At 39.1% G+C, this 144,179-nt stretch overlaps 1 protein-coding gene across 1 annotated transcript; it reads left to right on the forward strand.

Moving 5' to 3' along the window:
- Window positions 1–11,275: 11,275 nt before the first annotated feature.
- On the forward strand, window positions 11,276–83,602 carry SYT10 (synaptotagmin 10; the record flags this gene model as incomplete). Its single annotated transcript, XM_081083693.1, has 7 exons — window positions 11,276–11,880; window positions 31,156–31,516; window positions 48,349–48,916; window positions 74,037–74,157; window positions 77,327–77,498; window positions 80,185–80,314; window positions 83,531–83,602. The coding sequence occupies exons 1-7, from the start codon at window positions 11,730–11,732 to the stop codon at window positions 83,600–83,602; spliced, it is 1,575 nt and encodes a 524-aa protein (XP_080939819.1). The 5' UTR covers window positions 11,276–11,729.
- Between the last annotated feature and the right edge of the window lie 60,577 nt (window positions 83,603–144,179).

A 144,179-nucleotide genomic window follows, 5' to 3' on the forward strand; every position in this document is an offset into this window, starting at 1 on the left:
ATTAGTGCATAGATACCTAGTAGGGAGTTTCAAACTATTTTCCAAAGTGACCACATCATTTATATTTCCACCAGAAATGTATAAAAGTTCTACATAGTCCACATTCTCTCCAAAACATATTATGTTTGTCTTTTTAGAAATAACTGTCTTACTAAATTTGAAGTGGTGTGAACATTATAGTCTTAATTGGCATTTCCTTAATGACTAATGTTGACCATCTTTTAAAAAATATTTTATCTATTTATTTTTGTTGTTGAGCATCTTTTCATATGCTTAATGATCATTTATTTATCTTCTTTGGAGAAATATCTATTCAAATCCTTTGCCCATTTTTAAAAATTGTGTTATCTGTCCTTTTATTGTTGACTTGTGAGCTTTTTTAAAATATTTTCTGGATTAAAAAGTCCCTTATTACATGTGTGTTTTGCAATATTTTCTCCACATGTGTGGGCTACCTTTTCACTTTCTTGATGGTTTCCTTTGAAGTACAAGTTTTAATTTTCATGAAGTTGAACTTACCTTTTTTTCCTTCATTAATTGAGCTTTAGGTGTCATATTTAAATAATCATTTGCTAACAAAAGGTCACTAATAATTTCCTATCTTCTTCTAAAAAGTTTATAATGTTAGCTTTTATATTTAGGCCTATGATCCACTGTGAGGTAATTTTGATAATGTGAAAAAAAGGTCCACCTTCATTCTTTTGTATGTGGATACCTGTTGTACCAGCCCCATTTGTTGGAAAGAATATTCTTCCCATTTAATTGTACTGGTACCCTTGTTAACTATCAATTGTACATAAATATAAGGGTTTATTTCTGGGCTCCCAATTCTATTCCATTGATCTATGTGTCTACCTTTATACCAATACCTCACTACTGAATTACTGTCAAGCTTTGCAGTAAGTTTAAAAATGTGAAGTGTGTGTCCTCCAACTTCCTTCTTCTTTTCAATATTATTTTGATTATTCTGAGTGACTTATATTTCCATATTAATTATAGGAATGTTTCATCAATTTCTGCAAAAAGGCAGATGGGATTTTTATAAGGAGAGCATTATATCTGCAGGTCAATTTTTTGAGTCATGAACATGGGGAACTTTTCATTTATTAAGGGTCTTTAAATTTTTTCAACAATGTTTTGTAGTTTTGAGGGTTCTGTTCTTGCATTTCTCTCATTAACTGTGTTCTTATGTATTTTATTCTTTTATTGCTATTATAAATAGAACATTTTACCTAATTTCATTTTGAATTGTTAATTGCTACAGTACAGGAACACAGTTTTTTAAAATATAGGTCTTACACCCTGCAACCTTGCTGAACTTGTTTATTAGCTGTAATAGTTTTGATACAGAGTCCTTAGGATTTTTAAGATCATGTTCTCTGCAAACAAAGATAGTTTTACTTCTTCCTTTCAACATGGATACCTTTTATTTCATTTTCTTGCCTAATTTCGCTAGCTAGAATTTCTAGTACAATGTTGACTAAATAGGGCAAGTAGCCTGATCTTAAGAGGAAAGCGTTCAGTCTTTCACCGTTACTATGTCGCTGGGGTTTTTTATGTACGCCCCTTACTAGGTTGACGAAGTCTCCCTATATTCCTAGTTTATTGAATATTTTTATCATGAAAGGTTTGTAATATATATTTTTTTAAAGTCCATCATATTTATCAGCCAGTATTCAAGATTGATAAGTAAAATATTTAATCAGATTACACTATTACAATTTGGGTTTAAAAATATTGGTGTTATCCTGAAGTTCTCTGGGTTTTCCTGATAACAGGTGAAGAAGGAATCCCAAAAATATTTTTGTGAATGTAGCAATATGGAAATCAGTGGTAACCCTATAAAAATAACTATTCAGAACAATAATATACTGCTTACTTGATAGGCACATTCTATGTTTTAGTACTTATTCTTTAATGTTGGGAGCCAAGAATATTACAAACGCTTCAACAAATTAAAATTGAAATATTGTGAGAACAATAATCATTCTCAGAAAGTCATTTCTCATGTTAACCCAAAGCTGCCTTCCTGGAACCTACACCTTTTATCCTATTTTTGTTCTCAAGAGCAGAACACAATTTCATCATCTTTTCTGATGGGAAGTACACTTGATATTAGGAGAATCGCTTGAAGTCTACCAAGTTAGTATTGCTTTTTTCTAGGCTAGCTTTCTCACAAGAACAGGACGTGGAATTCAAAAGTTGCTGAAAATGTACATGTTATTTTTTATCATGTATAAATTATATGAATATTTGCTCAATGAAGAAATTGTAATCACAGTAAATTTACGAAGCCTTTGGTCAATATATCCTCCCTATTTCACTTCTCAAAATAAACTAGCAATGTTTAAATTTTCTGATGTTTAAAAATTGGTATAGCACACTTAAGCTCCTAGTTCAAACTTGTCAGTCCCAGATAAAAGCTGCTTACAAGATATTACAGTTTCATTTCGTCACTAAAAACCTAAATTGTTGTTTTATTCCTAATCTGCCCATCATTGTTCTCAATTCTGGGGATGTAGTGGGTGAAAAAGTCAGAGATCTGGCTTTCATGGAGTCTGTACTCAAGTATGGGGAAGATAGAATGTAAACACATAAACAAGCGAGCAAGAGGTACAAACTTCCGGTTATAAAATAGTAAGTCATGGGCAATAAAATTAATAATACTGAATTAACTTTGTATTGTGACAAATGCAACTAACCTTATCATGGGGATACTTTTGTAATATATATAAATATCAAGTCATATTAGGTACACCTGACATAAGATATTGTATGCTACTTATACATCTTTTTTAAAAAATATATTTTTCAGAAAGAGGCTAGTGCTATAGAGATATCCTAGTATGATTCAAAACCTCACTTTAGCCAGTTTTGCTCAGTGGATAGAGCGTCAGCTTGTGGACCAAAGGTCCCAGGTTCGATTCTGATCAAGTGCATGCACCTTGGTTGTAGGCTCCTCACAGGCCTGGGCCCTGGTCAGGGCGTGTGTAGGAGGCAACCAATCAATGTGTTTCTCTCACATTGATGTTTCTGTCTTTCACTCTCTCTTCCACTCTCCCTAAAAATCAGTGGGAAAATATCCTCAGGGTGAGGATTAACAAAAAAACACACGAAAACCAAACTGCATCCTCCTCAGAGAGTAGAAACTGGAGAACATTCCTCAGAATAATGTTAGGGAGGTTAATGATGTGCTGTGTGAGGTTATTCATCACTTCTTGCCTCTTGAGAAAGGTGCATTGCTACTAAAAGGATTTTGTGGGTCTCAACTGTTTTACTTTAGAATGAAATGTTGATTTGAGAAAGGCCTTGACAGGGAGTAACAAGGCTAAATTGTAACTGGTTCATATATCACGTAATCCTAATCCAAAGAATGATGGTGATGATTTGTATTGGCATAGTGTTCCATAGGTTTTTGAGCACTTTCAAACTAACTGTCTTTTTTGAGTCTCAGGACAATCCTTTGATAAAAGTAAAACACAATATTATTCTAATAGTAGAAAAGTAAATCAAAGTTCAAAGAGTCTGGGTAAGTTATATACCATACAGCTGGCAAATGATGAAACCCAGACCACGACTAAGGTTTTCTATCTAATTTGACTAACACACCCACTCTTTTGCTATTTTAGATTGGTTGTTTGAAATGACTAGTTATGAATGTTGGGGAACTGAGTTCTGGTGTACATTGTCAGGAATACTTTTTTTTTATTTTAAGGAGGCCATACAGAACAGTGACTCTCTAGGTGTAGTCCCAGGACCAGCAGCATCATCACCTGGGAAGTTGTTGAAAATGCAAATTCTCAACCACACTTCAGGCTTATTGAACCAGAGACTCTGGAAGTGGGGCCCAGAATTAAAAAATGACATACATTATTCATGGGCCCACAATTTTTATTTTAACAAGCATTCCAGGAAATTCTGCCTACTTCCATATCCTTTTTAAAAAAATATATTTTATTGATTTTTTAGAGAGAGGAAGGGAGAGGGATAGAGAGAAACATCAATGAGAAAGAGACATCGATCAGCTGCTTCCTGCACACTCCCCACTGGGGACGTGCCCACAACCAAGGTACATGCCCTTGACCGGAATTGAACCTGGGACCCTTGAGTCCGCAGGCCGATGCTCTATCCACTGAGCCAAACCGGTCAGGGCCCATATCCTTTTTAAAAAATTAAGAATAAATATTTTGAAGTTTCATATTAACTTCATTTATACACATACATATTATATAGATTAATATTTACATATGGCCATATCACTTACAGTTTTGTAGTGCAGTCTTTGAAAAATATACTCAAAATAATGGCAAGAATTCAAAAGTAGTAGCACCTATTTTTGTAAGCAGGGATTGTTAAGAAAATATGTTCTTACATATTTCTGGTGGAAATGTGAATTTAAATGTGACTTCTTGTAGCAGAATTCTCTTCCTTGGGAATCCAGATCATATAAATGAAATCTCAGAATGTAAATAAATATTACAAGGATGTTTACCACTATGCACTACTACAACATGTGTGAATGCATGACAGAGGACCCACAGTGGTGAGTAATGAAACATAAAGTGAATCCCCATGAGTAGGAAAACAGTTGAATAAATTCTAGTAAATCATCCCATTGAAAAACATACAGTCATTTAAAATAACTAGTTAAAGGTACCCAGTTGAACTGAAGGAATTTCATTGATTATTGTTGGGTACGAACTGCACTTTTTGGGAAAACAGACAATGACAGAACAACACCTATTTATCTCCACATCTACCTACTTGCTTTTTTAATTATACGAGAGAGGAGAAGAATTTGACAAGATGGACGCAAATTTCTTAAATGGCATAATTATTGGGGGCAAGGACTGGTTGCTAATGTGAATGAAGAAGTAGGTAAAGGCCATTCTATACTTTTATCATAACATGTTTTTATCAAGTACAGCTGCTAGGCTGGATAGCACTTTAATCTCATTCTGCCTACTGTATAATCATCTCATGAGGTTACAAGAAAATCAGCATACTGCAATAGTTCAGAACCTAAATTCTATAACCTCAAGGTCTTATTCCAAATCCAGGCCCTGTCTGCTACCAATGCAGCATGGCCTAAGGAAGACTACTCCAGCTCTCTGTGGCTCAGTTTTCAAACCTGTAAAATGGGGATAGAATAGCACCTATCTCACAAGTTTATTGTAAGAATTAAGTGGGTTAATATACTAAAAAGCTTAGAACTATACCTGTCACTGTTCTAAATGTTAGTACCTGAGTTACTATAGCAATGAGCTCACAAAGTACTTAGTTTTATATAGCAAATATAGATTATCATTGTCAAATCATATGTATAAGATAAACAATAAACCTGACACAGAGCAGGTGCTCCAAAGTTAGTCTCTGTGCCTAAGATACAAATGGCCATGTTATTCCTTTTTGAAGGACATAGTCCACTACTACCACTCACTCTTCCTTCACTCCCTCCTCTCCCAACTTCTCTGGAAAGAACCATTTCTTAGTTTCTACTATACCTGGTATTCCTGAAACAAGGATAAGGCTTCTATTGCTGACAACTAGAGGGGAAAAGATAGGGTTAATAAATGGCCTACATAATTCACCTAGCAAATATTTACTTAGTGACTATTATTGGTGGCACAGTACAAGACACTTGGGAAAGAACAGAGACAAAGGAAAAAAATGTTCTCTACCTAACAGAGTTTATCCAATTATTTGATTTAAATTCCATGTGCTACAAAAAGGAAACAGAGAATAAAAAGAAAGCACAAAGTCAAAGAATTCAGAAGAGGAAATAGAGGCCAGGTCAAGAAGGCCACATCCAAGGTGCTGGATGTGTCTAAAGCACAATGGGAAGGCACCAGAAGTGACACAACCAGAATTGCCCTTTAAACAGCTAATTAAGAATGACGGATTAGAGACATGCAGGCGTTCCTTTCCCACCTAAAATTACACTGAAATGACAATAGAGCAATGAAAGCTATAAATCCAAAAGAACAAAAAAGAATAGAAGAGGACACAGAAGACAACAAAAGGCCAAAAGATCTCAGCAGTTTTAGAAGACGGAACAGGTGAAGGAGTAGAAACTGCTGAGCAGAGGGAGCTAAACCTCCGGGAGACAACAATGGGAGGCTAGTGCTTCACCTCACAGAGCCGCAGGCAAAAACAGAAATGGAGGTACCTTGTACTGATTCTGAAAAAGATGGGGCAAGGTGAGAGGCTGAAAGAGATGGGGTTGGAGTTGTAATTCTTAAGGCCTCTTGAGGCTCAAGTCTCCAATCACACAACTCCTTAGTCAGGTAATTACCTTTCCCCAAATTTGCAAATAAGAGAGTCTATCCCTGACACTATTAAACTAGAAAGGCTCCAACTCAAGACACCAAAACTACAAGAGAGCAGAATGAGGTCCCAGATTGAAAATGGAGGGTTAAGTACAAGAGGGAGGTTTTAATTATTACTGCATATCCCTAATGAATGATTAAATTGTCCCTCTTTAATATTTGGGGTTCTCCAATTAAAATACCATGAGTCACCCATCAGTGAAGCCCATGGTTATAAGCCTTACTAATGCACTTGAAGCTTCAACTCTATACTATATTGCTCTTAAATATAAGTGGAAAGTATTTACGTTTAGTCATTTATATCAGCAGACACCTGAAAAAATCCTACAGCGTGAAGAACAACTAAACAACAACAGGATGTTATTTAGAGAAAAAAGACACAAGACAGAAATGGGGAGAGTAAACTAAAATACATTGTTAATATGGTTAGAGAAATAAGCACAGATTATCTATATATATAAAACCCTAATATGCAAATAGACCGAATGGCAGAACAACTGAACAAACGAACAACTGGTCACTATGATATGCGCTGACCACCAGGGGGCGAGCACGGAACATGGCAGGTGTCAGCTGCACCCTACCCCTCCAGGAGCAGGTGAGAGGGGTGCCAGACCAAGGCGGGGCACCAGTTGCTGTCATCAAGGCAAGCCTCTGGTGGCCACTGAAAATTCTTTGCTCCCATGTGCCGTGGTCCCACCCGGCGCTTGCACCTGCTGCTGGTGCTGGCCCTGCTTGCACCCGCTGCCGGCGCTTGGTGCTGGTCCCGATCACTTGGTACTGTCAGCTGGTATGAGTGGCAGCTGCTGACCCTGATTGCCCATGAGGGCTTCTCCACCTCCCTCTGCTCCTGAGGGGTGATTGGGGCAGCCAATCGCTCCACACCATCAGCAGGTGCAAGCGGGGCCAGCGCCATCAGCAGGGCTGCTGGCAGACAGGGAACTGGGGGCGTGGTGGGAGGTGCCAGGTGGGGGCACAGAGGATAGGCTGAGATCTGCCCCTGTGCCCACTGCAGCCTCGCCGCCCACAGTTCCTTTCAAGGTGCACGAATTCATGCACTGGGCCCCTAGTGTATCCATAAAATAAAAAACAAAAAATCAATAAATATAAAGCATGCATATTTTAAAACTATGATAGCTAATAGTTGAAACCATAGTAATATCATTATTTAGAAGGCTCAGAAGAAAAAGTCAAAGAAATCTAAAATCCAAGTACAAGGACTAAAAGGTGATAGAGATGGAAATAGAAGAGAAATACAAATTGGAGATTCAATTCTGGTAGTAAAAAATCCAACATAAATGAGTTTCAGGGAGGGACTACACAAAAAAATGCAAGTCAGATAATTATTGAAGGAATAAATCGATAGAATTTCTCAAAATTGAAGAACTCAAAACTGAGTCTCTGAAGTGATTAGTACCTGTCAGGATGAATGAGCAAAGTGAATACAATGCAAAATGAGAAGACACCAAACCTTCAGAGTTGAGTTATAATAGAACTGAACTTCTCAGGAGCAATACCCATCCGTGCAAATCAGAAGTTTGATCATCATCACCACTTGGAATGATGGCCGTCCTTCATTTTTCTGAATTAAGGAATACAGGAGCAGGCCAAGTGTGTACAGGAAGTTAGAATTGGCATCTTATGAATCTGAGCTAGCTATAGAACACAGAGAAGTAAGGTAGGGATATTTTTCCCCCAGGCCTATAACTTTTTTCTTTCTCCTTTCTTTCTTTCTTTCTTTCTTTCTTTCTTTCTTTCTTTCTTTCTTTCTTTCTTTCTTTCTTTCTCTTTTCTCTCTCTCTCTCTCTCTCTCTCTCTCTCTCTCTCTCTCTCTCTCCCTCCCTCCCTCCCTCTTTCTCTCTTTCTTCTTTCTTTCTTTCTCTCTTTCTTCTTTCTTTCTTTCTCTCTTTCTTCTTTCTTTCTTTCTTTTCTTTCTTTCTTTTCTTTCTTTCTTTCTTTCTTTCTTTCTTTCTTTCTTTCTTTCTTTCTTTCTTTCTTATTAAATTAATTGGGTCACATTAGTTAACATGAACATACAGGTTTCAGGTGTGGGTTTCTTTGTTACAAGACCTGTATATTGCACCATGTGCTCACTACGGAATTTTTAAGGTAAACTGAAATTTAATATGTGTCTTGGATTTTCATCCAGACCAAGCTCAGCTGTTATGAGATTTCCTCATTTACCCAACCTCTTAGTTCTTGTCTTGAGGGTAAAGTAATGTTTGAAATTATAATCTTAGAAATGATTCCCAAATTCCCCTTACCCTAGGGCAGTGGTTCTCAACCTTCCTAATGCCGCAACCCTTTAATACAGTTCCTCACATTGTGGTGACCCCCTAAGCATAAAATTATTTTCGTTGCTCTTTCATAACTGTAATCTTGCTACTGTTATGAATTGTAATGTAAATATCTGATATGCAGGATGTATTTTCATTGTTACAAATTGAACATAATTAAAGCATAGTGATTAATCACAAAAACAGTATGTAATTATATATGCGTTTTCCGATGGTCTTAGGCGACCCCTGTGAAAGGGTCATTCGACCCCCACATGGGTCACGACCCACAGGTTGAGAACCGCTGCCCTAGGGATATCTTTGCTTGAGGAGATAACCCCTACCACTCCAGACTTTGACAGGGGTGTGGGAAGGGGAGAAAGAAACAATCAGAAGAGGCTTGAGCAAGCAGGGAAATGATTGTTGAATGTTCAAGTTTATCACTCAAGAGATTAGGTTAGCTCACAAGGAGATTCTCTTAGGTTCTTCCCCTCCAAACCAACTCTTCCTCTACTTAATGCAGAGGTCACTCAGAAGGAAGCTGAGGCAGACACCCTTACAGTGTATATTTTTTTACTATCAATGTCTCATAGAGCACTTCACACAGCAAATGGTGCTCAGTATCAGTCTAACATGCTCTCCTTTTCTGTATTGTTTAAGCAACTTCAAAGTGTGGGTGAGGAAGAATATGCAAATCTGTATTGTTTGGCATACTTATCAAGCTCTTCCTAGTTGAAATAATTGGTGATTTTTTTAAAGATTGTAAATTGAAATTCTTGTCATCTTATCCTTCATCGTTGTAAAAAAAAATGATCTTGAATGCAATTTCTACTTTTCCCAAACCCTTACCTGAGCTGTTAATACATAATAAGAAAAACTGGTTTGATTCACCTACTAATGAGCTGTGAGACAGTCTAAAGAACAAAGGGAAAAAAACATCAAAACCTTATGGTATTAGTTTTAGATGAAAAAAATTTTTCAAGCAAATTCAGAAAAATTAATGAATATCCACATGAAATTAACTCTGTTTGTTGTGGAAACAGTAGTAAGAGCAGCAACGGGTCAGGAACAGCATAAACAAATACCAGAAAAATTATTCTCTGAATGTGCTTACTTAATATTTAACACTGAAATCAAACATCGGAGGGTCATATCAGACAGACCTTCTGCATTACTCCAGTTAAGCAATTAGAGTCTGCAAGTGGTATAAGGTACTCATTTGGTCCTTCCACACAGCAGTCTGTTCAGACAGTAAAAACAAAGCACTGCATTTTAGATTGTGGAGAGCTGGAGAGCAAGGACAATCGGAGAGGGCCTTATTAAGGTGTGTTACTTCTCTTCAAACATACAGCAGATATTTAATATTTTAATTGACAGTGAATTTATTTTTTTAGTCAATCAGATCTAAAAAACACCCAAATCAATGTGTATAAAGACCAAAGCAAATGAAGCCTGCAGATTTTAGTTTGTCTTCATTCATGATAAAAATAGTCCTAGTTATAGCAATTGTCCTATGAATCAGGTCAAATGATTCAACTAATAAATGCTTACCTAATGGCAGGCTGTGCCTAATAATTATAGTAAGTTTTGCCATAGTGTCCTTACAGAGGAAATAATTTATCATAAACTGACCAGAAATAAGATTATCTATTCTACTAGTAAAAAATATGCTAATAAGTTCAGAAGATTCCACTTCAAAAATAAAGAATCCTCATCTAATTAAAGGTTAAATCAATCCTCAGGTTACAAAATGGAATCAAACTCTGCCTAAAAACAATTTAAAAACAAGGTAAATGCATGTACTCTGACCTTGTGGTACATGCTTATAACATTATTTTGTAGTGTTAGCTCCATAAGAAAGTTGCACCCGTTTACATTAAAGAAGTATAAGAACAGGAAAGTCCAAGCCCCTCAATTTACAGACTGAGATAAAGACCTGAAAGCAATTTCTTCAAGGGTAACCTTTCTCCCCTTTAACACACATGCCTTGTCTTTTCCATACTTAAGTCCCTTGCAAAAGTGACAAAGGGGACTTGTCAAGTTGTGCATTCTCAATTGCCAATTACGGATTAATTGACAGAATTCTGACTATTGATACAAATAACACACTTCGTTTTGTGATCTTCTAAGAGGGTTAAAAAACCAAAAGCAAGCTATTTAAATTTGCCTATTCACTGTATTTATGCATAAAGAAAAACTGAACTGGGTGAAACACAAATGCACCTCATGTTGAATTGTACTACCATTAATAATAAGACCTCTAGGTTAAATATTCTGTGTTAAACCATCACCATTAGAAATCATTTTTAAATGCTTTCCAGGGATGTCTTTCTCCTTTCTATGGACGTCTGGTTAGACTATTCACCTATACATTTTTAAAATTTAACTTTTTTCATTTGTCTCCCGTTGGATGGACGCTTCATTAAAGGAGAAGCGGAGAGACACAGGAGGACATGTCTGTAGGAAAGTTGAAAGGACTGGAGGATGGGGGGGCGGGGTCTGAGCTTGGGGAAAAGGACCCAGAAAACTGAGATCTCTCCTCGCCGCTGCGCACCCACCTGTGCACCCCCGGGCTCAGCGGGGAGGCCCAGCAGCGAGGCCCAGCTCCAGCGCGGACCGCCCCCTCGGGCGCCCACCCCGCCCCAGCCGAGTGCGCCAGGGGCGCTGTGCGCTCCCCCTGGAGTCGTCCGGACCCGCGCGGAGCTGCGATTGGACGCGCCATCGTCAGGCACCCGCCAGGAACACAAAAGCGCTGGGGAGGGCAGTGGAGGGGGCCTTCTTGGGAGTCCGGGGCTTTGGCTTCATTCCGTCTCCCCCTCTCCTCCGCACTCCATGCCCCGGCTCTCTAGGCAGCTCGCCTCGGCTTGCTCTCAGCGGCCGGGAGTCGGCGCACACCTCGCCGCAGCCGCCTCGCGTGGGCTCCCGCCCAGCCTCTCCGCCTGCTCCCGCGCCCTCCGCTCCCGCCATGGGGCCAACTTGCGGCTCCTAAGAGTTGCCGCCTCTCAGCCGCGCGCGCTCCGGCCCAAGTCCCCGCGGGCGGGCTATGGCTTAGGACGCCAGAGGGGCCAGCCGAGAGGTCAAGGCCAGGGGAGGGCAGCCAATTGAGGCCAAAAGAAGCCGCACGATGAGTTTCCACAAGAAGGACGGAGTGAACAGCCTGTGCCAGAAGGCGCTGCACATCGTCACCGAGCTGTGTTTCGCGGGCCAGGTGGAGTGGGAGAAGTGCTCGGGCATCTTCCCCCCGGACCGAGGCAGCCAGGGCGGAGGCAGCACAGGTAACCGGGGAGGGGAGGGCCCCGCTCGCGTCCTCGCGCTCCCCTCGGGGCTCCCAGTTCCGTGCCTCCCGCGCCGCGCTGGCGGCAGCTTTAGGGCGCAGCGCCTTCCTACCTTGCTCCTTCCTCCTACTCGGCAGCTGGCTACTTGGACTGTGGGCTTTTCCTGTGTTGTCTCCCCATCTCCACCCGCCTGGCTCCTTCCACTTCTCCGGTCTGCTTCTGGCCCGCCGTCTGGCTCCCCGGCTTCTGCGCCCTTCGCCGCGCACTCCCACGCCCCGCGTCTCCCTCCGGGAGCGGAGCGGCCGGCGCGGGCTGCGCTTGCCGGGGGGACTCGCACTGCCCGACCTGGCCCCGTGGCGCGGGCGTGGGGAAGGGGCCTGGCGTCGGTGCTTGGAGGCAGGGATGTGCCTTGCACCAGGGGCTGCCTTGGCCGCGGAAGGCAGAGAGGATCTTGGAAAGGGTAACTCGAAGCTGCAACCTGTTGAGCACTTGATAGTTTCCAAAGCCCTTTCATATATATATGATTTTCCAGGGCTTCATGTCAACGTTGGCAAAGCAGCAGGGATTATTGATCGCCCATCAGGACACATACAGAGTGAGTGCAAGAGAGGGAAAAAGGTTATAAATCCTTTCCTCGCACACGCTCTCATACACACCCCAACATACAGGCATCTTCCTACCCCTTTAGGAAACTTGGAAATAAATGGGGTGGGATGAAGGAGGGCATTGGCCATCAGAGATCTGGAGATGGGAAGAAATCACAGGTGGCAGACTTCTCCTAAGAGGGAGGGACGGAGGGAGGGACCTTCTCAGAACCCCTGTTTTGGTCACGCTTTGGGGCAAGGGTCTTAACCACCTGCCCAATGATGGGGTCAGCCTGTTGTGCTATTCACGTGGGAGAGATGGACTCCGGGTTTGTGGTTCGCGTGTTATCCAGGGTCCCCCGGAGAGAGAGTCACTTGTTGCTTTAGGTGATAAACACTGGCTATGGGATTTGGGGCATAGCGCTGAAAGGTCTCCAATCCTCCTGGAGGGTCTTGTTTCTTCTCCTTTTCTTCCCTGTCCCTTTAGCCTCCCAGGGGGGCTTTGTGCGTTGCAGGTAGCCAGGGCAACAAGTAAGAGCTGGACCTCTAAGCTCTGGGAGGAGCGCGACTGCAGGGGGCCTTGCTTGCTGGAAAGGAGGCCAGAAGGGTGCACAACCGCCCCCCCCCCCGCCCCCCCCCCCACCACCACCACCAAAACAGAGGGAGAAGGGATGCAGGTGGGAATAGATTTAGTTTAACTTTTGCGTACCGTGATTTAAATGGAATATCTGCGGGGTTCTGAATTCTCTGATCACAGGTAAGAGAAACCTAGAGAGGCTTCCGTGTGCACTTCGCAGAACCTGAGGAGTTGTTGCTCCTTGGACCCCGGAGCAGCATGATCCATTATTGCTGCTGCCCACGTGCTGGAAACTTAGACGTTTGTTTTATGAATCCATAGTAACCACAACAGAAGTCTTTTCCATTTGTTCAGTAGGTGTTAAATTCCTAGGAATGTATGAAACTCAACTGTTAGAGGAAAGCGACTGGGTGAACATCACGTATATGCGTGTCATTTGTATGGTTGCTAAGCATGGGAAACGTGTGACTATAATGTTCTCTGTGGTGGTACTGGATAAGCTCTTCTGAAATGTCTTTAGGGATTCACATGCTAAAGATTAGACTCAGAAAAGGGTGTACAGTGGACGAAATGACCCGTCTAATGACCCGTTTTGGGGAGGGTCATTTAACAGTTGATGCTGTGCAGAAAAATACTACTTTCTTCCCTTCCTTCCCCCTTTGTGATCATATACCAAGTAGTGTTTTCCTGGGTTTCGGGCTCGCTGATAATGTGGACAATTTGTGAGGGTTGGAAACCAAATAGTTCTAGCTTCTAAATCTTTGTAAATGCACAACTCCATTAGCCTAAGGTAAAACACAGGGCTGACTATGAATTGAAGAAGGGGTTCTGAGCTTAGCTTAAGCACTACAAGAAGTAGTTGTCATCCTAATTCCTTTGGACTCTCCCTTGGGAACAAAAAGGGGAGGTTAGTCTAAAACAAATACATGGACATTTTTCCCCTTACAGGAAAATATATGCTATTCAAGTGTGGTATTTAATTTGACAAGTGAATATATATTGAGTGGCTGTCACTAAAGAAGACACTCTACTAGGATGTGTATGAGATACAAAGATGCACCAGATTTCATCACACTTTCCATTTGTAAATCTAGGCAACAGAAGTAAAATGCCTTAATTGGCAAATAAACTCCCAATATCAAGAGGTATCGATGAGTGAATTCTAGGATTATTTACCAAATCTTTAATTGTATTAATCCACTTAGCCTCACGTGTTTTAAAGTGGATTTTCTTATAACTTATGCACCTGTGCCCTTTATCATAGGTCCCAAAATAACACTTTCAGTAGGTGATCCTTCTACTCACTGTTCACCTAATTAGAAGCACAGTACTACTGGTAGGAGGACATTGACATTGAATGGTACAGTGGTTATTTACTTTGAATGTTAAGCAGCACTGCCCAGATGGTGTCAGTTACTCTAAGGTTGCAGTGACAATTGCAGGCATCCAGATTGTGTGTATTTTTAGATGCCTTCACATGGGGCGGAGGGAGAGAAATTGAGGTAATCCCAATTAAACTCAATCTGCATTAAAGAAGTCATGAATTACATATTTAAATAAGACATTATCTTACTGGCTTTTAAAATGCCAATAAAGAGCAAGTTTCACCATCCCTTTCACTGTAACAGCAGTAGCAGTGATTGATATTGAGAGTCTACCAATTAAGTTGACCGATTCCATATTTTAGTAAAATTTGTAAAGACTTAGACTTCCTGCAGCTGCCAACACTAGTTAATTTACTCTTTTGGAATAGTTTGTTAAAGACATCACTGATGTCAACATCACTAGTACACTAGAAAGTTCATTATGTGTCATTTTTAGAAAATCAGATTTTCACAGTCTTTTTACCACTGATATTCTCCTCCCCTTAAAGAGATATGTTTGCCTTAGCTGGTTTGGCTCAGTGGATTGAGCGTTGGCCTGTGGACTGAAGGGTCCTGAGTTAGATTTCAGCCAGGGCCACATGTCCAGGTTGCAGGCTCCACCCCCAGTAGGGGACATGCAGGAGGCAGCCAATCAATGATTCTCTCTCATCATTGATGTTTCTATCTCTCTCTCCCTTACCCTTCCTCTCTGAAATAATAAATAGCTATAATAATAAAAGTGCAATATGCTAATTAGACTGGACGGCTGAACAGTGGAATGACTGTCCAGATAACCTTCTGGGCGACCTTCCGGATGACCTTCTGGACATAGCCAGGGCTGCTAGGGAAGCCCGGGTCCTGGGTGCCAGAGGGAAACTAGTGCCGGCAGAAGGGGGAAGGAAGGCCTGCTCTTGCACAAATTTTGTGCATCAGGCCTCTAGTATTTAATAAAAAAGATATGTCACCCACTAAATCATCATAATGCACAATATGATTTAATATTAAAACACAGGAAAAATACAAAACAATATATTGGTCTCAAATATTATTTTTTAGATATACTGTGACTAAATAGATGTAATATTTTCTGAGCTGGATTTGGGTTCATTTCCAGTCAGTCTTTAATTACTGCTCCATGTCCAAATGCTTTTAAAGTTTTAGAAAACTAGGTTGTTTGCAAGGCAGACCTCATAAATCATAGCTAACCAAACCCACTTAAACTTAGTCATATCACAATTGTGTAGATCTGGCTTAATATAAATAGTTGAAATAAACATTTAATACATCAGTGATTTAATTTTGCATTTTTTCACTTTTAATTTGAAACTAAAATTTTAAAATAAAAGTTTAGATGTAGTGCTGAGTAGGCAAATGGCAAAGAATTTCATTGAAGTTAATTATTATTAAGAAAAGAGATGGCTACGTGAAATTTTAAAAGTTACATCATGATTTTCCTTTGTAATTAAGGAATTTAAATTTTAACAAAAGAGTTTAAAATGAGTAAGGGGACTTCAAAAGTTTTTCTCTACAGACATAAAGCAATGATTACTCAGTTAATTTATTTATAATTTTTATATCATTAAACTGCTGAGTTTTACACATTCTAATCAGTGTATAAAGAATTATAATTTAGAAACAGTGGAAATTTTTCCTTGTGACTTGTAGATTTGGAAAAAAGCAAGTAAACCACAATGAATTCAGAAGTATGCACCATTTGAAGAAGATGTATAAGAGGATTTTGTCCTTCCTCTCCATTGTCACTCCACTGATGAATGACCTGGTTCTACTATTTCTGGTCTCATTTTTGCTTGCTTATCAATACATGTTGTGCTTTGTCTAATTTTCTCTAAAGATATATGGACAACTCCCTTCAAAGGCTAAATAGGTCCCCAGCAAGCATCTAATTTTCTTAATTCTAAAACATCAATATTTTTGCAGTATTAGCAGGATATTTTCTCTTGTAACAAATTAAGATCTGTAAGTTCTCTTTATTTAAGCAGTAAGTCTCTGACATCTGATTCTTACAAGATTGATTTTATGTACAAAGTATATAGCTACCCATTTTATTCAAATCACATTTTCTTTAAAGCCTAATCATTATTGTAATTTTGTTTCGTGGCAAAAAATAATGTTATTTTGGGGGTATATCTGCATTCATTTGTTGAATAAAATTCTGGCAGAAAACAAACATCATAAATATTTAATAAAATTTCCAATGCCAATTAAAATGATCTATACTTGGAAATGTAATTGTGTTCTTCCTGATTTACATTTTAATCTACTAATGATATGCTCATTAAGTCAATAGAATATAACTCTTTGAGGGCAATTGTTTGTTTACTGTTTTGTCCTTAGTGCCTAGAAAAATCCGTGGCTCCTAATAGAATCTCAATGAATGAAAGAATGAATAGTTGAATCAATGAACTTGTCCTCAAGAAGCCTCAACTTTCTTATTTGTAAAATTATGGGTGGTATTTAATAATCTCCAAATCACTTTTATAAAGAAATTGTATATAGTATGTTTGTGCCTCCAATTTCTAATACAGTATCCTATGTAGATAAGCATTAAAATATTTACTTTCTGGAATGACAGGAATTAGAGTACTTGAGGCATTTAGAAGCTAAAATGTAATGATCAACATCCTCATGAAAAAGCAATGGACAGCGTCACTATATTTGTGTTGTATAATAAATGTATGAGTTTATTGAAGTTCTACTAAAGTGCATATGTCTGTTTAATATATCCATGTATAGTAGTAAAAGGAAAACCTGTTTCCTTAAGTAAAAATGAGCCTGAAAATAATATATCATTATTCAGATTGCTGTTAGTTATTCCAGTTAGAACTAGAAAACATTGTTTTGCAGTTGTGAAAACTAATGCAGGAAAGTTGGCAATTTCCCCACAAATCACAACTAGTTAATGATGGAACTAGGAACCCAGGGCTCCTAAGATCCTAGGTTCAACAAAAAGTAGGAATAAGAAGAGATCCTAGGGGCATTCATGGTGCTAAAGAGCACTGGAACAAATGTTTGCAAAGATAGACTCTTAACTATTACTATACTGTTGGCTGTAATTAGTGGTATACCATAAGGTATCAATAAGATTTCTTAGTGTACAGTTATGACCCAAACCCTAAACTTTTTTATTAGATTTGCTGTCATCCAAATATAAGATACAATGTTCATTTTTTTACTTGAATATATGCACGCATATGCACTTAAGTATAACAACTGTTTACTCATTTCTTCCAAATATAATTGTTTTATTTCAACAGTAAAATCTTGTAAAAGGCTTTAGTGTGTTTCAATACACAACTTTGAACTGATATAAACATAACTCCTTTTATATGTTCATAAAAAATCCCATAATGAAAGCAGATATTAAATTACCAGTTAATTTTTTTAATTTTTTAAAATATATTTTTATTGATTTCAGAGAGGAAGAGAGAAAGAGAGAGAGAGATAGAAACATCAATGATGTGAGAAAATTATTGATTGGCTGCCTCCTGCATGCCCCCCACTGAGGATTAAGCCCACAACCTGGGCATGTGCCCTTGACTGGAATGGAACCTGGGGCCCTTCAGTCCATAAGCCAATGCTCTATCCACTGAGCCAAACTGGCTAAGGCATTTTTAATTAGAAAAACAATACATTAAAATTGCATTGGTTTATTTTCCCACCATATTTTAGCTAAGTAATTAACAGCTCATATTATTATTAAAATTCAGTATTATGAACATTGAAGACAGAATATTACAAAAGAGCTGAGAGTTATCTATTTAAAGATTCCAAAGTATGATTGGTATGAATGTGTCAAAGAAAACTAGGCCTCCTGATAGGGAGTGTTATTAAAGATCAATAAATTATTTTACTTGTATCTAATTTGTACAATACCAATTTGTTTTGTTGGTGGAATACCCAGCACTGGCCAAGTTTACAAACAAAATCCCTAACTGAAGAGATAGCTGCTTGTTATTACCTCATACATTAGTTTTTCTTTTCCTCATAACATTAAATATCCTAAGTGGCCACTGAAGCTGTGAGAGCTTACATTAACATGACTTATGTAGACTATTAGAAAACAAAACACCACATGTAATTGGAATTGTGCTGTGATGGCCTCAGAGCTAGAAAAGTAGAATCATCTTGGGGTGGTTGGGATGGGATGGGGAGGCGACTGATATTAATGACTATTTATTTCATTCAGGTACATCCTGAAGTGTGTTATAATCTACTGTCTAACATTTCATTATTAAATAGAGAACAATTACAGTCAATTTTTTAAAACTTGTAAATGTCAGTTTGTTCATAGGGCAGGATTATTTTAAATGAACAGCAAGGACTATTGTATTCTCTTCAGCCTTCATTATCCCCATAGTTCTGTTTCAGAAGTCATAGATTTAAGGAATAATTGATATAACAATATTAAAAATCTTACTGTCATTCCTAATATGTTTCTGTATGAGTTGTCAATGTATACACGAAGTGGTTTTAGTCTTGTACTTTTATTCAACAACTATTTATTGTGCACTTACTATGTGAAAGCCATTGTTCCAGATAGTAAAATGTACTGATACCATTAATTGAATGCTGTGCATAGTTGTACAAGTTAATTTAAATATGTAATTAATATACAATCACAGGTTATAAATCATTTACTCAGAAATGAGCCTATATAAAGACTTTTGTTATAAATTTGGATATTTGAATACCATATTGGGATATCATAATATCTCAGAGCAGTGGCTCGCAACCTTCCTAATGCTGCGACCCTTTAATACAGTTCCTCATGTTGTGGTGACCCTCAACCATAAAATTATTTTTGTTGCTACTTCATAACTGTAATTTTGCTACTGTTATGAATCGTAATGTAAATATCTGATATGCAGGATGTATTTTCATTGTTACAAATTGAACATAATTACAGCATAGTGATTAATCACAAAAAAACAATATGTAATTATATATGTGTTTTTTGATGATCTTAGGTGACCCCTGTGAAAGGGTTGTTCAATCCCCAAAGGCCGCGACCCACAGGTTGAGAACCACTGTTTTAGAGCCTAATCTAATTCTTATTGAATCTAAGATGTTATTGATTATGAGATGCACCATTATTTTTACATGGTACCAGAAAAATAAAACAACCAAATGGGTTAAAGTAACTTTAAAGTTCTGAGTCTAACCTTTCTAAATGCTTTTTTGATTCAGAATTGAAGATGCCTTTGTTAATCCACTCATTATTAGACTGTATGCCATCAAGAGTGCTGTCAAGAAAGTTATTGATGCTTTTTCTTAAAATAATTTACAAAAACACAAAGGCTATTTTTGTTGTGCTCCTAAGCTAGCTGTACAGTTATGTGGAATGTAGGCAATGTTGCCAAACTCGTCTGACACACACTATTTTCCCACCTAATATCAACAAAAGTTTGGCGTACAGGGCCAAAGGTATGCTTCACTGTTCTCTCCAATGTTTTCTTCCCAGCCACTGAGATTCATTCAGTGGCCTTCAGTCATGATGCTTTTCCTGTGATGCATACATAGAGAAGGCGATGACACCATTACTTCCTGGCTGTTAGTGATTGTAACAAGCGATGGATACTGATATTCACTCTGATGTCAGGAAGAGAAAATGTTTAAAAATATTGATTTTGTAATCAAATCTATAATAATAAAAGCGTAATATGCTAATTAGACTGGTCTGAATGACCTTCCAGACAACCTTCTGGATGACCTTCTGGATGAAGCCGTGGCTGCGAGATTTTGTGCATCGGGCATCTAGTATGATGTAAAGATTTTTTTGTCATTTACTGAAATTCAAAACCAAGGCAAAAGTCAATACTATTCAAGTGGAAACTGTAAGTGGCATTGCTGCAAGGTTAAGTACATTGAATGATTACGTATTGAACTTGTAGATGAGGAAGAGACTGCGAGTTGTTTCCCAATATTCACTTTCCCCTTCCGTTTCACAGGTTGGAATCCTTTCTCTTTAAGTGGCATGAGGCAGAATTAAATTTAAAACAAAAAAAACAACTTGAAAAGGACAACTTCTCTCAGTCTTGCTTGTAGTTTGTGCAGCCATATGACTAAGTTCTGTCCCTTGGAATGTTAGCAGCAGTGATGTGCACTTCTTCCCGACTGTGCCCTTACAATGAAAGGACAGTCACTCATCATCCCTTGTCCTTGTTATTCTTCCTCCACTCAGCTGCCTGGAATGTGAGCATGGTGTCTTGCCATCTTGGACTATAAGGAAAAGGCAAAACCCTTTGCATACCAAAGCAAAAATGCAGAAGTAACCAGGATTCCAGACACCTTGAAGCTAATGTACTGCCCTGGCCTGCTTAGGCCAGGACAGTCAGTTACCTGAGCGAGAAACTTCTGTCTTGTTTAAACCACTATTAATTTTGTCCCTTGTTATAGAAATCAGAAGTATGCCCTATTACAATGGTATTACCATAAGTAATTCCAAATTTTCATTTTAGCAGCAGCAGCTTGCCTCAACTTCCCTGAGGCACCTCACTTCAGCTTTTTTGAACAGGAGTTTTACTTTGATTTAAGTTTTATTCCCCCTCTTTCTTGACAGAATGATGCCATAAATGTGGTCTGTGGTCAGGCAACAATGGGAAACCGCCATAAAAACAAAAGACTAGGAATATCTGTGAACTAAATTAGAATTTGATTAATTATGAGAAATAAATTTTTGTACATTTTGAAAATGTACTAGCATTTAAAAATCTGGAAACATATGATACAGAAAGTGCAGATAAGAGTACCAACTAAGGCAGTGGTGATTGGGAATTCAGAGCTTGCCAGTGGGTCTGTGCTTTTCTGTGCGATAATAGCCATCTGCATGGGGAGTAGGTAATCAGAGTTGACAGTTTTCACAATCCATGGTGAATAGGACCATGTAGATGTTATGATCTGGTTATACAGAGTTTGGTAAAAGTTTCCGAGAAATTGGCATTTTTAGGCTTTCTCTGTTTTCTCAGTTTTTCAGAACTGTGTCACTTTATTTCAAGATACCCAAGATGTGATCACAGAGTATGATTCCTATAGAAAAAAAAAATGAGTCAGAGATATACAGTCAGACAGAAAGTGGTAGAACAATGGTTATATATGTGTAGGTAAGCAAACCAGAATTTGAGCAATTTTCAATCTAATTATCTTAGAGCCTACTCTAATTTTTTTAAAAATTTCATTAACTCTTAGTCTTACCAAGATATAATAGGGTGAATGTTATATAGTGGATTCTTTTTAATTATACAAAGACATTAAAAATTTTAGCCAGCAAGTCCTGCTCATCAAGTTGGCCCACTGCAGTGAGCAACTTCATAGTCCATATGGAAAAGGCAAGCCATTCATACTTATCACCCCGGACTCCCTGGAGGCACCTTTTCTACAGTGATCATCTCTTCTTCTCCACCTTATCTCTTTTCTTTATGATCATGCCCAAACCCTTGCTATTATGCTGAAAAAATACTATCTTAGAATTATAAATTCAGGTATCTCAGCCTACAACCAAAAGCTCCTATGATTTCATCTTTCTCGTGTAGAAACTTCAAAACGTTCACCTTTCTACTTCTCTGTGAATTCCCTATCAATAAGATATGGCATCACACTTATAGGCATCCTTCATCATTGCAATCACTTTCTCCTTTGAGGTTTATCACAGTCTCCTGGATAGGGAGGGACCTCATTCCTGGACAAATTCATCTGTCTCTCTATCCCTACACCAAAGCAACTGAATAATTAGGCGATTTTAAAACCAGGCCGAATAGTATCACTCTATCAGTATAGAATTAAAAAGAAGCTTCAGTTTTGACCAAAAAATCCTATTTTTTCCTATTGAGTTTTCTTTTGTTCTCTATGTTCCTATTTCAGACTTTCACACTCTACTTAAATATTCCAAACTATTCCCAAGTAACTGGCAGTTAACCCTAACTTCCACTTGGGAGAGAAAGTACAAACAAGAATTTTCTAGACTTCCTACCAAAGACATATAAACTTAACTCATTCCAGAACCACCCTCCTTTGCTTACAAAGGAAGAAGTGATCCAATTATTTTACCTTTGAGTCAGGCCCCATCCATTTTCATGTGTTATGGGACTTCATTATTAATTATTCACTCTGCTTAACATTCTATCTCTACTCATTCCTTCCCATAAGTTTTAAAACATACTTAAGCATTACACATCCTACTAAAAGTACCTTCATCAACACCACATTCTACTCTAGTTGTTGCTCTAACTCTCCTCTTTTCCTAAATCTGGTTTCTGAAGGGATTATCTACTCATAGAATTCACATCCTCACTCCATTAACCTTTGTTTCATTAGTCTCATTGAACCACATTAATCTAGTTAACACAACCTTTGTTTCCCTGGCATCATTGAATTCATTAAACACCTAGTTGTTAAATTTAATCGTTACTTAACCCTCAAATTATTCTCCTCCAAACTTATGAAAACACATTGATCTGATTCTTTTTATACCTTACTCTTTACCAACCTTTATTCATGCAGGCTTTTTGTTCCTTAAAGTTGTATTTCTTAAATATTGGTGTAATCAGGCTTTTGTGGAGGAGTTTATCTTCTCTTTCTTGGATTCGGATTCCACTATTTAAGTAAGTCCTTCAATTTTATCTTGAGTTGCATTTTGCTCAGAATTTCTACTGGCATGACCACAGGTACTGGAAACTCAGTAAGGCCAAAGCTGAAGTCATGGTCTTCCTTACGTCATCATCCTGTTTGTCTCCTAAAGTGTCGCATTCTTGTCCTTCAGTCCACACTCTTTCACTACAGCTTTGACTTCCCAATTATCTCCGGAATCTGACCTTTTCCCCCATTTGAGAAACCCTCATTTGGAGCTGCGATAATCTTTTTTGTGGATGACTATTGTAATTCTGTTACCTAGTTTCTCCTCTTCTACTCTGGCTTGCACTCTTCTCCTTAGCCAGAGCATCATTTCTGAAATGTATACCGGACCATTTCAGTAATTGACTTAAAAATGTTATTAGGGCTACTTGTTTTTCACTGCACTAAATCCAAAGTCATAATATTCTTTATGTCATGGTTAACTGTTGAATCACAATCACAAAAGAGTCATTAAAACATTTTGGTGACTTTATAAATCCTCCCATAATCTTTTGATAGGTTATTTTTATTTTGTTAAACAGATTTTGTTTAAAAAATCATGTCATAAAGATCTAAGTATTAAACAGATTTTTAAAATATTTTTAATGATTTGTCATAATTGCAGGCAATGTAAAATTATATAAAATGCAAGTAGCTTATTTTTATAGTCTGTTTTATCTTTCAAAATAAAATTGTATTTAATCTACCTTCTTTCACTTGTTGCTATTGAGGGGAAATACCTTTTCCCCTTGCATTGTATTTCTGGATAGAAGGAGATCCAAGATGGGAATATTTATGGGACCTTATCCCACTCCCATCTCTGAGATATGACTTAGCTGTTACTCTTCCTTTGAGGTGTATGCTCAGGAAACAAATATTCTCTGCTCCTCCATGTAGTGAATTTTACAGGATTGAGTCCTGATGGGGAACACCTATCGTTGTCCAGCCAGGCCTGTGCCTGTATGGGTAAGTTTAATTAAGTCAAGGTGATATATTAGCAAGTCCACTTTCTAATAGACCTAACGTGATATTCCCAAGTATTTTAATTTCTACCAACTTGAATACTGTGTCTGTCCCTCAGCTGTGCTCTGCACAAATAAGTAGGAAAATAGAATGTTATTTATTAGCTTCCTACACATTAACATTTACTTAGAAATATTGGTCTCCATTATTAAAAATTCACTCTTCAGTACCAGATATCATCATAAGATGAGTCTCTCCTCTCCTTTCTAAATTGTGACCCACCATTCAATTTATACCCAATCCATGTCTTTGCCTCTTTTCTCCTCAGTACTTACTCTTGGTTTAAAAAAAAGATAATTGATAATAATAGCAACCCATTTTCATATATATTATGTGAATTACTTAAATATTTTATATGCATTTTCTTATTTAAATCTCACAACATTTCTATGAAATAAATATTCCTACTTTTCTGCGATTCTTAAAACCTAAGCAGCTTGCCCAAAATCACGCAATGGTGGAGTTGACATTTGAATCCATGTCTTAATTGTTCCACAGTACAAGCTGTTCTACTATCTTCCTAGTAGAAGAGTTTCTGCATATTCCCTCCAAATCAGTCAACTTTAGGTCAGTAGCCACCTTGAACTCCACCGACATTTTATTGTCTTTTTAGACAACTCCCAAAATATATACTCGGGAGCTCCATAAACATTTTTGACTTTGTGATATATACCAGACACTAGAAATAAAAAAGTGAATAAATTTGGATTTTGTTCTGAAGGATAGGGGAGTGAGTGTATTGGCAGTATGGGAACATTTAGAAAAGCAAAATAAGTACAGATCCATAATTCCTTATCCATAATTATGAAACCTCAAATCCTGAAAACTGAACATTATTTCGTAAATTATGACAATTTGGTATTAACACCTCACCTGAATTGGCATTAACTATTTACAGTCTTCAATCATCCCACTCAGTGTTAACTAATTCATGTAGTTCATTATAGATATATTAATGTGTTTAATTACTAGATGTTATCCCGGATAGTGTGTACCATGTTACCTTTGTAATATCCAAAAGAAAATAATAATAATTTTGAAATATATGTTCTAAGAGTGTGGGTTAAAGATTTATAAGCCAATCAATTATAATACTAGTGTCAGAGTGGTGGGTGTGCTTTAAAAGCCTGTAGGAATAGGAGAAGCAGAGAGAGCTTCAGGCAAGAGGCATTATTGTATCTCATTATTGAAGAATGAATAGAAATTTTCCAGGCAGCCAAATAGGAGGAGAAAATATAGTGGAGCTACATGAAACAGCCTGAACAAATTCATGAGAGAGTAATGGTGTAGTCAGAGTAAGAAGTATAGGTAGGAGAGTGGAAGAAGAATGAAGCTGGGTCAATAGCCAGGAGTCAAATCACAAAGATGCTATGGAATGCCATGAAAATTTTGGCTAAGGGGTGACCTGGAAGGATGTTAGGCTAAGAGAGCGGAGACAGTGAGTATATAACTCAGTTGCCAGGACATAACTTGGTTTTTCTTCATGCTACCCTGGAATTATTGATAGCACAGCCTTTCACTTTCAAAAGTGACTTGGTTGAAATGTTTTATGGCTCCCCCAAATGATAGAACCAGATATTGATTTTAGAAAGAAAATTGTCAGCAATAGGCAAGGTGGAACTGGGGTCAGAGATTTCCACAGGGCTTTTCTCTAAGATGAGAACAAACGTATGAATGCCAAAGCCCATCACTAAGGAACAAGGAAGGGCATAAAAGAATTTCATAAAATCCTTGTGGTTGGAGTAATAAAAGGTCTCTAATGTCTGACCCCCATTAGTAAGAAAGGAGGAGTGTTCCATTATAGACTGAAAACTACCCCCCTCCTTTTCCCTACCTCACATTGTCCCAGTTTTCTTATATCTTGGCATTTGGCTCTAACTGGGTAGAAGTTAGCCTGTTGGAGAAGTTAATTGGGTTAAAATATTCATAAAATACAATGTAAATGGAGCTGAAAATACATGAAGATTAGGAAGCCATAACTGTCATATTTATTCTTCCATTTTAAAACCACAGTTAATATTCAGGAAGCACATTCATTTTATACTTTTTGTCTTTCCCACAAGTATGGTGCTGATGAAAATCAAAAGTAAAAATAAAGTGAAGTACAAAATATAAAATATTTTCACCAAGGGAACATAAATGGGAAATATATTCAATTATTGATAATCAACTGGAAAGTAAGGAAAATATTAATGTCTCTGTATCACATCATATCAAATTAATTTTTATCCTTATAATTAAGTAGCAGTAAAAACTTGGAATTATTTTTAATTTCTGAATGGATTTTCATTAGCTACAAATTGGGAGTTTAAATAGAACCATTTTATCTTACTAATCAGGAAAATGTAAATTAAAACAAGGTATCATTTCTCCCGTCAGATCAGTGAAAATTAAAGTACAACAATATTTCTCTGAGATTATAGGAACTGATAAACTCATATGATGTTTTTGTTACAGCCACTCTGGAGTCACAATTTGGAAATATCTAGTAAAACTAAATATGTGCATAACCTGTGACTCTACAATTCTATTTCTAGATATTAACCTTAGAGAAACATCCCCAAATATGCACATGGAAGAGGGTACAAAGACAGTAATTATAGCTGTGTTGTAATAGCTGGGCATAAACTAAATATCCACCATGATGAAGTATTATGGAGTGCTATGTGACATGAACTTAGACCGCAAGTGTTGCTGAATAAAAAAAATAAAGCAAATTGAAGAATAATATGGAGTCAACCATTTATGTAAAAAGTAAATATGGAGTAAGCCATTTATGTAAAGAGTATATTAAACAATTCTGTGTCTTTATGTTTTTCAAGAGGTATCTTTGTTTATTAGTGCTTGGCCTGGACAGATACACACCCAACTGAGATAAGTGGTTGCTTCTGGGAAGGAAAAGAACCCCTGGATTTACAGTGCCAGTTAAAGGGAATTAGGTTTGTTCTGTATTCGTTTGCTAAGGTTGCCAAAACAAAGTTCCACAGACTGAATGGCTGAGATAAAAGTGTCAGGAAGGGTTGATTTCTTCTGAGGTCTCTCGTCTTGGCTTGCAGAGGACCACTTTCTTCCTTTGTCTTCACATGGTCATCCCTCTGTGAGTGTCTTTGTCCCAATCTCCTCTTCTTAGAAAGACACCAGTCTTATTGGATTAGGGTCCATCCATATGACCTTATTTTGCCTTAATCACTAATTTAAAGGCCCCGTCTCCAAATGCAGTAACATTCGAGGAACTGGGGGGTTAGGACTTCAACGTAAGAATTTGGATGGGGAGTCCCCAAGAGAGAAACTAAGATGGCGGCATAGATAAACACCGGGAAATAGTCGCCTCCCACAACAATTGAAAATTAGCCTAAAGGACGGAGCAAACATCGTCCAAAACAACAGGAAGGCTGGCTGAGTGTAATTTCTACAACTAGAAGAAAAGAAAAGCACGCTGAGAGCCAGAGGAGCTGCGGAGGCTGAGTGCAGAGGTACGGCGGCGGCTCGCGCGCGCGCGGAAAGGGGGTGGCACCTGAGGACGCGGCTGTCTTTTTGAATCACAAGCTCCCTACTGCTCTGAACTCCGGTTCCGGGAAGTCTCTGGGGACCCAGGACTCATACGGGGAGAGGCTGCTCTCTCAGGCGGCAGCGGGCGAACTTGAGGGCCGCTTTCCCTCAGAGGTGCTTGCAGCCGTTACCGGGACACTGAGACGCGCGACTCCGGGCGCGGAGAATCAGCCATTGCTTCTTTCTACGCCCTTTGACTACCTGAGACCACGCCCCACCCGGGCTGCGGCAGAGGCTTTTGCATGTGAATGCCCCAGAACTTTGCAACCAGATAATTACCTAACTGCAGCCGGGCCAGCCAGACCTGGAACTTCCAAGAGAAGGCCCAAGGCCCCGCAGCGGCTTGCATTGCTTCACAGCTGAGCCTCTTCGTAGTTCCTGCTGTGTGGCCTCAGGCAGGGGCTGAATTAGCACCTCCTTAGATCCAGGAGCCACTGTACCCAGTGGTCAGAGGGGGACCATTCTCCCACTTCAGACACAGCTGCTTCCCACAGCCAATTGGCCTGGAGGTCAGTTCCTCCCAGTGATCCTACTACAACTAGCGAGGCACCAAGAGTGCACCAAGAGTGTCCACCCCAGGTAACTGGGGAGGCTGAGCCACTGGGCCCTACAGGACACCTGGCGCGCAGGCCACTCTATCAACACAGGGAAGCAGCCAAAATGCGGAGACAAAGAAACAGGTCACAATTGGCAGAAACGGAGGAGGCCAGACGACTGGATTTAGAGTTCAAGGCCACGTTTATAAGGTTTGTCAAGAATTTTATGGAAACCGCCGATAAATTTAATGAATCCCTCAAGGAATATGGTGAGAACATGGAGGTCATGAAAAAGGACCAATTAGAAATTATGCATACACTGACTGAAATAAAGAATAATTTACAGAGATCCAACAGCAGACAAGAGGATCCCAAGAATCAAGTCAAAGATTTGAAATGCAAAGAAACAAAAAATACCCAACCGAAAAAGAAAAAAGAAAAGAGATTCAAAAAATATGAAGATAGTGTAAGGAACCTCTGGGACAACTTCAAGCGTACCAACATCAGAATTATAGGGGTACCAGAAGGAGAGAGAGGGCAAGATATTGAAAACCTTTTTGAAGAAATAATGACAGAAAACTTCCCCCACCTGGTGAAAGAAATGGACTTACAAGTCCAGGAAGCGCAGAGAACCCCAAACAAAAGGAATCCAAAGAGGACCACACCAAGACACATCATAATTAAAATGCCAAGAGCAAAAGATAAAGAGAGAATCTTAAAAGCAGCAAGAGAAAGACAGTCAGTTACCTACAAGGGAGTACCCATCCGACTGTCAGCTGATTTCTCAACAGAAACCATGCAGGCCAGAAGAGAGTGGCAAGAAATATTCAAAGAGATGAATAGCAAGAACCTGCAACCAAGATTACTTTATCCAGCAAAGCTATCATTCAGAATGGAAGGTCAGATAAAGAGCTTCACGGATAAGAAAAAGCTAAAGGAGTTCATCACCACCAAACCAGCATTATATGAAATGCTGAAAGGTATTCTTTAAGAAGAGGAAGAAGAAAAAGGAACTCTTACCATTTGCCACAGCATGGATGGAACTGGAGAGCGGATAAATACCACAAGATCTCACTTATTTGTGGAATATAATGAACAACATAAACTGATGAACAAGGACTGATCCAGAGACGGAGAGGCATTGATTGGACTGTCGGGCCTTGGAGGGAAGGTAGGGGAGGGTGGGGGCAAGGGGGAAAGATCAACCAAAGGACTTATATGCAAGCATATAGGCCTAACCAATGGACACGGACAACGGGGGGGTGAGGGGGTGAGCGGGGAGAGGGGGGGTAGAGGGTACACATATGTAATATCTTAATCAATAAAAAATATTAAAAAAAAAAGAATTTGGATGGGGTAGAGGAACAGACATAATTCCGCCTATAACATACTCCTAACATTTTTATTTAAAACAAATGAAAGAAATTGGATTCATATGTGACACGAAGGCTAAACTAAATTTGTGAGATAAATTACGAAGTTATTTGAATCTAGAACAATTTTCCTTCATAGGAAATCTATTTGGTCTTCAGAACTTGAAGAACACTAGAACACCAGATTGCTAGCATTGATTACCTAGGAATATGAAAATGGAAGCAGGTCGGGAGATATTTACTTTTTTAAAATAGACTTTAGTTTTTAGACTGGTTTATATGTACAGAAAAAATTGTAAAGATAATACAAACCTTCTTTTATTATGATTTTATGTTAGAGTAGACACTTATTGCAATTAATGAACCAGTATTGGAACATTGTTAACTGAAGTGTATACTTTATTCAAATTTCCTTAGTGTTTCCCTAATGTCCTTTTTTATTCCAGGATTCCGTCTAGGCTACCACATTGCACTTAGTTGTCATGTCTCCTTAAGTCTCCTCTTGGCTATGACAGTTTCTCAGACTTTATTTATTTTATTTTTGATGACCTTGACAATTTTGAAGAGTACTAGTCAGGTATTTTGTAGAATGCTCTACTACTACAATTTGTCTTATGTTCTTCTCATAATTGGACTCAGGCTACAGGTCTAAGGCAGGAAGACCACAGAGGTAAAGTGTCATTTCCATCATGTCATATGAAGTGTACATGCTATCGATATGATTTATCACTCTTGATGTTCAACTTGACCACCTGGGTGAGGTTTCTCCACTGTAAAGTCACGCCTTTTTTACCCCTTTCCATACTGTATTCTTTGGCAGGCAGTTACTCTGTGCAATCCACACTTGAGTAAGGGCATGTGCTCAACCTTCCTGAAGGCAAAATATCTACATAAATTGTTTGTAATTCTTCTTCATAAGAGATGGGTCACTTCTCTCCCATTTATTTAGTCGATCTTATTAATGTTTTTATTATATTTCTTTGAATCATTTTACATAATAAGTATGTATTAATTTGTAAATATTTTTCAATAAGAATATTGTAAAGGGACTTAGATAACAAATCCTAAACTAGTTTTGGACTTTGGAAATTAGGAGGATACAAGGTTATCAAACTATGGAGTTTGAAGATACAGCTAATAGTGCACACATTCTCTATGAGTAATATGTTATTCTCATTTACACTATATAAAGTGGTTTATACAAATATTTAATGTTATTTCCTGCTCAGAGAGAGAGAAGGTTGAATTAAAGATGAAAGAAACAGAAGCCTTTTCTGCTTATGCAGTTTCTGAGTTTCTTAAGCTTCATGTCTTCATGGCAGGTTGCAAGTAGCCAACCTTCATTTTGCAAACTCTTGGACCCCTTATCATGTCCTTGGAAATAATATGCATCTATCATGCTTTTTTGGTATACAACCTAAAATTTCCCTGGGATGGAATTTTTCAAACATCTCCTTTGAGAATTTTCTGACATAATTACTAATTTCTTCTCCCTACCAAGATAACTTAAAATTAAATTTTTGAAATTCTAAATGAGGAAGCTGTTACTAGTAGTTAAAATGTAAAATCACCTCGCCACTTCTGCTCTTTTAAGTACGTATCAATGAACTAGTATTTCTTCACATTGTAATTTCTCCCCAGATATTTCGGTCAGCTTGTTAGCAGTCGTCGTCAGCTTCTGTGGCCTGGCCCTGTTGGTGGTCTCTCTTTTTGTCTTCTGGAAGTTGTGCTGGCCTTGCTGGAAGAGCAAACCCGTGACCTGCAACATCAGTAATGCTCTTCCGCAGGCCCCGGCGAGTGCTCCTGCCGAAGTGCTTGAGACTGAAGAGAAGAAAGAGCTTAAAGAAAATGGAAAGCCAGCACCGAAAGCTATTGAGCCTGCAATAAAAATCAGCCACACTTCCCCCGATATCCCAGCAGAAGTACAAACTGCTTTAAAAGAACATTTAATTAAGCATGCACGTGTGCAAAGACAAATTACTGAGCCTGCATCTTCAACCCGGTAAGGGAAGTTGAAACATTTAAAACTCTGTGTGTGTGTGTGTGTGTGTGTGTGTGTGTTGTGTGAGTGTTGTGTGATTTCAGAAGAGAGAAAAACAGTGGGAAAGGAGAAAAAAGATAAACAGAAGAAATGTGAAATACATATGAAACATCATTGAATAGAGGGAATGGGTAGGACAGATGATTATTATTTACTCTTTCCCTTGAAATGTTATTAGTTGATAATTACTGCTTATAATCTTTCAATTTAGTTGAATTCAACCAATAAATATCAAGAAAACAGACATGGCATGAAATCATCTAGAAGTTCACAATCAAAGCCTAGGAACAGAGGTTGATGTTTAGTCTACAGTTGTTTAGCACGACACCATAAATGTGGAGTTGCTGGAAATGTTCATTTCTTCTTTGAGTTTACATAGATCATACTCTTACACTGGACAGAGTATGGTAAGTTCCACGAGAGCTCTGTTGAATATCAGGAACAGACATGAAAGGAACAAAGAGAGAGACATTTTACCTCAGCCTAGAAAAAAAATCATTTAAAATTTGCTTGAATGAAAATAAGTTGTAATAGTGTATTTTAGATTGTGTTAACTATAATGGAAAAAGAGATTCTTATGAGGAGTCATTTTTTTTCTACTAAGTGTGAGTGGTCTTCAATCCTTAAAATGAACAACATGCTAGTAGCAGTTTTTCTTTATTTCCCAGAAATAGTAACTAATTTTAACCTAGTGCGGGGTAATAAATGGTACTGCAGGTAAATTGCTAGCTAACTTTCTGATCTTACCTTTCTACCTCTCTAAATTGAAGGTGCAGCCTAGCTTTCTGACATGACATATTTTTGTGTGTTTAGAAATCTATCAAGTTGACAAACTGGGCATGGGTCATGTTTGCTACTAGAATTGAAAGAGTATATTCAATATATCTTTTATGAAGTAAAAAAGAATTGTATTTATCAATAAATCCTCTTCTTTCTGAAATAAACTCCAAACGTATAAGTGAAACTAATTATTGTTTGGGGGGATAAGGAATGTTGGGATAAAGAGGATATAAAGGGGTATCTTTTCAATTTTGTACTTTTCTATTTAAATTTTATAACCAAGATATGCCTCATATTTAGTTATTATTTTGACAAGTTTTCCTGAGTGGTGGCACTTAAGGTTATGTTTAAAAAATTTTTATGATTTTTATGTAACATGACCCAATATATGTTTATTTAAATTCATTTATTATGGATATTTATAAAATAATTATACCATGTGCCACTTTTTAAAATATCTATAGGAAAAGCTGCTTTAAAATTATCTCATGTAGTTACTTGGTAATCACTACTATCGTTGCTGCACACTGTGGCCAAATATTATATGTAATAAAGTATGAAGACACTCAGGAATTTCAGTTAAAATATTCAATTAAATTACAAACATTTAAAAAAGATTAACAACAGCCATGAATATATACTGCCTTATTAGCATTCAGAATTACTCAACTCTTTTAGTCGAGAAGTGCACCCTCCATAAGGACACTGAGTTCATGAAGAAAAATTGAGGTAAGCTATGAAAATTGCTTGTTTTTCTCTGGCCAAAGCTTTTTGGAAGCCTCAGAAAAAATACTATCTTCAAGGTATTATCTCTTGAATATAAAGAGTTGGCTTATCTTTTTATTCCTAGCAAGGGAGGATGAACGAATATGTACTGAGAACACGTGTGAAGACTTGGTCTTGGCTACAGAATTAGTTTCTAGAAACAATATGCAATAGGGGTGAAGACACATCATTCTAGACTGGTTTTCTCAATAATTATGTGAAATTGAATAAATCAGAAAACACTTTTTCTTTGAATCTTAGAAAACATAAAATTGGATTGTACACATCTCATATTTTCTAAAAGAAAAAGTGAAATAGGGATTCATAGTTTTTCTAGAACTTTAATATTTCACCAGCCCTTTTGAATTTTCTTTTTATATGAGTGGTGGGTAAAGAAAGAAAAAAATATTAATTTTTTTGCTTGCAATTTAGTCACTTTGCCAGGCAACCTTCCTACAAATCCTCTGCCAACCTGCATGAAGTAAGTGTTGTTAATTATCCCCATTACTTGTGAGTTAACTGAAGCCTAGAGAGATTTCAAAATTTGCCCAAAGTCATGCAGCTGGAGAGTTAGAGTTTAAATTTATCTAGATGAAATACATTTTAAGCAATAAAGCCAAGCAGATATCATTTTTTGCAAAGATATTGGTTATAAGTCTGCTCAGGACAGATATTTTGGAGGTTAGAGAATGAGAGTATCATTCTGCTCATTCTACTCAGAAATAAGGAATTATATATGGTTATTATGAATGACTAGAGTCATGATTTTAATGTTTGGCCTTGGGATGAATTCCATGCAGAAAATTTGATTATATCAGTTCTCAAAAATCCCAATCTACATAAATTACTTTATCATGCTAGAAATTACCTTTATATGGAGAGGAAGAGGAAGTTGCTGAGTTCATTATACAGTCCACTTAGACACAGAGATCAATGGTACATTATTATAAGTCAGATTATTCTGCTCAAATGCTAACTTTTCACTGAGTTGTAGCAAAATCAAACCATATATACACACACAAAATGAATTTAACTTTAATGCTTGGTTTCCTCACCTTATTAAGATATCCCAGCTACTCTTCTATATTTGGCTCAGGGAATAGATGACAAACATCATACTCTTTCAAGTTTTAGTTGTCTCTATACTTAACATTCTGAGTTGTTCAGAAGTTAACAGCATTGCTGGAAGCTGCCACATTTTTCCAGTTTCCCATCTCCCTGTTCCGATACCTGGACACTGGCCCCATCAGCCTGCTAGGCAACCAAACCACCCAGTGGACTTTCATGTGATAACTTCATTACACATTCTTCTAGCATCCATCTTGATTCATTGTTTTTTTTTTTTTTCATCCAATAGGCTTATTCTGTACATACTTATTTCTGGGAATAGACAGTGTATTCTGCACACTCTTCTACTCTGCTAACTCTAGGGAGCTGGGAAAAAATAGGCTACATAATGCAGAGATAAGATACTTAATACCAACTTCAATATAAGGAATTACAAGTGAAAACTGTATAGTGAAGACTGCAAAATTCAGATAATAGGAAAATCATTGCCCGCTGAGGCACGGAGGAGTGCCAGCCAGTAAGCTGAGGCTAAAGGAAACTAGGAATTTACATAAATGGCAATTGGGAGGGGTTGTGCATCCCAGATGGAAACCTTTTATGTGAAAAGACATAGAACAAGAAAACTAAGAAAACAGCAGGTAAATTACCTTAATCAGAATATAGGGGAATAATAGAAAATAAAATCAGCTGGAATTAAAGTGTGAGGAGAAATCATAGTCAAGACATTCAAAGTCTGTCCTGTCAAAAATATTTGCAGAAGACTCCCTTGAGTAAGAGCTGTGTTTTAGGAAAATAAATTTGGCAAAAGTCCATAGGATAGACTAGAGAAGAAGATATCTACTAGTATTTTGTATCTAATACAGTATTTAAAGCATAATAAAAATCAGGAAGTAGCAAGCAACAACAAAAAGACAGAAACCTGAGAAAAGTCGTAAAGGGAGAATGTAAGATCCCTTATAAAAAATAAATTAAGTGTCATGTTAGTCTTTTCAAGTTTAGTCCAAACATTTTAAAAGCCTGACATTCAAACTATGACAATCTGATGATACCAAACTACCATTATAGCACTTTCGGTACTTCCACACACATAGCACTATACTGCTTTCTGAGGCAGAGAATTGGCCAAATTCTTTTCTGTATTGCTCTTGACACCTTGACAAAGCACTATGGGAACTCAGGGTAAATAAGGTGGGGCAAAAGTAGGTTTACAGTTGTTTGTATGGAAAATAATAAAGTAATAAATAATAATACAAGAGTACACCTATATTTTCCATACAAACAACTGTAAACCTACTTTTGCCCCACCCAGTATTTATTGAATAAAAATATCAACAACAAATGAACGTAATGACTTCATCTTATCTTTTCTGATGAGATATTTCATGGTTGCCAATGAGGAGGGTCCCTGGTGTTTTTTTATCATCCTCCGATAGACCTTAACTCTGCCTCTGTGCTTTTTGCACTTGCTGTTTCCTTGGTCTGGAATGATGACCTCCCTTTTGTTTGCTGTAAGATCTTTAAAGAAAATGCATCTGAGAGTCTACTTTTCCTGCCCAATCATAAGCTGTATTATTTAAAGTCATAGTTACAATGTAGCAATTAATGCTTATTGTCCTAATATTGAACTACTGCTGTTCTGCCAAACTACATCCTAAATTCTCAGAGAACAAGGCTGTGAAACCTGATTTCCATCGTTTTGTAGGTACATAATAAACACCAAGTGAATACTTTTGATTGACATCTCTCCACTTCACTTTCTCCTTTAAAAGCATCATCGGGCAGTGATATAAACTGTGCTCATATTAAAAAGAGGTTAATAGTGGTATACTCCCAGGCATGAGTCTGAGGACCAATTTCCCGGGCATTCATTAGTGGTGTTAAGGTGAAGTGAATAAAAAGTGGCAAAATAATTTGTTGAGGATGATGAGTAACGTAGGTTAGGCACTGTTAGAGAGGATTCTAAGTACCTACTGAAAATAATTAGGAAACTTAATGGCAGACCCAATGAACAAAAGCAGAAAAATGTACATGGAAAGAAATCATTGACTCATATGTGCTGATGGATTAATAATTAGTTTTGGTTGCTTAGAAAAGTAAGTCTTAAAATCATCAGACACAATGTCAGAAAGAACACTCAATGTATATTCTTAAACAAGAGGTGAAGAATTATGTAAAATATGTAAAACTGGATTGCATAGTATTCTTTAAGATATTTTTTAAATTAAATTTCTCTCAAAAGATAGCCAAAATTGCAGTTATCCATTCCAGGACACTGTAAGGACTGGAAAGCAACATGTAACACCAAGGGAGAGTTTAAAAGGTATATAGTTGCCCTGGCTAGTGTAGCGCAGTTGGTTGGGTGTCGTCCTATGTACCAAAAGGTTGCTGGTTTGATTCCTGGTTAGGGTACATTCCCGGTTGTATAAGAGGCAACCGATGCATGTTCTGCTTTCCCATGGATGTTTCTCCCCCTCCCTTCCTCTCTCTCTAAAAAGGAATTAAAAATACTTTTTTAAAAAAAGTTTATAGTTAACTAGGATATCAAGAAGCAGGACTTGTCCACAACAATGGGAGAAACTGAGATCTAGCTCCTTGAAATAGAATTGCATGAATCAAGCTGTATAAATGCTTGAAGTGGTTAAATAATCCCCTTTATGAAACACTAGAGGCCTGGTGCACGAAATTCGTGCACTCGGGGGGTCGAGGGATGTCCCTTAGCCCGGCCTGAGCCCTCTCACAGTCCAGGAGCCCTTGGGGGATGTCCGACTGATGCCATCCATGGGGAGTGGGCCTAAGTCATCAGTTGGACATCCTTAGTGCTGCCACGGAGGTGGGAGAGGCTCCTGACACTGCCGCTGCGCTCGCCAGCCATGAGCCTGGCTTCTGCTGAGCGGAGCTCTCCCTGTGGGAGCACACTGACCACCAGGGGGCAGCTCCTGTGTTGAGCATCTGCCCCCTGGTGGTCAGTACCATCATAATGACCGTTTGGTCGATTTGCATATTAGGGTTTTATTATATAGGATATGCATTTGGTGTACCCATTAACTTTTTTTCTGAAATGGGATGCCTCTTTGAATCAATCAAAGTCAGGTATAAAACCTTACAAAGTAGATTCAAACTTGAAGAGTTTGTTTTTCTGGCACTGATAAATACCATCTCTTTAAAAGCCACTGATTTTAAATTGATTGGGCCCTCCTTCTTCACAGTACAAACAATGTTTGGGGAGGGGGGTGATTCTATTAGTCACAGAAATGTTAATAATTATTTTGATACACATTTCAAATGGCATTTCCTTAGTTCCAGCATATATTATTATGAATTGATAAAAACATGAATACTACTGACTGCACCATTAAAAGAACACAATCAAGTAAAAGGATTTTAGAATGGAATGTTAATCTGAAAACAGGGAATTTTAATGCACTATTTGTAGTATGCTCAATGAAATGTGGAATATAGAAGAGGTGTCACCCAGGGTGGCAGGTGAACTCAGTGGGAAGGCTAACACATTTTCCTCCTCCAAAACCTAGCTGTGCTCACCAGGAAGTAGGCTCCTGATAACTAGCAGACACACTGAGCTAGAAATGTAAAGCTAGAATACATAGTTTAGGTCAAAAGACCCTCTAAAGAACTAGTTATACTAAATAGAATGTTCTTAGATTTATTATTTTGACCAGAGGTTTGTCTGTATTATTATTACAGAGGGTTTTTTTTTTAATGTTTAAGGCTTCATTTTGTATTGCTTTTTTTTTAGTAATATTAAATATGTTCTCAGAACTTTATTTGTAGATTGAAAACTACCAAGATATATTTCCCAACCTAATTCATAGTTTCATGGCATTTCTGTAAATATATATTAGAGCAAAAGCAATTGTTTTATCACCTGTTATGATTTTTATACTTTTTTTTTTTAACATGAAGAAAGGTCAGGAAGCAAGTGTTTTCAGAATAACTAACCTTTGTTTGAACCTTTATTTTTATTAATTGCTATTAATTTATAGATTGCTGGTAAATTATTTGAACAGAATAAAAATAGATTACTTAAATGAATTTTAAGTATTATATTGCATAATTGAGAAGAAAACAGTTTTCCCTCTAAATAACTTTTGTTGTTATTGGATTGTTTATAAGATGTCTAAATTTTTTGGGAAAAAAGAATTCAATGAATTTATTAATTCAGTGATATTTATTGAACACTTGTTATGTGCCAGGCATTTTTCTAAACATTTGATATATATTAGGGAACAAAATGGCCAAAAATTCCTACCCACATTCTTGTGAAAAAGAACCACACAACATAACTAAGTAAATTACATGATGTATTAGAAGGTAATAAGTTCTATAGAAAATAATAGTGCAAAATAAAGATATTGGTGGGTCTAAATGGGAGAGGGGGCTGCATTGTAATTTCAAATATGATAGTCTGTACAGACTATCATATTTGAAATGCTGAGATGTTTTGGAAAAAACTTGAAAAGGTAGGAGGGTGGGCATGAGAGTGCCTGGGGAGAGCTCTCCATGCAAAGGCCCTGAAGCTAGAACTTGCCACTTGTGTTCCAACTGCAGCCAGGAGGCCAGTGGCTATAGCAGAGAGAGCAAGACGAAGAATGCTGGGAGAAAAATCAGAGCGGTAACAGGAGCTGAAACATTTGAGCTAAAACATTTTTGGCTTTTACTCTGAGTAAAATGGGAAGCCACTAAAGGGTTTTTATTCAAAGCGGTGGCATGATCTGACTTATGCTTTGAAAAGATAACTCTGTTGTTTTGAGAATGAACACTGACAGAGGCACAAGGATAGAAATAGAATGTTCATTAAGGAGGCTATATAATCCAGACCACAGGTGATGGTGAGACCAGGAAGGTAGTATTAATGATGGTGAGAACTGGCTGGATTCAAGATCTATTTTAAGGTAGAACAAACAGAATATCTTTTTTTAAATATAATTTTATCGATCTCAGAGAGGAAAGGAGAGGGAGAGAGATAGAAACATCATAATGAGAATCATTGATCAGCTGCCTTCCTAACGCCCTTAACCGCCCCACTTCCCCCCACCCACACACACACACACACTGGGGACCAAGCCTGCAACCCTGGCATGTGCCCTAACTGGGAATCGAACCATGACCTCCTGATTCATAGGTCCACACTCAACCACTGAGCCACTCCAGCTGGACTAAACAGAATACCTTGACAGATTAGCTGTGGCATATGAGTAAAAAGAGGGGAGTCAAAGAAGATGCCAAGGCCCTAGCCTGAGCAGCTGGAAAGATCAAGTTGAGATAGACAAGACTGTAGATGGGGTGAGTTTGAGAGGCAAGAATGGGAGACCTATTTTTGTTGAGTTTCAGAATTCTATTAGAAATCAAAGTGGAGAAGTTGAGTAAGCAACTGGATAATAACTTGAATTCTGGAGAGAATCTGTGATATGTATATAAATTTGAGGTACAGGTATATACAGCTAGTGTCCAAAAACAGGAGATGATATTATCAAAAAGGTGATTATGGATTAAAAAAAAGAAAATCAAAGATGAATTTCTGAGGGACTCTAATGTTAAGACATAAAGAACAACATAGTAGAATGAGAAGTAGAGATGCATGAGGTAGGAGGGAAGCCAGGAGGAAATAACCCAGAAGCCAAGTGAAGAGAGTATGTGAACAACCAGGAGTGACTCCGATCTTCCCAGCTTGCTTGAGGACTGTGGACTGACCTGTGAGTTTAGTAATATGGGGGAGACATTGGTGCCATTCTCATTAGTTATGCTGGAGTTGGGATGTGAAAAGCTAATTAGAGTGGGTTTAAATAGACTGGAAAGAGATAAACTAGACAGTGAACATACTATCTTTAACACTTTCAAGGAGTTTGCTGCAAATGTTTTAGAGAAACAGAGCAGTACAGAGAGAGAAAGTGAGGGGAATAGAAGGTTCCTTTAAGATAGGAAAAATCAGAGTATGCTGTTACGTTTATGGTAATCTATACTAATAAAAGCCTTGGTGTCCTTGCGCAACATCCTCATGTCATCACAAGATGGCCAACACAAGATGGCCAGCAGGGGAGGGCAGTTGTGGGCCATCAGGCCTGCAGGGGAGGGCAGTTGGGGGCCACCAGGCCAGCAGAGGAGCGGTGAGGCATCAATCAGGCTGGCAGGGGAGCGTTTAGGGGGTGATGAGGCTAGCAGGCAGAAGTGGTTAGGGGCAATCAGGCAGGCAGGCAGGTGAGCGGTTAGGAGCCAGCAGTCCCGGGTTGTGAGAAGGATGTTCGACTGTTGGTTTAGGCCCAACCCTACAGGCCCGATCCCCCAAGGGGTCCCAGATTGGACAGGATTCAGGCCGGGCTGAGGGACAACCCCCCTCCGTGCACAAAGTTTGTCCACTGGGCCTCTAGTAATCTAATAAAGAGGGAGAACTATGCAGGAATTAGAGAGGAGCATTCTTGAAGGTAATGTGAGAGAAAAATGGGAATTAGTCTACAAGTGGCATGATTGTCTTTAGATAGGAGCATGGGTGGTTAATTTAATATCAACTGGAAGGCAAATATATGGGTACAGACTCAGATGGGAGGGTTGATGAGGTATCGTGAGTCTGGAAGGTTTCTGCTCTTTGCCTCAGTTTTCTCAGTGGAGTGCAAAGTCTGGTCGTTAATGGAGACAGGGACTGAGGAAGAAGTTGGTGAATGTGTGAAGAAAGGTGGAAAGGTGTGAAATAGTCTTCTTGAGATCTAGGAGATTTAAGAGAGAGAATGGGTTGCTGTGCAGCATTAGGGTCAACATGAGAAATGTGATCCTGAATATAAAGTGAAACCATCAGAGCTGTTTTATGTTTTACTCCAGTCAAATTCACTTGCACATGTGCAGGTGTAGCAATGATGGAAAATTGAGTTTAACTGGTTCTGTGGTTTTGCTCTAGAACTAAGAAAGTAGAGAGCAATAAGGGAATTGGGGAGGTATGCATAGAATGGCTTTAATAATTAATCGTGGGGTTGAAACTAGGTAAAGAGGGGAAATTATATTAAGGCATTAGAGATTATGAAATGGTAATAAGACCTGTGGATTGAAGTTTCTGTTGAGTTGGGAAAGTTATCTAAGTTGGAGTAGAAGAGATGAGATGTTGATCAGAGAGAGGCATGCATCAAGTAATATTGACTATATCTAGCAACTTTCAGGTGTTCAGATAAAATGGGGAAAGTTTTTCCTTCACCATCTGTAAAAGTACTTGGGTGGTGCTTTCCTAGATTTGAAGGGTAAGGATGGGATCAGAAATAATTGAATGGCCTACACTTGGATTGGTTGAATATTTGTGTGACACTAAATAGCCACTTATCTCTGCCATTCCAAAAGAAAGAAGAGAAGAAAAAGCAAGCAAGAAGATCTGTGTTGTCATGGTAATAGTTTAACATTGTAATAATTAAAGCTTCTCTTAGCTGACTAGCTCAACTGTGACTTAGAATATGCACTATTTACCCTATAATTAGGGCACTGGCTTACTAGAACAAAAGTGTTACTACCCTGATTTCCTGTTAGAAAGGGGCTCTTTACAGCTGTACAGTTATATTCTGAGGCATAGAAAGAAATTACTGATTTTTAGGGAGAGGATGGAAGATTAAAATTTCATTATATTGAAAAGTATAAGTAAGTGAGTGTGAAGTTAGGGAACCAATCTATAAAAAATGAGGGATTATTTTTAGGTTTGTTTTTTTTGTTGTTGCTCACAAAGATAAAATTGGTGCATAAGATATATAGATAGATATAGATATAGATATAGATAGATATATATCTTACCATTTGCAACAGCATGGATAGAACTGGAGAGCATTATGCTAAGTGAAATAAGCCAGTCAATAAAAGAAAAATACCACATGATCTCACTCATTTATGGATAATAAAGACCATTATAAACTGATGAACAAAAATAGATACAGAGTCAGAGCAGCACTGAACAGACTGTCAAACTATAGTGGGAAGCCTGGGGAGTGTTGGGGGGGTGGTAAGCGATCAGCCGAAGGACTTGTATGCATGCATATAAGAATAACCAATGGACACAAGACACTGGGGGGTAGGGGAGGGCGGGGGAATGTCAAGGGGGGGGGAAGGAGACATATGTAATACTCTTTGTAATACTTTAAGCAATAAGACAAAACAAAAAAAAATCCTTTGCAAAAATAAATAAATAAATAAAGATATAGATATAGATAGATAGATTTAGATAGATATAGAAAAAGATACATGCAGAAACTAAAATATTGGGTCTTAAACTCAGTATGGTTTTAATTAGGAGCTAATTCCCTCATTGTATCTAATAATGAGGGAATATGCTAATTGACCTTCACACCGTCGCAAAAGATGGCGGCACCCATAGCCAATGAGGGGATATGCTAATTGACTAGCTCACCCTCAAAGATGGCAGCGCCCACAGCCAATAAGGAGGGAATATGCTAATTGACTGTCCCACCCTCAAAGATGGTGGCGCCCACAGCCAATAAGGAAGGAATATGCTAATTGACTGCCATGCCTTAAAAAAGATGGCGGCGCCCAGTCCCCTGAGCCCCACCGGGCAGCAGGTGCACCTGCCTCTGGAGTCCCCCAGTCCTCTCAGCCCCGCAGCCATCTATGGCCAGCCGGAGGCACAGGCAAGCTTCAGATGTCAGCTGTTCAGCCGCCTGGGGCTGCCCGAGGCTCAGGTAACCAGGGTCGGCCAAGGCTTGCGCTGCCAGCAGTGGCAGCAGCAGAGGTGTGATGGGGTGTCACCGTCCCCTGATTGCTGGGTCGCCTCCCGCCTCGGAGGGCTCCCAGACTGTGAGAGTGGGCAGCCCCCTCCCCCTCCAGTGCATGCATTCTCATGTGCTGGGCCTCTAGTATGAGATAGAATAGTCTTACTATATTTCTTTACATAGAAATAATTTTTTTATTATTATCATATCTTAATTAGTTTTCAATGTATAATACAGCACAAATTACCTTACAAATTTCTTTTTGGTACTTAGTATTTTCAAAACATGTTTCATATAATATAAAAACTGTAGAATTAATAAGAATTTTGTATATGTCTGATCATAACTTATGAATTAAACATATTTGCTTCCTTTCAATTTGTGGTAACTAGCCAAAAATGTTTAAAACAGCTCTTTAAAAAAATCACAAATTATTTGAACCAAGTAAACTTTGTACTTTAGTGGATTAAATAATGTCATATTTCATGTGTAAGTAGAAAAACTTAATAAAATATATACTATAAATCTTGTTAATTATTTTATCTTAGTGGTCCACTGCATGAATTCATGCACATTGAAAGGAAACTAATTAGAAGAAATATTTTAATATCACTATTCGCCCTTTCTCTATAATAGAAGTGTCAACCAAATTCATGATTGACAATGACAGAAACACACGTGTGAGACTGGCACCAGGAAGAGCTTTATATGTATCGTGCATGCACGAGTCAACTTAGCCTTTTATATAGAAAGAATAAACTTGCTTAATTAGACCTGCTTTTTCATTTACCTAAACTTTTTCCAGCCCAGTGAAGCATCCCAACTTCTCTTTCAGGTAATTGTCAGCAACACAGCAGTAAATATTAACACAAAGCAGATTATTATTGTAGATCATGCAGAGAGAACAAAGGGTAAAGTATTTAACTACAGCAGTGTTTGACTATATTCTACACAGTGAGGAAACCTGAAGTCATTTTCAAGGTCCACCATTTATTAATTCTTTTAAGTCAGGTCAAGTTTCTAAGCTTTCTAAATCTCTGTTTTCTGGCTAATGAAAAGAAAATAGGATTCCACTGAGTCTCCTATCTACCTAGTCCAAGACTTCTGTGAGGATCAAATGAGATGAGGCACAGGAAAATGCTTCACAGACATTTGGTTAAGTGTAAAATGCTTGCACCTGGCTATAAAGCAAGTCGTGTTCCTGGGCTGAAGAAATTGGAAGGAAGCTAGTCGCTATGGAGAGGAAGCTGGGTGTTGCTATGTGACATCATTACCTGGCTCCCACAGCTACCATTTCAGGGCTGGGCTGGGCTGTGGGCCGCATTTTGTGCCATGGGATCTCGGCAGCGTTGGCTGCAATTTGGTGGGGTGTCACTCCGGGGTGGTGGTGGGGCCTGTCTGCCACTTGGGGGAAGTCGAGTGTTGCTTTGTGGGCACCAGGTCCATGGTACCATTTCTCTGTAAATGGCCAGTGCACATCATGGCACGTTGCACGTGTGCCCCCTGGTGGTCAGTGCACATCATAGTGACTGGTCAGATGGACACTTAACATATTAGCCTTTTATATATATAGATGGCTACTTAAAATAATTCAGTCAAATGGCCCACCACTATGTCAGCACAGGGTTAAAGGGCATGGCTACTAGACTCAGACTGCCTCAAACAAATTGGTCAAATTTCAATTTTAGCACCTGCCTAGCTATGTCACTTTAAACAAGTTACTTATTACTTAGGCCTCAGTGGCCTAATTTGTAAAATGGGGAACATATGCTAAGCACCTTATAGGGTTACATGAGGACCAAGTGAGTTGATGAAGAATTTACAGCTGTACCCTGCACATAGTAAGCACTCAATGCTATATTAACCTTTACTGGCAAAATCTGAGGAGGAAGATCACACTTTAATTTTTCATTGTGAAAATTTTATAGCATAGTAGAGGCCCGGTGCATGAAATTCATGCACAGGGGAATGGGAGTGAGGGTCCCCTCAGCCCAGCCTGCACCCTCTCCAATCCGGACATCCCTCTCACAATCCGGGACTGCTGGCTCCCAACTGCTCACCTGCCTGTCTGCCTGATCGCCCCTAACTTACCCCCCCCCCGCACTGGCCTGGTCACCCCCAACTGTCCCCTTCAGCCAGCCTGGTTTCCCCCAACTGCCCCCCGCCACCGGCCTGGTCACTACTAACTGACCCCCTCTGCCAGCCTGGTCGCCCACAACTGCCCCCCTGCCAGCCTGGCCGCCCCATGCAGCCTGCTATTCAGTCGTTTGGTCATCCTTCACTAACCCTCCTGGCGCGCTGGTCACCCCACGCAGCCTGCTGTTCAGTCATTTGGTCATCCCTCACTAATCCCCCTAATGGCCTGTCACCCGTCTGGTTGTTTTGGTCGTGACGGCCCATGGCTTTTTATATATTAGGATACTTTTCATTTTTTCCTGTTTTAATAATCTTTTATTTCATCCATATTTTCATTGAGTATTATTTCTTCAAAATACCGGAATATAATTTTTTTTTCCTTAAGCCTTCTCTCTTCAATAGAAGTCTCTAAGACAGGGGTGGGCAAACTTTTTGACTCGAGGGCCATAATGGGTTCTTAAACTGGACCGGAGGGCCGGAACAAAAGCATGGATGGAGTGTTTGTGTGAACTAATATAAATTCAAAGTAAACATCATTACGTAAAAGGGTACGGTCTTTTTTTTTTTTAGTTTTATTCATTTCAAACGGGCCGGATCCGGCCCGCGAGCCGTAGTTTGCCCACGGCTGCTCTAAGACATCACGCTGAAGACCTCCATCTCGGGCATGAGGAGAAGATCATGCAGAATGCTGCTGTGTGTTTCCACCTGTGGTCTTTTCCTTCACCTTACCAGCCTCAACCATTACCTTAATTTGCAGCCTATGTGCTGAACTAGAGTTCCTTTTTTGTTTCTTTCTTTCTTCTTTTATTTTTTCCATCATTTTCTCCCCTATTACCTTCTTCCAATTAAATCTCCCTTTACCTCCCCACCCCCAGCAATTACAACACTCTAGCTTTTTGAGAAGCCCATATAAATAATACAGTAAAAGGCAAAAAGTCCCTGATACTCGCACAGCACATTTTGGGTTGTCTTCTTCATCTGTATTAAAGGAGACTACTGAGAGGTTGAATTTGTTTCAATACAACTTAAGCATTTTTTATGCTGTTCAATTAATTGTTCAGTATTTCAGTCCAGTTAGAGAAAATAAGCTAATTCAATGTAAGAGAATGAACTTGGAACACGTTCTCAGATTATAATTCTTAATTTTTAAAATTCCATTTTATTAATATACATAATAATGATATATTAAATATTCAGACCCATAAAACTATCAGAGAACCACAGAATGACAGAGGACCACAGAAATTAAATATTAGAAAACACTTCGAGGTCTAGCCTCTCACCTGAGACAGAAATGTTTTTGTTCAACATCTAACTTCGTTTCTACATTTGCTGTTTAGGGAAGTTTATTACTTTTCCATTTTAGACAGCTCTACATATGTTTAAATGTTCCTTTATATAAGCCAAAGTCTGGCTACTTTAACGCCCATAAATCCTATTAATTATGTCATGACCATACTTCGGATATTAGAAGATGGCCAGCATTAATCCCATTTTCATTCTTTACTCCTGCTTCTTAATCTTCTTTCTGTATTTAACAGTGTCAGATCCTCTAACTACTTCTCAAATGGTATCATGGTTAGGTATCTTACTTCTGGATACTTACTAACTTTTTACTATTCTTAAATGAGTCCTTATGTGTGCATCAATGGATCATGTATTAATTAAACAGTGTCATCAGTATTTGTGCTAAACTAGTAAAATATGTAGACCTGATATAATTAGACAACAGGTAAGTAAAGGATTTTGAAGTAAGTGCTAGATAGGTTTTAAATGTAAGAGAGAGCTGGAAGGAAAGTCAGCTGAAAGCTACTCTAGAAAATGAAGTATAAGGTGATGCTCTGGATTGAGTAGCGATAAAAATGGAACAGAATGGGCACTTACATGTGGTGTTTCAATGCAAACATTATCAGGACTTAGAAAATTCAGTAAATCCCGTGGATAAAGGTGATTCAAAGCATACTGCAGGTTTCCTAACATGAGTGACTGATAAAAAAAAATGTGAACGCTATTGTCACAGACTAGAAGAGAGACCTAGTTTGAGAGCAAATCGGAGAAAATAATGAGTTTGTTTGAAACTGAGACAAAATTAGGACATCCATTTAGAAACCTCTCTTGGAGATACTAGAGAATGGAACTGGAAATGTGTGTATCTTGCCGAAACCGGTTTGGCTCAGTGGATAGAGCGTCCGCCTGTGGACTTGTGGACTGAAAGGTCCCAGGTTCGATTCCGGTCAAGGGCATGTACCTTGGTTGCGGCACATTCCCAGTAGGAGATGTGCAGGAGGCAGCTGATTGATGTTTCTCTCTCATCAATGTTTCTAACTCTCTACCTCCCTTCCTCTCTGTAAAAAATCAATAAAATATATTTAAAAAAAAAAAGAAATGTGTGTATCTGAGTATATCTAGATAACCATCAGATTCAAGATAATAATTGTAGTCCAAGAAATGAAGAACTGATGATGAGTCTAATGGACAGATGAAGAAAGAAAAGAACAAAAGACCTAGGAACCAAGTTTTGAGGAGAGACCTAGTTGGCGTGGCTCATGCCAGAAATCAGGGAGGAAGTATAAGAGTAGCAGACCTAATGTCAGTCACCTTTACAGAGCACTGGTACGGTTATGGAGCTAATGTTCTGGAAATATTGACTCGGTGAAACTGTAAGAATATCAGTTTGAATTTTTTAAAACTTGATTATGTTATTATGTCCCAAATTCTAAAACTCTACCTTTTTTTTAATCCTTAGAATTTCTGAAGCCCACTCTCTGTTGAAAAAAGGACTCATTTGGGCTGTCACAACTATATATGCTTTTTAAAAGTAAATAGTCATCTAGTTATCTTAAGTATTAGAAATAATTAACCCTCTATAAGAAAATGTGGACTTATATTTTTCATTTTAATGCTCAGTCACTGAAACATGGAATCCATGAGACATAAATATCCAGATGAAAAGAAACCAGCCATCTGTATGGTTTTTCTACACAATGCTTACATTTAGATATGCCCAGACAATTGATGATTCATAGTATTTTGTGAAATATTGAACCTGGTTGGTAATTGCTTTCTTTACAACTAAAATTACAAAATTGCAAAGGTCATAAATATTTTCATTTGTGTGTTTCCAGTGTTTCTATAATTTTAGGAGACCTTTCCTTTGAATATTGCATATCTGGGTTTTTTAAAGTATCTGTGTGTGTGTGTGTGTGTGTGTGTGTGTATCTTTTATTGGTATAAATATAATGCTTCCATTATCATGGGGGGGGCAGTTTATATGCCACTATTAAATATTGTCACCAATAGTCTACCTAAATGATCTTGTGTGTATGTTTGTGTGTGCAGCCACAGTTCTTTCAAGAGACACCTACCACGGCAAATGCATGTGTCCAGTGTCGACTTTAGTATAGGCACAGAACCCGTTTTACAAAGAGGAGAAACAACAACCAGCATTGGGAGGATAAAACCAGAGCTCTACAAACAGAAATCAGTCGACTCTGAGGGCAACAGGAAAGAAGATGTCAAAACCTGTGGGAAACTTAACTTTACCCTCCAGTATGATTATGAAAATGAACTTCTGGTTGTTAAACTCATCAAAGCTTTAGATCTCCCTGCTAAAGACTTCACAGGAACGTCTGACCCGTATGTGAAGATGTATCTTCTCCCAGATAGAAAAAAGAAATTCCAGACCCGTGTGCACAGAAAGACTTTAAATCCTCAATTTGATGAAACTTTTCAATTTCCAGTAGCATATGATCAAATAAGCAACCGAAAACTGCATTTCAGTGTTTATGACTTTGACAGATTTTCTAGACATGACATGATTGGAGAAGTGATTCTTGATAATTTGTTTGACATCTCTGATCTCTCCAGGGAAGCCACAGTATGGAGAGATATCCATTGGGCTACCGCAGTAAGTAATAGTTCTACTAATATACTGCTTTTTATTTGACCTGCAGTGGTATATAAAACAAAGTATTACCCAGCTTATTGAAGTAAGTTTACAAAGTCATGGAATTTATGTGCAAAGAACCTGCAAAGGTAGGACTTGATTACATGCAAGTATTAACTCAGGTATCTAACAGTATACAGCTAACATTAGTAATTAGATAAATTTTTAAAAAGTTCTTACAAGTTACTAAAAATAATAGTTCTTCTAAGAATCCCAAAACACCAATCAGAAAGAATATATGCACCCCTCTGTTTATAGCAGGTCTACTTACAATAACTAAGATCTGGAAACAGCCCAAGTGCCCTTTGAGGAATGGATAAAAAAGCTGTAGTGCATTTATGCCATGGAATACTATGGAGCAGTAAAAAAGAGGATTTCACCCTTTGAGACAGAATGGACATACCTGGAGAGTATTATGCTAAGTAAAATAAGTCAGAGAAAAACACGTATCACATGATCTCACTTATATGTGGGATCTAATGAACAAGATAAGCTGACTAAAAAAATAGATCCAGCCGAAACCGGTTTGGCTCAGTGGATAGAGCGTCGGCCTGCGGACTGAATGGTCCCAGGTTCGATTCCGGTCAAGGGCATGTACCTGGGTTGCGGGCATATCCCCAGTGGGAGATGTGCAGGAGGCAGCTGATCGATGTTTCTCTCTCATCGATGTTTCTAACTCTCTATCTCTCTCCCTTCCTCTCTGTAAAAAATCAATAAAATATATTTAAAAAAAAAAATAGATCCAGAGACATAGAAGCATGGAACAGACTGATGAATCTCAGAGGGAAGAGGAGAGGGTGGGGGTGGGAAGAGAGTAACCAAAGAATTTATATGCTTATATGCATAACACATGGACACAGACAATAGTTCAATGAAGACCTGAGGAGATACAGGGTGGAGGGGGTCAATAGGTTTTAAAAAGGGGACAGCTATAATACTTTCAATAATAATGATACATTTTTAAAAATAAATATAAATAAAATAAAATACTTATTTGTCACCTATTCCCAGCACTTCATTACCTCATAGTTAATATTGGCTTATTTAAGATGAATGTGTTCCTCAGATCAAGCCTAAAATGTATTTTGATAATATTTTGAAAAGTCTTTGGTTTGGTCTAAAACAGCCCATTCCTTCAAAAACTTTTTTGGAATAGACACACTTACAGTATTTGAAATGCTGAATGGTCAACAAGTGATTTTTTACATTAGAGTTTTAATTACAAAATGCTTTTACTGATTGTAAATAACTTTAATATGAAAAATTTGGAAAAAAGCACAGAGTTAAAGTACTCTATAATGCTATCAATTATATATAATATCACGAAATATTGCTTTTAAATTTTTTTAATGCATTTTTTAAATTACTAAGATCAAACTAAGTTTTAAAATATTTCCACTGATTTTCTTTCATGCTATATTTGTTTTGGTGCATGATGTTTACATTTATGATCCATTTACCTAACCGTTCTTTTATTGTTGGACATTTGAGTTAGGCATAAATTTTGTTATACTAAAAATTATTGTGTTTTTTATATAACTGTTTTTTTGTTGTTCTTTATTAATCCTCACTAGAGGATATTTGTCTATTGATTTTTAGAGAGAGTGAAAAGGAGGGGGAGAAACAGAGAAAGAGAAATATTGATTGGTTGCCTTCCCGTATGCGCCCCAACCAGGGCTGAGGATCTAGCCTGCAACCAAGATATATGCCCTTGATCAGAATTGAACCCAGGACCCTTCAGTCCACAGGCCGGTGCTTCATCCACTGAGCCCAACTGGCTAGGGCTATACATTTGTTTGTTTGTTTTTATTTGAAATTATTTGTCCAGGATAAAATTATAGAAATGGAATTAGAGAGCTGAGCCCATAGATTAGATTGCTGAATTATTTTTATTTGTTGGGTTTTAAAGGGAGGAATTTAATTTTTTACTACCAAGTTGTCTTTATGTATTTACCATCTTTTGTCTAAGTATTGCCATAATTTATAAGCTTAAAATATAGAAGTTATGAATATAGACAAGGCATTATTTTTTTAAAATATATTTTATTGATATTTTCCAGAGAGGAAGGAAGAGGGATAGAGAGGTAGAAACATCAATGAGAGAGAAACATTGATCAGCTGCCTCCTGCACACCTACTGGGGATGTGCCCACAACCAAGGTGCATGCCGTTGACCGGAATCAAACCTGGGACCTTTCAGTCTGCAGGCCGATGCTCTGTCCCCTGAGCCAAACCGGTTAGGGCGAGGCATTATTTTTTTAAAAAATAAGAGCATTATACTTAAATTCAAAGTAGTTCTTTTTATGTTTTTCTGCCTATCAATATTTTACTAATTAAAATCGGTATTTGGGATCATATTTTCACTATAATTATATGATAAGTTAATTTTAAAATGTATACTGCCAGTTTATTGCATTAGATAATAATAACATTTCCAGTTGTGTTTTTCTTTTATGGTCTCCATTGTGATCTGTATATTAAGTAACAAAGAAGAAATTTGAACCTGGAACATATTTCAAAGATATTATGACTCTTGATTTCATATTGTTTTACCTTATTATTTACTAGAGGCCCAGTGCACAAAAATTTGTGCACTCGGGGGGGGGGGCGGTTCCCTCAGCCCGGCCTGTGCCCTCTCGCAGTGTGGGACCCCTCTGGAAATAATGACCTGCTGGCTTAGGCCTGCTCCCGGGTGGCAGAGGGCAGGCCCAATCCCTAGGTGCAGCCCCTGGTCGGGCTCAGAGCAGGGCCGACTGGGGAGTTGGGGTGCCGCCCCATCATGCACAGAGCAGGGAGATAGGGAGGTTGTGATGCCACCCTCAGTCACGCTCAGGGTAGGGCCGATTGGGGGGTTGGGGCACCACCCCCTATCACACTCAAGGCAAGGTCGATGGGGAGGTTGCGGCGCCACCCCCTGTCACGCACAGAGAAGGATGAATCAGGGGGTTGGGGCGCCTTCCCCTGTCACAAACAGAGCAGGATGGATAGGGAGGTTGTGGCCCTGCCCCCTGTCACACACAGAGCCGCAGGGCAATCAGGGGGTTTGGGCGCTGCCCCCTGTCACGCTTATCCCGGTGCCAGGAGGCCTCGGCTCCGCTGATCCCGGTGCTGGGAGGCATATTACCCTTTTACTATATAGGGTAGAGGCCTGGTGCATGGGTGGGGCTGGCTGGTTTGCCCTGAAGGGTGTCCTGGATCAGGGTGGGGGTCCCCACTGGGGTGCCTGGCAAGCCTGGGTGAGGGGATGATGGCTGTTTGCAGCTGGTCACACACCATTCAGGGTAGGGGTCCCCACTGGGGTGCCTGGCCAGTCTGGGTGAGGGGCTGAGGGCTGTTTTCAGGCTGGGAGTGACTGAAGTTCCCAACCGCTCCTTTTTTTCTTTTTTTTCTTTTTTTTTTTATTCTGGGCCAGCTTTAGCTTGAGGCTTGGCTCCCGCTCTTAGCAGCTGAAAGTAGGTTTCTGGCCTTTGCATACAATGTTGCGAATCTGCTGGCTGAAGTCCTGCGGTATCTGTTACATTATTTGAAACTGCCCACTCAGAGGCCTGCAGCTGCAGGCGGGGAACGTTGGTTTCCTCCGTCACTGAAGCAAGCAAGCCTCATGTTAGTTTCAAGCTGCCTGGCTGCTGGCCACCATCTTGTGTCAGTTAATTTGCATATCTCACTTAATTAGCCAATGAAAAGGGTAGCGGTCGTACGCCAATTACCATGTTTCTCTTTTATTAGTGTAGATATTTCTACTAGGGTAAAAATGGTGAGCAGTTATTTTTACTGTTGTAAAAAACATAATACCTTCTAGAATTCTATAAAAACAGGTAACAATTAATTGTTACATTATTTCTTTTGATTCCCCAATCTTATATTATTTCCCCTTTAATTCATTCAACAAATATTTTGAGTGTTTGGCATGGTCTAAGTACTAGTGATACCAAAGATTATTTGAAGCATGTTTTGTTCATATATTTAAGATCAGGGGTAAGTAACTTCCAAATGAAGTCTAAAAATTAGTATAACCTTTTAAGAAATTGATACTGGATTTTTTTTTTTTTTATATTTGTAAGTTTTTGTGTTTTAAACTGATCCTTAAAAAAGTAGGGATTCTTTGTGGAAACTTCAATTTGGACATGTTTGTTTTCAGTAAATATTAATAACACTTTCAGTTTTATTTTCAACTCTTCCATATGCCTGATTTATTAATTTTCTATTTCTTCTGTAAAATTCACTACAGGTTTAGTGTCTTAAAACAACACATTTATCATCTTACAGTTCTGTAAGTTATAAGTCTGACATAGTCTAATTAGATAAAAATCAGTTCTGTATTCTTTTCGGGAGTCACTAGGGAAAATCCATTTCCTTTTTTCCTGCTTCTAGGAGCCACAGTAATTCCTTTGTTTAGATTGGGCCCACTTGGGTAATCTAGCATAATATCCCCATCCCAAGGTTTATAATCATTTTTAAATAATATGTTTTTATTGATTTTTAGAGAGAGAAGAAAGGAGAAGGTATATATAGAGAGAAACATTGATGAGAGAGGCATATCATCAATCGGCTACCTCTTACACACCCCCTACTGGGTATCGAGCTTGCATCCAGGACGTGTGCCCTGACCTAGAATTGAACCAGTAACCTCCTGGTTCTTGGGTCCATGCTCAAAGGCTAAGCCACACAGGCCAGGGTCAAGGTTTATAATCTTAATCACATCTGAAACATTCCTTTTGCCATGTAGGTAACATTCACAGATTCTGGGAATCAGGATGTGGCTATCTTTGGGGTGCCTTTATTCTGCATACCACGTGTAAGGACAGCTTTATTTCAGTGTTCTAGAAAGAAAAGTAAATAAGCAGATAATGAAATGTATTATTATATTATTCTAGTCAAATGACATTTCCCTTTAACTGGAACATTGAGCAACACACAGTTCCAAATACAGCTTATGAGTTTTTTATTGAGAAGATAATAATGAAACTTAAATGTCTTGGCTATGGGACCAAAATCCACAATATACAGGACTATCATTTTCATGGCTAGCATAATATTTAATTAAAAACCTCTTTTAGCTTTTGAGCCAGAAGCGGTTTGGCTCAGTGGATAGAGCATCAGCCTGTGGACTCAAGGGTCCCGGGTGCAATTCTGGTCAAGGGCATGTACCTTGGTTGTGGGCACATCCCCAGTGGGGGGCGTGCAGGAGGCAGCTGATCAATGTTTCTCTCTCATTGATGTTTCTGGCTCTCTATCTCTCTCCCTTCCTCTCTGTAAAAAATCAATAAAATACATTTAAAAACAAACAAAAAAAAACACACCTCTTTTAACTTTTGAAAAATCATGAACCAATTTTATATATTCAGATTATAAAATGAGAAAAAATGATATAGGTTGATATTTGCTTAAGAAACTTTCAACTGTAACCTTTCTTTAACTTTAAATAAACTTATACATAGATTATAGACATTTATACAAAGAAGAAGGAAAAAGGAAAGAAAGAAATATAATAACATGCCCTCACCCAAGTCCTGTGGAAACCTAGGTAATCCAGCTATGTAAACATAGATATAAAAGAATTTACATACCAAATAAAACATATATTTGAATTAATATATTTACTATTTATGTATTAGGAGACACTGATGACAGTATAGTTATTTACTACTTGAGCACAGATCTTGAAAAAAAAACATTCTTATACTTTTTTATTTGAAACTAGGGGTCCAGTGCACGAATTCGTGCACCGTAAAAGGAACTGTGGGCTGTGAGGCTGCAGTAGGCACAGAACTGGGTCTTGGTCCATCCTCTGTGACGCCGCCCTTCCCCTTCCCCTGTCCCCTGTCTGCTGCCACTGCTCCCACTCGCTGACAGCGCAGAGCAATTGTGGCTGGCACTGTCGGTGGCTGCGAGTAGTGGCTGCTGCCCCGATTGCCACTCAGGAGCAGGGGGAGGTGGAGAAGCCCTCAGGGGCAATCAGGACCAGTAGCAGCCATTCACACCCGCTGATGGAGCCAAGTGAGCGGGGCTGGCACCGGGCACCAGCAGCAGGTGAGAGTGATGGGTCTGGCACCAGCTGCAGGTGCGAGGGGGCCCAGTGCCAGCAGCAGGTGTGAGTGCTGGGCAGGACTGTATTTTCAGTAACCCCCAGAGGCTCTCCCCAATGACAGCAACTGGCTCCCCACCTTGGTCTGGTTCCCCCGCTCACCTGCTCCACCATCCTGCCACAGCCAATACCTGCCATGTTCCGCACACGCCCCCTGGTGGTCAGCGCACATCATAGCGACCAATTGTTCGGTTCCGCCATTTGGTCTATTTGCATATTAGCTTTTTATTATATAGAATAATCATGTATGAGTTTTTAAAGAGTGTCTTTATGTAACTACAAATCTCAAACTTAATCAAAATTTAGTAGAAAAAAACATTTGTCATCAATTTGTAAAGAAATAGTTGATATATCTTTAATTTCTAATGAATATCATGAATATCAAGTCCTGCTTTACTAGCATACTAATATCAGTACTATGGGCCTCTTTTTTTCCTTCTCTTATAATTATTGAACATAGAAGTTTGTGGAAATAAGAGTAGCTGCTTTTTATCAAATTGTTGTTTTTAATTATTGTATGTGTCTCACACCACCAAATTTTCATCATGGAATCTGTCACATTTTTCCATATATCCAAAGGCCTGCCCAAAGTCTTATTCAAAAAATCTATCTAGGCCAGTTTATTAAATGAAATTATTTTTTTCTATAGCATTTGATTTAAATAACTTCAGTTTGATTACATAAATATTTACTGAGAATCCTCTATGTACAAAGTTAAGTTTATACTTTCTTCAAAGTGGAAATAAAAACTAATAAAATACAAATTTTGGCTAATAAATTTAATCAAATGGAAGAACCAGTATACCAAAAAATAGAGTATATGTCAACATATAAATAATACTGTCTAATCATTTCCTGATAATATCCACAAACGTAGTGTTGTCTACACACACACACACGCACACACACACGCACACACACACACACACTTTTTGGCACAGATTGTATCTCAGATGAAAATAGTATTTAAGATCACCTTTGGATGATGATAGAATTCTGAAAAAAAGGAGATAGATGTTCCTTGAAGAGAAAACAGCAGAGGTAAAGGGAATAAATTGAGACTAGAATGTTTTCAGGGTGAAAAACAGTAGACTTGTGAATGGGAATAGGGGATGAAGGCACGAAAGAGAACCCAAAGTAGAATGTGATATTTTAACTACAATCAATAGGACCTTCAATACCATAGGGGCTCACATTTACTTTGTTTTTTATTAGAGGAGTGAAACTACTGGAAATATTATCTTGTGTGGCATCTCGGTGTGTTTAGTGGATAGGAGTAGAGGATTATGAAATAGAGGACATCGGGAAAGAGTTTAACAGCAGTGTAAATTAGATGAAATAAAGTCTGATTGAGGCTGGGAGCAATGGAAATGAAAAGAAGGTAATATATGATAATGAAAGCATTATCTGTTGCACTTATGTCCACATTCTAGAAGTGTATGTTTTATGTCTGCCACTTGCCTCTGATTTCTGGAAGAAGCAATTTTCTTAGGCATCTCTTGCACCCTGCATGGCATATATGAGCACTTTATGGTTAATTTTAAAACAAATTTTCATAAAAGGTCAAGTGTAAGAATGTATGTAAGTACAAATCTACCACTGGAAAAACAAACAATGTAGTGATTTACCCATCTGATTACAAATTAATAAACGTATGCTTAGTTATATTTGTTAACATTAACTACTTTCTATAGACAGGTTATTTTTTTATTAGTCAGTCTATGGCACAAATTTATTTGTAAAATAAACCAAGAATATTTTTAATTTATTGTCAAAAATTCTATCAAATTGAAACAAGAGTCACACATTTTATATTCATAATTCCCTTGCTAATAAATTATTTCTATATAAGGAGGATTTATATTTTTAACAGAAATTATCGGGCATTTTTAAATTTCAAATAGAATGACAAAGGAAATAATAAAGGTGTGTCTTAATATTATGTCCAAAAAATAATTTTTATTTTAGGATTATCTTACTATATAGGACAAATATTGCAAGCCAATCACCTCTTGCACAACAGAAATACCTCCAACTTAGGAAAAAAAATCATTTGAAGAATGGTGTGTATGTGTACCTATGTCTGTAATGTGAAAAGAGAAATATTTATTTACATTCAATTATATATACAAAAAAATCTATGTAAAAACCCACAAGAATTTAATAATATTAATTACTTATTGTGAAAAATGGTAAAAATGGAATGAATATAGAAAAGGAATGCTTTTGCCAACATATTTCTTTATATACATTTTATTTTAAAACTGTGAGTATATTATTAAAATATTTTTTCAGAAAGTCAATCATTATAAAGACTAATGTATTTTTAATATTTAAGCATAGTCTTCTCATGCACTCAAGAAGCCATTGAAAGTAAAGGAAAAGCTTTTTTTGAACCGTACTAATTTTATTTTGCCTATTTATTTATTTGCTCATCCATCCAATGAACATTTTTCAGCACCAAACATGTTTTAGACACTCAGGAATTCTCACAAGAAAGGAAGGTGTATATGTATAACCACATTTACCTTGTTTGCAGCTATAAATGCTTGAATGTGTTACCTTCTAAGGATCTGTCAAGTACTGTTTGAAAGAGTAGGCCTTGACATGACAAATACAAGAAACTTGTGTCCATTGTACCAACCATTCAGAGTACTAAATGCACTAGCTGAGCTTTGGTTTAAAGTAATGTGTTTTATTTCACACTAGAGGCCTGGTGCATGGATTCATGCACCAGTAGGTTCCCTCGGCCTGGCCTGTGGGGATTGGGCTGAAACCAGCTCTCCAACATCCCCCGAGGGGTCCCAGATTGCAAGAGGGCTGTTCTCGGGTGATGCACCCTGGAATCTGGTTCCCTCCTCTCTTCTCCCAATATTATGTCACTTTCTCTCTGTATCTGTCACGCTTCTTTCATCTCACTTTACCCTAAGTTTGGTGGTAACTGATGACTTGTGGGCATTTAGTTATAAAATGCAATTATTTAGCAAACAGGGTTTACTTAGCATGGAATCTAGTTGGCCTTGTACATTTAGAGTGCAAGGCTCAGTGTCCATTCAGTCTGTTTTGACTATATTTTGCATTTCAAGTGAAAAATTGAAGATAAATTGGCTTTAAAATAGCCTACAACAATTATATTAGCCTTTCTAATATCAGTTTAAGCAGTAGATTTCTGTAATATTGATTACAGTGTTCTATTTCACCAAACAAAAAATCAGAATTAAGCATATTTAAAACTTAAATTTGTGCCCTAACCGGTTTGGCTCAGTGGATAGAGCGTCGACCTGCGGACTCAAGGGTCCCAGGTTTGATTCCAGTCAAGGGCATGTACCTTGGTTGCAGGCACATATCCAGTAGGGAGTGTGCAGGAGGCAGCTGATCGATGTTTCTCTCTCATCTGTGTTTCTAACTCTCTATCCCTTTCCCTTCCTCTCTGTAAAAAATCAATAAAATATATTTTAAAAAGAACACAAAACAAAACTTAAATTTGTGCCACCAACTTTAGACTTAATTCAACACTGATGCCATGCTTTTTAAATAAATACAGAACTGTTAGGTAAGTACAGTGTGATATTTTGATTCAGTGAAAGAATGTCATTCAGAACTTGGTAGTGAAAGGTAACCATATTTTAATCATGATATTTGTAGTTGATTATGAAGCAAGATGATTTTTTTTCCAAAATCTTTGTATCTACATAATTTACAATCTAAATTTCATTGTTCTACCTCTAAAGATTACAATTGCCATCTAACCCCTCCCTCCACACACTTCTCTCTCTCTCTCTCTCTCTCTCTCTCTCTCTCTCTCTCTCTCTCTCTCTCTCTCTCATTGAAGCAGTGTAGCCTATATGGCTTTGAGCATGTTAATAAATCTCTAAGTTGTAATTATTTTATCTGTACAATGGGAATTATGACAAGGCAAGAAGGCCAACCATAATTAGTTAAATAAACTAAATAAGATACGTCCTTAGCACAGAACCAGACATTTGTAAATTCTCACTGTATGTTAACTACAAAGTATTAGCAGAATGATATCTCAGGATATGTTTTTGGTTGTTGATGTAGCTTACATTTTAAATAGGAAAGTAGATCTTGGTGCTAAACATGGCTGACCTGTTACTAGGGTAGGAGCTACCTTTAGGTTGTGTTTTTCTACTTGGGTCAGAAAGTTTTGTGTGAGGAGTAATTTAAATCTTTTTAGTTACTGTATGCTGTGACTCTGTGAGTAGATACTGGTTTTGTTTTTTCTTTTTCTGATGTATACTAGAGGCCCAGTGCACAAAAATTTGTGCACTCAGGGGGGTCCCTCAGCCAGGCCTGTGCCCTCTCGCAGTCTGGGACCCCTCGGGGGATGTCCACCTCTTGGCTTAGGCATGTTTCCCAGGGGATCAGGCCTAAGCTGGCAGTCAGACATCCCTCTGGCAGCCCGGCAGCCATCGGGGGATGGCCACTTGCCAGCGGGGAGCAGACCTAAGCTGCAGTCAGATATCCTTAGTGCTGCTGAGGAGGCGGGAGAGGCTCCCACCACCACCGCTGTCTGGCAGCCTGATGGGAGCACACTGACCACCAGGGGGCAGCTCCTGCATTGAGCGTCTGCCCCCTGGTGGTCAGTGTGTGTCATAGTGACCAGTCATTCCTAGTCATTCTGCTGTTAGGGTCAATTTGCATATTACCCTTTTATTATATAGAATAGAGGCCTGGTGCATGGGTAGGGGCCAGCTGGTTTGTCCTGGAAGGTGTCCCGGATCAGAGTAGAGGTCCCGCTGGGGTGCCTGGCCAGCCTGAGTGAGGGGCTGAGGGCTGTTGTTTTCAGGCTGCCCACAGCCCCTTCAGGGTGGGGGAGTCCCACTGGGGTGTCTGGCCAGCCTGGTGAGGGGTTGATGGCCGTTTTCAGGCTGGCCAAGTCCCCCAGCAACCCAAGCTCCCAGCCTCTCCTTTTTTGCTTTTTGCTTTTTTTCTGGGATTTATTTATCTTCTATAATTGAAACTTTGTAACCTTGAGCAGAGGCCATGGCCAGCTGGAAGCAGGTATCTGGGACTTATTCTCTTCTAAAATTGAAACTTTGTAGCCTTGAGCGGAGCCCAGGGCCAGCCAGGGCAGGCGGGAAGCTTGGCTTCCTCCATTGCCGGGGGCAACCCAAGCCTCCTGCTCACTCCAGCTCCATGGCCACCACCATCTTAGTTGGGTTAATTTGCATACTCGCTCCTGATTGGCTGGTGGGTGTGGATTGTGGGCGTGGCTTGAGTGTAGCAGAGGGAGTTAATTTGCATGTTTCTCTTTTATTATATAGGATACATTCTGTCACCTAGCATGCCCTCATCTCCCACTCTTTCCTTTCTACTAGGCACTTCCTCCTCTGTCTTCCTTCACCAGTGTGTACATGTCCTTATAAAGTGCGCCTTTTAAAACCTCAAGGGGCTAAGGATGCTGGGTATTTTCTGAGTGTTTCCCTTTAAGCTCACTCTCCACTGTTCTCTTCCCTGTTTGGTGCCGCAAGAGGCTGCCTTGTTTGGTGCCAAGATTCTCCGCCCTCCTCCTGTGAGGTCAGGAGGAGAATGGCATTCAGATGTATCCTCTTCAGATCCTCCTCTGTGAGATTTCCCCGGCTGGCATGTCCTTCACCTGAGGTAGTTCTCCTCAGAGTCGACTTCCCTCTTGAATCCAGGAAACTGTCCCCGCCCTTGTCCTTTCCGACTTAGGGGTCCTTACAGCCTCCCCTGTCACCAGCCTCAGAACACTTGCACCAACTCTTATCGTTCCCTACTCCCTGCTCACATCTCTGTAAGTGGTCCCTTGGTTAGGCCCTATGGAGTTACTCTAATTTGTGCATGCCTTCTGCTTCCTCCTGGATCCCTGACTAATACCCTGAAGAAAGACAAATATTCTTGATTACAATCAGGTTCATTTTCTTTAACCGCCTGGGACTGTGCCAGGTACCTACGATATTCTGTGTGTCCATTACCTTGGGAGGCACCAAATTAATTCCTTAAAATCTTGATATCAAGACAAGTTTTTTCTTCCACCACAGAAAGTGAGAGGGAACCCTGACCATTGCTATAACCTTCTAAATCTTTATTACACAGAAAATTTCAATGGAACTCCTTAAACTAGAATGTCACATTTCATCAAAATTCCAAAAAGCTAGAGTTCCTGTCCCTTAAACTCTAGATTTCAATCAAGAATAATACGTTATTTATTTAGAACAATCTGGAAAAAATAATTTTACGTTAATTTTATAGGTTTCAGAACACAGACTTATCTATTCGATGTCTTAAATAAAACATCGATTTTTAAAATAAAAATTTCAGTGTTACTTCTAAAATGATATACCTGACCCTGCTTTTTAAGTAGAATCTACTGAATAATTTAACCTTTTCTTAATAGTTGTGATCTTTAGCACCAGTAACCATTACAATACATTTTTTTAAATATATTTTACTGATTTTTTACAGAGAGGAAGGGAGAGAGATAGAGAGTTAGAAACTTCGATGAGAGAGAAACATTGATCAGCTGCCTCCTGCACACCCCCTACTGGGGATGCACCCGCAACCATGGTACATGCCCTTGACCGAAATCAAACCTGGGACCCTTGAGTCCACAGGCCAATGCTTTATCCACTGAGCCAAACCGGTCAGGGCTACAATACATTTTATAGGCAGGCTTTTATTTCTGTTGATTGCTCTTCTATTACACTGTTTTATCTCCACTATAAAGGTACACGCTTCCTGCATTCTTTACATCTCCAATTTGTTGCTTTCAGATTGTATAATAAAACACTAAGTTGGGAGACTTGTGTATAAATAAAATAAATAAATCTTAAACAATGCCCTGAGATCTTGTTCTCAGAATAAAGTGCATGAGACTTGTAACAGGTCAGGAGTGTTTTCATATTAACTTAAATGTTCATGGGTGTGAGTTGAGTAGAATTTTTGAGAAGTCTTATGTCTAGATCATATGAGCATATTATTATAGAACTGGTAGAGTTCAAGTGTGATCATTCCATTTTATAGTTTAAAAAAATCACTTAAATTCACTCAGGCGATTAAAAAAACTAGGCTCTACCTTTAATTAACTCTTAGTTCAGTATTGTTTGCCTTGATTTATATCAAAGTAGCACCATGCTAAAAAGAAATTGACTCTTTTTAACATGAAAGTTCAACTTTTGACTTACAGAATTGAAATATCAGAATACTTATAGTTTAAATTAAATAAAATGTTAATGATACTTATGACAAAATATATATATATACATGATCTTTACAACTTACAATCTTATAAAATCCATCTTGTTAACAATTTTTATCTAAATTCATGGAGAACTAAGCAATAATTCTGAGCAGCATTCAAACAAGCAGTTGGTATCAGTGTTACTTCAGGAAATTTCTAGGCAATGTTTTTCTCTTAAATGTAATTAGTGAAAACCTTATATTGGGGATATAATTTAACTGGATCATTTGCATCTTGTGGTATTTTACAGCTTGGAGGTTGTAGGAGGTAAGGAGAAGCTTTTTAGCCCCAGTGTTTTAGTAATATATGGTCTGCTGCAAGTTTTAGGAGTTTAGAATATTCCTAAAGGTACTGTTGAGTTATCCTAGCTCTCTTGCATTTAACTAGTTTAGTCATTAATTATAAATATGCTATTGTATAGTGAAAAGAATATGCAGTTCAATTATAAGTGTGAATGTTCAAAATATTCTCCATAATAGACTGCATTAAACAGTTTCCTATAAGTCAAATAACTGGTTTTCTAATTTCTAAACATTTTTCATCTGCTAGCTTTGACATCTAAGACCATGAAAACAATTTTATTTGTTTTCCTGACTAGTAACATTTGAAGCACTGTTTCCATTAGGGAGGGTGCGGAGGGAAAGAGAAAACTCCAGGAAGTGAAGTGGATGTTCTTTAACTAGAATCCTGGCTCTGCTGCCTTCTCTCTCTCTCTTTTTTACTGGGTAAGCTGCTTAGCATTTCTGAACTTGTTACTGCATCCATTAAAAAAAAAAAGAGGTTTATAATAATATCAAACCCATAGGAATATTTTGAAAATAAAATGGGATAATAAATGTGAAATTTTTGTAAAATTTAAAGTTGCCAAGTGTCATAATCTTGCACATAAAGAAAACAACTATTTGCTACCCAATTGATAACTAACATCCCAATTACTTTCATGTCTTGAATGTCTCACCCTAATATTTAAATTTTTAAAAGTATACACTTGTGTATTTTTTAATGAGTGAAAGATACTTATTCTGTACTCTTTAACTTAATCTTGAAATTGAATAAACTACAACAATGTTGTAAAAGATTATACCATGGCATATATTGCATGAAGTCTTCCCACAAACTAAGTAAACCAAAGATCTTACTGACCGAACATCAATTTTATTGATGTTTTCAGGAGTGCTTTTAATTTTTAAAAACTATGCACAATCCCATACCCATAGTAAGTGAAGGGATGCTTTACAAATGTTGTAGGCACCTATCAAATACCAGTCTACAGAAGAGCATAGAGAACAAAAGCAGAAAATTATGCCAAATAGATTGCTATCATACCAAGTAGACTGCAAATGTTTTAACTTGTGATCTGGTTGTATAGAGAGAAGCAATTGTTATATCTTGCTCATCCAGAGAAAATAATGGCTAAATAAACATTTTGTAATAGAGGCTTGCTACCTGCTCTGTCCACTTGTAGAACAAGCATTTTAAATTCATCAATTCAACCAACTTCTGTTTGGTTTTTCTATTTACCACCCACTCTCCTGCATGTTACAGGACATACAATGTCCCCATTCTCTGAGTCCTACTTTGTAAGAAAGGAGACATGTAATAACAAAGGAAATATATAATATGCCCAATGAATGCAAGTGCTTTAAGAAACATGAGGCAGGGTAGGGGATAGGACGTGGTTGTAGGGCAGGGACACTCTTGATAGGGTGGTCAGATAAGGCCTCTGATGAGAGTGATAGCAGATGAGATCAGAAAGACAGCTGAGGGTCAGATTATTGAGTGGCCTTAGGCCATGGAAAGAACTTCGAAATTTATTCTGAGTGCCTCTGGAGATTATTCATGACTTTTGATCAGAAGTGAGCCATCGTTTCATGATCAATAAATCTCTGGCTACTATGTGAAGAATAGACTTTGGGGAGCAGGAATGATGCCATGTGAACCAATTTAAGGTAGACTCGAGAATTGTGAAGCCAAGTTCATCCAGTCCAAGGTTATGTACAGCAATACTGACAGGGATTCCTTTCGTCAGGGATTTCGTAAAGACACTTAGAAGCATCAAATACTCTAAAGAGAGCTGCATGCAGTTTATTACACTAGGCCTATGCCCCTATCTATAAATAATGATTAAGGTTTGAGAATAAGCCTCTAGCCCCGCTCACCAAGAAGCTTGAGATAGCTTTTATCCAGTATGATAAAGGGAAGAGTTCTCATCAAATTTGTGTCCCCTTCTTATGTCCTAGATTGCCCTTGTCCAGGTGTCTGTATTGGGCTTTGCTTCAGGCCCCTCTTTGCTTCAGGCTCTTTATTACAGTTAGGAGGCTTGATTTGCTAAATCCAGGAAAGGCTGTTTTAAGGCCTCCGCCCTATCTCGACAACCTGAGCACTCCGTGGCTGGTGGTAGCTAAGTCTACAGCTGTGTAGGATAGAATAAGAGCTAACCCGCTTTGGCAGGCAGAGATATTTCCCACTTGCATTGGAGCTGAAAATGGTTCTCCCACTGAGCAGCCACATGGCAGGATTCAATAGCATCCCTGGCAACAATTGCTCTGAGTTGCGACTGTTAATCGCTTAATGCTCGTTGGGGTTTGTAATTACCCCGTCTCTAACACTGCCATGTTCTCTGCCCTTTTCTGCCCTGAGTTCAGAAAATTTCACCTGGGTTGGGTACCATGGCCAAGCACAGTTCCTAATAGTCTGTGCTTAATCCAAAGTGCATCTCTTCCTTCTTGCAGAAACACAAGCAGGTCCTGCTGAAGGGGACCTGGTAGCATTTCCTCCGTCTTCACGTGGAGACGGCAGGAAAGACTCCATGATGGAAAATGTGATCGAAAACTCCAGGAATCTAACTAGGTTTTATGAGAGGACCCTCCTTTGCCTCTTCCTGCCCCCACCCTCATTGAACACGATGAAATCTAATTTAATCAGAATCACCGGGAGAAGAAAGGGCAGGGAGGATGTGCTGTGTGAAAATTGTAGTTCTTTGGAAGAAAAGGAGGGAAGCGGGCTAGAAAGTGAGGAAGGGTTATAGTGTTAATTACATTTCCTAATTGTGTATCAAGGTAGGAAGCATATCAAACAGCGTCCTCCTTCTCGTGTGCCTCTCAGAGTCACTAGACAGCTTCTGCTGGCAGGTTGGAGGAGGTGGCCAGATGTTCAAAGACAAAGAGCAATTTATACGCCTCAGGGATACATTTGGCTCCGAATGCCAACGTGCGATGGAATTATAGCACACAGCATCCCAAATCACACTAGACCAGAGGGACCTTTAGAGAAATAAAGTTCAGTAAAACTAATCGATAAGTATCCTCTAACTTTAGCTCCCCAAACCATAAATATATCTTTAAATGGCTCAGAACTGTTATGACTATTAGTTTATTGTACTCTCAGGGCCACGATATATGGACGTGCCCTTGCACAGTTCTCAGGGGTCCCACTCACAAAGCCCACAACACCCACAAACAGTGTTGCAATTTGCTCACTTGTCCCCTGCTTACTGAGTAGCCTTCACTCTTTGAGCAGCCATCCCTGCTGCCATTGGCGTCATGATCAGGGCTGATGCTTTTTCCATTTATTCATTCACTTCTTCACTCAATAAACTTTGTATTAAGCATCAACCTTATGCCAGTCACTGACCCCAGAAGAATTGTTTTAAACAAGAAAAAAAAATGGTAATGTTTGAATATCTACTATGTGTCAGGCAGCAAATGAAACCCATGACATACATTATGTTTTTATATTAGCCCTTTTAAATCTAAATGCAACCTACCCAGGAAATTGTTATTGGCTATGGAAATGGATCTCATCCTGACTGCAGAGAAAATCATGGTTGACCTGAATAAGTATTCTGAGGGGTCCTGAGAATACGGTCAGTGTGTTGCCATTTAAATTATACTCTGCCATTGCCAGAGCCTGTGGTCTCTGTTTGCCTTCTGGTCCTTGTGGGACATTCCAACCCTCAAAGCCTCTTTATATGCATCTCCCTCTGTTTTTAATTCCCTTTACCTTTACTCATTCTTAAAGGTTCAGATTAAATGTCACGCATTTAATTACTCTGAAGTCCTCCGAGATCCTCATGGGAAGAATCGGGTACTTTTTATCTCTGTTCCTATAATTAAAACCCAAGAATTTCTCTAGAAATCCCTTGCAACACTGGATCCAAAAAAAAAAAAAAAATCAACAACAACAAAAAAAGAGCATGTACTGTAAAATTATGCAGACTTATGTGTTCCTGCTAGCTTGTTTCCTGATTAATTGCATGATATCCTGAGAGGTTACGTGACTTTATTTAAAAATCACATATAAACCCTATAAGGAGAAAAAAATTGTCTTGGTCATCAGTGTTCCCCCAATAACTAGAACATTGCCTGGCATTCTGGATGCTCTCAATAAACAAGAGTATACTAATGAATGAAAAAATGTTTAGAGATTGACATGGTATTTGATATCACTAGAGTGCAGAGTTTTGGAGTTGCAGAAACTTCATGAGAAATTTGTAAGATTAATGTAGAAAAACACATAGGGACCAGATTCTTAGGAACCACATGTGTAATGTGGAGGAGGGTGGACTCTATATTTTAGCCCCTGTGTGCCCAACACATTTCAGAGAGTAAAAAACAACCCCCTTGAGATTTTTAGCATAGCCAGGAGACAATATAAATGACAATGCACGTTCATTATCCTGTAAGGTCTTTCCTCATGATCACCAACCAGATCAACCCGCATGCACTCTGCCTTAAGGATTGCATCCTCCTCATCTAGTGTGTCATTGGAAATCAGCATGATAGCCATTTTGTATGACCATCTGTTCTTGAACTTGAAATCAAGTTATTAGCACCAGTTGATCCTTTGTGGTCTTTCTTATGAGGCTCCACCAGTTCTATAGCAAATAGGGCTTAAAAATGCCTGTCCGTACATTCTTGAACATGCCTGAGCTATACGTGCTAAGTAATCTTCACGTTGCCAGTGCTTAAAATGACAAACTTTTAGAATGGAAGATAAATTAGTTCATCTCTTTGAGCACCCTCATGTTACACCAAAAAAAAAAAAAAAAAACAAAAACCAAAAAACAAAAAAAACTGATCAAGTGAGGTTAAGTGTATTGCTCAAGGTTAAATGCCATAATGTTTTTTAGGCAAATGGGAGGTGTGCATCAGAGAGAAATAAAAATATCAGGGTATTTTGAATCCAGTAGACCTTTCTGGTCTGCATTTCACTCTAGCTTCATTTTACGAGCAGGTGGATGAAGGACTAAAGTAATTTGATGAAGATCTCATTTGCTCTAATAACACATTGTTTAACGTTGTGTGGAAAACCATCCGTTCTCTTGCCAACCAGGAAATGTACAAGGCAGGCTGCATTTAGGGTGCTAAGTGGATGTGATGGCTGTTGTCACCTTGGCAACCAACTGCTTGTTTAAAGGGTTTTTTTTCCCAATAAGTTTTAATGATTTTTACTTTCTAATATATCACTGAATTCAAACCTTTCTTCAGCCAGCATCTTCCCACACCTGTTTACTTCAATGCCCTCTCTCTTCTTTCTCCATCCTAACCTAGCTTCCTCAAAATAAACATTTTTCAAATTTTGTTACCATTCTTACTAACTGTAGTTCTCACATACAACATGATTCCTCGCCTTCCCTCTCAGTCCCATCTGTTTAATTTTTCGAACCCCAGTGTGATGATTATTCTCCTCCTGGACTTCTCTTGGCTATCACACCCTCAAGTATGGAGCTCGCAGTGCCTTCTCTAGGTCTCTTGTTCTGTTAGTCCTAAAATAGGATGTGCAATGCAACCATTTGTATATCAATTTATTTTTCCAATGGCTTTTATTTTGGTGAGACAGTGCATGGAACAAAATAACTTTATCACTGTGACTTCGTTTGTGAGGTTGACGATAGCCCTTCACCCAGCTGTCTGTGGAGCCAGGGTGAAGAAATCAAATGTCCAGGCCCTGACCCAGACGGAAGACTGTCTCTATGAATGTTCAACCGAATACATTAGTGTGTCTGAAATGAAAGAAAGTTCTTAGAATACTATGCCCTAGACTTTATAGCCAGCTTTCAAATGATTATTTGCCCAAAGATACCAGTGTTTTAAAATTTACTATGTAAGGTTCATATTTATATAGAATTGCAGTAAGTAAAATTGCCCATGAATAAAAATTTCAGAAACTCAAAGCTTTTCATTATAAACCAAAATTACCCCTTCAAACATTTTAAGGATTTTGGATAAAAATAACTGTAAAAAATAGTGTACATGTCTCTACCTTCTTCAATAGAACATTTAGGATATTTTCCCTTAGCTTGATGACTCAGAGTCATCATTTTGAATATTAATTTCTTTTCAAGTCTGCAACAAACTCTTGTTTTTTAAGTTGCTGAGGCATTAGTGCTAGTTCCCCATGATACAAAATGACCTAGATTGCTATCCTTTTCAGAATATTGGCTTCTCTTTTATATGTATGGCTTCTTTGCAGCTATCATTTATTTCTATCTCCACTAGACCTAATGCTATACGTTTCCCCACTTCCACATTTCGCATGAGTTTTGACCTGATATATATTGATATACTAAGTAAACATTCTAGTTAGAATTTTGTCTAAAATAATAGCAAATGGGTGTTGAATAAGAAATGATATAATCTCGTTAAATAAGAGGCTTATTTACTGCATAACTTTTTATATTTTTGCTGGTTCTTCAAACACCTTTCAACTTATTTCCTGGTTCTTTGCTAGGCATCAGAGGGTTCAGATTGTTGAGTCTGAGTGTGGCCTTATAAACCGTAGTGGTCTGGAGCAGAGAGGGAAGAGGCAGCAATTAGAACTTGGAGTTGGGCCATCAACCAGGACAGCCTCGGTGGTGGGCAGTGGGGGTCAGTGCACACCAGCTCAGAGCACTGTGGCCAAAATCCAGAATTCTGCTGCTACATCTGCTGGAGGACCTTTTATAAGGTCCCATAGCCATTTTTCTTAATTAAGTTCATTTTTTCATGATTATCTCTTTGATCGCTTCCAGATTTTAAAAGTTGAAGAATAGTGGCATTTACCTTAGAGAGCATTCTGCCCTTTTCAGTATGTAGGCAGTTCTAGTTCTTCCACAGCTATATTTCCTGACGGGAACATTTAGTCTACTGAAGAATGAAACTTTTGTGCAATTTTTATGGATGCATATTATAAATTAATTTTTACCACCCAGTTCATTCCAATTTTTTAAAAAAACAAACAACTCCTGACTACATGTAGTTTAAATATTTAAGTAGGTTTCTTATTACTGTACTAGGCATAAAGCCAGCTAGCTTGTTATTTGGAGCTACTCAGAGATCATGCTTTTTGTTTTCCATATATTTGGGCTAGTACTTTGGTCAACTCCTCACTTTAGACTCTGTGTTTACTAATAGTACCTGTTAATAACGGTCAAAATTATGTTGCATATGGATCCATAGAAAGGGTCTTTGAGAGATAGGACCAAACATGATGAACTTTCTTTGTTTCAGCTAGTAAGCATGTGATATGCCCAGAGAAGTACAAAATTACTCCCTCTGATTATTTAATGTGTAAAAGCAAATCCATGTCAGTCAGACACATGAAAATGTTTTATTTACGAATCCCTTTAGATGCCTCCTCACACTTTTTTCGAGTTTGCACCTGGTGCACGTCCCATTGGATTCCAAGCATTTCATGTCTGAGATCGTGTCTCCTATTTCATTCCTTGCTCCCCCATCACCACCTCTCACCCCCATGTTTCTTGGTGGAACTTGATACCTTGCTTTACCTTCATAATTTTTGCCAGCTGACAACGCAATATGCTGACTCTGATTGATAGTTTCTGGGAGGAGGAATACCCAGTGCAGGAGGGGGATGGCTGCCGACAGGAAGCTTCAGCCCCTTGACTAAGCCTAAAGGAACATTTGGAAAAAGAGATAGAAAGTGAAACAAGGAGAGAATCATCAGATAAAGGTAGAATTCAGAATTATTTTATTTGCCCTTTGCAGACTACTCTTCTTTTTCAACTGAGATCTTCAAGGGCAGAATCCTGCCATGTCTATCTTGGTGTTTAGCACCTACCATGAGCCCAGTACTTGCTTGGTGGTGAAAAGAATGAATTCTTGGCAGGCCTCCTCTATTAGGTCTTGCTCACTACTTTGGGTCTGCAACAATCCAATAGCACAGAGGAGACCCAGTTGGATATAACTTTTTAATAAAATACTTATTTTTAATAATTTTCTTGCAAAATAATAATTGCTTCACCTTATTAATTTTTTTTATTTATCCAGTACTTATGTGTAAGGCACTGCTCCATGTGATAGCAATACAGCAATGAATGGCATCTTTTACCATATGCCAGATACTGTTAAGTAACGGGGTTTGTTTAGAGCAGCGGTTCTCAATCTGTGGGTCGCAACCCCTTTGGGGGTCGAACGACCCTTTCACAGGGGTCACCTAAGACCATCAGAAAACACATATATAATTACATATTGTTTTTGTGATTAATCACTATGTTTTAATTATGTTCAATTTGTAACAATGAAATTAGGGGTCACCACAACATGAGGAACTGTGTTAAAGGGTCTCGGCATTAGGAAGGTTGAGAACCACTGGTTTAGAGCATGTTGATTAAAACCCCTGTGGCATGGGCATTTTCCTCAGTTTAAATATTAAGTTTCAGAGAGTCAAAGCCTAATTAACTTTTGTAGGATCTCACAGGTGAGGAGCAGAAAACGGGAGTCAAAACCAAGTTTAACTGACTCAAAGTTTATTCTGCTAATTATTTGGCTTTACCACTTCTAGACCATGAATAAAGAAATGGGAATACCTAAATCAGAACCTGATCTGTAAGAATATGTCTAATAAATGATAATAGCTTCTCCTGAACAATTTTTGGGAGCCTACTTCTTTGACCTAAATGCATAGCAACCTATTTCCCCCCAAATTAAATCCACCACAAATTGTCTTAACTAGGAATGATTTGATTAAATCCTGTAAATGACTTTTTGAGAAGCATCCTAAATGTGCATTGTTCACACTCATTTTCATTTGTCCACAGTCTGTGTGCCAATGACAGCAAATATATCTGTATCAGGGCACTGTGGACAGTTTATAAATGAAACAAAGTAGGTCATTTTTTATCCAAGTTACTTAATAATCTTTTCATTGCTTCAAAAAAAAAAAAAATGCACTGAGAGCTAGCTATGCACCAGCCACTTCAGTGGGATGCAAAAATAAGACAGACAAGAACCCTGCTCTTATATATGGGAACCAGGGAAACAAAAGTGAAATTCAAGGATGATTTCTGATGATGATAACTGTTATGGGGGGAAAATGTGAGGGATCCGTGAGTAGGGTGAGCGTAGGATAGGAAGGGGGAAGGCCTCACGGGAGAGATGCTATTTGAGCTGAGTCCTACATGGTGAAAAAGAGTCAGCCATGTGAAGATTTACAAAATAGAAAATTCAAGACCAAAAACAAGAACAAAATTCATTTGAACAACAGAAAAAAGGCAAAAAGCCTTTTGTATCTGCATCAGAGTGAGCTGAGGGGAGAGGCAAGAGATAGAGTTAGAGAGATAGGCATGGTCCAAATCACACGGGGCCCTACATGTACAACCTTGTAATGCATTGTCCAAACAAAGACATATATAAGAATTAAAGGGGATGTTCTTAATAATTACACCAGACAATAGGTAGAAAGCCAGAATTTCCCAGGTACACCAGGATGTATAGTTACCCCACTTATATGCCAGGGTAAATCATTTTAATTTTATTACAATATAGTCATGAGCCTTTAGATGGTATTAAGTAGGAAAGTGAAATAATTTGATTTGTATTTATAAATAACCTCATTGACCACTGTATGAAGGTTAACTCCTGAAATGGGAGATCAGTTTTAGAGATTAATGAAATAATCCTGGTAAGAGGTGATACTGGCTTGAATGGTAGTGATATAGTTGAAAAGAAACTCAGTAATTTGGGATACATTTTGTAGATAATGTAGATAAGACATTGGTTGGATGTAGGCATGAGGGGAAGATAAGAATAAAAGTGACTGCTAGGTTTTTGGCTCCAGCTTCTGGATGAATTATGCTACTACTAGAGGCCCGGTGCACAAAAATTTGTGCACTCAGCGGGCGGTGTCCCTCAGCCCAGCCTGTGCCCTCTTGCAGTCTGGGACCCCTTGGGAGATGACCACCTCCTGGCTTAGGCCTGCTCCCCGGGGGATTGGGCCTAAGCTGGCAAACAGATATCCCTCTGGCAGCCCAGCAGCCCTCGGGGGATGTCTACTTCCCAGCGGGGAGCAGACCTAAGCTGCAGTCAGACATCCTTAGCGCTGCTGAGGAGGCAGGAGAGGCTCCCACCACCACCGCTGTACTGGCAGGCATTAGCCTGGCTTGTGGCTGAGCATAGCTCCCCCATATGAGAGCACACTGACCACCAGAGGGCAGCTCCTGCATTGAGCGTCTGCCCCCTGGTGGTCAGTGTGTGTCATAGTGACCAGTCATTCCCAGTCTTTCTGCTGTTAGGGTCAGTTTGTATATTACCCTTTTACTGTATAGGATAGAGGCCTGGTGCATGGGTTGGGGGCCAGCTGGTTTGCCCTGAAGGGTGTCCCAGATCAGGGTGGGGGTCCCTCTTGGGTGCCTGGCCAGCCTGGGTGAGGGGCTGATGGCTATTTGCAGCTGGTCATACCTCCTTCAGGGTGGGGATCCCTACTAGGGTGCCTGGCCAGCCTGGATGAGGGGCTGATGGCTGTTTTCAGGCTGGCCACACCCCCTTCAGGGTGGGGGTCCCCACCGGGGTGCCTGGCCAGTCTGGGTGAGGGGCTGAGGGCCGTTTTCAGGCTGGCAGGCAACTGAAGCTCCCAGCCTCTCCTTTTTTTTTTTTTTATTCTGGGATTTATTTACCTTCTATAATTGAAACATTGTTGCCATCACTGGCGCTCTCAGCTCTGAGGCCATGACCGGCTGAAAGCAGGTATCTGGGGTTTGTTTAGCTTCTATAATTGAAACATTGTTGCTTCTGGAGCTCAGAGCTGGGCTGCGGCAGGCGGGGAACCTTGGCTTCCTCCATCACTGGAGCAAGCAAGCCTCATGTTCACTTCAGCTGCATGGCTGTCGGCCGCCATCTTTGTTGGGAGTTAATTTGCATATCACCCTGATTAGCCAGTGGGAAGCGTAGTGGAGGTAAGGTTAATTACCCTTTTTGTCTTTTATTAGATAGGATTTGCTGATTATGAAAAGACCGACAGAGGCATTGGTTTCAGAAGATGATAGGGAATGAGTGGAATCACCAGTCTGGTTTTGACTCTATTAAGTTTGAGATTCCTGTTAAAAATACAAGTGGAGCCTGGCTGGCATGCCTCAGTGATTGAGCTTCAACCTATGAACCAGGAGTTCATAGTTCAGTTCCTGGTGGGGGCACATTCCCGGTTGCAGTCTAGATCCCCAGTAGGGGGCATGTAGGAGCAGCCAATCAGTGATTCTCTCTCACCATTGATCTTTCTATCTCTCCCTTCTCTTCCTCTCTGAAATCAATAAAAATATATTTTTTAAAAAAGAAATACAAGTAGAGATGTTAAGTAAGTATCTGAGATAGGATATATTCTCTTTTCTTTCTCCACATGGAACAGCTTTCTCACAATGTTATTTGTATCCTCAATAAAACAATTTAAACTGACATTCAAATATTCTATTAAAGTGATTTTTTACTTAACCCCTTCAGTTACATTTTGTATTCACTCTCTGGTGTTTGAAATTGCTAACATTACCAATTGCCTTTCTAGGAAAGCGTAGACCTGGGTGAAATCATGTTTTCCCTTTGTTATTTGCCAACTGCTGGACGTATGACATTGACAGTCATCAAGTGCAGAAATCTGAAGGCTATGGATATTACTGGCGCATCAGGTATGCACACAAGTGGTTAGTTAGCCAAGGATACATTCCCAAATAAAATAGTACATGTACCTACCCAAAAGTATGTGTAGTGATGGAATTAATGAGTTCATTTGTCTGTATTGGGGTACTATAAAAGTGGAAAAAGAGATTACCCAACTAAATTGCTCCAAATCACCTCTTTTATTTGCATTATCATCACAAAATTTTTAAAAGGTATTACCAAATAGATTGACTTTGAACTTGAGTTTTTATTTTTATTTCTTCCTCTACTGATTAACTCTTTCTGAAAAGTATGTGATTTACCATCCACTTCCCTACTTTCAGCTAATCACTTGCTTATAAAAGAAGATTCTTGAACTTGAAGGCATGCACTTCGAACTTGCATTAGTCTATGACTGGGGGCCACTTGAAAGCATATTTAGCAGTCTAAATATGCTATTTATTTCCCAACCTGATCTGCAGAGGAATAACCAGGTTTCAAGACCACCATTTGCATTTGCATTCTTACTACCTAACTAAAAATTTGCCAATAATTGGAAGTATGTTCTAAGGGATGGAAAGAAATAATAAAATAAATAAATGCTTCTTGAAGTTTCTTAAAAACATTCTTGAAGGAAATTTTTGTGTGTGCTAACTTTGTTAGTGTTAAAGCCACATCGTTCTTTTATCCCTTCACTTATATCACTGCAGTTCTGGAGGATTATTTATAGCTAAATATGTGACCTTTGGCATACTCTGGGGGAGGAAAAATGAGAGCAGAGTAGGGAGGTCAGTAACCATTTGTTGAAATGAACAGAAATAACAAATAGTAATGGAGATACAGTAAAGTATGACATGGGGATGGGCAATTTATAATGTTGTGGTTCTTAAGAACAAAAATGCCCCCTAAATTTGCATTACAAAAAGCCTGAGGAAACTCTAAATTCTAGTGTGGAAAGAGGGACAGGATTTAGTATGTAAATTAAAAGAATGAGATGCAAATGTAAGTATGGATATCATGCTCCCTTCTATGTAAGAATGGGAATTTTTAGGATATATGTTCATGTTGCTAAATTTGCATAAATAAGTACTGGAGTGGTACACAAAAAAATGGGGTTTGGAGTTGAGAGGTATGGAGACAGATGGGAGGGAGACTTCTTATTGCACATCCTTCTCTAGCAACTTGACTTTTGAGCTATGTCATGATTTACTATTTATTTATTTATTTATTTATTTATTGTATTTGTTGCCATTTTATTGTTCATGTTTATTTTATTTTTTCTAATCTTTACTGTTGAAAGTATTACATATGTCCCTTTTTTCCCCCATTGACCCCCTACAGCCCACTCCCGCTCCCCACCCCAGGCCCTCACCAGCCCACTGTCTGAGTTCATGGGCCTATTCATTTTTTCAAAATTTGCAATACATAGTTGATATATAAATGTAGAAAGAAAGTAAGTAAATTCCACATTTATTTTTAAATAACCCAAGAAAAATTATTGGGTCAACAAATGTTGAAGAACTTCAGTTAAACAGTGTACTCACAAATTATTGTTTATTCTATTCTTTCTACCATGAATCAAAAGAGATCAAATTTTGAGACAAGCAAACAGCATCAAAGTTGTAATTAAGTACAAGATTACTTTTTATTTATATGAGGCTTTTTATGAGATGAGTGCGTGCTTTGAGAACAACACCTCATTAATTCTCACAAAAGGCTTGTGAATCAACTCAGGAGCCGGTAAATTATCCTTGTCATGAGTAGAGTAGAGAAATGTCATCAGAGACATGATGGGGGCATGGAAGGATAAATCAGGGCTTGTTCCCATTGTTAATGAAATGCCTAGGCCTATGGGCTCATACACAAAAATAGATCACAAAAAATGAGCTTCTTTCTTAGAACATATTTCCAGTTATTGAAAAATCTAAATATATACACATATATTATTATTTTTTGCAAAATAAATAAATAAAAATAAATGGAAAACAGCCATTGAACATTGTCCTTTCACCTTGTTTTCTTCTCCATACCTCAATTCTAGCCACAAAATATGTTTTTAACCCTTGGAGGATATGCTTATAAAATACATAGATACATTTTTCTAGAGCTTAAAAAACATTAATTTGCTCAACTAAATTAATATTGCCATCATTTTGGCCTATTCTAAGGAAATAAGATGTATTATTACATTGGTGGAAAGAGAAAAGGTGGTGGTGCTATAGTTGGAGGATGACCAGAAAATAAAAACATAAAGATAGAGCTTAGAAATGGATTATTTTAACCATCTACCATGCCAACACCCCTTCCCAAAGCCATGCCTCCTTTTTATAAAAAAGTAAAGGCTTTTAAAGAAACTTTTGTGTAATACTACATAACTTTCTATAGTACTGTAACAGTTGTTCTACATAAGGTGTCAGGAGTAAGACAGTAGGGACAATCAGCTGGGCAAAACTTGTTAAGTTCCCTTGGCCCATAAAGATATAACCCAACTAAATTTTTCTCTTTCCTGTTGGCATCATATAAACAATGTCATAACAGAAACCTTCCTTGTGGCCATCTTTAAGGCACATATTGCCCTCTTTTTGTATACTCTTGAGCACCTAATAATTATGTGTAGTAATCATTTCTTCAATCTGAGCTCTTTATTAAGCACTAATGCTATGATTAAAATGAGACCTCTGATTGTAGTATCTTTTCCAACGATTGAAGAAAATGCCAGCTATTGTAGTTGTTGCTTTCTAATTTCAACTTTTGATTATATATACTGGTCTAGATAGTGTTGCTCTTTCATACGTTTTAGTATTCTTATTATAAATTATTTTGAAAGAAATTAACTTTAATATAATTAACCTTACTTTTTGGGATTCCATTCCTTAGAAATCACTTCTAATAAACTGTGTCCTCAAATAGCTGTGACATTATAGCTCTGGATTGGCTCTTGAGAAATGAGTGAGTTTTCTCTGTTATGGTACGAATAGTGAGATCAAGTTAATTATTTTCAAGTTCGTTCAAGATAAGTGCTTTTTTTTAAAGTAAGAAGTCCTAGAGAGTCTACTGCCCCCAAGTAAATCATTTGAATTTAAAACTGGTAATACTAAATAGCTTAAATGCCACTTTTCTTAGTAACAATTAACAGCAATTTTATTTCTACTTCATACCATTACTTTTATTTTAACAAAATGACCTTCCCACTCCTAGATCCTTATGTCAAAGTGTCTCTGATGTGTGAGGGTCGAAGATTAAAAAAGAGGAAAACAACTACAAAGAAAAACACTCTAAACCCTGTGTACAATGAGGCCATTATTTTTGACATCCCTCCGGAGAATGTGGAGCAGGTCAGCCTCTCCATCGCGGTCATGGATTATGACAGGTACGTGTATCTGTGTCCTCACTGCTGAACAGTCATGTTTAGTTATATGCAAACCATAGTCCACTATAGCGGTTTTAATGTCAATTGGAAGAGGAAAAAGTTATTCCTTCAAAACTCATTTATTCCATGTTATAATATTTCTTTTTTTTTTCTTCTTCTCCAAAAGAAGTCACTGTTAAGTTGAAGAATGGGACACCTGGGGCTGGTGAAAGAATGGGTACAGACAGACGCAGTATGGAGCACATTATAGAATGCACTGTGTGAAGCCTTTTGACAGTGACAACAGAAATTAAAATCAACGGAGTTTGTTTTCCCAACTGGGCTGGAATATGAATATTATGATTCTTATTAGAGCTCTATCATTAACTGGCTGTGTGAAAGGGAAAGTTATGCAATCTCTTGGGGATTTGCTTTTCCCGTTTGTAAAACATCAGCATAATATGGAACTGTGAACAGTGAGCATTAAGAGGAGAAGTTGAATAGCGGCCATAGGAATGCAGCCTTGATGCTCTGACATCTTAAAACATTGCTTTGTGGACAGCTCTTCCAGCTCACACACACGGAGTCACTTGTCCTTTCATGAGAGAAATTGCAAACTCCCAGGTACAGCTCTGAAGGTTCCTCCTACAGCAGCCCTAACCTTTATCTTCCCACCCTTCCCGTGTCTGAGATAGTATCACCTTGCTCTGTGTATCTCATCCCACCCATGCCTTACAGCCGTGCTCAAGTCACCACTTCTGTGTCTTTCTCCGCTAATCTGTCTCTTCTTCCTCTGAACTCTTGTCCCATCTTAAACATTCATAACTCTTCTTTGGTCCTTGCTCTATACTTCTTTCTATTGTTTTGCTTTTCATATTTATAAATTCTTTTTGGAAAGGACTACTGTATGTTTAACCTACAAAATTATCAGCAATAGACAGTATCTTGTTACATTTATTTTGTTCTAATAATAACACAAGTGGAATGGAACACACATATATAAATATTTTAAAAGAATGTCATCTGTATAGGACCATGAAAATGGTAGTAACCAGGACCCTATAACCTTGAGAAATTAATATGCTATCTTCTGGCTCAGAGCTAACAAAATGAAGCAGTGAAAAATAAAATGACATGTATCATCTAATATTTGAAATTAAATTATATCACAGTTTACAAAGAAAGCTACCCTAAGAAAGAGAGCGCTCTTGAGTCCGTTGAAATTTCAAAAGCTAAACATGTTGTGCTGTTTTCATTGGTAGCCCTTGTCCTGCTTTACCGAGAAAATGACTCCTATTGATTTCTCACCACAGTGATTGCAGGGAGATCCAATTGAGAATTTGTCATTCAGACAAGTTTAGGGAAATGGATCCTGACAATATACAAAACAGGAAGATGAAAAAAAAAACACAACTTATTTTTAAAAGTATGTTTGGCCCTAACCGGTTTGACTCAGTGGATAGAGCATTGGCCTGGGGACTGAATGGTCCCAGGTTTGATTCCGGCCAAGGGCATGTACCTTGGTTGCGGGCACATACCCGGTGGGGCGTATGCAGGAGGCAGGCTGATCGATGTTTCTCTCTCATCAATGTTTCTAACTCTCTATCTCTCTCTCTTCCTTTATGTAAAAAATCAATAAAATATATTTTTAAAAAGTATGTTTGTTTGGGAAACTTAATATTGAGGAAAATGATAGTAAACATAAAAATCAATATCAATGACAGGAAGAAAGTAATGAAATGTCCTAAAAAATTATCTCAAAGTCTTCTTAGAGATGTCTGTCAAAATAACCTTTAGAAATGCCTTTAAATTATACTCCATTCTTGAGAAGCAACCTAACCACTTGCACACTTGCGTCCATTGTCTCAATTCAAATGCTGCCTCGACCTTTTACTAAGCGTGTAAAGGCAGGCAGGTCCCTGCACTTTGGGGTGTTTGTCTCTGTCTGTAAAATGAGATGATGGTGATGATATTCATTGTCTTGGTGGGAGGATTTAGTGAGGCAGTACCTTTAAATTATTTAGAACAGTGTCTGGCATATAATAAGCTCCCAAATTATTAACCGTCATTATTATTTTGATTTGTTGCTGTAAAAACAGGACATGGATGGAAAATAGGAATGTTGTTCAGTATGCTCTGCTGCTATGCAATGATAAATCAAGTTTTGTGGTATTGAACATAGCCTTGCCCTGTTTAATTATAGTACAAGTATAACATTCACTGACATATCATTTAGTCAATTAAATATGGTCATTTATACCAAAAAAAGTGGATATTGAGGTCTTGGTGAGAAATATGAGCATCATTACAAAACACTAAGCCTCGTGGAAAGAACAAGATTGTGATTCACATCACTTAATGTTAATTGGATTGCTTCCAAGAAAGAAACTCATCATATAGGTAAGGACCAGCTGTCATTCCTCATTCACACGACGTCTATTATTGTGCAACGTGCTCAAGTTACGGAGCACTAAAACGGTTTGTATGTGCACCTTTACAAATTCATTTTCGAATGCTGCTTCTGTTTAGTAACTTTTAGTTTACTTAATTTTTTTTACTTGCCCTAAGTAATTTGATTTGCAAAATCATTTAGAACCTGCCACAAAATCTAGTGTTTTAATCATATGTTTAAAATTCTGCTAAGATGTGTGAAATGCCATGTATCTTTGAATATGGAAATGAAAATGTAACATTCTCTGAATTGCAGGGTAGGACACAATGAGGTCATAGGGGTGTGTAGAACAGGACTGGACGCTGAGGGCCTTGGGCGAGACCACTGGAATGAAATGCTGGCCTATCACCGAAAACCAATAACACATTGGCACCCCTTGCTGGAGGTGAGCGTGATTCCCTGACACCTACTCTCTATTTAAAATCTCTTTTGCTTAAATATGTTATCTCTAACCATTCTCTGATGTTTTATATATTCACCTATTTTTTCAAAAACAAAACAAAACACCACACCGATGTTGCTCTTGCTTTGTCCCAGAGACTCTGTCATCCAGTATTCAAAGTTCTGTGTGTCTTGTTGGATTCCCCAAAATCACTCAACTTTCTGGGTTTGAAATTCCTTTGGACAGTAAGCCCCTAAAAACTGCAAGTCTATTATTTTCTTTGCATAGTGGGAAAACTTACATCAGTGAATGGTGGGGCGCTCCAGTAAATTCATTCCTAACTGGAAAAGGAAATGTTGGTGCTTTTCTTTTGTGAAAACTGCCACCTCACCTAAACTTCTCCAGAAACCCTAAATAGAGGTCCTGTCAATGAATACCACTCATCTGTGTAAAAGGACAGGTATATCTACCCCAACTCTGGCCAGGAAGTAAAAGTGCTCACAGATTTTTTAAATATAGAGGCGTCAGCTTGCTTGAGACCAAAGCGTGCCTGTGCTGTGTGACTACATATTGGAGAAGCTTGGGGCGCGTTACTTTAACCTAAGCTCTGCTATGACTCTGTAATAGTAGTAAACTGAGAGAGTAAAACTAAATAAAAGGCTGAATGTTGAATTCTTAGCCCTGAGTGTGACGCAGTGTTAGCTTTGATTATAATAATAGGTTATTTAACCAGAATGGGTATCGATACCGGCTTCTATCCGGATTTTTAGCCGTAAAGTTAATTGTCAGTCTGCTGGAAACACTGAATGTTGCTAGATGAAAAGGCAGTTGCCGGAGCCTCTGGGAGGGTCACAGAGTAAGTCACTGATCTGGCCTAGTTAACGGAGAGGCGATGCATGTCGGCAAAAGGGTTTGTGGCAGACGACGGAATTTATCAGTTCGGTAAAAAGAACAGTTATGATAACCACGTGGTAAGTAGATGCTGTATTGCTGTCTCGCCGTGGTTACGATTCTGCCTCTTGTTCTGGCACTGCGTGCAGTGTAACTAACTATTAACTGTCAGCGGGCTCAGGTTCTAATCTTAGCTTAGTCACAAAAATGTGACCGTGGCCATGTTACTCAGGACATGATAGAGACAACTGGATGAATGCGGTGTGAATATTGCATGCCCAGATAACAGAGGTGAACTGCCATCATAGATATCTGCCTATATGTGTGTGTTTCACACGTTTACCTCACATCATCATTTAAAAGTCAGACACTTACACAAATGCACATGTGCACAGCACTTTCCCCTAGAGTGGTTCAGAAAGATAGACAATATATCCTCTAAATATTTCAGTGAGCCTTGGGAAGGTTGTATTTTATTTCAACAGTGTTTTTGTCTAAAGTATACTCTCCTGCTTATTGTACATTTACGATCATTTTCCTGATTTTCATCTTTGTTTTTATTTAAGGATTGAAAAGTGAATATTAATTTCTTTTCTTTTTTAAAATGTGTTTTTATTGATTTTTTTTAAAGAGAGAGAGAGATGAAAGGAAAGGGATAGAGAGATAGGAAGACTGATGAGAGGGAGAAACATCAATGGGCTGCCTCCTGCTCACTCTCCACTGGGGATCATGCCCACAACCTGGGCATGTGCCCCAAGCAGAAATCAAACCAGGGATCCCTGGTTCACACTGGCTGGGTGCAAAGTATATATTAATTTTAAGAATCTAGACATGGGAGTAAAATTTGCTGGGCAGAGAACCACACTGAAGGGGAGACGTGGATTCTAATCCTTGCTCCTCTGGCTGGATGATCCTGGGCAGACCACTCACTCTGCCTACAGTTGCATTTCTCCAGAGTTAATGAAAATGGAAATGCATGCCCCTCAGACTTCACAGGCATTATGTAGGGAGAAATGAGGTAACGTGAGCAAGAACTTTAATGAAAGGGCATATGTTGTGCAACCCAGGGCGTATGATAATGACCTATGACTATTTAATAAGCAGTTATACATTTATCTGATGAAGGGGAGCTATGGACTAGGCATGTGTTTGTGTCAGTCATTGTAGGATATACAGGAAAAATAAGCTGCAATATGGATATCAGAAGATCCCAGATATTTTTCTAGCAGTAGAGTATCAGAGGACAAGTGGACTAAAATATTATGTAAATATACTTTCTCCAGCAAACAGCACCTTTTTTCCAACTCCTGTACCTACATTCAATGGTCAAACAGAACATATGGACTAGAGACCTAAGAACTGGCTGGATTTTGCACTGTGTGAAAGTGATGCGTGTGTAATTATGTGTTTTGTTGCCAGAGAAAGGATTAAAATTAGAAGGGAATAATTCGAGAGCTGGGTAAGTTGGTGGGACAGAGACTAAAGCATCATTTAGAAAATCTGGTTACTTCTACCAGATAATCACGAATTTATTCTGTTGTAACTAAACTTTTAAAATACACATAATATTTGGGGACTGAGAGAAATTATTCTTCATCACTTGTGGCTCCCACTTGCCAAACTTAGTCCCTGTCATCTCATGAATTGCTCCTATAAGAGTCACGTCCTGCTTTAGAGCCAGCGAAATGCAGTCTCTTGTGTCTAGAATCTCTTATTGCATTTACCTAGCAATCGCCCCCTCCCCATTATAGTAGACCAATAATTACTTTACAATACGAACTAGGCACCTGTCATAGAATGTGAAAGGAATAGTCGTCCATGCCTGGCTGCTCTGCATACCATCTGTGTACCACACCCTGCCTACATCTCTATGATATTTGTGTCCTCTCATGTGCCCTGAGGAGCTGAGTTGTGGAGGGCAGGGGGCGTTATGTATATTTTCTCTTCAGAGGCTTGCATATCATGAGTGAATATTCACTGTTAAAAGGTAGCAACAGCCCGGCCAGTGTGGCTCAATAGTTGAGTGTCGACCTATGAACCAGGAGGTCAGGGTTCAATTCCCAGTCAGGGCACGTGCCCAGGTTGCAGGCTTGATCTGCAGTAGGAAAAGTGCAGGGGGCAGCCCATTGATGTTTCTACCTCTCTCTCTCATCATTGATCTCTCTCTCTCTCTCTCTCTCTCTCTCTCTCTCTCTCTCTCTCCCTCCCTCCCTCTCTCTCCCTTTTTCCCTGAAATCAATAAAAATAATTTTTTAAAATAAAAGGTAGCAATAATTACCCACTTTATTTTTATACTAGGTCATACATTATGAAATTATTGTCTTTCAGCTACCTGGCCGGGCGAACAGTTTTGATAGTCAAGGATCCTGTTCATCTCCCAAACCACCTTCCACACCGTAATGCCTCCAAAATAAGATCGTTGTTGTGAGGACCCAGGACATGTGCTCATCAGATCAGAAAAAAAGCAGAAGGTTTGATTTCCTCATTTAAAATATATCCTGGTAGTAAACGAACTTGTGCAATTTTTCATTTACTTTTTGTCTGTGTATTAACTTTGGACATCTTGATATACTTTACTTGAAAACAGATAGCCCTTACTTCCACGAGGCGTTTTATTCTTCTTGTCACATGCCTATTAGCACAGAGTGTTTTATTAAGTTGTAATTTTTTGAATAAGCAAAGAAATACATTTTAAAAAAGAATCGATACTTATCTAAATTTTAATAGAGTCTATGCTGCTATTATATAAAGTAGCACGTCACGTATGTATGGTTTGGATTTTATTAAGCTGTTCATTTCTCATTATGCACATATTTCTATATAAGCTTTAATGGAAATTTTGAACGTAATTTGCACAGGATTAAATCCTTGTGCCATCAAATTAATGTTACTTTTCTGATAATCTTTCATTCTCAGAAAAATTATTTTCTTGATGAGGTTTGGCTCTGCTAAACTCAGAACGTTGTCTCCCAAGCATATTGTTTAAAACATACAGTTAAAGCTATAATTTAAAGAAACATTTTGAATATAAATGTAAAAAGTAATATTTAGTAACTGGAAAGTGGAGGTTGAGCCACTTGGGCTACCATTTTATACCGTCATAATGTTACATTAGTTCACACATCTGTTACACTGTTTAACTGATATTTTAAAATTCTAATAATCTTAATCTCAAATGTAGCACTAGTATTCTTGAACGAATAGAATTAGAATTTGTTCATTTTTTGTGTTCGTAAGGTTTTCAAGTACTGTGATGTATATTTTGTGACATGAAGCGTTCGTGTAGATCTTGTGTTTCTGACAGACCATACTAACAGACACCAAAGGTACAATAAATGTCTGTGCTCATCGTCATTTAGGTTGTACACAGTACTGGTGACTTTCAAACCCAATCAGAAGCTAATTGATAAAATTGGGTATTTTCTTAAAGAAAAGGATGACCTATTTTTCAGCAAATTATAGAAATATACCATAAATAATACAATTTCAACATTTAATAAAAATAAATTCTGACGGCCCAGACCCACAGTCCTTTCATAAAAGGCATTTGCCTTAAATAAGGATAAAGGATCAGGCCACTAGCGGTAAAAACTATGCAAATGTTTTTACAAGACAGAACTTTCTTTTACATCATGTCAACTTTTTATTGTCGTATTTCTCAGCCCTCTTGGAAGGTATCTATATTGATTTTATCTATATAGATTTGTACTGTGGATAGTGCATATTTCAAGCTTATCCCAAGATAGGAGGTTAAAAGAATACAACAAAAAGGCAAGAAAATCTGTACTTAATATATTAAAACACCTTCATCAAAATGAGAAATTTGTACTAGGAATTATAAAATTTTTATCCCATATTTCTAAATATTAAAAAATAAAAAGTTTTAAAAGATTTGAAATTTTGTTTATTGGCATCTCTCATAAATGATGGCATCACTGTTCATTAAGATGGCATTTACACTTTTAACATTATAAAGGCAAACACAATTTCCTAAAATTTTTCAAATGCTAATGAAAACTACCATCCTAATGAAAACGAGTATTTCTAGCCAAATTTTCTAATTGAAAACTATAGAAGAAACATGTTTGAAAATACCTGGCTATTTTATAAAGCCTAAAAGAATCATTGCTGTAGACAGAATCACTGAATATGACACGCCCATTTTGGAATTCTTTATTTTACTGGGAAATAACAATTGTCATATGGAAAGACAAGTTATCCTCTTAATAAAATGACATTTTTGGAGGCACTTGTTTTATTAGTAGATGTAGCTGAAGCTTACAATTAATTAGTAAACATATTTCCTAAGTGAGTATAATAATTATTTTCATCTGCAAAGATATTTTCAGGACTGTATACTCATTCTTAAAGCTCATGCTTTTCTTTGCCTCATATAAAGAAAAAGCCAGTGCTTGTGATGACAAATAAGATGCCATCAGCCAAACAGGATTGTAGATTAAAATAAGTTTTAAAGATAATTTTTAAGAAATATTTCCCATAGATTAAAATAAACTCAGCATGCTGGAGGATTTGTTAAATCTGTGATGCCAGAGGATTTGTCAATTCTGCGAGAGGGATTAAGGAGAGAAAATTCACCACAAGTCATCTTTCATGCAATACATGAGAGAGGTTTACACTCATATTGATAAAGCATAATCATTTAAAATGATAGTTCATATTATAAAAGTGTAATCCCACCACTTTTCAATACAACACCTCCTCACTCTACGCAGCCACGTGTTCATACAACCAGAATATATCCTCTTTCTACTTGTGATTGAAGGGGAAATGTGTTTAAAATAAGGTTTGATGTTACAGATTTCCTCCACTAGTTTGTGTGGGATACCACATTTTAATGATAACACCGACACATTATGAAGTTGCAGTTCAGGTATGTAATGAATACCTAATTTTCAGGGATTTATTCAGGGACTTGCCAAACTTAAGTCTAGGAAAAAGGAGCCAATGTTGATTCATTCGCATAACAACACCGATGTTCTTTTGGGGTCATTTATTTATTTATTTTACCTGATTCACTAAGTGATCAGAAGAATGAGGAAACTGAATATGAAAAGAGCATTAGTGTTTGTGGAATATGTAATCTCACAGAATTCACAACAATTGACTTTTTTTTTTACACTGGCTCCTTAAAAATATTTTTCTTGACAATTTTAATTTTTTGGTCAGACCAGCTCTGTTTCTGGTACTTTATTTACATGCAAAACTCATGATATTAATATTCACAGTTGAGTGAATATTTCACCCAGATTTTTGCCAGGGAATAAGACACAGGAAGGCAGAGCCAAGCACCCACTTTCTTATGCTGTTTTGGGGAGTGAGTGCATGTTCTAGTTACTGCAGGGAGATCACACTGATCAATACTGACTCAGGTTTTAGATAAAAGCAAATATATTTGAACCTGTTTGGTTGTGATATTTAATTGACATTTTCACCTGTGTTTATTCTCCTGTGATGTTTATTATTTAAACATTTTGCAGACTCGGTAAAGAACTATCAATGTCTTAAGGCTTTCACTTAATGATTAACTGTTTCAAAAATGAAAATGCCAAACTTCCGCTGTTTTATCAAATTTTACTATCCATAAAACAAATTGTAAGTTATTTCAGAATGAGTTATCCAAAGAGCCAAAGGACTATTACAAATAAAAAGATACAAAATCTTAACATTGAACACGTGGTAATTTCTTAAATTACTTCTTTAAAAAGAGTACTTGATATTATTATCTCAGAATGAATGTTTTCATAGGCTGGAGTTCCATGTGAATTTTTTTTTTTTTTTGCTACCTTAGTTGTGACTATGATCAGGTAATTTAATAACCCGATAATTTTAAAAAGAAAACTAGAGTTGATAAGGATGTAACAAAGAGATTCTCTTAAATCTAAGTGAAAATGTGGAGATCTGTTTTCTTTACAACTTGTTTTTGAAACAACTCCAGTTATTCCAAGGTACTTCAATTGATACACTCAGTTTCCAGGCTAAAAATGTATTGCTGCCAATAAGAAATTATACAAAAGCAAGGAACATAAAATAAAGTAAGAATCTATATAAATAAGTGGTAAACGAATGCCTTATAGCATATGGAAATAAACACATTTGAATGCAAAACAAAAAACTCCTTGGTATTTTAACTTTTAATGGAAAGTGAATCCTCTAATATTATTCCAAAAACAGCAACCCATGACACAGTATTTCATTAGTTAGTGAAATGGCTCAGGATATGATTCATCTGAACCTATTATGACCCATTATGTAAAGAAAATAGTGAATTTGAATTTCACATAGGCAGCAGAGCTAATTAAACTAAATGCTGTTTCTAATACGTTATTCAGTGATGCTCTTTAAAGTAAGACTTTTCGCTTTCATTAAAAGATTTCCTACATTGACTCAATCCTACATTAATTAGAGTGAATTGTAATTTAATAAAAGATGCATTGTCTTCTGCCATTAACAGTTCACCAAAAATATGTATATTTGAACAGAGGCATTTAACTAATATTCTGTTCAAGTGTTTCTCATCAAAGTAAAGAATTGTTTTTATTTTTGCCCTGTTCATCATGAAGATAGGTAACCAGGGTTTGACTTGATGGGATGACAATTTCATGCCATAGAGACTTTAAAAAAATCAGTAAATTATGGTTTGAGATGGGATTTAATGATTTATTGAATGCCAACATTTTAAATACTAGAAATGGTGATTGGAAGAAAAAGTGGAAGATGTTTAAGAGAAAAACAGATGTTTTCCTGCCTGAAATGATTTAAATATACCCCTACAAGGAGGAATTGATGAGAATAATCCTATTTTTATCTATGCTGAAACACTGGAAGTAACTTGATATTGACTGATCTAGAGAGGGAGATAGTATTTATATGGAAACACTTTCATCTCAAACTGACAATAACTTTTAAGCTCGCCTGGGTCAAGAGAACCTCTCCAAAGAGCAAACTATGCCTGATCATGTCATGAAAGGGTAAAAATAGGCCATTTTCTTTGGAAATTATGTTGTGATTTGCATCTGCTATGCACAGAATCCCTATTTACTGTACAGGTTGGTGGATTTCAATTATTCAATTTCCTGTTTTGTTCCCTCAAAAACTAATTTGTTAGAAAACAATGCATGTTATAGAAATGAGTCAAAATTTTTAAGAGAAGTCTCAACGTTGAAAGATAAATACATTGGATTTTGTCTTTTTCTGTCTTTCAAAGAAAATTTTCCCCATTTGAACACCAATACATGAAATTATGTTTAACTAGAATTTTGCTGTAGAATAAAGTTTGTGAACCAAAAATATCCCTATCATTCCTAAAGCTATGTGCAAATTGGCCATAGAATCATTTACTATAAAAATTGCATGTTTTTTTATATTTATATAGATTGTTTGTGGGTTTTATTATAAATCTTTTTGCTTTTTTTCTTTAAAAAAACCCTCTAAGCTTTCTATTTTAAAAAAACACAGTAACCCCCAGTGTGACTAGCTTTATAAATTCTGTAACTGTATAAGAAAGAAGCAAGTAGACCAGACACAAAATATTTGCATTTATAATTTTTTGTAAACAGAAAGTTCAACCCAGGTTTATATCATTTGCATTAACTTTTTATTAACCTTTTCAACTGAAAAATGTGATTTGGTTTATCTGCAAAATAGGGATAAATTATGGATTACAATGAAGTGAGACCTTCATTTTATTATGAAGAATGAAGAAGTCGAAATAGAAAAAAACTGCCTGACATTGTAAATGTAGTGATTTCACTAATGAATAATCCAATATATTTTCCAATTATTCTAAACTGACCGCAACCATGAAAATTGAATAATTTGGATCCATCATATTTAATCCTGCTTTGTATCCTTCAGTCATTGTTCATAAGGTGACTTTTTAACTGAATTTTGTGATGTAATACGTAACCATTGTTCAAATCAATATCGTTGACTTCCGTATTATAGAAGAAAAATTTTAAAATCGTTTGAAATTCGTGTTTCTGGCTTTTGTACACAGTAACCAGCCATTTGTGAAACTTGACAGCATATAATTGTATTCCTGAGAACAAATGTTTTGCAACCACCTTTAAAAGATGTACACATTTCAGTATTTTTACAATGTCTTCTTTAGAATGTGTGAACATATTTGTCAGGTTCAGATGAATTATGTAACAATGAAACCTCAAAGCTGTTATGAAGTGTACAGTTTATGATTACTTTTGTAAAAGAAAATGGAAAAGCACTTGAAATATAATTTTACTGTTTCATATGTATTTTGAAAAAATAAATAAAGTGATTATAAATTATTTTTGTCTGTCTTTGAAGAAAATAACTTTTCATATCTAATTTTGAGACATTTGTGTTGCTAAGTGTTTCTTTATTAGTCATCTTTTTGGCACTCAGGAGAGAGCAGTGTAACCCATGTATCAATATTTCAACAGTTCAAGCAACTGTTTGTATCTTAAATCAGCGGTTCTCAACCTGTGGGTCGCGACCTCTTTGGCGGTCGAATGACCCTTTTACAGGGGTCGCCTAAGACCATCCTGCATATCAGATATTTACATTACGATTCATAACAGTAGCAACATAACAGTTATGAAGTAGCAACGAAAATAATTTTATGGTTGGGTCACAACATGAGGAACTGTATTTAAAGGGCCAGAAGGTTGAAAACCACTGTCTTAAATACTTTACTTAATACATACATTTTTTCAGAAAATTATTAATTTAAGGTCCTGGATAATTTCCATTAAGGGGTAATTAAACAATCATTAGTCAAGTGTTAAAAGAGGTAAATACCACTTACACATATTAGTTACATTTTTTCATCGGGAAAAAGTCCCCTATAAATACCTTAGCAGGTGATCCATTAGTTGGGGTTACTTTTTGTTTGTTTCTGCTCTGCCTCAAATTTTCAAAAAATATTTTCATAAGGAATGTTTGTAGCAACTAGGTAATCAAAGAAGTTATATTTGTTGAAAAAGCAGATGTTGTGTACCTAGAATCATTGTTATGAAAGAAATATAGCTCAAAGAAGCAAGTAAATAAATCTGTATAGAAGGCAGGGTAAAGGAGAGCCGCTCATCTGACTTGTCAGTCCTTGCTAAGTCTTTACTTCCAAAAAACGGGGGAGCCTGATTGAAATCTAAGCTTCTGAAAACACATGGTCACTTCTTGTTAATATTTCTAAATATTTCCCCAGGAAGCATTTATATTTAATTTTTAGGAAGTGTATACATTTATATTTACAATAATACATATTATAAATATATATTTTTCAGATGGGAAAAATAACATCACACTTTTTGAGAATAACAGTGTAAACAGGGAAAACATAATACAAGAAGTGGGGGGCAGATTTCTGGAGCAATGTCTTTACCTGAGTGAGAGGAGCTGAGGTCAAATGCACCAGAGGAAGGATCCACCTAAATCAGGTGCAGGGGCAGCTCATGCACCAATGTGTTGTCAGAGCTTTTAGCTACAGGTGTTGGTAGATTAGCAGATATGGTGGTGGGACATAGGGAAGCACTCCTTTGAATGCTTCAGTGTTCTCAGGGGAGAAGGAAGCAAGGATGTCAGTTGAGGGGGAAGTCCACAGGTAAGTATTCAAAATAAACTGATGAACAAAATAGATCCAGAGACATAGAAGCAAAGAACAGACTGTGGAAACCCAAAGGGAAGGTAAGGGAGGTTGGGTAGGTGGGAAGAGACTAACCAAAGAACTGGTGTGCATATATACATAATCCATGGTCACTGACAATAGGGTGGTGAAGGTCTGGGGCTGGGGGTGGGGGAGGGGGAAGGCTAGAAGAGATCAATGGGGGATAAAAGGGGACATATATAATACTTTCAACAGTAAAGATTTTTTTTAAATCCTGAGAAAGGACGAGATGAGAAAATCTTCCAGGAGAGTGGAGGGTGAGCAGCCTGGGGGAAATGTGATATGATTGCTGGGCAGAATTAATCTTTACTTCAAGGTCTGTGGCCATGAATTTAAACTAGGAACAGTCAGCATGGCTGTGTGCTTTTCTCCAGTCATGCTCAGCTTCAGGGGTATAGGCACAGAATTTGATGGAATAGGATTAACAAAGAAAGTAAGCTGGAAAAATAGGAGCTAGTGACCCAAGAGCAAGGCATGAAATTGAGAAAATAGAAGGGCTACAGTTATTTATGTCTTCTAATAGAAAAGAAAATTATACTGCTGTTAGTCACAATAAAAAGGAAATAATTGTAGGGGTGTTTTTTAAAATTTATTGTGACAATATTGGTTAATAAAAGTATATAGGTTTCAAGTGTACAATTCTATGATACATCATCTGTGTATTGCACTGTTTACCACCCAAAGTCAAATTCCCTTCCATAGCCATATATTTGACCTCTTTTACCCTTAATACCCCCTCACTCCCCTTTCCCTCTGGTAACCACCATACTGTTGTCTGTGTCTATGACTTTTTGTTTGTTTGTCTTGTTTGTTCATTTGTAACTTTCAGTTTTATACTCTACATCAGGGGTCCTCAAACTATGGCCCGCGGGCCACATGCAAATACAAATATTGTATTTGTTCCCGTTTTGTTTTTTTACTTCAAAATAAGATATGTGCAGTGTGCATAGGAATTTGTTCATAGTTTTTTTTTTAAAACTATAGTCTGGCCCTCCAACGGTCTGAGGGACAGTGAACTGGACCCCTGTTTAAAAAGTTTGAGGACCCCTGCTCTACATAGTGAAATCACATGGTTCTTTACTCTTTCTGTCTGATTTATTTTGCTTGGCATGATAGTCTCAAGATTTATCCATGTTGTTGCAAATGGCAACATTTCATCTTATCTTATGGCTGAATAGTATTCCATTGTATGTATGTAACACATCTTCTTTATCCAACTTTCTATCAAAGAACACTTCAGTTGTTTCCATGTCTTGGCCACTGTGAATAATGCCACAATGACTTAGGGGTGCATATATCTTCACAAATAAATGTTTTCAAATGTTTCGTGTAGATACCCAGAAAATAGGTTATCATGTCATATGGTAACTGTATTCTTAATTTTTGAGGTACCTCCATACTCTTTTCCATAGCAGCTATATCATTTTTCATTCTTACCAGCAATCAATGAGGATTCCTTTTTCTCCATAACCTCTTGAACACTTGTTATTATTTATCTTGTTGATAATAGCCATTCTAGCAGGTGTGGGGTGGTATCAAGAGGAGAGTGGAGGGTGATCAGCCTGGGGGAAATATAATATGATTGCTGGGCATTTCCCTAAAATCTAGGAAGTTGAGCATCTTTTCATATATCTGTTGGCCATTTGTATGTCTTCTTGGGAGAAATGTCTGTTCAGGTCCTCTGCCCATTTTTTAATTAGATTTTTGGGGTTTTGTTATTGTGTTGTATGAGTTCTTTAAATATTTTGCAATTTTTAAAGTGTAGTAAACAGGCTGATTTAAAGTCATTCCTTCACTTTTTAAAAAGTGTATATTTTTTATTGACTTCACAGAGAGGAAGGGAGGGGGAGAGACAAATAGAAACATCAATGATGAGTGAGAATTATTGATCAGCTGCCTCCTACATGCCCCCTACTGGGGATCCAGCCCACAACCTGGGCATGTGTCCAGATTGGGAATTGAACCATGACCTCCTTTCCTGGTTCATAGATGAATACTCAACCGCTGAGCCACGCCAACCAGGCCATTCACTTTTTTCACAGATGTTATTGATCATCTATATGAGTAAACAAAATTGATCCGGACTCTACCATTATAGAGCATAAGTTGAGGTGGGAAAGAGATTTTAATCAATACTTCTAATTGAGACATGCAACTTTTTAATACTGTGTAACAGCTAGACCTAACCTAGTCTGCTGGAGCTTGGTCAATGGAAATTTCATTAGAAGAAGGGATATTTTAGTTGAGTCGTGAAGTCTGAAAAGGTGGTAGGTGTGATGGAAAACAGAGAGTAGTGCCTGTGCAAAGACTCTGAGTATATTAGAAGAAATAAAAGATGCTGACTTTGGATGGAACAAAAAGATTAGCAGTGAGGCTGGAGAGATAGCGAGGTGGGAGCCAGCTTATGCAGCGGTATGACTACTAATCATTTGGACTTTCTAATAGGAAAATGGGATCCCCACAGACAGGAGAGTTTCAGGTTTACACTTTTTAAATATTGAGAAAATAGACTGTAAGGATACAACAGTGAAACAGAGAACACTGAAGGGGGGGGGGTATTTTTGATGGAGGAGGGGAGATTAAAAAGTATTTTCCTCATACTCGGTTTGAGATGAAGGAAAGATCTAAATGTCTATGGCAAGTAGTCCAAATCATTTGCTGAGAGTAAGATGGAAGTAAGGTGTTTAAGGATATAGAGGAAAATTCTAAAATAGTTACTGAAGAACATGAGAAAGTTACATGTGTTCACTAACCTATTGTAGTAATCATCTTGTAATATCTACACCTATCAATCAAATTGGTACAGTATTCTTCTCAAACTTATACAACATTATATGTCAATTATATCTTAATCAAATTGGGGAAAAACAATTATGCCAATAGGCTATATAAGCTTACAAGTAATATAAGAAGTCGTGGCCTTAACTGAAATTTCTAAATTAGCTATTTTAAGGTTGAACAAAAGGTACAGGATGAACATGGGGAGGTGAACTCTCGGGTGGACAAAATAACACCACTTCAGGCAGGCGGCCAAGGCATAGTAGCTTAAGTGTTTCATATGATCTGACCTAGAGATGAATGTGAGCAGATGAGCAACCAGGAGGAGGTCAGCTTAAGGCAAACATGTGGAAGACACTGAGGCTATACAGTATTTTGCTAATCATGGATGAGGAATAGCAAATGGCACACACAGTGAAAGGTGTGAGGGACTAGAATAGCAGAGAAGCCCCAGAGCATTGTGAGAATGTGAACTTGAAAGTGGTTGAGAATGACTAGGCTGTCTAGAACCACAGGAATGCCAAGCAGCAGATTTCACTTCAGTAGTTCCTGGAGGATGGTTGGCTCTCAGCTTCCCAGGGTTGCTGAAGTTTGGAAAAGACGCCCTGTGGTTTGTGATGGGGCAAGAGGGGAAGATTTCTTGATATCTTTAAGTGACAGCTGTGGAAAGCTCCTAGGAAATGTTTCTTTTATGAAATTGCATTATCCAACAGCTTAATTATCCCACTTCAATTCTCTGAAAAAGTTTGAACAGTTTTCCCCTCAAAGAAAAATTAATAGCTTTTAGTGAGGGTTGGGAACATGAGTCTCTCCATCCCCAAGAACCACCCCCTTGCCCTGTGGGCTAACCGAGAAAGCAAGCTCTCTAACATAAAGTAGGTATTTTCATTTTCTGCTGCTTGATGACACTTACCTTTGGATTAAGTGGTATGTTCCTCCTCCATCAATGGAGACTCTTTAGCTGAGGTGTCATACAGTCTTCAATTAATTGATTCTCTTATTCTCAGTTGTTTTTGACAAGTCAATTTATGTAACCCATTTTGGCTAAATGAATCATTCTCATACTCTTATCACTTGTGTCTATAATGTGAAAGCAATGACTAAAGCAGTTCAGAATCTCTCTATGTAATGTGATTTGTTCACCCTCAGCAAGAAAAGTCTTATGAGTTCAGGCTGTCCATTAACTGTCATGTGTGTGGAGGGTGCCATACGCAGCCTCTATTCTAAGCCTCTCAAAGGGAGAGGCACCAATATGTTTATGACTTGAACTTCTGCCCTGAATCTCTCTCCCTTATTTGTATCTTAGAGAATAAATTGGGACAATTTAGGAATTTAAAAAAGAGGTTTTGCTTTAAGCTCTCTCTCTCTCTCTCTCTCTCTCTCTCTCTCTCTCTCTCTCTCTCTCTCTCTCTTCTCTTTAACCAAAAGCACAAAGCAAACCCTCAGAAGATAAATGACGCATTATCTTGGCTTCTCATTCCCCAGAATTCAAAACTCATCTCCAATAGCATGTGTTCCTTTCACTAGTTGGGAGACAGACTGAGAGCAAGAGCCCTCCAAAACCCCAACCTGAAAAGGTACCTCTTCCCAAACTTCAAATGACCATGAACCTTCCTTTGCTTTCTGAATTTGGTTATCCCATTTCTTCTTTTAGGAGAGCTAATACAATTAGTAGTCCTAACAGACTTTGAGTGCTTATTAAGAACCATTTATCCATAATTGACTATGTTTTTGGTAGGAGCATTTACAACTCTAGTTTACTAACAGATAAACAGCCATGGAACATTTCAACAGCCTCCCCTGAATCACACTAGTTATAAATAGTAGGGTCAGGTTTTTAGTCCAGAAGCCCAACTCCAAAGACGCATATTCTGAAAGTTGTACTCCACCACCTTAAGGAGGCTGAAAGAGGGGGTGGACTTTTCCTTTCCTCCCAGAGTATAAGATTTTGTTCTATTGTCTATCTTGTTCTACATTCAATGCAGTGATTATAATCCCTAATATAATATTTCATGTTCTGAAATGAAATTGATAGCACGCGGTAAAGGATTAACTCAGCAGGCCTGGGTTGTCCAAACCTTGCACATTCCAAACAAAGGTTTGGCCCTTGACTGGCTCCAGGAAGGTAATATCTAAGCCCTTAGAATCTTATGCCTGAAAAGAGTGTCTTTGTTTACCTACCTATGGCTTTGGGTCACAGCAGACAGTTTATGTTAACAAAGTAATTTATGGGGCCACATAGTGTCAATTTGATCTTGGAGTTGCTGGAGACTGAGTAAGGTCAGCCACATAGGTGTTCCATAACTCTGTGACTGACCCCCAATAAAAATCCTGGGTGCCATGGTCTAAGTGAGTTAGCAACACTTCATGCATGTTGTGGCTGGAAGAATTAAACATGTGACTCCACTGGGAGACAACAACCATGAGCTTGAATCTGATCTCTCTGGACTCTGTTCTAAGCATACAAAATATTTACTTTAAGATAAAAGAACACATGAAAGAAAGTTATCTATAATAATAAAAGCGTAATATGCTAATTAGATCAGATAGCCAAACGTCCTTCCAGACAAAGCCAGGGCTGCGAGGGCTGAGGCAAGCTGCCGCAGCTGCGAGGGCCAAGCCTCTTGCATGCATTTCGAGCATCAGGCCCCTAGTTTGTAACAAAATAATAGATCTTTAAACATGGAATTGTCTGGGCATCACTACAGTATATAATGTAGTCAGATGCTTGGACTTAGAACTAAAGCTAAAGAGCACCATTTATCTTTGGAGGCATGATTTTTCCAAATGGTTAACAACTCTCAGCAAATTTAAAAGTAAAGTGCAATCTTCCCTCAATGGCATTATTCCTGGAAAATTAAATGTATTTCAACGCTATGCAAAAATACTTTGGGTTTACATGTAAAACAGAGGTAAGTTCTAAGTTTAGATAATTATGAGTAGATCTTTATCTAGCTGATGTTCTGTAGATCAATTGAAAATTATGCAGAATACTGAACAATTCTTTCTTGTGAAGGCTGCCCCTGAATATTTCAGGACAATAGCACCCCTGGTCTTTTCTCATTAAATGAGATAGGACTATGACATCCTGGGAGAATGTCATTCTTATTGACAACTACTGATCCGATGATTTTACTTCTTTCTCCATGGTTTAATTAAGCCTGTGTGACATTGGTAAACATGCTCCAATTGTTCACCAGTTCTTGAAATTCCTTCTGAAGGAACTAGAAAGGATCTTGCAGCATTGTACATGCATACGTGAATACAACCAGTGGCACAACAAGCACGAGATGAAACTATTTTTAGAGGTTTAGCAATGTTGTTGCTTTTTCCTTCCTCCGTGGAGTTTACTTTTTCTCACCTCTTTCTTCTTCTGTTTGCCACAGTCAAAGCAGCTATATTTTCCATGATCATTTTCTCAGGGGAGAAACATGACAGAAGGGAAAAAAAAAGAGTTTCTTCTTGGCTTTTTTGTTTCAAAAGCCAATACTCATTGGGGCACAGAGATGACTTTGTCAAATTAAGGCAGGGTTTTCTTCCGCTTCCACTCCTGTGAGACTAGAACAAGTTCCATAGGCTGGGTGGTGGGGAGCTGAGCCAGGATGAGAAGGCCTGACATGACAGGAATGAGGGATTTTGAAGCAAAGGATCACTCTCAGGAGGCATTTTATTCAAGGACTTGGCAGCTACAGAAAAGCTGACCTTCCCCAGTTACTGTGGAAGAAGCACCACCCATTCCCATTGGTTAAGCTCCCTACTGATTTACAAGACTTCTCTGGCGTCACAGCCAACTCTAAACTGAGTGTCACCTAGCAGGGAGTGAGTCTTCCAATGCTGTAATGCTGCTTGGACCCTTGCTGATGTATTCCAACCACAAAATACTCACTTTGATCTCTTGGAAGAAGGGGTGGAGATTGGATTTGTAATAGAACTGAATTTAGGGAATGTTACTGTAACTGGGTGGGAATGCAGCTCATGATCTTTCTGAGCTGCTCAGTGGCCTAATGCATACCCACTGTGCTAGCAAAATGGAAGCCAACTCAGGTGTGGTGAAACCTCCACTTAGCCACAAATGAAGATGCTCATCTCATTTCTCCATACTGGAAAGAAAGTGGTTTAGCTATTCAAGGATACCATTTGATTTATTTGTTTGCTTGTTTATTTGATGTGAAGAAGCAAGGGGTATAAGAAGAAATGGTGATAGGGTTTTTTTGTTTTATTTTATTTTGTATTTGTTGTTTTAGTTTGGCTTTAGAAGCACACAGATATTTATGGCAGATGACTCAGCTTATTTCCACAGATCTGGATGCTCTGTAGGGTCTTCCCTGAATGTGCACATGTGCACCCCTGTGAAAAAAAAAATTGAGCTCCTCTTGACTACTAAGCCATTATGTTCTAAGGACGATAGACTAGATATAGGCAGACATGGCTGCTTCACTTAGCCCAGATTGCCCCTCACTTCCCTTCACCCTCCCTCGTGCTTCCTTTCTCCTCTTTCCAAGTCCTCATCTTGAGAACTTTCTTACATTCTAAAAGATACGAGATTAGAAGTTGCTGCTGTGGCTCTTGTTCCAGAATAAACTTGCTTTGATCCAACTTTGCCAGTAGGGACCCACCCTGAACACAGTAGTTTGGGTGCCTCCCAAGGTCCTGCAAAGTCCCCATGTCAGAACATAAGGGGCCGAGTGAACCCCTCGCACAGAACCTCCTGCCCAATGAAAACATGAAGAGATTCTGAAAGCAACTTGTAAGCATTACATTGGGCACTGGATTACATGTGTTAACAGAACAAGACTGGAATAACTTCCTATGTATTCATAGAATCTTTTATTAATAATATGTTTTAAACTTTAATTTCTTTAAGACTTGGTTGTATTGAACTGTCTAATGCAGGGGTCCTCAAACTTTTTAAACAGGGGGCCAGTTCACTGTCCCTCAGACCGTTGGAGGGCCAGACTATAGTTTTTTTTAAAAAAAACTATGAACAAATTCCTATGCACACTGCACATAGCTTATTTTGAAGTAAAAAAACAAAACGGCAACAAATACAATATTTGTATTTGCATGTGGCCCGCGGGCCGTAGTTTGAGGACCCCGGTCTAATGCAATGATAGTGTCACATTAAGGAAGACAAAGATGATTTTTAAAAAAATATATTTTATTGATTTTTTACAGAGAGGAAGGGAGAGAGATAGAGGGTTAGAAACATCGATCAGCTGCCTCCTGCACACCTCCTACTGGGGATGTGCCCGCAACCCAGGTACATGCCCTTGACCGGAATCGAACCTGGGACCTTTCAGTCCGCAGGCCGACGCTCTATCCACTGAGCCAAACCGGTTTCGGCAACAAAGATGATTTTGACAGGCATATCCATGTTCACGAGCTAGAAAGCAAGGCTTCTGGTCTCCTACCCCAAATGCACCTTGGTCCTGTCTGATCTCAGGTTAATGCTATGTTCTTTGCTTTTCAGCCTCACGGCCCAGACAGCGTAGACCCGAGGAAGCCAGGATTCACAGTCATGTCTACATGTTCACACAAAGTTCTTGGTTTGAGGTTTTGTTTAGGGGAGAGGGGCAGATAGTGGTGTTTTATATTTGAATTTTATGCTCACCCAGCAGGTTTAAGCAAAAGTGTAGTGTATACATTTCATGGAGAAGGTACCTCCTAGCTCCTTCTGGGCTTTACTTCTCAGACTGAAACTCTGAGGTATGCCTGCTGAGTACAATACAGGGAACAGAAAAGGGGTGCAGCCACCAATCTCCAGGTAATGCCCCAACCTGCCTTCCTAACTCCTGGGTACTGCAACCAGTTCTGCAAAGCATACTATTTCTTTACTGACATACTGGGTGTTTTAGGTCTGGTCAGGCTGCTATAAAAAAATACCACCAACTGGGCGGCTTAAGCAACATACGTTTATTTTCTTACAGTTCTGAGGGATGGAAGTCCAATATTAAGGTGCCACCAGGGTTGGTTTCCTGTAAGGCTTCTCTTCCTGGCTTAAAGATGGCCACCTTCTCACTGTGTTCTTTATATGACCTTGCCTTTGTGGACACAGAGGGAAAGAGAAAGAGGGAGAGATTTCAGGTGTATCTTCTTCTTAGAAGAAGAATACTAGTCCTATTGGATTAAGGATCTAGCCTATGACCTCACTTAATCTTAATTATCTCCTTAAAGGCTCTATCTCTAAATATAGTGACATTGGAGGTTAAGTCTTCAACAATGAATTGGGTTGGTGGGGGGACATAGCGTAAGTATTGAATTAAAGGAAAGAGCTGATAATTCGTATTTTACTCATCATCCTGTCTCTCTCTTTCCCTTTGCCTTATTCTCTCTCAGTTTATCTGTCTCTATGTATGTCTCTGTCTCTAGTTAGCTTAATCCTCTTTGTACCTCTGCATTTCTATTTTCAATTTCTTTCATATATACAACATAGCACTGGGAAGGTCCTACAGCTTCTGAATTTTGATAACAAGAGAACAAATTCCAAGTTAAATGGTCCTAAATCATTTTCCCTAACTTCCCAGAAGCCACTAATCTTAAATATTTCTATTTTATATTAAAATCCCCCTCCTTGCCTAGCCAGTGTGGCTCAGTGCTTGAGTGTCAAACTATGAACCAGGAGGTAACTGTTCCATTCCCGGTCAGGGCACATACCCGGGTCGTGGGCTTGATCCCCAGTAGGGGGCATGCAAGACGCAACTGATCAATGATTCTTCCTCATCATTGATGTTTCTCTATGTCCCTTCCTCTCTGAAATCAATAAAAATATGTTTTTTAAAAAACCCTCCTCTTTGGAGCTACTTAAAATTTGATGCATGCTATATGCAAAAATTGTCAGCATCACATGTTACTTCTTTTGTATGACATATTTCACCAAATTTTGTTGTTGTTTTTCTCCAAAATACAAAATATGTTTCAGATGCTAGTACCTGAAACAGTCCTGACCATATGTCTCACTTTATTTCATTATCTGGCTCAGAACATTTTGTTTTTCCTCTCTGAGTCACAATGTGGCCTTACCAGTTAACCTCCTATTATTGAAATAAAATCTAAATAACTTCCAGAGCTAAGCCTGTGTCTCAACACATGTGGCAAAATTGAAAAACATTGAAGGTGTTCTAATTCAGTTGGTATAAATCACCCCATGAAGTCTGTTCATTCCTATGAACAGCAAGAAACCTGGAAATCCTAGAGTTCTGAAGGACGCACTATACACATTGTGAAGGGTTGGTCGAATGAAATTTGGGGATTAGACAAAAATTTACAGCCCCAGAAGGAAAAAGTTTGCACACTGATGGAAACTGGCTTCTTTTCTACTGCATCCTCTCTTTTTTCCTCCTCACCCATCCAGTAATTTAATTCCTACATCCCTTTAAAGATAATCAAAATCACACACCCCTTAATTAATGTCCCCTTAAGATTCCAACATGCAGGCTTTTAAAAATCTTTCAGCTTTTATGTTATAAACTAGAACTTAATAATATCTATAATGAATTGCACTTTCTACTTGTTTCCTTGTCATAGTTAATAAATTTACAGCTGCAAAGACCAACCATGAATTTCTTCATACAGGGGTTTGAAAATGTAGGTTTATAGTTCACAATAATAATACAAGAATAAACTCTATGTTTTGTGTACTCACAACCATAAATCTACTTTTGCCCACTCCTGTCGTAAACAATATAGAACTAGGCACATGTCAGAATTATAAAAAATGTTTTTTTCTTTATTGATTAAGGTATTACATATGTGTCCTTATAGTCAATTCTTAATTCAATTAAGGTTCCTCCTCCAAATGTTTAATTGCACAAAATAACTTTGGTTTAATTAAGAAAAAATTCTGAGGAACATGATCGTTTTAGCAGAATCAACAAACCACAGGAAGGCTAGAAATAGCATAATGTAGGACTAAATTTTTCATATAGCACATTTTTGTTTTAATTGTCTCGATTTTATTTTCTATTTGGTCCAGAAAATTAAAATCTGAATGAAAAAAATCATCCTGCATATATCAAAAATATTATTACAGAGCATTTTATTATTATAAATACAAATTGTCAAACCTGATTTTAGCTAAGCAGCTTATTACCATTACTCTGATTCACCTGGAGAGAACTAATGAAAGAGCATGCCTTAGAATTTGTAATGGTAAATTTCTGCACACAAAAAAATTATTGTGCTGTTTCTTTTTCCTCCAGAGAATATTCAATGTTCTCTCTAGCAAAGAACTTAGATGTAAGAAACTATGAAATTTTAATCACAGAAATAACCCTCCCAGCTTGATAGTCAACGAGCACTATTGCAGGGAATAAAGATTTGCTAAAACTAGAACTCAAGGTAACCAATAATGAAGTGAAGGAAAATACTTTGAGATAGAATAACACTGGTGTTTGGTCTGATTTTAGATGAGATCCCCTGTGGAACTTGTATCGGGCAATGCTGTGAGCATAAATAAGGAAGGCAATGGCATTTCTGTGGACCTAAGAAAATTAGAAACAAGAAAGCGAAGTCAATAAGAGGTGAGATGACTACAGAGTAACTCACCAAGGGAACCACGATCAAAATGAGATGACTAGAGATTAACTCACCAGGGGAATCATGATCAAAATAAGGACACCTGAAAACGTTAGCACTCTGTTTCTAATGAGACTCAACTTGAAAGTCAGAGTCCATTATATAAATATAATGATATCTAGTATTTTTCATTTGGGATTATTTGTAAGAGAAATTCAAAGCTTGATATAATAACTAAAAACAAGTGAAACACAATAAAAGTGGACTAGTGTGAAAAACCAACCATATACATGACTGCATGTCCTATGGGTATAGAGTAAGATGAAAACTGATATAAGTTGGAGTAAAAAGTAAGATCTAGAACAATAGTGGGGAAGGCAAAGGATAGATGACCCAAAAGATGGACACAGCCAAAAAAGGAGCCGACTGACCGTGGCATTGGGGTGGTAAATCTTACCACTAACTCTTGGGGAATCTCATGTTATACTGGAAACAGCAAAAGCTGACTCAGTACTGAGTGGATATGCAAATGGCACAGATTCCTAAATTTCTCTATCCTTAAATATGGAGTATGTCTATGCCTACAGAGGAGGTTGAATAGATTCAGTTTAGAGAAATGTAAAGGTGAGCGTTTCAAGACCTACAACATCCTCTGAAAGTCAACTTGACTTTTAAAAAGAATAGTTTTATTTTAGAATTATAGAATGCCAATGAATGTAGAAAATAAAGTACTGGCTGTTATAATCTCAGAGTTTGACTTAAAATAATTTTAATTATATATTAAAACCTATTTGGTAATTATAGTGTTCCTGTGACATGCCTCTCAAATAAATGTGCTTCAAATTAAATTGACACAATCTTATCCACAAAGTTTACTCTCGTGTTTTTAAACTTATGACCTTCCAAAGGAATCATGGGAGAAGTAGAAGTGTATGGCACTGTTGGTTTCTATTTTAAGAACATTAAATCAATATTTAATTCGAGTAAATGATAATCTTCTTCCATACTTTGACACTCTCAGTTTAGTTTATACCCAGAGTGAAAATATTTAATATAATGTCCTCCAATAATATAGTTTATTTCTAGAAATTGGAGACAGAAATTACAAAGTAACAAAAAAGACTCAACATGTGGTACATATTTATTCATTCTATTACCTTTCCCAAAATGACAGCTATAAGCCAGGCACTGTTTTGGTGCTAAGAATATATCAGTAAGAAGATACATAAAGTTGCTGTGGTCAGAGAGTTTACATACAGATCTGAGGTAGAGAGGTAGACAATAAAAATAAATAAAAAGATAATTCCAGATTGTGATAAATGCTAAGATAAAAATAAATAAGGTGATATTGTTATCAGAGAATGGGGTGGATTGCCCTTCTCTGTTGCTAGTGGGAGTAGGATTCATGGGGTGCCACTAGAATATGAATTCCTAGAGGCCCTCACAGGAGAATGAGATGTGATAGGAAGCTTTATTTGCGTGGAATTACATTCCTCAAGTTGCAAAGTCCCTTTTCCCTTAAACCAGTCCTGGAAAAGGTGCAGCTGGGGATTGAGCAGAGCTAGAAGTAGAGTCAGAGTCCAAAGTTTCCATTCCATGGAGGACCTTGCACAGCACCAGGCTAGTTCGAGTCCATCAGTCCATTGTATGTGGGGTCCACATGGCTGTGGGCCCTGTGGGTGAGTGCAGAGTGTGAGAGCACTGCAAGCCAGGAGTCAGGCTGAGCAGCAAGAGCAGGCGAGAGTATAAGAGAGGGACCTTTGTTCAAGAGCTTATGTATCGCAGATTTCCCACCCTTGCAGTGGCCACACCCATTCTGGTCAGTGACCTGCTTCTAGATGTGGCCAAAAGTCAACTATCTTTCCTGAGTCACCCAGATTTTACTGGGAATGCCTATAATATTTGGGTTTCCCTTTGTTTCTTTCCAGTTAATTAATAGCCGGGCTAAATATAAAGATATCAATATATTGAAGAGTAAATGAGTGAACCCACTTTGAATATGATAATCAAAGAAGACCTTTTAGAGGATGGCACATTTAAGCCGAGACCTACAAGATAAGAAGAGAACAAGAGACAGCTAGGATGAAAGTCGACAGTAAAAGTCATTCCCATAGGCAACGAAGAGACTGGAGGAACCTGAAGAAGACACGCTGGGATCAATGTCCTTTCAGAGCAAATTATTACACTGAAATAGCCCTGTTCTCCACCTCTCCAAAGGGACTGCTTCCAAACCTTTAATACAGACATCCAAAAGCGGCAGGAGACCTACAGCTGTTGCCTGAAGCAAAGTGAATGGGATAAAGTAGCATAAGATTATAATGGAGCTACGACTGAGAGGTCCAGGAGCAGTGGGAGCAGCTAAAGAGGGGTGTAGACATTACTCATTTGCAACAGGAATCCAAAGAGTATTAGTTAAGATCATGGCATGAAGCCATTTATATTTCTGATCGACCCAGTGGCTCCCATGTTTATTCCTTAACTCTACTGGTCCCCTTTTAGGAAACGGCCAGTCCGATAGCAGCAAATGGAAGCCTGGCCAGTTGCACAAACAGCGTAAGCTCCACGAGGCTGAAAGGTTTTCAGGGGTTTGTAATTAAGGAGTCACAGTGACTCTTGAGGTCAGTCCGTCAATCCATCCTTTTTTCAAGAAAATATCACCCACAGCAGGGAACAAGGCAAAGGAGCCCCAGAAGAAACACCCCGAGTTCTGTGTGTTCTCTGAGGGCAATTATCACCTTGATATGGCCCTGTTTCCACCTCCTGAAACGGGCTGCTTCCGAGCCCTTAAAAGAGATCTCAAAAACTCAAATGCCTCCCAGAGCCAGGCAGGGAATATAAATGATTGAAACAGGTGAGGCGGGGACCAAATCATATACTTCATCTAAAGAGGTCAGCAGCTTATTAGCTATAGCAGATTGTTGCCTTGTAAATGAATATCTTTTTTTTTTAATTCTTTATTGTTGAAAGCATTACATATGTCTCTTTTTCCCCCATTGACCTCTTCCATATTTTAAAGAGCAGCCAGAATCTCTATGTTAAATGCTAGTAACTAATTAAAAACTTATTTAACTTAACTGAAAGGATCAAAATTTTAATAAGCAGCAAGGAATTGCAGTCTTGCATCTGGGATCTGACCTGTCAGTAATGAGTTTGCAAATTTTCTTTTTAGGTACCTTTGGAAGCTCACACCAATTTAAATCTGTCTAGACCTCCTATTGTTTCCTAAGCCACCAGTAGAGTCTACTAAGATTTAGAAAAACTTCTCAGAAGATCCAGTAAACAATACACTAGGGGAAGAGGGTCACTATGTATGCAACTTTGCCTTAAATTTTCCAGAGGAGAAAAACTTTCTGATCTTCCACGCGGGTCATTTATTCATGCACTCATTGTTCATTCACTCAGCAAACATCCTCTTAATAGAGGATGCCTTATTCAACATTGCCTCCTCAAATAGATTGTCTGCTATCTGATATGTACTTAATAGATATAATACACAAAACTATGTTATCTTATCACATTCAAAAGATATAGAAGTGTCGCCCTAGCCCAATGATGGCGAACCTATGACACGCGAACTCATTTTTTTGGTTGATTTTTCTTTGTTAAATGGAATTTAAATATATAAAATAAATATCAACAACATAAATCTTTGTTTTACTATGGTTGCAAATATCAAAAAATTTCTATATGTGACACGGCACCAGAGTTAAGTTAGGGTTTTTCAAAATGCTGACACTCCGAGCCCAAAAGGTTCGCCACCACTGCCCTAGCCGGTTTTGTTCAGTGGATAGAACGTCAGACTGCAGACTAAAGGGTCCCAGGTTCAATTCTGGTCAAAGGCACATGCCCGGATTGCAGGCTTGATCCCCAGTCGGGGGCGTGCAGGAGGCAGCCAATCAATGATTCTCTCTCATCACTGATGTTTCTATCTCTCTCTCCCTCTTCCTTCCTCTCTGAAATCAATAAAAATATATTAAACAATAAAACAAAATAAAGATATAGAAGTCCAGCTCCATAAAACATTAAGAATACTGCTGACCTTTATTACAATTCAGTTGAAAATGTATTGGAATTACTGTCCACATTAAACAGTAAAATGTTCCCAACTCCCTCTAAGTGTCACTTTAAATAGCAGCAACTGGAGTCTCTAAAGCCTTCCTATTTGCAAAATTTAACAAAGCCCCTGACTTCCAATCTCTGATAAATTTCTCTCTGGCATTTCCTGTACTGGTGATCATTATATCCTCTCAGTTTCTTCAACTGTCCCTACTCCTATATTTAGCACGTTTGGAGTCTTGTGAGCACAACAAAGACTTTCAGCTGACCAAGCTACAAGTCATTCTTCCTCCTGAGAAACCTGGGCCAAATGGGAGAACAAGTTTGGGGAGGAGATGGAGGTAAAAAGGAAAGAAGAAGACTTCTAAGAAATGTTCCTTTATTCCCATTGATAGGGGCAGAAATAGAATATTGGGGACCAACTATAATCGTAAGAAATATTAATCATGCTCTGTTAACCGTGATTGTTTTGTTCTGATTAAAGAAGGCACATTCTAACCTGGCTGGGAGTTGCATGTGGGACCTGCACGCTCACCTGGAAATGCAGCCCATCCTCCCCATCAGGGAGCTGCCTATTATCATGGAAAGATTAACAACCTGTTGCAGAAACCAGAGATGCCAGCTCTTTGAAGACCTCCAGCCCTTTGCATACCCTTGGATCTTTGCAAATCTCCAGCCTGCATTACCTAACTTCCCATTTGGCATGCCCTTTGTAATATTTGTCCTCTACCCCAGTGGTCGGCAAACTGCGGCTCACAAGCCACATGCAGCTCTTTGGCCCCTTGAGTGTGGCTCTTCCACAAAACACCGACTTCTGCACATGGGCCACGAAGTTTCAATCGCACTGTACGTGCGCGCCCGCATGCGGTATTTTGTGGAAGAGACACACTCAAGGGGCCAAAGAGCCACATGTGGCTGACGAGCCACAGTTTCCCGGCCACTGCTCTACTCAATATAAGCAGCTGGCTTATGGTGGGGGGCAGAGCAGATTTTTGTGGATAACCTGCTGCTCTCCCATACTGCTGGCAGTATTGGAATTAAATGCTCATATGATTCAACCCTGTCTCTGCTTAATTGACTCAAGTAGTGACAGGCAGCAGGGACCTATTGATTGTCTGGTTACACTATCACATAGATCAGTGGTTCTCAACCTGTGGGTCACGACCCCTTTGGGGGTGAAATGATCCTTTCACAGGGGTCACCTAAATACATCCTGCATATCAGATATTTATATTATGATTCATAACAGTAGCAAAATTACAGTTATGAAGTAGCAACAAAAATAATTTTATGGTTGGGGGTCACCACAACATGAGGAACTGTATTAAAGGGTCGCGGCATTAGGAAGGTTGAGAACCACTGACATAGATGTATGCGGAATAAAAAAAACAACAAGACTCCTCTGCAGTTTCTTCAAAATGAAATTAAGATAACGTCTTGCCTTGAGAAACTCCCAATCTGATACCAGTCTAGATAAAGTCACAATCTGGTATCCAATCCCCCAAAAATAAAACAAGTAAAAAAAGAATACGATCTGATTCATGTAGTAACAGAACCAAACATGCTACAAGAATTTCTGTTGGTGTGGTGACCATATATGGTCTGAGACAGTACTGGCTTATGACTGGGATTCCTGGGTGTAGTATCAGTGTGCCCTTCACTCTCATTGTCTCAATTTGGATGAGAAATTATGTTTGCCATATCCATCAGCAAAGCAGAGTGAAGTCTAACTGTAATATGAGAGAAGTCTCTTTTCAAAGACAGAGGTGGTCTATACCCACAGGACTTCATAATAAGCAGGTTTTCACTGGAAAAATTCTTCAGGGGAGATGTAGGCTAACCTCTGACTGCTACTATTAAAAGAAGATTCCTGTACATTGTAACATTAGTTAGGCCCCTTGGGAAACTGCATACTCTCTCACCTGTTCAAATACCAAAGTCCTCAAGCATTCTGAGTTCAGAGCAATTGAATGCTGATAATATTTATTCTAGGCTGGGCCTTTCCTGACCCCCAGGGGACCAGCTGGACTTTGGGTGAGACAATGAATAAGATTTAAATCCTGATTCTCTCCAACTTCAAGGACTAATTTTGATAATTCCAAGGATGTCAAAGTGTTATCTTAATAGAATGGTCAAACAAATCAATGATCAATTCTGAAATGAAATTAATAAAGGCTTCATAGATATCTACAAATTGATACAGAGTGAAATTTTTAAAGCAGAGGTTCCAAAATAGGAAAAAAAGCATAATCTATATATATGAATGAGTATATTTTATATAACAGGTGGGCATTTAAAAAAATCTTTATAGAACTGAAGATAAAAGAATTAAATATAAGTCATTTTTAGAACTTCCTTCACTGTCCTTCTACCTTTGACTAAAAGGTTTTCTGCCTCAAACATCAGCTTCAGACAACAAATTAAGTAAGTAAACATTTCTCTCTGAGAACTCAATTATTGACTGAGTGGAGTGCTTAACATAGCTTCTTGGCTATTCTTTTCTATTGAATAGTCTAAACTTAAGTTCATCACTGCTAAAATTTGTATACAAAGAATGCAGGTCTTTTAAAGAATATGATTTTTAGGGCTTCTTCCCCATTTTGTAAAAAGCCCCCAAGGGATACCTTACCTACCTTCTCATAAGAAACACAATCTGAAAATGACTAGGCACCAAAAGGCATCAATTCATCTTGCCATCCTATACCGTATAACCCTGTTAAACCCTAATGAAGTCTGAAGCTATACTTTAAAGTTTTCCATGTCTTCTAGCTTCATTCACAATCATCTTAATCTTCAAAGTAAATCATTTTGATAAAACAAGTCCTATTCAAGTATAAATGTTTTATAAATAAAATTACCCTGAGGAGATACTGCTCAAATTTAACGAAACAACCTTTGAGCTTTATTATGTATCAAGTAGTGTTAGGTGCTACAAGAAACACAAAGATGAAGATGACACAACCTAGTCCTCCAGGAATTCATAATCTAGTAAAAGGGAGGAAAACACATAAATAAATCATGCAATACAGACTAAATAAGGCCCAGAATAAGATACCATGGAGGAGTTGTGAGATAACAAAATGAGTCTCACTCTGGAGAGATTTACAATTTCCTGGCAGAGACAAACATTCTACCAGTGCTAATACTAAGTAGGATGTCCTAGGACAGTGGTTCTCAACCTTCCTAATGCCGCGACCCTTTAATACAGTTCCTCATGTTGTGGTGACCCGCAACCATAAAATTATTTTTGTTGCTACCTCATAACTGCATTTTGCTACTGTTATGAATCGTAATGTAAATATCTGATATGCAGGATGTATTTAAGCGACCCTTGAGAAAGGGTCTTTCAACCCCCAAAGGGGCCAGTACCCACAGGTTGAGAACCGCTGTCCTAGGAGGTTTATTAGAAGTGTAGAGTGAAATCATCTCAGGTACAACCATTTTAAAAGCTTCTACACTTGCCCGTCTCTTTGTGTGACTCTGGCATATTTATTAGCCCATTTAAAGAAAGCAAACATTAATTCTGAGGTGAAATAAAGGAAGGTTTGATGGTAATCTACAGACTGGTACAGAAGCAGCAAAATCAAGAGTTTATCATCCTGGCCGCTCAGACAGGTTTGGCATTGTGCTCTTTTTCCTCCCCAGCACCTAGACATCTTTTTGTAAGACAGTTTCACAGGCTGCATGGGCAGTAGCCATCACCAAGTACACAAATTATGGAAAGGTGATCAGGGAACGTATGGAAACAAGGATTGCTTTAGTAAGGCTTATTATGCATAGTAAGTCCCTGTCTTTTCCACTGTAAGAGTTATTGAAGAGGACTCCTCTTCTTGATAAATTTATACAATTAGAAATTTACTTTTTAAATGTATTTTTTTTTTTTACAAAAGTAAAGTGTATCCTATTTTTAGAGCTTTTTCCAGCATCTGCAGGTTCTCAATGGCCTTTTGATAAGACCTACAGTGTGACTTGGCAAGCAGGAAACCCAGGAGAACCAGTGGTGTAGTTCCAATCCAAACGCCACCGGGCTAGAAACCCCAAAACAGCCAATGTTTTTAGTTCAAGTCTGAAGGCAGGAAAAAACTGATGTCCCCATTTAAAGACCATCAAGAAAGAAAGAATCTATTACTCAGGAGAGGTTCAGCCTTTTAAAAAATATTTAAGCCTTCAACTGATTGGATGAGGCCCACCCATATTAGGGGGGCAGTTCAAGATGCTTTACTCACTCTACCAATTTAAATGTTAATTTAATCCAAAAACACCCTCATAGAAACACCCAGAATATTTGACCAAATATCTGGTCACCCCATAGTCCAGTGTAGTTGGCACATAAAATTAACCACCACATGTGCCTTTTCCAAAGCCTCCCACGTCAAAATTGCATTTGAAGAGTTTTTAGATATTTCACACTCATGACTTTTACATTTTAAGCTCATCTTTTATGAAATAAGAGAACCTACATCTTTTAATGACTTTGCTGACACACCTCTAAAGAAGGCACTGAACACATTTATTCCAGTTGAGTCCTTTAGAAGCCGAAACAATAGGTGAGCAATGGCATGTCATCAAGGAAAAATATAAAAACTTAAGAAGAAGTCTAAGTTTTACTGAAGACAGACTTTTGGGTAGGCTGATTTTGCTCCCACTTTTCTATAAGATCTGTTTTATCCTCCAAATCTTCCATAGATATTTTATATTCATGAACAAAATATGGCTTATAGTAAAGGAGCACCTGCAGGGCCTGAGCTATATAGAACTAGCATCCTTCTCAGATAATACAAACTGCTAACATCTCCATTGAAAAATAAAATCTTATAACTTTTATTGGGCTCTGAGCCTACAAAGATACTAATAAGAAAGCATGAGAAACAGTTATCCTGCCCCAAAAGGTAGCTGCTTTAAGACCTCAGAGGTGTCAAATATGACAGCCTTCTGGTGCCTGAACACACACTACAAGGTGCAGGATACCTAAGAAGGAAGTCCTCATTCAAATCATCACTCACCCTAAAGCCTATTATGCCCAGATTTCAAGACCCCACAAAGATCCACCAGGGAGGGCCAAATCCGATGCAAAAGCAGAGTCTTTTATTCAAGCTAGCTTGGTCCCCCTCTGCCTCCATTACTGGATGCCAGAGAGAGCCCAGAGTCCCAAGAGAACAAAGAATTTATAGGGCTTGGGGTCGGGGGGGTGGGAGCAAACTCGGACCACTGATTTGGCCAATTCCGGTTGGTTGAGTGAGGGCCGGGGGCTAGTGACGCAAGGGCAGGGTGCAGTTAGGGTCTGGTTACACAAAGACAGGGGGGTGTTCAGCATACTTTCGGCCTTGAGTTTGTTTTCCCTTGCATTCCCATTGGCTGAGATAAGGGCAGGCTGAGTAACTGATACATTCTATGGCTTTTGCTGGAAGAGGAGTTAGGAACACAGCTATCAGTCCTGTTCTGTCCTTTCAGCCTATTCATTACAGTATTAATTTTTAGATGTGCTTATATTTTCATTCTACTCAGATATAAAAGGTCAACATGCATACATGCAGACTATGTGAAGCGAGTAAGCTCTACGGTAGAGCTGTTTCCGGGGACTCACATCTCACGCCCGTCACCCATTGTATGTCAGATATGCGGACTGCTTCCTTGAATCTGTTGCACATAATGTGCTCCGCTTGAGCAGCGTTCTCCAGTCAAACACAGAGTGCACATGTGTTCTCTCTCTCCTAGCTGCTGAAAGCTTAATTGCAGTCCTGTCAAAAAGATCACAGAAACACATCTATTCACTTATCCTTCTCATTCAAGTCTGTCTTGCAGTAGTGTGTTTGAATTTGTTAAGTAGGAAAATGATTATGTAAAGTGTGTATTTTTATAGTATAAATGAGTAATCTGTAATACGTGTTTTGTTTTGTTTTTCAAGTGGAAAACAAGAGCACTGAGGGGATAGAATATTTATTGGCTCTACTTTTGGAAGACGTGGTAATGCTTAAGTTGAACCCTTTGAGCAGCGGTGGGCAGAGGTTGTAACAGCAGCAATCTCCACTTATCTGCCGTTTTGATTTCTGTGTTTCAGTTACCCACAGTCTACCGTGGTCCGAAAATATATAAATGCTCATGTATACTGAGACTTTTTTTTTTTCCAAATCCTCACCTGAGGATGTTTTTCCATTGATTTTTAGAGAGAGGAAAGACAGAGAGAAGCATCCATGTGAGAGAACCACACGGATTGGTTGCCTTCTGCACGTGCCCTGACCAGAGCCTGGGCTGGGGAGGTACATGCCCTTGACTGGAATTGAACCCAGGACCCTTTGGTTTGTAGCCAACGCTCCATCCACTGAGCCCAACCGGCTAAGGGCTGAGACTATTTTAATGATTAACAAAATACTCATGGCTAAGTGAGATGGCGACATGTACCCCTCCCCCAAACGGATCCTGAATAAGTACCATATTTCTTTTCCATTTACCTCTCAAACATATGTTTCTATTGCGTGTAACTTCTGACAGAAACCTAGTTATTTAAGGTTAATTGTAGTTCTATTGTGAAACACATTAAACACCAGATAACTTCCAGTCACACAGAGATTGCTCAGACCCCCTTTCCTCAAAATTGTTTTACCGGCTCTGCTTCGGAAGCCGAGGTAATGCCGAAGTGGAACCCTTTTCAGCAGCTGTGGGCGGAGGTTGTGACGGCAGCAATCTCCACTCACCTGCAGTTTTGATGGCTGTGCTTTCAGTTACCCACAGTCTACCGTGGCCCGAAAAATATGACGTGGAACATTTCGTAAATAAGCAATTCGTGCGTTTTCAATTGCACACCATTCTGAGCCACAGGATGAACTCTCTCGAGGTTTCCCAGGACGGGAACCCGCACACCTCCCACCCCGCAGGCACGCACAGCGGCCACCATCTTGCCTGTTGGACGGCCTGGACCAGGGGGCCAGTTCACTGTCCCTCAGACCGTTGGAGGGCCGGACTATCGTTTTAAAAAAAACTATGAACAAATGCCTATGCACACTGCACATATCTTATTTTGAAGTAAAATCAAAACGGGAACAAATACAATATTTGTATTTGCATGTGGCCTGCGGGCAGTAGTTTGAGGACCCCTGGTGAACTCTCGCTGCAAGGCTTCCCGCTGCCTGTGTTCAGGTAACGCTTACTTTACTGAACAGGGGCCCCCAAGCGCGAATTAGTGGTGCTCAATGCCAGTATGCGAAGGGGAGCCCTGGGCGCTGCTCTCCTGTGAACATTCTCGATAGGAAACAACGTCATTTGCTGAGGTTGCCGAGGTCTATGGTCAGCTGGGATCGTCCGTCCATGAACCTGCGAAGAAGGAAAAAGAAATTCGTGTCTCACCTGAAGCTGCCAAAGTGACAGCCCTGGTGCCGAAGGCATCCGTTTGTGGGTGGAGGACAGGAGCAGAAAACGCTTCTGGGTGATGGCAACAGGTGGCGCCAGGAAGCGCCGAGCCAGGGCTCCACCGCTGGGTCCCCTGGGAGAGGGAACGGGGAGCCTTCCACCACAGGAAGGGCTGCTCCCGCAGATTCAGGAATTGTTCCGGCCTTTTATCATCGCGCGTCTCCACAAGAAGGTGAGGACAGTGCTGTTAGGTATTTTGAAAGAGACCACATTGAGATACCTTTTGTTACAGCATGTTGTTATAATTGCTCTATTTTATTATTGTCATTAATCTCTTACTGTGTGTAATGTATAAATTAAACTTTATCATAGGTATGTATGCGTAGGAAAATTACATGTATACTAGAGGCCCGGTGCACAAAAATTTGTGCACTCTGGGGGGAGGGGGGTCCCTCAGCCCGGCCTGTGCCTCTCGCAGTCTGGGACCCCTCGGGAGATAACGACCTGCTGGCTTAGGCCTGCTCCCGGGTGGCAGAGGGCAGGCCCAATCCCTAGGTGCAGCCCATGGTCGGGCTCAGAGCAGGGCCGATTGGGGAGTTGGGGCGCCGCCCCCTATCATGCACAGAGCAGGGCGATCAGGAGGTTGTGATGCCACCCTCAGTCACGCTCAGGGTAGGGCCAATTGGGGGGTTGGGGCACTGTCCCCTGTCACACTCAAGGCAGGGTCGATGGGGAGGTTGCAGCGCCACCCCGTCATGCACAGAGCAGGGCCAATCAGGGGGTTGAGGCACTGCCCCCTGTCATGCACAGAGCAGGGCCCATCAGGGGGGTTGGAGCTCCATACCCTGTCACGCAAAGAGCAGGGCCCATCAGGGGGTTGGGGCACCGCCACTGTCACACTCAGGGCAGGGCCGATGAGGAGGTTATGGCTCTACCCCATCACACACAGAGCAGGGCCCGTGGGGAGGGGGGTTGGTGCACCGCACCCTGTCACACACAGAGCCACAGGGCGATCAGGGGGTTGGGGAGCTCCCCACTATCAGGCACAGAGCAGGGCTGATCAGGGGGTTGGGGCGCCTTCCCCTGTCACGAACAGAGCAGGGTGGATAGGGAGGTTGTGGCCCCGCCCCCTGTCACAGAGCTGCAGGGCGATCAGGAGGTTTGGGCGCTACCCCCTGTCATGCTGATTCTGGTGCCAGGGAGGCCTTGCGGCTCCGCTGATCCCGGTGCTGGGAGGCATATTACCCTTTTACTATACAGGGTAGAGGCCTGGTGCACGGGTGGGTGCCGGCTGGTTTGCCCTGAAGGGTGTCCTGGATCAGGGTGGGGGTCCCCACTGGGGTGCCTGGCCAGCCTGGGTGAGGGGATGATGGCTGTTTGCAGCTGGTCACACATCCTTCAGGGTGGGGGTCCCCACAGGGGTGCCTGGCCAGCCTGGGTGAGGGGATGATGGCTGTTTGCAGCTGGTCACACACCCTTCAGGGTGGGGGTCCCCACTGGGGTGCCTGGCCAGTCTGGGTGAGGGGCTGAGGGCTGTTTTCAGGCTGGGGGTGACTGATGCTCCCAACCGCTCCTTTTTTTCATTTTTTTTTTTATTCTGGGCCAGCTTTAGCTTTGAGGCTTGGCTCCAGCTCTTAGGCCTCCGCTGCTGAAAGTAGGTTTCTGGCCTTTGCTTACAATGTTGCGATCCTGCAGGCTGAAGCCCGGCGGACTAAAGCAGGTTTCTGGGGTTTTGTTTAGCTTCTATATTTGTTACATAGTTGCTTAGAGATGCAGCTCAGAGGCCTGCAGCAGCTGGCAGGGAACGTTGGAGTCCTCCGTCACTGAAGCAAGCAAGCAAGCCTCATGTTAGTTTCAAGCTGCCTGGCTGCCGTGGCTGGCAGTTAATTTGCATATTGCCCTGATTAGCCAATGGGAAGGGTAGTGGTCGTACGCCAATTACTATGTTTCTCTTTTATTAGATAGGATATATATATATATATATATATATATATATATATATATATCAGTATTATGCAATCAAGCATCTCCTGTGGGTCTTGGAACATATTACCCGTAGATAAAGGGGGGGAGGGGGGAGTGTGATTGTAAAAATGAGGAATTATGCATCTAAGTGACCGCCCCTATAAGTCTATACAAAGCAGTGGTTAAGCAGCTAGAGTTATCTTTTGTTTCCCATATCAAGACCTTACTTGAAAGGTAATACCAGCTATAGGCCATATCGCCTTAGATTATTTTAGTTAGAGCTTGGGAACAGAAGAAAAATGACAGCAATATTATCTATCGGTGAGAATGAGATTTAGCTGCATGTAACAGAAACAACAGAATCCAGCAGTACTACTAGCTAAAGGTATGTGGGGCTGTTTTTCTCTCCATTTTAAAGAAGTCCCGAAACAGAGGCCAGGACTGATGTTACTGTTTCTTGGTCGTCAGTGTCCATGTTTCTATTTGTCCATCCTAAGCGGGTGACTTTCAGTTCAGTGTCCGCGTGTTCCAACATGGATGTTGGGGCCTGGTCATTGCTTAGTTATTCCAGGAAGGAAACAGCAGGAAAGGAGGCTAGAAGGAAAAGAATCAATTAATATAGTCTCAATAACTCTTGAGTGGAATTTATAAATTTTTGTGTTCTATAATTTTAAATCACTATTAAAACGATATAAAATGTTTATAATTAGTCCATTGCCACATGGGAAAGGTTATATTCCCTGTAAATTATGAGTTTTTCTTTATAGATTTCAAATAAACCTTTTTATGTAGCACCTTTATTTTCTGACATGCTTTATAGATTTATTTTTAAAGCTTGAAAAAGCTCTCCATATGATTTCATTTCTGAAAATATTTCCCTATAGCTTTAAGAATTTTTTTTCATACATTTCAGTGCGATTCTGTTCAGTGATTATAGATTCAACATCCCTTCTGTGGCATATTTAACGTTTTTATAGTTCCTTTTCCTTATCTATAAAATAATGATAATATCAATACCTATCTCATAGAGATGTTATAAAAATATACATGAAATATTTAGCAGAATGCTTGTCATATATTAAGTGCTAAATTAGTTACTCATCATTTCCATTAAAAATAAACTAATAAAATATGGTATGATTTGAAGTAAGTAATGGGATATAATTGAAAGAAAACTTTAAACCTTCTTGTTAGAAACATTTCCTTCAAGTAGGCAATGACAGTGACATTGGCTCCACAAGGTTGAAAAATTCAAGGAAATGCAAGTCCTCTAAGGGCATAGGTTATTTACCTATCCTGTTTACTGTTATATCTTTGGTGCCTAAAACAGTACCTGACACATGATAGGCATTTAGTAAATACTGAATAAATACTTCTTGTTCTAGGTATAAAACATATCTGGTGTCATCCTATATAATAAACATGTAATATGAAAATGGTCCTTACGCTGTGAAGCATAAGACCGACCGTGTAAAGACCAGATCACAGTCAGCACGAGGGTGGGACAGTGAGCTACAGGCGGGAAGCAGAGACCTACAGGCAGGCGGGAAGCAGAAAGCTACAGGAGGAGGCGGGGCAGCAAGCTATGAGGGGGGATGGGGGGGGGCGGAGGAAGCTACAGGAGGGTGGGACAGTGGGCGGAGAGCTACTGGAGGGCGTCAGCGAGCTACTGGCGAGCTATTGGCACATGGATTTGTGTGCAGGGCTACTAGTAATAAAATAAATGGTGTGCTTATCAATTTTCAACATCTAAAGTCAACCTGTGAACAATGCACTAATCCTTGGTTTGGGTTGCAGAATAGAATGTAAACATTGGTAGCCTTTGCAACATAAAAGTAAAAGTATAACTGACAGAAGGTAGAAAGTAAAAATAGAGAAAGGAGATATGATAATTCTTTTTTTATATTTTTTAATTGATTTTTTACAGAGAGGAAGGGAGAGAGATAGAGAGTTAGAAACATCGATGAGAGAAACATCAATCAGCTGCCTCCTGCACACCCCCTACTGGGGATGTGCCCACAACCAAGGTACATGCCCTTGACCAGAATCGAACCTGGGACCTCTCAGTCCGCAGGCTGACACTCTATCCACTGAACCAAACCGGTTACGGCAGATAATTCTTATTTTATATCGAGTTGTGGCAAGATATTGAGGAATGTTGATTAAACACAAAATAGGGGTACTTTTATTATTTCAAAGTAGCCAATAATATAACAAACATTTGAAGGATGAAAAAGGAGATCATGAGGTGAGATAAATTTTCCTCTTCATAGCAGAGTTGATAAATAAATAAATATACTAGTGTGAGCATAGTACTTAGGGCTAGTATATGCAGTAATCCACTGTCATGCTTCCATTTTGTGAAGAAAATCAATTGTACAGAGAAGACCTTGTGGCAATAAACAGAGGTTTGGATAACTAGAGTTGTATTGCATCTTTAATTACTTAAGTTCTTCTTGAACTTGCTTTACAATTTAGAGGCATGTGTCTAAAGCCAGGCTGGCTGCCTAAGAACAAATCTCAGCCTAATTGTTAAGACAATTTACCTCACCTCTGTGTAGCTCTAAGAAATTGTATCTACCTCCTGAACTTGCAAGATTTAAACCTATTTATACATTTTAAAAAATGTTAAGAACAGAACCTGTTAAGATAGACTGAGACTAAAGTTTCCCTATTTATCAGGTCTCAAAAACAGCAGTTTAGAGAATAAGAACATAGACTCTGGAGGTTTGAATCCTGGCTTCACCACTTACTCATTCTGTGCCCTTTTCATCTTTTCTATTCCTCAACTTCCTCATTCATAAATGGATTTGTTAGAAAAAATGAGTTTATATTTCTGAATTAAGTGAGTTAATTTGTGATTAAATAAGTTAGTTTGTAATTAAGATAATATATAGAAGTACCTGGCTCATCGAAACTATTACAAACATAACTTTAAAATAAATTTAAAATTAACACAAAAGTCCTCATGGAGACTACAGATTTTCATAGTTATTGTAGCTCCTGTTTTTTATGTTTTGGGGGCTCTGTTTTTTTGTTGTTTGTTTGTTTTGTTTGTTTTGTTTTTGCTGGACAATAAGGCATATTGAAAAATTCTGGGCTTTTCTCCCTGTTATTCCTATTAAGTCTCTCTCTCTCTCTCTCTCTCTCTCTCTCTCTCTCTCTCTCTCTCATCAATTGAAGTATGTATCAATGGAAGTTAAACACTTCTCATTAGTCACCTGGAAATTTTTGACAGATCGTTGATAGCATCTGAGTGATAGGGTTTTTTATGACACACTAATCAGTCACTTCAACCTCTTCTAGCTTTGAAAATTTCTATGTTCTATTCTGAGAGATTTCTTCTGTCATTAAATTACTTGGCTTGTGACAAGTAATCTTCTGTACACAATGTAACTTTACATTTCAATGCGGCATCACAATGCAGTCTTTTCAAAGACACTTTAAGCAAGAATTAGGAATTCAGAAATAACTTATTCTATTGCCTGTGGAATTAGTTATTTATTTAAGTGGCTCTATTGAGGTGACAATCAAAGGAACCTCTGTAAAAAGAAACCTCACAAGCAAAGGCAATAGAAACTTACTCCTTGTCCTGGTGGTCAGCAAATTTTTTGACATTTCTAAGATACATCCCAATTTCTCTACCTTCAGAAAGAAGGTAGAGAAAAATGTGCAATTTGGAAGAGAGGAAAGAAGAAAAAATTATTGAATACCTTGAACAGATTCTGTGCAATTTATTTTACATATTTTATCTCTACTCCTCGTAATCTTTTTTTGGTGAAAAAAATTATAACCTCAAAAAAATTGAACTAACCCCAAATCACATAGTGATACACATTTACCTCAAATATTGCTGAAGTGGGAGTTTAAGCCAGGCATGTCAAAACATAAGGTTCAGTTTATCCCATTATGTTCCTTGCCTATCAAAGTAACATGTACTATGATATAGAGGATTACTTTAGTAAATAAAATCTAATTTTCCATTAACATTACTAGCATATCATGATCTTAAAGAGAATACCAAAACTTACTGAAGCAGAAGCATTTTGGTGATCTAAACTTAAACATTGTCCCCACTCCATACTTTGATCCATTTTCCTTAAGTTCCCATGGAAATCATCTATTTGGGGTCTATTATGTATTGCTGTACCTTGGTTGCTCAGATTTGGGCTACTTTTGTCGCCCAAAACATTCTTGAATAGAATATTATAATCATACTAATTTTTATACCCTCTCTTTCCCCTTTCTAATGTATTAATGTTAATTATTCTTGTTTCTTTTATTTTTCATGCCAACCTATTTACAGTTTTATATCTTACCACATTTTAATTGTGCCCGGAAGTTGTCCTGGACAATCATTAAATATTGAATCTTTCTTGATCTGCTATTTTCATAACCTTAAACCTTTCTGCAAAATTACTCTTTTATTCTGTGATTTTGCTATTTTGTCTAAATATCTTCACCTTTAATTTTCTAGCCTAAAACTTAATTAATTGAGCGTGTAGTAAAGAATATCAACTTTTGCTCTTTAAACCTTATGTTTTATCCTTTTGCATGGTAATTCTCCCTGCTTTATATTTTTTATCTCTTCACTTTCTGACCTTTTGAAAAGGAGAATTCCTTCTTGTAATTATATTGACCTACATTTCATTTTTTGTTTCCATATGAATTTGCAAATCTTCCATATACTCTGCATAATTAAAAAAATTAATATTTCCAGAGCATTTAAAAACACAGTACATATCCCAGTGAGCATTAATATACTACTATGTGTGTGTTTATTTTACTCCTACTTTTTTATATCTCTCATCTGGGCTCACTTGTAAAATCAAACATACTTTGTATTCTGTTTTTTAAAACCTTTGTAAATATTATGTTTCAGAGTTTGTTTACAGTTATTTGCATATTCGTTATCTCAAAATAGAGCTAAAATTCCCAGCCCAGAAAGACTCTAAATTCTCAATTTTCCCTTTCACACAGCTCCATATGTTAACAGTTACAGATTTGACCCATTACTTTCCTTAGTTCATTTCCATAATTATACATCTGCAACCCAGGATTCACATATTTTGAACATCTATGATACATGAGCCCAGCATGTCTTGAATTATTTATTTAACAAATACATACTGATTACCAACAATGTTCCAAGCCCTGTATTGTGTGCTGAGCATAATAAGAGTGCCAACTGCCTAAGCACTTCCCATATATCAGCTTATGTCAATGCCCTTTAGCCAGAGATCACCAGGAACAAACTCCTGGCCACCATGGAAACATGGAGCTGACCCCTGCCATGGAGAGAGCTTCCCAAACTCAGAGGAGGAGGCAGCATGCTTCTGCTTCCTCTCTTCTTTTTAAGGACTGGTCTTTTCTTTCTGACAATTATACAAGAACTCCAAGCATATAATTTAGGGAAAAGTTACCAGTTCATCTCTTTCTCTTCCCCTATCCTTGAAAAAGACCAGATACAGCCGACTCGTTTATGATAAGCTATATCCTCATTTACGACAGAACCTCTTTTATGCAGAAAACTCTGTTGTGTCTTTCTTTTCTATATCCAAAATATTTTCCTGATTGTACATTTCACTAGATGAATATTGGAACCACATCTATAGCCTCCCTTTTTGTTGTTCCCAAAGAATCTAGTATAGCGGTAGGTTATTAAATGCTTGTGGGTAAGAAATGAGTTAAAAGAAAATCCCTGAGCTCTGTTGTGAACAGTGTTGTGGAATCCATATTATTCTGTGTTAGGGGAAGGCAAGGGAGGTAGTTGTCTATAGAGAAAGAATTCTGAACTCACCCTATTTAGAGCCCCAAAGCAACTCCAGCTGATATATTTTTCATGTTGGTTCCATTGGGGCCTACAGCACCATCCTATTTTCTCTTCCCTTCTCTCTTTTTTTTTTTAAATACATTTTATTGATTTTTTACAGAGAGGAAGGGAGAGAGATAGAGAGTTAGAAACATCGATCCGAGAGAAACATCGATCAGCTGCCTCCTGCACATCCTACTGGGGATGTGCCGGCAACCAAGGTACACGCCCTTGACCGGAATCGAACCTGGGACCTTTCAGTCTGCAGGCCGACGCTCTATCCACTGAGCAAAACCGGTTTCGGCCTCTTCCCTTCTCTTATTTTTGTCAGAAGTTGAAAGCATCTCTGTAGCAAGTAGAATTCTAGTTTTCATAATACTAAGGTATGTTAAGACATAAAATATGTATAAACTAAGCTCTCAATGTGATTCTGAACAGGCATCTAAAGAGAAGGTGAATTAGGAATTTTGATTCTCTGATACACTTTCCACATTCTAAATTATAGGACCCACTTTGCCACTTCAGTTACATGGGAGTCCATTATGAGATGTCCTGAATGCTTTGCATTACTGCCTTTTCATAGCCAGTGGTCCCCAGGCAAATCCATATTAGTCATCCCTATAAAAAAAAGAAGAGATTCGTCACCTACTGTCACCATAGAAGTACTTCCTGACAGCTGCAGGTTTCATTCATTTGCTTTGCTGTGGCTGTTGTAGCAGAAGGAAGTTTCAGGGTATAAAGCTTCATAGGGGTAAGAGAGGCCTGAAGCCTAGAAAGCACTAATTTTTAGATTCTAGATTACATGAAATATTAACTCAATTCACATATGTTATTTATAAAAATAATAGTGAGTTATAGCAGTCCCTTGGAAGTTGACTGAGACACTTCTATTACTTGTGTCACGTGTCTTTACTTTGGATCCCTATTTTCTAGTAGCTAACCAAATAAAAAAGTCAGAAAATCATATTCCCTAAGATTTGAACACCTCTTGTTCCTACTGACCGTAACCTTGGGGATGGGAAGGAAAGTAAGTTGTAACCCCACCAAGATGATCCTTAGGAGCTTACTGCAAAGACACACAGGCGCCCTTAGCCTATGGCTCAAAGACCAACATGTAGTTCTCTTGGAGGCTGCCATCTGAAAAAAATGTAAACATTTAGCACCTGGCATGCTGGGGTGACAGGGAAGGACATTTCCTCTACACTATTTGGCAAAATGTCTGATACCAGAAAATGAAGACAAAGCATTGAGGTATTTGGAAGAAAAATCCCATTAAGGAATATTTTATGCTTAGTGCCAAAGTGTGTGTGTGGCGGGGGGGGGGGGGGGGGGGGGAGTCTGGAATAGAACAAGAGGTTCTAAAGCTTTTGTAATGCCAAAGAGAGAGATATTGGTAATTCAATGGATGACTTAAATCACAAGGATAGCAAGATAATAAACCTGTAGGCAAGAATGAGAATATCCTTGCTTTCAGCTCTCCACTATGCTAATTCTGTGTTTCACTCCTTCCCCTGAGAATAACTGCCTTGCTGAGGAAGAGGCTCATAGTGTGGTCCCTCTCCAGTTTGCTGTATTTCTCATTCCTTCCAACTCAGCAGTCTCTACCATTCAACATTTAGAAATACAATGTCCCATTCTCTCTCTCTCTCTCTCTCTCTCTCTCTCTCTCTCTCTCTCTTTCTCTTTCTCTCTCTCTCTCATAGTTCAGCTTTGTGTGTGGGTAATGCTAATCTTGGGAATTGGATTGACTCCTTTTCATTCCCACCGAAGGTACTACAAATCTATGCTTGATCCTAACATTCTATCCTCTTGTGGGCACAGGGGTCCCACAGTCAAATAGACTATAGCCTTTCTTAAACATTATCAAAATGTCATAGACACAGCTGTCCTGGTACTATATTATCTTTATTTCTGTGTGCAAAGCTTTTTGTTTTTTTTTCTGAGCTCATCTTTAGTATTTAGGTTGTAGAGACACTGTTGTAAATCCATTCCTATTGTCCAAAATAGGAGACTCTCCAAAAGGGATCAAACTGACAATTGAATATCCTATCTAATAAAAGAGAAACATGGTAATTAGCCATACCTCTGCTACACTTCCCATTGGCTAATCAGGGTGATATGCAAATTAACTGCCAGCCAAGATGGCGGCAGGCAGCCAGGCAGCTTGAAGTGAACATGAGGCTTGCTTGCTTCAGTGATGGAGGACTCCAACGTTCCCTGCCTGCCGCTGCCGGCCTCTGAGCTTGCAGTTTGAAACATTGTTACAAATATAGAAGCTAAACAAAACCCCAGAAACCTGCTTTCAGCCAGCCAGGATCTCAGAGCTGGAGTTGAAACAGTGTTTCGATTATAGAACCCAAACAAACCAGATACCTGCTTTCAGCAACTGAGGCCTAAGACCTGGAGCCAAGCCTCAGAGCTAAAGCTGGCCCAGAATAAAAAAAAAAGAAAGAAAAGGAGCGGTTGGGAGCTTCAGTCACCTGCCAGCCTGAAAACAGCCCTCAGCCCCTCACCCAGACTGGCCAGGCACCCCAGGGGGGACCCCCACCCTGAAGGGTGTGTGACCAGCTGCAAACAGCCATCCTGATTCAGGGCATCCTTCAGGGCAAACCAGCCGGCCCCCACCCATGCACCAGGCCTCTATCCTATATAGTAAAAGGGTAATATGCCTCCCAGCACCGGGATCAGCGGAGCCGCGAGGCCTCCCAGCACCGGGATCAGCGTGACAGGGGGCAGCTCCCCAACCCCCTGATCACCCTGCAGCGGTGTGTGTGACAGGCTGCGGTGCCCCAACCCCCTGATCGGCCCTGCTCTGTGTGTGACCGGGTGCGGCGCCCAAACCCGCCCCCCCCCCCCGCCCACGGGTCCTGCTCTGTGTGTGATGGGGTAGAGCCATAACGTCCCCATCAGCCCTGCCCTGAGTGTGACAGGGTGTGGCGCCCCAACTCCCCTATCAGCTCTACTCTGTGAGTGACAGCGGGGAGCTCCTCAACCCCCTGATCCGCCCTGCTCTGTGTGTGACGGGGGAGCTCCACAACCCCCTGATCGGCCCTGTTCTGTGCGTGACAGGGGGGAGCTCCCCAACCCCCTGATCAGCCCTACTCTGTTTGTACAGGGTGCGGAGCCCCAACCCCCCTGATGGGCCCTGCTCTGTGCGTGACAGAGTACGGAGCCCCAACTCCCCTGATGGACCCTGCTCTGTGAGTGACAGGAGGCAGCGCCCCAACCCCCTGATTGGCCCTGCTCTGTGCGTGACAGGGGGTGGCACCGCAACCTCCCCATCGACCCTGCCTTGAGTGTGACAGGGGGCGGCGCCCCAACCCCCCAATCGGCCCTACCCTGAGCATGACTGAGGGTGGCATCACAACCTCCTGATCCGCCCTGCTCTGTGCATGACAGGGGGCGGTGCCCCAACTCCCCAATCGGCCCTGCTCTGCGGGGCAGGCACCTAGGGGTTGGGCTTGCCCTCTGCCACCCAGGAGTGGGCCTAAGCCAGCAGGTCGTTATCTCCCGAGGGGTCCCACACTGTGAGAGGGCACAAGTGGGGCTGAGGGACACTCCCCCCCACCCCCGCCAGTGCACAAATTTTTGTGCACCGGGCCTCTAGTATAGTTATATAAGGGAAAAATCTTAAATGTATATTATCCAAAAATATTTGAACTACTTAAAAGGAAGAATATCTTATGAAAATTATATAGGATATTAAAGTGTAGGACAGTGCTTCTGAAATAAACAGTTTTCTCGGTTTTTCAGTTTTCTCATAGTGTAAAACAGTATGATCAAATGTCCAAAATAAAATCACACGTGTCTGCCATCTACTTTTCTGTGATTGTACTGGCAAATGCAATTTATGGTTGTGAAATTCTAATGATTGTACTCTCATTTATTTTGTGTCTTTTCAAATTAAGTTATATGATTGGTAGAAAAATTTGGTAGGAAATGTAAACAGTGTAAGAATATACTCTGAAAACCACATCTTTTTCTGAAAACAGATATCCAGACTCTCATCCCCACATCCCAGAATAAATAGCTATTCCAAATTTTTAAATGTGAACATAACAAAAATATTCTATCAAAAACATATGTCCAGCACTGTTCTGATTATCTGACAAAGATTTATCAATTCCTCTTTGTAACCAATAAGTACATATTCTTTTTAATATATATATATATACGCTCATTTTCAGACAAGGAAATTGAGGTATATAAAAAATGAGTAACTTGTTCACAGCCCACATTATATAAGCAGTGGAACAATAATTCTATCACAGAAAGCCCAGTTACAGATAATATGCACTTGACCACAATGCTCTACTTCGTCTCTATAGCCCTTGTCATTAATATTGGATACCATTATACACATTTCTTCAATTTACATTCAACAAGTACAACAAGTGAGAACCTAGATTAATTTGTCACATTTGTATGATAATGCTCACATTCTCATCTTTTAAAACCTAGTCTCTGCATCTGCAAACGTATGTTAGGAATGTAAGAAATGTTTTGTGTATGAGGTTAAATATTAAGTCTTTTGTAAAGTTACACATTAGGACTTATTTTAGAGAGAGAATATAATATAAAATTGAGTTCTTTTCTCTGCTAGTTCTCAAATATACTTTTATCAAACTCCTGTAGGAGGGTGTTTGCTCTGAATGCAATCAAGAATCTCACTAGAAAGTAAAGAGTAGCAGTGTTATCATCTGTAAACAGAAAATTTATTATATTTGCCTTAAAGGGGTAAAAAAGAGAATAGGAAAACAGAGATTTATTACAATGTCACTACATTAATATTCTCATATTTTGAATTGGAATGCAGGTACAAAATAGCAAGAAATACACAGAGAACTACAAATTGAAGAATGTAGTGTAACACAATAGGATTATCCTGTGAATAATTATAAGGCGAGGCTATAGATACAATCAGAGCATATAAAGTCATGTTGATAACAAAGAATATGGAAATTATGGTGATGATTAAACAGATCTAAAAGCAAAAGAAAGTGCCCTCAGGAGGTGCTGACTTCCCCAGTCCTGGGTATTCATGGCAGCGGTAGAATGTTAACAGCCATGTAGGGTGACAATAATGATTCCACCAAGTACAATAGCTCACTTTGCCATTCTCATGGTGCTCCATACTCTTCTACCTGCTCCCATGCCAAAGGATCCACCCAACCCTGTTTGGAAATTCTCCATGACATTTTTGCATGTCTTGTCTGAGCTATTGTTCAGAAGTATCTTGTAATGATAATTGTATAACGAACAGATGTGGAAGATAGAGGTAGCTGGTGTGGGACAGAGGACAGATTTCTTTCCTGACCAAGATAATTAAAATAATGTCTCCCTCTGGGGGAAAGTTGGGGGGGTTTTCTAGCAGACCTTTTAAAGGATTAGAGTTTCCTAATCTTGGAGTTGCTCAGCTGTAGCACAAGCACACTGTGTGGGCAGCATCCACCTGGGCCTGCCTCTGCATTGCCCCCAGGGCACCTGGAGTAAAAGGGAACTCATGCAAACATGAAAACCATGCTGCCTGCGGTAGCAGGAGTAATAAAGTCCTTTGTCTCTGAGTTAGTCCTTTATCTTCAGCCAGCACCTGGGAAACTGTGGTAGACTAATTTAACTTGTAAAGGGTTACAGTCTAAGAGCCTTCACAGTTCTTGATGAGCTTTTCTCTAATACAATCAGTATTTGTCTTCTTTAAGTATCATTGTGGACATCTTACACAAGAAGTTCTAATTTAATCACTGTTTTTCTTGAGATGTTCAGGGTATCATTACCTATGTGCTAGCAGTTTGTCCTCAGACTTGCGTATTTATCCCTTCATGCACCACCCAAAAGCAATTATGAAAGCATTCTTGTTTTTGACAATGATAAGGTGTTGTAGGCTTTGAAGAGTATTCCCATTCAAAATATGGAATCATCTAGTCTCTAAAAAGCTCTTCAGTCTATTTAAAGAAGAGTATGGAAGACCAAAATCTAGACCAAAAATAGTCATGAGGATGTTGTGGCATAACAAAAAAATTCCCTTTTTTGTCCAAAGCTCATGAATTCACACTTGTAAGATTTCTTTTTACTTTGCTCTGAAATGAGAGTTTATTAATTTAAGTTTTTTTCTCTTCCCGTGAGCTTTGATGCTGCATATTGTCATGTTATACCATGTATTTAAATACAATGTCACCCCTCTACCTCTTTAGAAGTTTCTATTTTCCTTTTTCTTTAAGGTCTTTGGATTGGCTTCAAAGTGCACAGAGTCAGATAACACTGAGAGAAGTTAGAAGCAGGATTAAGCAGACAGGGAAAGAGGTGGAAGAAGGAAGAATTGTGGAGCTAACTGAAACCACAAAATGTTTTTCAGCAAAACAGGATAGCAGAAAAACAGGGTATTTTGAGACAAGGATGTTTTTCTTGCAAGTGAAAATAAAATGTTGCCAAAAGTCCAGGAACCAATCAGAGAGCAGCACAGATATGTCTATGAGAGGGCCTTTAGCAGATATAAGGGGAAGAGCAGATTGCTTTGGTGGCAACCCATTTGGATCTTCTCCCCGAGAGAGGAGCCAGTGTTTGCCTGCAATAAACTCTTGCCTTGTTTGAACTCCTCTGGTCCATGGCTTCATTCTTCAATTCCGTGAGACAGGATCCCAGGAAGAATTTCTGATCACTGGTTCCAATATCAACACCTTACAGTCATATCTGAAAGAGTAAAAGAAACCCTTCCTTCTTGCTATCATTCAGGGTTCCATTTCAAGCAATAGAGAGTCCCTCATTATAAAAGGCCAAGAGGAATTAAGTGCTTCTAAAATTCTTTTAAGAGGTGCAGGAGAAGTTTCTAGGATGGTTTTCCAGGAATAACTACTTGAACCACATCACAGAATAGGTCTGTCCAGAGAGGAATTGATTGGACTGTCGGGCCTTGGAGTGAAGGTAGGGGCAGGTGGGGGTAAGGGGGAGAGATCAACCAAAGGACTTATATGCAAGCATATAGGCCTAACCAATGGACACAGACAATGGGGGGCAGGGGATGAGGGCATGAGCGGGGGGTGGGGATAAGGACACATATGTAATATCTTAATCAATAAAAAATATATTAAAAAAAAGAGAATAGGTCTGTCCAGGGAACTGCTTCTCAAGAACAGTAGGGAGCTGAGGAAACAAATGATTATTTCTTATTTTTTCTCTTTCATACATTACATAATAACAAGATTATCACATTTCACATATACATTTCATAAGTACATAGATCATATTAAAGGGAAGCTGTAAACACACTACTCTGAACAGATTTTACCTTTGTTATTTTGGTCCCCAAATTCTGTTTTTGTTTATTTTCAAAATTCTAGCCCAATGAGCCCTGAACTAAATCTATTCCCTAAAGTGTGGTCAGCAGATTTTATTTCTGTAAAGTGTCAAAGAATAAATATTTTAGAATTTGCAAGACAAGAAACAAAATCAAGGATGTTATATAGATATTTATATAACCACTAGTGGCCTGGTGCACGATATTTATGCACGGAGGAGCGGGGTGTCCCTCAGCCTGGCCTGCACCCTCTCCAATCTGGGACCCCTGTGGGATCAGGCCTAAACCGGCAGTCACACATCCCTCTCACAATCTTGGACTGCTGGCTCCTAACTGTTCACCTGCCTGCCTGCCTAATTGCCCCTAACTGCCTCTGCCTGCCTGCCTGATCGCCCCCAACTGTCCTCCCCTGCCAGCCTGATCACTCCTAACTGCCACTGCCTCGGCCCCCACCACCATGGCTTTGTCTGGAAATGTGTCAGACGTCTGGAAGATGGCCGGTCAACCTGGTCTAATTAGCATATTACCCTTTTATTAGTATAAATAGATTATATAGGATAGGATTGCTTAAATGTTGCGGGGGGGGGGGGGTCTTTTTCATCAGGAGGAGATGCTCTTGGCAGACAAAAATACATAATCCCTATATCTGAACTGATAGCCAGCCATATGCACTATACTGCCAAACCAGTTATTAAAAAATTGAACTGCTTTCTTACACCTTACACCCAACAGCTGCTGCCCTTAAAACCCCTCCTCAGCCCCCACCTTAGGTTCTGCCTTCTCAATTCATCCAGATTAGGTTCCAATTGGTCGGTTTCTATGCCAGTCAGTGTCTTCGGGCCTATCTCCGGGGCTGATCAGTAGCTGCCCCAGGCTGCTAGCAAGGTCCAGAGAGAGAGAGAGAAGCATGGCTGCTGGCGAGGTCCGGAGAGAAAGAGAGGCAAGGGCTGATTAGCAGGTCAGAGCCTGCTTCTCTCTCCAGGCCTTGCCAGCAGCCTGGGGCGGCTGCTGATCAGCCCCACCTCTCTCTCTCTCTCTCTCTCTCTCTCTCTCTCTCTCTCTCTCTCTCTGAGAAGTCAGCAGTTCAGCCTGCTCACCAGTCCTCACCCACCCGAGCCTGCTGCATGCACAGCCTGGTGTTCGGTCATCCCTTCGGTCGTTTTGGACATTACAGACCCTGGCTCTTTATATATATAGATTAGAATATAATCATTTAAAAATGTAATGACTGTTCTTAGTTCAAGAGCTGTACAAAAACAGGCAGTAGTCTGAATGTAGCCTCCTGGATCTAGTTTTCTGTCACTTGCCCTACAGCACAACATCCTTGTTACCTAAAATTCCATTGACAATCATTTTTTAAACCCAGTCATAAAATCTATTAAATATTTCTTTTACATGTTCTCAGTCATCATTTGTTTTTTTCTAGCTTCCCCTTATCTATCCTAATCACATTATTTCTTCTATTTTAATTTAGTGAATGATTAAAATTACAAATGAGACCTTTCCATTCAAAGTTCCATCTTCTTTTCTCTGTGATATCTTTAGCAAAAGTACTTTTTGAGAGAGGTTGGACAATGTAGGTAATAAACAGTCTTAGAAAACCTGCAGTGAGTAAGCCATAGGAAATTTGCAATATAGGGAAAGCAGCTTAATTTAAATAAAAGCACATATATTTTAAATAGTGAAGTGGCAAAATTAAGAGATAAGCATATAATAATATACAATTTATGTTAATATAGGAAAATATTTGGATGTTCAAATTTTGTTTCTTCAGTCTGAAACACCAAGCCCTCTGCCATAATTACTACCATCAGGAGCTCCAGGTTATTTCTAGGGGCTACAATTTTATGTTATGACCTTTCCTTTCTTCATAGTTCATGCTCAGCTCTGTTATCTTAAATATAAAAATATTTTGAACATTAAGTGTATAAAACTTAAAAGACAGGTTTTGCTATTGTTTTAAAAAGTCTAGCCCTGGCTGGTGTGGCTCAGTTGATTGAGGACCATCCCATGCACCCAGAGGTCACTGGATTTCAGGCTCAATCCCTAGTAGGGGGCGAGCAGGAGGCAGCTGATCAATGTTTCTCTCTCTCCCTCTCCATCACCCTCCCTCTCCATCACCCTCCCCCTCCCTCACCCCTCTCCCTCTTCCCCTTTCCCCCTCTCCTGCTCTCCCCCTCTTCCTCTCTCCCCCTCACTTCCTCTGTCTCTAAATCAATAAAAATATAGTCTTACAAAAAGTCTGACTCCACAGTTGATGTTTGCTGACAATTTTAAAGTTCCACCCTTCTCTCCCCGCTCCCCCACCCCCCATTTCTACTTGTGGACAAACTGATACAAAAATTAAAAATAAAAGCCTATAGTTCCCTCTTTGGGAACTTCAAACTACTTAAACCCTGTCCCGCTCCGGGTCTCCCCTTTAACCATAGTAAACAACCAAAGCTACTCACTTCCCCCTTCACTCAGGCTACTGGGGAGTAACATGGGCGCCTATCCTACTCTCCCTAAAAAGCTTCCTATGCAGATAATAAACCTTTTCATACCCTCATTGTGCACGTGTGATTTCATTCTCAATGTTCAAACCTCCTTTGGGCGAGTGTAGAGTAGGAGGTGGGTGCTATTTGCCATCCATGTGGCAACAATAATTATGGTCTATTTACTATAATTCTGACAGCCCACTTAAGGCCACCTTATTAGCAGAAGTATTTGTTCATTCTCTTTCTAAGTGAGAATTCAGCATTTTCTTCTGAATTTCAACTTAAATCTATATCTAGTTGAAATTGAGTTCTCACATTTCTTTGGCCAAGGAAAGTGATCTCTTTCATTGCAGTTGAGGTTATATGTTAACCCTGAATAAGTTTGGTTGTCTGAAGGTCTATACAGTTTCACTGCTCCCATAATTCCCAAAGAGTTCCCTCTAAAAATTCATTTGCACCATTATCTCTCTGCCTTTATGTAGACATGTGGTGCCCATCTTCTATTCAGAGTTTATATTAATCTCATATAATTTAACCTTTTTTTTTTTAAATTTCCTCACCCAAGGATATGCTTTTTATTGATTTGAGAGAGAGAGAGAGAGAGAGAGAGAGAGAGAGAGAGAGAGAGAAACATCAATGTTAGATGGAAACATCTATTGGTTGCCTTCCATATGTGCCACAACCCACAACCTAGGTGTTTGCCCTGATGAGAACCGAACCTGCCACTTTTCAAGCTGACGCTCCAACCAATTGAGCCATCCTGGGCAGGGTGTAATTAACCTATTTGTATAATTATCATATCATTTGACATATGATTGCTCCATAACCTTATCACGTATACAGACTCATTGCAATAGGGAGTTTTCATCACAATTTATCACCTCATTTAACTCCATATATTTTGTTGGGATATTTGTCTCTCATATACTTGCATTAGGTGACTAGTGAGGCCAGTCTTTACAACTAATATTCAGGCAATTCGTCTCATTCCACAGTGTCTATCTCTGTCTTTTCCCCATCACAAATGGGTTTAATTGTTAGAAAGCATGGAGAGAGCAACCTTATTTTTCTCTCACTCTCTAGTAAACTTATTCCACTGAAGAGTTTTTTTCAATCCTCTGAATGAAATCGCAGTGAGTCCTCCTATATCCTATATCCTATATCAGTGATAGCGAATCTTTTGAGCTTGGCGTGTCAGCATTTTGAAAAACCCTAACTTTGGTGCCGTGTCACATATAGAAATTTTTTGATATTTGCAACCATAGTAAAACAAAGACTTATATTTTTGATATTTATTTTATATATTTAAATGCCATTTACCAAAGAAAAATCAACCAAAAAAATGAGTTCGCATGTCACCTCTGACACGCGTGTCATAGGTTCGCCATCACTGTCCTATACCCTATATAATCCTATATAATTAAGAGCTAATATGCTAATGGTCATGACCCCCTCACGCCATAACGACTGTTCAGCAGGAGGCTACATGCGCGGTGGGGCGGAGCCACCACGTTGCTCTATAGATGGGGTGGAAGCAGGGAAGCGCCCGGAGAAGGCAGGACCATCCCATGGTGGGGAGGGCAGGGGTGAAAACCCGTAGCACCTCCCTCACCAGTCCTTCACTACCCACCCCTTCTACTCAGAGCGCTCCGCCGCCCACCTACCAGGGGAAGGAGCACGGCGCACACACTGCCAGGAAGCGGCACTCGAAACTCTGCAGCAGGCGCGAGGCTTCCATGCTCTTTTCCGGTGCCATGATGGGGTGGAGCTGCCATGTTGCTCCAGAGACAGGGCAGAAATGGGGAGGGGCCCAGAGGAGGCGGAATTAGCCCAAGGTGACTCACGGGACCAAGGGCTGGGCTTGAAGCTACCAGAGAAAGCCAGATGGGTTGGGGGGGCTGGGACAGGACCAGGTGCACTCGAGGTCTGGGTGAAGAAGTTAGGGTGTCAAGGCAGGGCGGCAGGCGATGGGCAGGGCACATGCGGGTGGATGAGGCTGTGTGATTTCGCATGCTGGGCCTCTAGTTTTTTAGATAAAAAGTAATATAATTCTGGCCCAATTATAGTACTCCAAATTCAGTTTTCCTGCTTTAGTCTACTCCCGGCTCGGGAACCTGAAATGGGGTTTCCTCAGACTCATTAAGTTCCCCTGATGTTGGTAGAGTCTCCTCCATTGTCCACTTAGACCAGCGGTTCTCAGCCTGTGGGTCGCGACCCCTATGGGGGTCGAACGACCCTTTCACAGGGGTCGCCTAAGACACATATTGAATGTATAATTACATATTGTTTTGTGATAATCACTGTGCTTTAATTATGTTCAATTTGTAACAATGAAAATACATCCTGCATATCAGATATTTACATTATGATTCATAACAGTAGCAAAATTACAGTTATGAAGTAGCAACAAAAATAATTTTATGGTTGGGGGTCACAACATGAGGAACTGTATTAAAGGGTCGTGGCATTAGGAAGGTTGAGAACCACTGACTTAGACATTCTCTACTTCCTGTCTTCCAGCAGTTTCTCCCACTGCTGGAGTCATTTCACCACTCCTCTGTATGATTGTGCTAACTCGGCTTTATTAAGGGACTCTTACATGGCGCCCTCTTAAATATGGCTTCCACTCCTGCTGGGTGCACATGTTATACCCAAGAGATAGGTCCCGTTTCCCCACCATGAGTGAAATTACAGCTCATTTCCAACGCAGCCCTTTTTCTCTGTCACCAAGTAGGCATTTCAAATGATGCCTTTGTCTGTGAATATCTCCTGGCACCAGTCCCCAGGCCTTCCCAATTAAGATTTTCAAATCAAGGTCTTTTTGTGCTTCACTTGAAAAAGGTCATAGGCTCTTCAACCTCTCTTAGGTATGGTGGATGTGGCTGGTGGGTGAAGTTTGACAGAGAAGGCTTCCCAGTCACTCAGAAAGTGTTATGTTTGTGGTCTGAACTCTACCTTTGCTTCATGGCTTACGGATATGTTTTTTTGGCTTTAGAGGCATATAAGTAATCTCTGAGACAGCAGGAAAAGTTGCCTTTAACCATTTAACACCATGCTACACTTAATAAAGCAGAGTTAGCACAATCATATAGAGGGCAGAATATTCTAGAAAGGACTTATGAATTAAATAGAGCTTTCCCCCCTCTCTGTGCTAGAAGAAATCAAGAGAATACAAGAGCTGCCTTGCCTTACCCCAAATGAAAATGGACCTGTGTGAAAATCTCCCCTGAAGTGGTTTAGGATTCAAGTTGCAGGCTTTCTCTAAAACATAATGGTTAAGGTCTTGGCTCAAAACTAAGATGAACAAGATCCCAGGCCCCATTCTGCCATCGATTTCATGTGTGATTTTGGAAATCGTTTCTATTTTTTACATGCAGGTTAATAACTGAAAATTTAAAAGATGTGAGGGAACCATTTTTATAGTTATTCATAATATTTAATGGAACTGGGTTTCAATAATGTATTTCAGTGATAGAAATTTTATATCTCATATTTTAACTTCAGATTCCTTAAGATCAAATCTTCTTGGGAGATAAAATAAACTATTTCTTTATTTAATGTGGAATTTAAAAGTTTGAGAACTTTTTAAATAAACTTTATTGTTGACACTATTACAGATGCTCCCATTCCCCTGCGCACCCCTCACCCCCCCCCCCCCCACACACACACACACGCACTCACACACACTTTGTCCACCTTCACCCAGCCCTGCCCTACCCAATTCCCTCTGGACACCACCACACTGTTGTCTGTATCTACTGTGTCATGCATATATGTTCTTTGGCTAATCCTTTCACCTTCTTTCATCCAGTCTCCCCCTCCCTTAAAATTTATTTGCAATGAGAGATCAACTAATTTTTCATGCCATCTGTGTTTTCATCAGTTCTCCCATTTATTTGTCTTAGCAGTGGTTCTCAACCTGTGGGTCGTGACCCCTTTGGCGGTCGAACGACCCTTTCACAGGGGTCATCTAAGACCATCCTGCATATCAGATATTTACATTATGATTCATAACAGTAGCAAAATTACCATTAATGAAGTAGCAACGAAAATAATTTTATGGTTGGGGGTCATAACATGAGGAACTGTTTCAAAGGGCCAGAGGTTGAGAAGCACTGGCTAAGGACAAAGAAAAATATTTTATTCTAAAAATAAGAGACCATCATAAACAATGCTACTATGAACATGGACATGCAGATACCTTTTTGACAGAGTGTTTTCATTTCCTTTGGATATATTCCAGGAAGTGGAACTCCTTAATCATGTAGTAGTTTATTTTTAATTTGTTGAGGAACTTTCACATCATGTCCATAGTGGCTATAGCAATTTATAATCCCACCAAAGTTGTACAAGGGTTCCCTTTTCTCCACATCCCTGCCAGTATTCATAAACAATTACTACAAAAATAGTTTCCACACATCTTTTGAGTTTTGAGTTATTAAATTGCATATAAAAATATAAATGATTTCCTAAATTACACATGAAATAGAGGGCAGAATGTGGAGAAAAACACTTGAATTTTTTATGATGGTCATTCTAACTGGCATAAAGTGGTATCTCACTATGTCTTTGATTTTCATTTCCCTTATTATTAGTGATGTTGAGCTCCTTTCATGTTTAGATTTTCTGCCATGTTTTGTTTTTTTTTAAGTCAAATTGGTTTGGTTTTGTTTTTTGCTATTGAGTTATGTGAGTTCTTTTATATTGTATATTAACCTTTATCATATATATGGTCTGCAAATATTTTCTCCCATTCTGTAGGTTGTCTTTTCATTTTGTTGATTGTTTCTTTTGCTCTGTAGAAGCTTTTTATTTTGACTAGTTCCCACTTATTTTGTACTTTGTTTTTTGTGCTTCAGGTATCGTATCCAAAAACTCACTGCCAAGACCAATGAGCTTTTTTCCTATGTTTTCTTCAGTGAGTTTTATGATTTCCAATCTTTTACTCAAGTATTTAATCTATTTCAAGTTAATTTTTGTGAGTGGTGTCAGATAAGAGTCTAATTTTATTCTTTTACATTTAAATATTCATTTTTTCTATCAGCATTTATTGAAAAGACTGGCTTTTCTTCCTTGAGTATTATTGGCGCGTTTGTCATAAGTTAGTTGGCCATATATGAGATTTATCCTTGATATCAATTTACCTAAAGCAATCAATGATACCACATCAGCCTCAGAAGAAATTTAGGTCAACCTCATTGGCCAGGGCTGTTTTAAATGATAAAATCGTCCTAGACTTCTTCCTTATAGACCAAGGTAGAGTCTGTATAATCATAAATACATTATTTTGCACTTGGCTTAATATCGTGTGCCATTAGAAGAAGTTAAAGCACAAACTTAAATTAAAAAACTACCTGGCTTTCTAGGTCGACCCTTTGGTTTAAGTGATTTGTTCAGCTAATTATGTTTAGAACATTGATGGTATGGATAAGGTCAGTATGGCAGGTTGGCCTCACGGCCTGATCTTACTGGTTGCAATGTTTGGTAAAACATTAATTACATGCTTTATGAGAAATGTTGAATGGACATGATCCCATCATCTGTTAGTCAGATTAATCAGAGTAGCCAACATAATGACATACTCATTGCAAAATTCTACTTAAGTCAATATAATGTAAAAAAAAAAAAAAAAAAAGGAGTAGACACTTTATTAAACAAGGAAAGCTGGAGGATCTTACCCTTACACTATTTTCTCTGTAAAATGGCATAACAGTATAATTATAAAAAGATAATAAACTTGTTGAATGGATTAATTAAATTAACTCAAGGAAGACCTTAAAACAATGCCCAACTAATGGTGGCCTCAAATAAATGGCAGGTATTGTTACTACACTTATGTTCTGCTTTGTGCTCTTTGTTGTGTAAGTTCTGTCGTGGTCCCTTGGTTCGGAAACAAAAATGTGGAAATGATACTAAGTTTGTGCCTTTATCTAGACTTACCTAGTCTTTTGTAATAGTCTCTTTTGTGTCTCCCTGCCTCTCATTTAATCCGTCTTCCATACAGCATCTCATACGTCCATCACCACTAGCACCCACCATTTCTATGGCAACCATTCAGTAAGTTGCCAACAACTAGGATAAAATCTGATTATCTGAGCATGATTCGAAATGCCCTGTAACCTGATCATGTCTTCCAGCCCCAACTCTGGTCCCCCATGTGGCAACCTTTATGAACCACCAATGTTCAACTCCCATGAAAGCTGATACCGCCATACATTGGTCCATATAGTCAATACCCTCTGCCCTGGGTGCCCCACTCCTTTTTCTCTCCTTTTGTACTCTGGTCCCAAAATCATCAGCTTGGCCAAAATCATCTCCTGCTACTCTTTTCCCTCCATCGACATGTTCCAGCCACACTGGCCTTTATGGAATCTCAGGGCTCCAAGGCCTTTAGCCACACTGTTCCCTCTCTTTGAGGATTCTTGTCACCCAACCTATCTTTTACTCTGAGAACCCAACTCCTATTTAAGTCTCACTTTCTCTAAAGGTATCTGACCCTCTAATCTTAATTTGATATGTTGCCATCTTATACTGATTAATTATTTTCCATCAGATCACATATCTTAAGATGTAGTTGTATATTTATTTTTTACTTTGTTTTTAATGTATAGCTCTCCTACTAATTCCAATAGCTTCTACTGAGCTCTATGAAAGAAAAGTGATGTCTGTTGTTACCAGGAAATGCTCAGTACCTAAAGAGAATGCCTGGCACAAAGAAGAACGTCAATAAAGATTTGCTCACTGAATAAATATTTGAAGAACTAGATGGAAATATTAGTCCCATGTGAAAGCCTACTCAATATCCACTCTGTACTCTTCCTTACAAACAGAATCCCAACGTATTTGAGGCATCAATATAGTAAAAATCTATATTCCCCTGTCTTTGTCTTTTCTCTTTCTCCTTTGTCCTGTATCGAATATTGCACTTATGTGGATGTTGATAGATAAACTAGAAGGAGCCTGCGTCTTTGATGATATTGTGGGGTTACCATGCCACATTATGGCAAAACTAAAGTCAAGTCACACAAAGTGAACTATAGAGCCCCAGGGGACATTAGGAACAATCCAGTTCAAACCTGCTTTTTACAAATGAGGGAAGTGAGGCTCAGCGAGGTTACTTGGTGAAGATCTTATAGGTAGTAAGGAGTAAATACAAGATTGTAATTCAGTTTCCTCACCTCCAGGTCAGTGCTGAGTTAAAACTTCTCTTAGAGTCTGTGAATCATTGCTGTGTTTTTCTCAGGTAGAAGAATTGCAATTTCTGTATAGCATTTTCCAGGAAGGTGGCATATAGGAGGGAGCCATCCTGTCAGTTTTAAGGGCAAGACAGAGAGCAAGAAGCTGACTTAATAAGCTGGAAAGAAGTGGAGACAAGAATGAAAATTAGCTACTTTAATAAGAGGCAGACTTTTTCTTTAGAACTCAGAGGAGATATTCAGGTTGATTTAATGGAAAATTGTCTTTCAAAGGAAGGGAGTAATAATATTTAGTTGTGTTAGTTTTGTAAGGGAAGAGAAGTTCCTAACATATTTATAGACTTAAGTTAACTGCTGGTAATACAAGCTACCAGTTCCCAAGAACATAACGACATTCCAATAATGCAGTGACAAACCTGGTACATTGCCACCATAAAATATTGCTGTTTCATCATATGAGAAATGTAGGTAATTTTTTTCTGAAAAAAGTTTCGAATATGCCCATCAGCTTGGGCAGTATGACATTGCAGGTGAAAATACAGAAAAGGAGAGAGGGATATATTCCATTGCATAGAAATATAGAATTCCTTCACATAAGTAACTTCACAGTGATCTTACAATTGTATGGGATTATTGATAAAGATATATGGGCTGTTATGTTTATGATATAATCCAGAATAACCTGAAATCAAATGCTCATACACCAAAAAAATTACATATGATTCCACCATAATGTAGAATAGTGTCTGGTATGGGGTGCCTTTTTAATAAATATTATTGAATAAATAACATTTCTTACCCACCCGTGAATGTTTAGTAAAAGAACATATAGTTCCTTCCTTGGGAATGAATACAACACATTAATCTGGCTGCTTTTTAAAATTCTAGGTAACGTCTACGTAATTTCCTGTAATAATGTGTTAGTCAAGATTCAGCTAGAAAAAGCAGACACCATTCTAGGCATTTCAATGCAAGATGGTAGTCTTCTTACAAGTCAGTTACAAAAAACTTTGAGGGAAATAGGAACAAAAATGGGATGGGATGGGTGGCCATGGAAGGAATAGGCATATTCTACAGAAACCAGGAATTGCAGGAAGCTACTGTCAGCACCACAACAGAGGGCACTGATGTGGCCGCTATTGACTTGCATCCAAGCAGAAGTCTGCCTTTATTTCCTGTTGCTATAGGGGAATACTCCTAAGAAGGATGCCCAGGTTATTTGCCTCCACAACTGCAAAAGCTCATAAAAGTTCTAACTCATTTTCACCTCCCATTCTCAGACAGGATGCCTCCCACTGGCAGGGTCTATGCTTAAGCCCTGCTAGCAGCTGAATTTAGGTTCTAGCAACTGTGGAGGTCATTTATCTATTTGTATTGCACAAGTTTTTAGCTATATAATAGTGAGAAAAAAGTCACAGTCCTTAAACTATTATCATAAAAACTCATTCCCTGTGGGAACAAGATAATTATAAAAACAATAAATGTAAATACATATGTATGTGTACATACCACATCCCATAATATAAATAACATCTACATATTAAAATAACATTTTTATTTATGTATTCTAGAGGCCTGGTGCACAAAAATGTGTGTACTCGGGGGGGATTGAGGGGTCCCTCAGCCTGGCCTGTGCCCTCTCGCAGTCTGGGACCCCTCAGGGGATGACCACTTGCTGGCTTAGGCCTGCTCCCCAGGGGATTGGGCCTAAGATGGCAATCAGACATCCCTCTGGCAGCCCGGCAGCCCTCGGGGGATGTCCACTTGCCAGCGGGGAGCAGGCCTAAACTGCAGTCGGACATCCTTAGTGCTGCTGAGGAGGCAGGAGAGGCTCCCACCACCACCACTGTACTGGCAGCCATCAGCCTGGCTTGTGGCTGAGCAGAGCTCCTCCCATGTGAGAGCGCCCTGACCTCCAAAGGGCAGCTTCTGCATTGAGCATCTGCCCCCTGGTGGTTAGTGTGTGTCATAGTGACCAGTCATTCCCAGTCCTTCTGCTGTTAGGGTCAGTTTCCATATTACCCATTTACTATATAGGATAGAGGCCTGGTGCACGGGTGGGGGTCGGCCGGTTTGCCCTGAAAGGTGTCCTGGATCAGGGTGGGGATCCCGCTTGGGTGCCTGGCCATCCTGGGTGAGGGGATGATGGCTGTTTGCAGCTGGTCACACCCCCTTCAGGGTGGGGGTCCCCACTGGGGTGCCTGGCCAGCCTGGATGATGGGATGATGGCTGTTTACAGCTGGTCACACCCCCTTCACGGTGGGGGTCCCCACTGGGGTGCCTGGCCAGTCTGGGTGAGGAGCTGAGGGCTTGTTTTCAGGCTGGTGGGCGACTGAAGCTCCCAGCCTCTCCTTTTTAATTTTTTTATTTTATTCTGGGATTAATTTACCTTCTATAGCTGTCACTGGAGCTGAGAGCAGGCTCCAGCTCTGAGGCCATTGCTGGATGAAAGCAAGTACCTGAGTGTGTTTAGATTCTATAATTGAAACTCTGTTGCCATGACTGGCTGCTCTAAGCTCTGAGGCTGCGCTGGCTGAAAGCAAGTTTCTGGGGTTTGTTTAGGTTCTATAATTGCAACATTGTTTCATCCGGAGCTCAGAGCTGAGCTGCGGCAGGCAGGGAACATTGACTTCCTCCATCACTGGAGTAAGCAAGCCTCATGTTCATGTTCGCTTCAGCTGCCTGGCTGCCGGCCGCCATCTTGGCTGGTAGTTAATTTGCATATCTCGCTGATTAGTCAATGGGAAGGGTAGCGAAGTTATGGTTAATTACCATAGTTCTCTATTATTAGATAAGATATTTTAAATAATATATTTCTATTAATATATCCTATATAATAAAAGCCTAATATGCAAATCAATTGAACAGTGGAACAGCTGGTCACTATGATGCGCACTGAGCACCAGGGAGCAAACGCTCAACACAGGAGCTGCCCCCTGGTGGTCAGTGCACTCCCACAGGGGCAGCGCCGCTCAGTCAGAAGCCGGGCTCATGGCTGGTGAGTGCAGCAGTGGTGGCGGGAGCCTCTCCTGTCTCCATTGCAGGCGGGTGGTAAGAAGCAAGAGGGATGGGGGGATCGGGCCTAAGCCGGCAGGCAGACACCCCCCAAGGAGTCCCAGACTGAGAGAGGGCCCAGGCCAGGCTGAGGGATCCTCCCCACCCCCAGTGCACGAATCTCGTGCACCGGGCCTCTAGTATATATTACATGTCAAGCACTATTCTGAATCCTTTATGTCTTAGCTAATTTGATTCTCTAAAAAACCATATGTGATAAGCACTATTACTTCCATTTTAGAGATGAGAAAACTAAAGCATAGAGAAGTTCAATAAAATTTGCCCAAGTTCACACAGCTAGTAATAAGCAAAATGGGTTTGCACCCAGGTAGTCTGGCTCAAGTTCAGTCCCTAATGTGCTATGCTGCCTGTGCCTTTGCTACCCAGGATTAGGATAGGAGGAGCAAGATGATATGGCAGCACATGGGGGGACAAAAGTTAATCTAACCTAGAAAACTTAAGAGAAGTCTTCCAGGAGAAAGTGATATTCAAGTGGAGGCCTTAAAGATGAGTAGAAGTTAGCTAGGTGAGCTGGAGGAAGATGGCATATCTTGGAAGAGTTAGAATATTCTTAGGCTAAAAAAAGGCATGACTGTACATACAAAAGTAAGTGAAAGCCAGTGAAGCTAGAGCATAGAGAGTGAAGAGGAAAATTGACAGTAATGAGCCTAAAGAGGAACCTGGCTTCCCTTAGGCATTAACATATGCTGAGCTCTAACCCACAGTGTCTGGGGAGCTGGAGATTGCAGCTAAAAGATGAATGTTATAATACACACTGCCCCCAAATAACTACCCCGTCCCAGTGTAAACTTGAGCAGTGTGCAGAACAGGAGGTGGATTGGTGTTGTAGAAAGAAGCCTTGGAAAGGGGAGTTGAGAAAAGACTAAAAATTAAGTTAACTTATAACTATCTCAATAACAATATCTGAGTCTATTTTCTAAAACACATTTTTTAACAAATACAAATAAATGGTTCCTTGTGGTTCCTTTTTATTCCCCCCATTCCACTTATCTTTATTGGGGAACCAATTGTTTGCTGAAAACAATTAAAGCCCTAAAGATAAAAAACAAATGACAGCCTCTGCACTCAATTTCTCCATATAAGTTCCCAGTGACCAGAACGTTAGAACAATCAGTGGCTATGACACACACTGCGGCAGCCAACCAACCTGACCCAGGACCCGATTAGCCCTCCCCCGCCAGCCAGCCCAACCCCAGACCGGCCCCCAACACCCCAGTTGGGGGTGGGGCCAGCTGGCCAACTGCCCACGCCCCCCCCCCCGCCTGGCATGATGGGCCCCCAATGGGGCAGACCAGCTGGACCCCACTCATGCACAAATCCATGCACCGGGCCTCTAGTCTTATAATAAGTGCTAAGATTCCTGAGAACAAGGGGCTAGGAGAGCTCATGCCTAACCTAACCAGAGGAGAAAAGAGGTCAGGGAGGTCTACCCAGAATTTGGAGAGTAGAGGCATTATTAGGGGAAGATAGGGATCATGATTAAAGACAGAGTCCTCATCCCAGAGGTCTTCAGAGGGTGCCAGGAGTGAATTCAGAAGTTTGGACATTGATAGAGACACTTGCTATGAGGGCACACAAATAAGAGCAGCTGAGTGATGGGTTGGGATGGTGGCAGGACAGAAGCACATGGTAAATAGGCAGTTGGCAAGGCATCAGAAAGAAATGCAGAGGGAACAGAATTAGTTCTAACTAAAGTACATTTGGGGGAAAACAAACAAAATGACTGGTGCTGTCTCAAAACTGATATCGAAATGAATTCCATTTATTGAGAAAATAACTTGACCATAAATTTGTTTGCTAATTATTATTTTCAACAAAATCTTTGCCAGGAAGTAATTTTGCTAAAAAACTTAAAAACTAACTGAAGATTGAGAGAATTAATTTTTTTTAAAAAAAAAAATTCCTTCTATTAAAGCCATTAGCTGGCAGCTAATGAGATTAGAGAATCCTATATAATAAAAGCCCAGTGACTGAAATGGCGGGATGACCAGAATGACCAGAGACCAGAATGACCACGGTCCCTCACCCCCGCCTGCAGTCCCCCAGTGAGTGGTTAGGGGTGATCAGGCAGGCAGGCAGAGGCGGTTAGGGGTCATCAGGCAAGGAGAGGCAGTTAGGGATGATCAAGCAAGCAGGCAAGTGGTTAAGGCAGGAGTGGGCAACCTTTTCGTGAGTGCGTGCCCAAACCAGCAAAATCTCTGACTCAAAATTCTTCTGCGTGCCAACCCTAATTTTTTGAGAACATGTTACGCCTACTTGATATCTCTTAAGGTGTACACATATGTGAAGAACCTTGAAGAAATAATAAAAGTCATTCAAGCGACAAAAACGCAGTATATGATGATGAAAAATACATTTATTTTTTAATGTATACATGTACACTGATAGTCCGACAGAAAACTTTATGACTCCATTTGATATTATCAGTGGGACTTTTGCTGCTGCATCACTGATGACAGAGATTTTACATCAGGTTTATATTTCATGACCTTCAGAGATATGCACAAGCTACTACTTTCATCTGTCAGGCTACTCCTATTACAAGACTTAAACAAAATTCATCACTGAGAACAAAGTTTCACAAGCGTATATGGATGAAACCAAAACACTGGTTGTATCTAAGAAGGCAGGAAGAGTTAAGGCAGAGGCATAGAAATTGCTCTTCCCCTCTCTTGTCAATCCATGTCTATGGTCTTTAAGATAACTTGTTATGTAAAATTATTGATTTATCTAAGATGCACCGACACTGAATTTATCTGAAAAATAAAAAAGTCGATATTAAGAAAAAAATGTAAATGGAAGATTATA

This window comes from Myotis nattereri, assembly GCF_964212035.1.
Source record: "Myotis nattereri genome assembly, chromosome: 2".
Lineage (NCBI taxonomy): Eukaryota > Metazoa > Chordata > Mammalia > Chiroptera > Vespertilionidae > Myotis > Myotis nattereri.